At 44.0% G+C, this 124030-nt stretch overlaps 2 protein-coding genes and 2 long non-coding RNA genes across 10 annotated transcripts; 2 read left to right on the top strand and 2 right to left on the bottom strand.

Moving 5' to 3' along the window:
* Window positions 1-10146: 10146 nt before the first annotated feature.
* Window positions 10147-22501, bottom strand: RBM24 (RNA binding motif protein 24). Of its 4 annotated transcripts, none has more exons than XR_016234731.1 (5): window positions 22056-22501; window positions 20924-21047; window positions 19417-19471; window positions 18954-19066; window positions 10147-12343 (listed from the first exon to the last, which is right to left on the bottom strand). XR_016234731.1 is itself a non-coding variant. In XM_051832606.3 (4 exons), exons 1-4 carry the CDS (start codon window positions 22221-22223, stop codon window positions 11980-11982), a joined length of 711 nt encoding a protein of 236 aa, XP_051688566.1. In that variant the 5' UTR covers window positions 22224-22501; the 3' UTR covers window positions 10147-11979. The 4 variants fall into 4 exon arrangements, 2 of the variants coding, with proteins under 2 accessions (XP_051688566.1, XP_089190485.1); XR_016234732.1 differs by having other exon boundaries at window positions 11850-12343; window positions 13149-19066; XM_051832606.3 differs by lacking the exon at window positions 18954-19066.
* LOC149126769 (uncharacterized) lies at window positions 22485-112957 on the top strand. Of its 4 annotated transcripts, none has more exons than XR_016234734.1 (4): window positions 22485-22627; window positions 71924-71997; window positions 81969-82071; window positions 112742-112957. It is a non-coding gene; the product is annotated as an uncharacterized LOC149126769 (long non-coding RNA). The 4 variants fall into 4 exon arrangements; XR_016234736.1 differs by having other exon boundaries at window positions 22521-22627; window positions 81955-82071; XR_016234733.1 differs by lacking the exon at window positions 71924-71997.
* On the bottom strand, window positions 22988-26010 carry LOC149126771 (uncharacterized). Its single transcript, XM_089334360.1, has 2 exons — window positions 25869-26010; window positions 22988-23372 (listed from the first exon to the last, which is right to left on the bottom strand). The coding sequence occupies exons 1-2, from the start codon at window positions 25880-25882 to the stop codon at window positions 23045-23047; spliced, it is 342 nt and encodes a 113-aa protein (XP_089190486.1). The 5' UTR covers window positions 25883-26010; the 3' UTR covers window positions 22988-23044.
* On the top strand, window positions 53991-63317 carry LOC149126770 (uncharacterized). Its single transcript, XR_016234737.1, has 3 exons — window positions 53991-54232; window positions 59021-60112; window positions 60694-63317. It is a non-coding gene; the product is annotated as an uncharacterized LOC149126770 (long non-coding RNA).
* Window positions 112958-124030: the final 11073 nt, after the last annotated feature.

Here is a 124030-nt window from a genome sequence, read left to right as displayed (position 1 = left end):
TACCTCTCAGTCATTTCCCAGCTGCCACGGCTCCTGCTACTGGCGTGATCTTCGGGGCTCTCTTTCTCTTTCATCTCCCTCCAGGCAATCTTAACAGAGACAGTGGAACTCTGAATGGCAGGGGACTCGAGCCATGCACCTTTAGCGTCTACGTTCTGCATTAATTACCATGTTATTATTAATAAATCAGTGATGTTCATGAGGTTTTTTTTTTTTTTAAAGATTTAGAGAGAGAGAGAGAAAGGGAGAGAGAGAGAGAAATCTTCCACCCGTTGGTTCATTCCCCAAATGGCCATAATGGTTGGGGTTGGGCAAGGTTGAAGCCAGGAGCCCAGATCCCATCCGAGTGGCAGGGGCCCAAGCACTTGGGCCATCTTCCTTTGCTTTCCCAGGCACATCAGCAGGAAGCTGCATAGGAAGTGGAGCAGCTGGGACTTGAACAAGCGCTCCAATAGAGGATGCTGGTGTTACAAGCTGCAACTTAACTTGTCACACCACAATGCTGCCCCCAAGACTTTCTGTTTAACTTCTTCCCAATTTTAGCTGAGGCAGTCAAGTTCTGAATGACTTGAACCATACCCCTTTAGTATCTATTTTCTGCATTTCCTTCCAGGTTGTTGCTATTAAAATTGGTGGTATTCATTAAGAGCTTTTAATTATTTGCCATTCATTCTGAAATTTCAATTTTACAATAGCTTATCATGGTAAATCGCAGCGTGAGTAGAACATGTTCTTCATAACAGCACAAGTGGATTGAGGGCCAGATCTCAGTCAGCGGTCATTACAGTCTCTACTACTATCATTAACCCTAGGTGACAACAGAAACTAAATAAACACAATGAGCAGGCAAACATTTATCTTATGCAACCTTGATTACAGGTTTCAGTCATGTGTGTAACTTGTCAAGTTTTTTAGATTTGATTTGACCCCAGAAACAGAAGGCATACTCGTTAAGTTTTTTTTAGAGCTTCTGAGACAACTCCTAGTGACAACAGGAAGATTGCTAAAATAATCCAGTAGCAGTTATCAAACCTGGGTTGCAACTCAACAGTTCTACCATCTTGAGTTGTAACCTTGGTGGCAACTTGCATTAACCTTTTCTGTAGAATACAGACAAGAATGCCAAGCCTGCTGTGAGATTTCATGCATCGAAAGTAATGTATTCAGTGTCCGGCACAAATTGAAGTTTAGTAAATCTAGATTTGTAAAGAACTGAACACTGGTAAGAAAGAGAAGAATGTTGAACTTGATGTAGAATGCCACCAAAACACCTTCTGTAATACAGATCTCTGACACAAAAGTTGGGGAGGACATTTGGTCCAGTGGCCATGACGTTTGCATCCCACATCAGATGTACCTGGGTTCGAGTCCTGGCTCTAGCTTCTGACTCCAGCTTCCTACCAGTACAGAAGCAGTGACAAAGGCTCAAGTGACTGGGTTTTTGTCATCCACCTGGGAGATCTGGGTTGAGTTCCTGCCTCCTGGTTTTGGCCAGCACTGTGGCTTAGTGGGTAAAGTCACCACCTACAGTGCCTTTATCCCATATGGGAGCCAGTTTGAGTCCTAGTTGCTCCACTTCTGATCCAGCTCTCTGCCATGGCCTGGGAAAGTAGTAGAAGATGGCCCAAGTCCTTGGGCCCCTGCACCCATGTGGGAGACCTAGAAGAGTATCCTGGCTCCTGGCTTCAGATCGGCACAGCTCCGGCCATTGCAGCCAATTGGGGAGTAAACCAGTGGAGGGAAGACCTCTCTCTCTCTCTCTCTCTGCCTCTCCTTCTCTCTCCGTGTGACTCTGACTTTCAAATAAATAAGTAAATCTTTAAAGAAAAATAAAGCCTTGTTCTCGTTTCTTTGTCTACACAATGGAGATACTATTATCTACCTTTTGTTGTTATGAGGATTAAATTCAAGAGTACTTCAAAAATTTGTGGAAATCAAATGAAAAGAAATTGATTTTGCTACAAATATTTTTGAAACCTATGCATCATTTTTTCATAATATGCATTTTCCATGAACTTTTAGAATACCTCTCATATGTATAGATTTCAAAAATATTTTGCATCAAAATTATCTTTTAATTCCATTTTCTATGAACTGTTTGAAGTATGCTTAGACAAGTACCTGGGTGGTTAGTGGCACAATCTTCTGCACTCACATCCCATTGAAAATTTTTCCTGGGCAGGTGCTGTGGCACAGAGGGTGAAGCTGCCACTTGCAGTGCCGGCATCCCATATGGGTGTCAGGTTGAGTCCCGGCTGCTTCTTTTCCAAACCAGCTTTGTGCTAATGCACGTGGGGAAGCAGCAGATGATAGTTCAAGTCATTGGGTCCCTGTACCCATGTGGGAGACCAGGAAGAAGCCCCTGGCTTCGGATCAGCCCAGCTCCAGCTGTTGTGGCCATTTGGGGAATGAACCAGCATTTGGAAGACCTCCGTCTCTTTCTGTAACTCTGCCTTTTAAAATAAATTAACTAATTAAAAAAATTTTTTTACTTCTTAAATAGATGCATTTATTTATTTGAAAGGCAGAGTTGCAGAGAAGCAGAGAGAGAGAGAGAGAGAGAGAGAGAGAGAGAGAGAGGTTTTCCATTCGCTGGTTTACTCCCCAGATGGCCACAACAGCCGGAGCTGTGCTGGTCCAAAGCCAGGAGCCAGGAGCTTCTTCCAGGTCTCCCACACAGGTGCAGGGGCCTAAGGACTTGAGCCTTCTTCCTCTGCTTTCCCAGGCCATAACAGGGAGCTGGATTGAAAGTGGAGCAGCCAGGACTCGAACAGTCACCCACATGGGATGCCGGCACTGTAGGCGGTAGCTTTACCCACTACTCCATGGCACAGGCCCCTAAATATTTTTTTAAAAAAGAAAACTTCCCGTGATTTCTCCAAAGGGCTGTCAACAGGAGTATAGCAGCAACAAGAGAGATCTAGCATAGCAAGCGCAAATACAGACATGCTAAATTAGAGTTTCCAGCCACAGGTAACTTTTTAATACATTGAATCGAAGTCTGTTGGACAGGAAGGCACATTCGTTTTCTTTAATCTTCTCCCTTTCTCCCCACTTTTCTCTCCATTTACACGTCCACTTAAGTGAGTGATGATAGAAAAGGAAAAAGAATGTTAATGGTCCTGTGTCCCTGAGGCCCCATGGTCCATGACCAAGCTCTGTGTCAACCTAGTAGAGGTGTCTTAATTGTTTCTAATTCTCAGTTACAAAGAACATACTCCATTTTTTAAACATATTTAAGCTTTTGCAAGCATAGTTCAAGAACTCAGCTGCTAACTTAAAATAGAATTACCATATGATCCAGCAATCTTACTTCTGGGTCTATAGCCAAAGGAAATGAAATCAGTATGGTTTATTGCAGCATCATTCACAATAGTCAAGCTATGGAATTAACAAAAGTGACCCTCCATAGATGAATAGATTAAAAAAGTGTTACATGTGCTTGTGGGTAATGGAATACCATTGATTCTTTTAAAAGAATATTATAAATTTAAAAGAATTGAAAAGAAGTGTTGCCATTTGCAAAGATGCGAATGAATCGAAGGGCATTATGCTAAGTGAAAAAACCAGGCAAGACAGACAAAAATTGTATGATCTCACTTACATGTGAAAGCCAAAGCAGTCAAACTCACAGAAGCAGAGAGTAGAATGTGAAGACCAGGACCTGGCATGGAGAAAGGGGGAATGTTGGCCAAAGAGCACAGGTTCAGCTCGACAGAAGTTCTAGCGATCGGGCTGGCATTGTGGCAAAACCAGTTTAAGGCTGCATTGCAAGTGACTCTGCTTCCAATCCAGCTCCCTGCTCATGGGCCTGGGAAGGCGGTGGAAGATGGCCTGAGTACTTGGGTCTCTGTCACTCACATGGGAGACTCAGAGTTCCTGCTTCCACCTTTGGCCTGGCCAAGCTCCAGCCATTGCAGGCACTGGGGAGTAAACCAGCAGATGCAAGACCTCTCTCTTTGCCTTTCAAATGAGTAAAATGAATCTTAGAAAAAGAAAAGAAATTCTGTTGACCCACTGTGCTGCAAGGTGTCTATGGTGAATACTAATACACTGTGTATTTCTAACCTGCTGAACGAGTGTATTTTCAGTGTTCTTACAAAGTAATAATAAGTATATGAGGTTCGGTTAGTCTGATTGATCATGCCATGATATATACATGTATTGAAATGTAACATCATTTATCAATTTAAAATAAAATTAATGAAAGAACCTGTTATCTTAAATGTCTTTTCCTTAATTAGAAAATAGGACATTGTGTATCTAATTACTTTCTCTAAACCATTCCACACTCTCCATATCAGATGAAGCACCTGCCACTCCCAAATGATATTTTTCTCTTCCCTGCATGGCCCCCATAGGGGCAGACCTCTGCCTCCCATGTTTCAGCCCATCTGACCCTTATTCCTTCATCTATCCTTTCATTGATTTCATTTCAAAACAAGATTAATTTATTTGAAAGGCAGAGTAACAGAGAGAGAGCGAGCGAGAGAGCTTCCGTCTGTTGGTTCACTCCCTACAACTACTAGATCTGGGCCAGGTCAAAGCCAGGAGCCAAGAACTCCATCTGGGTCTTCTACATTGGTGCAGGGGCCCAAGTACTTGAGCCATCATCTGCTATCTTCCCAGGTGCATTAGCAGGGAGCTGGATGGGAAGTTGAGCAGCCAGGAACTCCAGCACTCCGATAAGCATTGCCAGTGTCAGAAGCAGCAGTTTAACCCACTGCATCATACCTGGTCCCTTTTTGGTTTATTTTGCTTTATTTACAGATTTTTGTTTTATTTATTGGGAAGGCAGAGTTAGAGCGAGAGTGAGAGCGAGAACAAGAGAGAGAGAGAGGGAGAGCCAAGACTTGAACTGAGGTCTTTCGTTTATTTTTAAGAGATGCTTTTGAACTTTTCTGCCCTTTTCTTCTATCTCCTTTTCACACTCCTTTTTCCTCACATTTCAAAATGTACACAATGAACGCAGAAAGGAAGCCACACACACCAGCAAGCCTCACCAAACTGCACTGTGTCGTCTCTTTTCCTCACCCGAGGCAGCTGTGGGACAGGTGGCAGAGCCAGGAGCATTTAAAAGTAGATAACTACCTGGCTGGCTGAGACTGTCAGATGAGTATCACTGAAAAATAAAGTGAAAAGGCGATTGTCTTCTTGGCAAAGTTATGCTTTTGTGTTACAACTCACTTTGGGGCTGGCGCTGCGGCTCACTTGGCTAATCCTCCGCCTAGCGGCGCCGGCACACCGGGTTCTAGTCCTGGTCGGGGTGCCGGATTCTGTCCCAGTTGCTCCTCTTCTAGTCCAGCTCTCTGCTGTGGCCAGGGAGTGCAGTGGAGGATGGCCCAGGTGCTTGGGCCCTGCACCCCATGGGAGACCAGGATAAGTACCTGGCTCCTGCCTTCAGATCAGCACGCAGCGGCCATTGGAGGGTGAACCAGCGGCAAAGGAAGACCTTTCTCTCTGTCTCTCTCTCACTGTCCACTCTGCCTGTCCAGAACAACAACAACAACAACAAAAACAAACAAACAAAAAACTCACTTTGGAAGTCTGTTTATGAACATGTTATCTGAGCTATTAAATGAAAAGAAAAAACAATGTGTACACAATCCATGTTATGTAACTGGAATTGCCTCTAACAGAGGCAGAATGGTAACCAATCTCCAACTCATTAAATTTACTAATGGCTGAATAGAAACATCATGGTTATAAAAAAACAAGGGCACGGGTCAGCACTACGGCGCAGCAGGTTAAAGCCCTGGCCTGAAGTGCCAGCATCCCATATGGGTGCTGCTGGTTCGAGTCCCAGCTGTTCCTCTTCTGATCCAGCTCTCTGCTATGGCCTGAGAAAGCAGTGGAAGATGGCCCTGTGGGGAGCAACTTGGACTAGACTAAGTTACTGGAATTAAGACTTATTCTATGCATCTGCTCTCCCACAATATGGCGCTGAGAGAGGAGGAAACAGCTTCTACACAGCTGCCTCAGTTCAACCAATAAACTGTAGGAGCTGCTCCTGATTGGAGGAGAGCAGCGTACTCGGCGTGTGGGTAGCAGAGTTGGGATTGGTGGAAGAGGACTATAAAGGAGGAGAGAGACAACATGCACCAGGAACATCTAAGAGGAACACCTGTGCAGCCCCCGAGAGAGCTGGCCGGTGGTGTGCCGCTCCCCCGCGGAAGTGGGGAAAGTGGCAGGGGGAACAGCCCTTCCACGGAGGTGGAGGGACGGTAGCCAACCCGGGAAGAACCAGCAGCAAACCCGGGGAGGGCCGAGCAGACAAAAGAACAGCGCAGGGTCCTGTGTCGTTCCTCCACGAAGAGGGGGAGCGACATGGCTCAAGTCCTTGGGCCCCTGCACCTATGTGGGAGAGCTGGAAGAAGCTCCTGGCTCCTGGCTTCAGATCAGCTCAGCTCTGGCTGTTGCGGTCATCTAGGGAGTGATCCAGAGGAATGGAAGACCTGTCTCTCTCTCTGGCTCTACCTCTCCCTGTAACTCTCTCTTTCTAATAAATAAATATTAAAAAAAAAAAAAAAAAAAAAAAAAAAACAAGGGCAGTAACCCTCCAGTGGACAAGTGCCTAGAAAAGAGGGGGACTTTTTTAGGTTTCTGTCTGAAGAAGGTGATCAAGGACCAAAAATTGTGCAATGAGATTGGACTAATTTATATCAAAGCTATAAGTGCTTGTCATCTGACCCAAATGCCCTAAATACTTGAACATGCTTTCCTCATTTCTTTCTCATTTTGATTTACAACTGAGACTGCAAAGTCTGAAAGTGCCAACAGGTGTGTTAAAAAAGGCTCAAATAATCATGCAGGAAGTGCGAATCAAAAGCACAAAAAGGCATCACCTCACTCTCTGTCTCTCTCTCACTGTGCACTCTGCCTGTCAAAACATAAATAAATAAAAATAAAACAAACAAACAAAAAACCTAAATGCTGGTGAGGATGTGGAGAAAGAGAGGTCGTATACCCTGTTGGTGGGAATATAAATTACAGACACGATGGACGTTTTCCTCAAAAAATTAAAAAACTAGAACTACCGTATGATCCAGCAATCTCAGTAGATATCCAAAGGAAACTCAATCGATGTTTTGAGACATGTCTACACTCCCATGCACGGTGCAGTACTGTTCACAACTGTCACGATGTGCAACTGACCTGGCGTCCAGCAATGAATGAATGGGTAAAGACTTGTAGTAGCTGCACACCATGAAATACTATTCAGTCATAACGGAAGAATGAAATCCTGTCATTTGCGACAATCTGGACGAAACTGGAAGGTATGGTACTAAGTGAGATAAACAGGCACAGAAGGATAAGCACTGTGTGATCTCACTGATACGTAGAATGATAATAGTAATGAAGCCGGTGGCACTGAAGTAGCGTATACAGCACTGTTCCCAGGGGCCGTGGGGACCAGGAGGGAGGGTGGGGGGGTGGTGGAGGTTTGTCAATAGTTACATAGGAGAAAAACAGTCTGAGGTTCTGTTGTACAGTAGAGTAACTACAGGTTACAACAATGCTTTGCACTCACATATTTCAAAATATTCAAAGAGAGGATTTTGAATGTTTTTACCAAGAAAAAATGATAAACGTTGGAGTTGATGGATATGATAATCACCCTGATTTGATCATTACACAATGTACTTAAGAATCAAAAAGATCACACTGGGGACCAGCACTGTGGCTCAGTGGGCTAAGATGCTGCTTTTGCAATGCAGGCATGCTATATCAGAGAGCTGATTTGAGTCCCAAACTACTCTGCTTTTGCTTTTGGTCCAGCTCCCTGTTCATGTGCCTGGGAAAGCAGCGGAAGATGGCCCCAAGTGCTTGAGGTCTCTGCCACCCACATGGAGACCTGGATGGAGTTTCAGGGTCCTTCAGCCTGGTCTGATCTGTTCTGGCCGTTTGGGGAGTGAGCCAGTGGATTGAAGTTTTCTCAATCCCTCCCCCTAGTTCTGCCTCTCAAATCCCTCTGACACTCTGCCTCTCAAATAAATAAATAAATAAGAAAATCTTTTGAAAAAAGAATCAGTGTTTCACAAATTTATACAATTCTTATATGTCAATTAAAAATAACATAAAAGGAAAAAACCTTAGAATTTAAATGCTTTAGCTAAAATTGAACTTCTGAAATTCAACTCAGAACAAATATCCAAAAAGAAACCGCTTCTGTACTGAGTGCTTAAGCAAAACAAAGTTAGAATTTCCATGGAAACAGCCTGGAATTCTTAAAGGAGAAGACACAAAGGAGAAGACAAAAGCAAGCATGAAAATGCATTTATTTGTTTTTTGGCCCTTCACCTCTGCCCCTGGCCCCAGAGGCTGTCATTGTAACAAAGGCTTTCAAGCCTCAGAAGGAATTAAGAACAATTGACAGGAGGGAGGAAGGGAGGGAAAGCAGCTCCCTCCCGCGAGGAACCCACTATTCCATGATTTTCTCATCCATCTCCTCTCCTTCCCCTAGCTGGGAAATCTCTCCATCTTTCCATGTTGCTTATGCCATTCTCATTGTGCGCAAGCTTAGCTGTTACTTGGTTGGGGTAGAATAAAGGTTACAGGAAAACCACGGCCACCCTCTTTAAGGAGAGTCACTTAATGAGACGATGGAGACCAATTAATATTGTACAAATCACCTCAGTGTGACATTTCCGTTCATCCAATGCTTTCGAATTTCTAATATGTGCCCCGGTCAACTGAATTCACTGTATGAGTCCATTTTCCGAATAGGAACGCCAAAAGCACAGACTGGGTAAGTTGTAAGGAAAGGTGGCTTCTTTCAGCTCAGGGGTCCCCTCCAAGGTCAAGGTTGTGCATTGTGGATGCCTACTTGCTAGTGGAGTTTTGAAGTTGGCAGGGTGAGACATAGCGGGACGGAAAGCACGTGAGACCTGACCAAGTGGGCTTTTCTAACAGACTCGCTCTCCTGATAACCCATTAACGCATGATCCAATCATCGCAAGAACGTGCTGATCCATTCATAAGGCAGAGTCCCACCCGACCCCACTCTTAACACCTCATGGTGGAGATTACATTTCAACATGGATTTGGGAAGGAGGCAGACCCGAGCATCCATTTAATCAACACAGTCTGAGAGGTAGAGTAACTGCCGTGGCTACTGTCAGCCCATGTTTTCCTAGCTCCTAGAGTGTAAGATCACCCTCCTGGTAAGTTATGAAACCATTCTTCACATAGTGCCTTGGATCTCAGACCTGATGTTCTCTCTAACTCCACAAATACACACCACCTGCATAACCAATGAAGACAGGGTGCCCCGGCTACTCACTCTTCCTCATTACATGAGAAACTTTTCTTTTTAGAGTTCTACATGGTATGATTCTTATAAAGCAGAAAGTGTGGTATGGAAATTTATCACAGCTTCACATGCCTTATAATTATTGAAAACTAATGAAATTCAATAAAAGATACTGTGTTGTGGATCTGGGAGTTATCAGAACCAAGAGATCAGCAAGCAATCCATTCCATGATAACTATATACTTAAAGATAATTCATAGGAGTTACTCATTTGATGTTCTAATGCACCTCACTAGATATTTCCACACTGCTGTGGACAGAAATTTAAAATATGAAAACATCCCAAAAGGTGACTTTCTCTTTGGTTGGCTATTATGGTAGGGCACTACAATTGCTGCTAACAGATTTTCCTAAACATTTGCTTACTGTATGATTGGCTGTGTAGTAGATGATTGGCCTCATTTTAATGTACATAAAATGTGTTGTTTTTCTCAGTCTGTAAACATCTCCGCACAAATGGGAGTAGGATAAAGTGCCAGGGTCTAGCCCTAAACCTCAGCCCACCTGGTCCCTGCTCCCTTGTGCTGGTCCAGCATCTGATGGGCTGGTCCCCTCTAGAACCCACCCTCTTCAAGCCATCGTCAGCTGGACGGTTTCCAGGGATGTGACCAGTCCTGCAAGGTTCACTAGTGGGAGACAGCCTGTATCTCTTGCTAAGTATAAAACAGACATTAAGTTAGTGACATTTACTGTCAAGGCATAAAAACAGGGCATCCAGGAAGAGCGTTATGCTCCCTGTAAACAGTACATGTGAATCATGGATACTCACGCTAGTTAGAAAGACAGAGCATTCACCTTTACCACAGAATTGGAAACAGCCAGTGCAACAGAAGTTTTTAAAAATTATATTTAATACAAGTGAATAGATTAGAAGATCTGAAATGTTATAAAGCAATATACACAATGAATAAATAATTTGCACAGGAGAGTCATGTCTACATTACATAATAACACTGTCTAGTTTGGGAATACTTAAAAGTAAATCCAGTGATAATGGAGAAAGTCCATAAAAATGCTAACCTGTCTTCCCTTGTATGAAATTGTTCAAGTATAAAAATCCAATACAGTGTAAAATAGTATTCAATTTAGTTTAAGAGTAAAAATCGCAAGTATTGCAGTTTCAGAAGAAAAATGTAAAGCAGCATTTAAAAACTACATAAACTACATAAGAAGAGGGTTAAAGGCGTGAATTACTGATAAATGAGATTTACATGAGCAAAAATCAGAGAAGGAAGCATGAAACTAGCAATATATCCTGTTTTTTTTTTTAAAAAAAAACCTAAAAACTAAAATAAACTAAAATGTGTTAATGTAAAAGTACTCTCTTATACAGTGCACATATGAATTTAAATAAATCCAAGCCAACCTCTTTAGTTGAATAGGTTAATATTTAATATGCTACATCTAGACCTACTAAATAATTTATGCCATGAGATGAATACATAATTTTACAGTGTCACATCTAAAGTTCCTTTCTTTAGAGTGCAGCATAGTAAAACTTAAAAATAAATATCTTAAATAGCATTACTATTAAGGCACAGTATAAACCACATTATCATTACCCTTTGAAGAACTGTAATCTCAGAAACTTGGTTGTCTCATGTACTGTATTCACTAATAAATAGTCTTAAATACGACTCTGAAATAGATACTAAAAAGTGGAAAATTACTTAAAAAGGGAGAAAAAAAAATAAACGTCCTTAAGACAGATCTTAAGGGTTGAGTCTGCAAACTTTGCCTTGCTTTGATTCTGAAGCCACGAGTCGACACAATAAATAGAAAGAGACGGCTGTTGTAGTAGAAGCCTGATCCTGTTCAGGAATCAGAATTGCTGACACCAGCAGATACAAGTTTCCCAAAATTGAAACAGGATGGGGAGAGGGATTAGAATGTGACAAGCTCATCACACAAGCACAAGTGATGTGTTCTTTCCAGAACTGTGTGTGTTATTGATTGTCTGTACAGCTGTTGCACCCGTTCATTCCACATCACTTTGTTCCACGGTCCCACTGGCCCACGGGACAGATGAGAAAGTAGCTTTGGTGCCTGTCCACCATTGTGCCCACTGCCCCCTCCTGGAGTGATTGTTCGATGCCCATGTCTGAGATAGTAAGAACACGACCTTCCTTCTGGAAAAGAAGTTCTCCAGGCCCCCAGTGACTGCTAACAATGACAATCAGTGCTTTTCCCATTTTGTGTGTATAAAAAAAAAAAATTCTTCTTTTAAAGGTAATTCAAGCTACATATGCTCACTCTGTATTCCCTGGTTCGACTAGATTCAAATAGCATTTCTAACTGGTAAAAGGCGGTTTGCTTCCCTGATACTATAAAAAAGAGCAAAAATAAAATCCTGTTATAAAAGTGAAGTTCCAAGGTTACTCCTGCCGTCGCGCCGTGGCGGCCTCTCCTGTACTCAGGCTCTTTGGGATTGATTTCCAAAACTGCGCCCATCCCCCTTCATTCTCACCTCTCTCTCATCTAGAACATTCCATGGAATAGTACAAAAAATAATTCTGCTTCACCCTAGCACTGCTCCTTTTTCTTTTTCTTTTTCTTTTTTTTTTTTTAAAGCTGTTAAGTCATTGTTAACCCTCTTTTGAGCTACTAAAAATTGGGAAATTGGGAGGGGAAAGAGAAAACAATTGAACTTTGATCAGACGGCTGGTCTATTGCATGCGGTCTGTCTGCAGCTGTTGAGGCTGATACTGGCCAAAGGCAGCGGCGGCGGCAGCTGCGGCCGCGGCGGCAGCAGCTGTCCCAGGTGCTGCGGCGGTGATTGGCTGCTGGACTGCATAGCCGTAGCCCCCAGCGGTGACATATCCCGCAGCAGCTGGAGACGCCGCGTATGGGTACTGGTCATAGGCGGCGGCAGCTGCGGCGGCGGCGGCAGCGGCAGAGTACTGTGCGTAGGCAGCTCCAGTGTAATCAATGTAAGGTGTGGTGGAGGCCGCAGCTGCTGTGGGCTGGACGTGCGGAATGACCACTCCAGGCTGCACAAAAGCCTGTGGATAGACATAGTGGGCAGGTATCCTGTTGAGAAATGGAAAAGAAAGTCAGGCGGCGCTCACCTCCCATCTGCAGCATTCATTGTACAGAGAGATAAGGCAAACTCAAATTTAGTGGTTATTATGAGCATAGGGTTGCCACAATATCGCCTTTCTAGTGGACCATGGGAAGCACCCTGGCAGTTGCCAAATCATCGGGTGCCCCTAAAAGAATTCGGCCACGGAAACACAATATGCTCCCTGCTAGAATTTTTATGTACAATGATTTGGAAACCACTACATAGAACAGATCCAGAGCTTGGAAAATAAGTGAAGCTCACCAGGGCTCGGAATGCATGCTTCATGGGTTACGACTTTAGAAAATTTTGTAACAAATTCATAGAAGAAAAATGTTTAGCACACAGACCAATTCTTGGTCCTGAAGACAGGACACACAAAGTGAACCACAATCATTTGGTTCTGTGTGGGAATAAATTGCAACAAAATCCACGTTTGTTATCATGGCAACCCTACTTGAAGTCGCTATGCAGACGCAGCACACATTAATCTCTCTGCAACCTCAATCACCCTTATTAAAAATAATGATAAAAAAGAAGCAGGCGACAAAATAAAAAAAGGAGTTTAAAAGTTCACAAGTGTGTAAACACAGCAGAATCACACTTCTCACACGAACTGTAGTGCAGCTGACTGTCGCAAGAGGCTGTTGTGGGAAGCTACAAAAACGCTAGGAACAGTCATGGCAGTGAGTCCCCGAGAATGCACAGCACGCTCACTTCCTTTCTTTCCTTGTTCCCCCATAAAAGTCATAAGGACACAACGGTCAATCAAACCTGCTGGGTTACCAGGCCACTGAGGGTCAGTCGGCTTGTTTATCTCTACGCGAGACAGACAGAAGGGGTTTTGGGGAAATGATGAGGTTGGGGGGAAAGTAGGGCCAGGCAAAGACACCTAAGTTATTTCTAAAATTAATAGAAACGTCAAAGGATTACAGCATCAGAAAACATTTTTTTCTTTTTGCACATATACTGGCTCTTGTTCCATCCTCCAACATCAACAGAAGTAGATGGCATTAGCATCTTTTCAGTCTACCCTATGAGCCAGTAGTTTATACAAATCCACAGTATGATTATACATTAGCCTGCAACAGGTCAAGAAAATGAGACAACATCAAATACCATTTAAAATGATACATTCACGGCTCACATGCAAGGCAGACTTAAAGGACCTTACATAAAAGTTCATTTGATTACAAAATAAATCATAACAGGTATTTAAAAAAAAAACAAAACCCATGCATGTCAACTCTCACTCTTGCCCATGTAAGACACTACCGCGAATCTCTGATTTATTTCCATCTTCCTTATTTAAAGTCTTCTCTATTTCTAAAAATAGCACACTACAATGCTAGCTGGTTGCTGGCAAGTCAAGTCGTAACTCCAAACGCAAATAACAATCTTCAAACTTCAAAGAACTGGAAACTGAAAAGTGCACATGCAGATTTTGGCAAAACCCAGATTATGCTCTGCCTTTTCAGAATTTTACAGACAGCACTCATGGACAGACACCCATGGAAAAAGATGCATTTATCGCAGAGGGTAAAGACCTCTGACTCCCAACGATAAAAATACACTCCATTTCACCAGGCTCCCAGATGGATCCCAGTGCCAGGAGAAAGGGCGGCCCCGAGTGTGGCTGAGGACACTTAGAGAGGTTCTTAACGGCCTGTCAGAAGCCAGACGCCTGGCCAGGCACACAGAAGCTGTGCTGCAGGGCAGGCGACAGGTGCGGCTTTAGGGAACACTGTCCCTGGAGCCGCCACGTCCACAATGTGCAGACCCGGCTAAGAGACTGCTCTCCTGCCAGTCTGTGTGTGGTGATGGACAGCAGTGGCTGCAGCCGGGCTATTTTTGATCCTGTCATGCCACAAGGGTTTCCAGTGGGTAAAATGTCTTTATAAGGCCAGAGTGAAACATCTATCAGCTGCGGAGGCTGGCCAGAGCGAAGCTCACTGATACCGAAACATTAACCCCTTGGGCTCCCAAAGTTCCCAGGACCACATGGGGGTTGCTAGGTTTGCATCTTTGGCGAGGAAGAGCCCACCAAGAATAAGTGTGTCTGAGAAACAGACTGAGTTCAATCTGTGCCTGTGTGTGAAGACGGCATTAAAAAGGGTTGCTAAGGAGACTCTCCCATCTCCGCACTGACTTTACATTAAGAAGTCGTTTTGATTCGACAAAGCCGACCAGTCAGAGTGGAAAGTTCGGTGGCGGAGCAGACGCCCACGTGAAGTCTGGCGAGGGTTCGGAAGCTGTCGGGAAGGCAAATGGAAACCTACAGTCCTTTAAGGCTGAGGGGCGGGCAGAACCCAGAAGACTGCGGAGTCTAAAATACGCTGGGGCAGGAAAGCAGAGGCAGACTCGGCGGACCGGGGCGAGGAGCTCCCTTGCAAAGTCCATAGCCTGAGTTGTCTGCACCGTCCAGGGAACCCAGGAAGACCACTTGGGACCCTCCCTCCTGCTGCGTTATCTACCCCTGTCCTTTGTCAACCACAGGGCACACACGCCCAGCAGTTACAAGCAGCTTCTCCGGTGACTTTCAGAGAAAATGTACTACATTCTCTTTTTCTTCCCATCGCTTTTGCGCTCTTTGACATCCGCGACTTTTATTAAAAAAAAAAAAAAAAGGCTTATTTATTTGAAAGGCATAGTGACAGAGATAGAGGGACACACACACACACACACACAGAGAGAGAGAGAGAGAGAGAGAGAGAGAGAGAGAGATCTTCCATCTGCCGGTTCGCTCCAACTTTACCCTGGTAACCCACATGGGTGGCAGGGATTCAAGCACTAAAGCCATCACCTGCTGCCTTCCCAGGCACATCAGTAGGAAGCTGGATCAGAAGTGAAACAGCCAGGACTTGAACCAGCACTCTGCTATGGGATGCAGGCATCCCAAGCAGCAAATGAACGCCCCCCTCCCACCGCCACCACAAAGCCCACCTCCCTCTGGGCCTTCTGAAGTGATGTCCTGAGTGGTTTCCTCTCCCAGCTCACCATGCAGACTGCTGACGGAGGCCGAGTCTCGCTCACCTGCTCCCAGCAGTCCTTGGCCCCTAACAGCATCCCCCCAAAACTAAGTGCAAACATCTTCATCCTTGGCATTTTAGGCCTTTTCTGCTCGGGCTTCAAAACACCTTTCCAGTAGTTGTTTGCATTTTTCCTCACACCCAGGTCACCTGTGTTTTTTTTTTTTTTTTTTTTTTTTTGTTTGTTTTTTTTTTTAAGATTTATTTATTTGAAAGTCAGAATTACACAGAGAGAGAAATCTTCCATATGCTGGTTCATTCCCCAAATGGCTGCAGCTGCCAGGGCTGGGCCAGGCTGAAGCCAGGAGCTTCATCCAGGTCTCCCACATGGGTGTAGGGCCAAAGGGCTTGGACCACCCTCTGCTGCTTTCCCAGGCCCATCAGCAGGGAGCTGCATCGGAAGTGGAGCAGCTGGGACTTGAACCCATATGGGATGCTGGTGCTGCAGATGATGGCTTAAGCCTCTGTACCACAGTGCCAGCCCCACCTGGACTCCTTAAACTATTTCCTGGACATGCACACTTCCCTATATTCTCACTTTTGCTCACCAGGGATGCCAATCATCATGCCATTCCTATCTGTCAACAGCCAGATCCCCTCCACTTCAGCGCTAGCCCCCACTACCCAGAAGGTTCACCTTTTAGTCTCACACTTTTCCTATGTGACAGGGACTAATATCATCAACCCTTGGCAGCTGTGCATTGGACAAAATTTTCTAGGGAAGAGCCCAAATGGCCAAGACAGTGCTCTATAAAACTGTTCTCTTTCCTCCTCCACCATCCTGTAAAATCTAGGCCAACTTTCTTCCCACCGACCTGATGTCTCCCTTCCTTATCTGAAGCCACATGGACGCCTTCCTTGGTGCTCATTAGTTTTCTAGATTATGAGAGAGAGTTATATCTTTTTTGGCTACAGCTTGCCACAGAGGAATCAGGCCTAACCCTTACCAGACCTGTGACAGGGGGAAGTTAATTAACCTCTCTGTGTCTCAGGTTATATATTTATCTATTTATTTATTCGCCACAGAGAGGACATTGACAGTGCCTTCATCAAATGCTTATTGTGAGGATTTAGTTATATAATGTATGCAAATCCCTTATCAGCACCATGCACGTGGCAGGTGTTTGGTGAATGTTAGTTATGGTCCCTCCTGCCCTGCCTTGGTGGACAGCATAACTAACTAGCACGGTTTTAGCATACCTAGCATAAAACTTAGCACTTAAAGGTATACTGAGAGTAAATGTTTGAGTGGGTGTCCAACGTGGCCCACATTAGTGAGGAATTTCTCCTTATAGATCCAGGGTCTGTTCTCAAAGTTTCAATAAGAAAACGCTGCTATTTTTGAACAGAAACTATTTGTAAGACACTGCTCAGCAAATCCTCCAGTTTCTTTACATCTGCCCACTGTCTTACATCAGAAACTCCTTCAGGTCAAAGTTTTGTCTTGGAAGACCTGGGGGTCATTTAAGGACCACATGAAACAATAAATAATTCAGCTACTAGAATTTCAAACAAGTAAAACGAACAATTCTTGAAGCTTCTTTCCAGGCCTAAAATAAGCACATGAGGAATTCCAGTAGCATTTAGGATAGCTAGGGATGATCTGTTAGGTACAGACTGTGGGAATTAAAGCAAGGCCAAGGACCCCTTAAAAAAGAGAGAACCTGCTTGGTCCCACCTTGGAAGGAATGCTGTCAATTTCTAATAAGAATCTCCAGTTCAAAAAAAGTTTGTGTCATCATTCTTTATAAAGACAGTTAATAACAGAAGGGATAAAAACATGTGTGGCTTAAAATTTTCATACGTCCTGTGTATCCTGGTGGTTCTTACTTCCACGTGGCACTTTCTTTCACCATAGCCAGCTCGCAAGGCCTTCCCTGCATAGTCTGATTTCACCACACACCGAATCTTTTCTCCCTTGTGCCTTTGTGTGTGCTCATTTGGCCCTATACCCTTCTCAAACACCCAAGCTTCCTACCACCCGTGCAAGTCCTACCCATCGGCCCAATTCTAAATCAAACTGGTCCAAGTCTGGTCCCATCCTTCCCCCCACAGCCTTGTCAAACTCCTCTAATCCATCTATTCTGCTGTTCTGAATTCCTTTTGTACTTGAAACAATACCAAGTTATTTAGCAATTAGTCATTCTTGGTGGGTTGGCATTATATTTGCTTCCAAATTAACATGCAATTTCCTCATTTGGCATCACCCACAAACATGGTGAAAAAATAAACACATGCTAATATCTGTTGATGGATTTAATTTTATAGCTGTTTCAAAGTGGGCAAGCATGACTAAACAAACCTACCATCACTTCTTAAGACCTGAAAGGCATGTGCTCCTTCCCAGTCCCACCTTAAACAGGACGCCTACTTGGCCAAAGCAGTGTTCACAGAAATCTACCGTGGACCCATCAACCTACCCTTTGTGTCAGTATCCAGTTAGCCTGGATGGGACTTTGACACCCAGTTATGGATATATGAAGAACCTTTTTAACTAATCTTATTGGACCAAAGACTCTTCTACAGCTTGAAAGCAGGAGGTGGCTACAACAGCGAGGTACAGGTATATGCTGAAGGGAGGGTTATTAGGTGTTCATGGAAAAGATCACTTGCCTCTTCCAAGTCAATTTAAACTATTAATTACTTTTTTTTTTGCTTTAGTCTTGGAGACACACATGGTAGACATCTATCTATGTGGACAGATTCCAGCCCTCCAGGTTAAACATATAGACACTAAGCTAGCAGAGAAACTGGTGCCCAGGATAAAACACTCCTTGAACAGCTAGAACATTTAAGAAGTGTCCATCTCTGGCATTGGTGGAACCATTGATCAGGTGGAATACTGCCACGACACACTCTAGCACCTAGGACAGACATGGGCCGGAGGGGACTCTGCCACCCACATCATGTCTGAATGGAAGGGAGGTGAGCAGCACTTCAGAAGAGAACAGCTGGTAGCCACAGAACCCAGGGACACCACAGACAGAGCCAGGCTGTTTGCCTGAGCTCGGTCTGAGGTGGAAGCTCGCTCTATGCTACTCAAAACTAAAGAAACTGGCTAGTGCTCGTGAACTCTGGAGACGGCAGTTAAACTTTTACTTTAGCAGGCCTAGAAAGGGATACACATTGCAAAAGAAAGAACCCCATTCCCAGAAAACTCCCCAGAAAACAGAAACTTAGGACATGCAAGCAATGAATCTGTACTCTTACAGAGAGAAATCACACAATTTAGCACTCACTACAAAAATGTGGTTAAGTGGAAGTCACAGGTTACAGCTTAAAAGCAAGGGGGGAAAAAAGGCCCTTTGCTTCCCAAGGCAAAGTCAAAGAGAGCACTCCTCAACACCACCACCAAAACCCAAAGGCAAAGAGCCCCTTCCCCGAGGAGAAGAAAACACTGTCACTACAGCTCTTTTCAATTAGGTCAAAAGCACACAGTTTAGCTATCAACACCACTTCATGACTGTAATCAATAAAATAAAGCACACGGAGGGCTATTGACTATTGTGAAAAATAAAAACAACACCAACATCCATGCATCGTTAATCACCATCTGAGCTCGTGTGTCTGAGTCTACTGGTTACAGAGTTTAATTCCAAACAGAACTATTCCACCTCTTATCATCGTATCCTTCTCATCAGTTAGCTTAACTGTATACGAACCCTGTCAGGTTAGAAAGAGATAAATACAATTGAGTCAAGTTGAACAGCAGTATTGGCGCTGGGATGCAAATGGTCCTGTACATAAGGCCTACCTGGTAGGTTTGGGTTGTTTGGTTATGTTAAAATCATAAGCTCAAAATCTGCCTGTTTTGTAGGCTGCATACTTGGTCAGATAACTTGACTCATCTAAAAATAGTTCTAGTCTCAGCATTAAGAATACACAAACATATTGTCAGGATGTATAACCAGGAACATTCTGTGACATGATGATCTTGTCTGTACACAACAAAGAGGCAGGTGAACCAACAACAGCTATGGTGAAACAGAGGACGGCCTGATTAACCAACTTACCCGAAAGGTCTTTGTATGAGGGCTGGATGAAGCTGCTGAACACCAAAGGCAAAACCTAACAACAAAACATACCACATTCTCGGTTTGCACATGGTTAGGCTTTTATTGCTCCTACATATCAAATGTAATCACAACTTTGACTTAGGGAAGATAATCACTTTTTGGATACTTTAAGGAAAATGTCATGTATGTGTAGATACATTTTTAAAAATCAGTTTTATAAATGCTTATCCCTCATCCAAAATGAAGAGTTTCTTTGTTTGTTTTTTTTAAAGTGGATACTTAAAAAAAAGTTTACTAAGTTCAGTTGACAAACACGGAGTAAGACCTTAGAAAATTAAACCAGGGGAAAATGCTTATGGAATGAAACCAAAGACAACAGTACTTGACAATGACATTACATGTCACAGACATTCCTGCAATTTTGAACCTCAATCTAGAAAAAGTCTAAAAAAAAATCTAGAAAAAGTCATTTGGAATATTCTGGAATGGTTTGGACAATGCCTTAGAAGCCTAAGAGTCTAACAGTTTACAGCACTAAAAATTCACAAACAAAAACTCATTTAGTGGATAGCACACACACTACGTATGGGACAAATACGTATTTCTTAAGGCCAATGGGTAGCTGCACCTGCACTCACTTTCCCGACAACCTCATTTCCTGCTGAAATCGTTCTGCTGGAAGTGTTAAGCTCTTTCCAAAATTCCAGATAGAAAGATATAACGGTAAAGAGCACATGATTTAATCCAACAAGTAAAGCTGTTCACCCCAGGGAAAGACTGCGCTTGCTCAACAGTCAACTTTCGATTATTTGTGCTAATGCAAAGGGCAGTGCTGTAAATAATCTAAAAGGTCGTTTTTTCACATAGACGAAATGCTGCTCCCTTTTGGCAATTTATAGCTACGTGCAAGGCTCTGGGCAAAATAATTTCTCATCTCCAAGTACCCATCCCTTGCTTATCTGTAACTTGGGGGTTCCCAAGTGGATGCAGTCTATTTCCTTTGATTGCTAATATTCTGTAACTTTATGTTAAAATGTATCATCTGGATCCTCCCCTCCCCCCCATTCATCTTGAAGTTAGGTGGCCTGCTCTGAGCACAGTGCAACTGGTGATAAAAGGAAAGACCACATTAAGCAGGGAAGTCCACTGGAAGAAGCTGGCAGATTTGGCCTGTCTGACCCACCCATAAGTTTATCTACGAAGGGTTACAAACTGGAAATCTGTGAGCTGCTTCCAGCGTATGTCACATAGGAAGCGATGAGTCAGCCTAACTCGTGTGTGTGTCCCAAGCGTCTAAAAACCCCCCAGATCCATTTTTGTGCACAGGTAGATTCTGAAAGAAGTGTTTGCCACTCTCAATTCTGTGAAGCCTGGGAGAATCAAGTTCAAGGAACACAGGTACAGAGTCTCAAGGAGCCCCTGAATTCTGAATGGGGAATCACTCTATTCCTAAATAGGGGGCTCTGGGGGCTGGGGGTAGGGAGGGGAGACAGACGTTTCTCACCTGGTTGCATGATCCTTGGTTTTGCTCCTAAGTATGCAAGATTCACGTTGGCCTTTCTGCCATCAATGATGGGGTTGGGATCCTTGCAGGCCCTCTCTGCAGCTGCCCGGTCGGCCATGGTGACCTTAGCAACACACACACACACACACAGACATACATACAAAGCTCTCAATGAACCCCCGAAGGAGACAGGGACTCGCTGGCCAAGTCACTCGTGATGAAAATCCAGATCAAACTTTTCTTGCCTTTCTTCTTCCTTTTTGTTTTGTTTGCTTTGGCCAGCCCTTACTCCTTGATTCCCATTTCCAAAGGCCAGAAAGGAAGAAGAAAGAGAAAAGGAAGGAGGAAACCCTTCACCCCCCCCACCCCCCATCCCCCACCGCAAAGTCCCACAGGGGGCTGGCAGGGCCTAAGAGAGCCGGGAGCCCGGATTCGCAGGTCGCCTCAGCATTCTCCCAGGCCGACTGCCCCCTGTCCACCCGCAGGTCCGACGCGGCCTCGGAGGCTCAGTTTGCGTTAGAGGAAGTGCAGCCTCACATCTGCTCGGCGCTCCAGCCGCCCCGCAAACACTCCCAGCCACAAGGGCTATTGTCCTACTCCGGCCGAAACAGCACGTTTCAATCTCCAGATAGCCTACTGGGGTCGCCTGCAGTTCGGCCAAGGAGCAGACAAGAACCTCACCTTTGCCATGAAAAGGGAGAGCCCCAGCCCCCTCCCCGCCCCAGCCCAAACGGCCGGAAGACACACGCATTTTCACAAAGCAACAGCGCGCTCCGCCACCGGCCTCCGAGCCCGGAAAGAGACCGTGCGGGGCCGCGGCTCCGCACCCCAAACCCAGAAGGCCTCCCACTCCCGTTCCGTCCACCACGCCCCGCCCGCCCGCACCCCCCGACAGAGCCGCGCGCGGGGTCCTCGCCCGCAGCCAGCGAGGCGGACGCGGGCCCTCGCTGCCCGGCGCCGCCGCGCGCAAAGTTTCAGTTCGGCCCAGAGCGCAGGGGCAGCGCCGCTCACGGCCGCCGGACTCCCCGCGCGGGGCTCGCAGCCGCGACCCCCGGAGCCCGGCGCCGCCTGGCCCTCCCCGCCCGCGCCGAACCTCCAAGCCCCGCTCCCCCACTCCGCTGGTGCAACTTACAAATCCATAGCCCCGGGACTTGCCAGTCTGCCGGTCGGTGATGACCACCGCCTCCTCGATCTCGCCGAAGACCTCGAAGTACTTGCGCAGGCTGGCGTCGGTGGTGTGGTAGGGCAGTCCCCCGACGAAGATCTTGGTGTACGTCGTGTCTTTCTGGGTCGTGTGCATCTTCGCGCCCGCCCCGCGGCTCGGGCTCCGGCTGCGGCTGCGGCTCGGGCAGCGGCTGCGCCTCCTCCTCCTCCGGCTCCGCGTCTCCCGCAGCCTCTCACCGCCGCTTGGGGCCGAAGGCGAGCCGGGGGGCGAGGGCGGCGGCGCGGCGGGGGCGAGCGGCCGGGGGCGGCCGAGGGCGCGGGGCGCGGGGCTTCCGAAGTCGCTGGCAGCCCGGGAGACTCGACCCGGCTTTTTCCTCCCGCCCCCCCTGCCGGTCACGGTCCAGATTCTCCGGATCGTCTAGGGGTAGGAGCCGCTTGGAGAGAATGTTGCGAGCGCTTGGCACTCACCCCGGCGGGCGCAGGTCAGGAACGATTGGAGAGGGGTGGTCCTGCCGCGGAGCCAGCGGGGCGCGCTCAGAGGTAGATGGTCCTTTCTGAGAAATCAGGTGTCTTGGGTGGAGCGTGGGGAGGGTCGGCGTCGCGAGCGTCCGAGCGCGGAGGTGGGCGGCGGGGGGCGCGCGGCAGGGCCCGGCTCGGGGCTCCGCGCGGCTCTGGCTCCGCGTCCGTCCCTCCCGCCGCGGAGGCTGCGAGACGAGTGCGGAGGATGGCGCTCCCAGCCCTCTCTGCTCCCTTCCCCCGCGGGCCGGGGGTCGACGCCCGGCTGGGGAGGGGGCGGGCCGGACGCCTGCGATTGGCCGCGGCAGCACCTGGGGCGCCCGGCGCCGCCGCCCCCCAGCTGTTGGGAACAGCTGCTTCTCTCCCGGCGCGGCGCGGCGCGGCGCTGGGTCGGGAGCGGCTGGAGGCGGCCTTGCTTTCGGCGTCGCCTGTTGTAGCTCATCAAAGTCTTGGGGAACCCCTGCGTGGCCCCGGCCGGGCCCCAGGGCGCGAGGACTGCGCCCCGGAGGCAGCGACGTTGCTTTCCAAAGCCGGTGGCGCGAGCTCCCGGCTCCAGGCCTGCGGGCGGCGGGGTCGGGCGGGCTGGGCGAGCCGGGGGTCCTGAGGCCTGGGGCGGTTCGCGGAGAGGTCAGTCCCCTCCCGGGCTTTCGGGGGTGGGGGCGAGGGAACCGAGGAGCTTGGACGTCTGAGGCTTGGAGAGTGAGAAGGAGGGACCCCAACTTTCCTTAGCTCCCAGAACCCGCTGCTGGGGAGAACCAGAGAGGTAGAGCTAGAAAGAGGAAAGAAAAAAAAATCAAGCAGGATTAGTGTGCTTGGAGAATCATTAGCTTCCATTGCTCACAGCCCAGCCACACCAAGTGTGTCCACGAGGCACCACTGTCTGTTTCAGGGCACCGTAAATCAGTCCTTCAGCCCCCCACAGTCGCCGAATTTGTGTTTGCTCCCTAGCTTAAGTTATCTGGGGAGATGAGTACAGATGTCTCATCCTAGAGCCTCCCTTTTTTCCCCCCCTTAGCAAAGAATTCATGTGTTTTTTTTTTTTTTTAATTACAGAAACATTTAGTGACATGACCTCATCTATTTTATCTGGATGTAATTGCTAAAGGTCTGAATTTTGAAATCAGCTTGTTACAGGACAGGTGATTTCAACCAGCAGACCTGAAAACATTGGCGGAACACAGTGCACCCCCTACCCTAGATCTGTTTCTTTATACGCCCCCCCCCCCCTTTTGCAACTTCTTTTAATCAAGAGTGCATCCAATCAGACCTCAGAAGCATTTGGTCCTCTCTCAGATTTGAACCGATGCAGTAAAGGAAAAAGCACATTTCCCACCACTGTCAGTGCCGGGTTTCCTAGAAGTGCGTGTGTTCACCAAGACTGTCCCTGAGGTTCCCACACTCCTTGCCCGCTTCCGGCACCGTTTATTCCCTGTGAAGCAGCTCTCGGTGTGTGGTAACCCATGTGATTTCTCTTTCCAGGACGCCTTTGCAGTCCACTCAAGAGGATGAGAAGTGTTACATTTGCTGAAGATAGTGGGGATGCAAATATCTGTGTGCAAAACGTTTAATTCTGCTTTGCATCTTGCTTCCTTTCGCCGACTTGGGGTTGACTTTTTGAGGTCATCTGTCTCCAGGAGCTTGAACCCCACAGTGGGAGATGTAACAAATCTATGCAAAATTCACATTTAAAAAAAATCTTAATTTAAAAATATGTATTTTATAGACGATTGAGAGCCACAAAGTACACTTATTGACATTGCTGTCTCCATTGCTTAAGTCAAGTTCAGGTTCAAAAGGCACTCGGCTAGTATGAGGAAGATAGTTTTTAAAAATTAAGAAAACAAAGCAGACGGCGAAACAGAGGAAGCATTTTTAAAACTATTTGACGTCCATCTTATGGTGCCACTTAAGAATTGCTGTTCTGGGATCAGGCTCAGGCACCATCTTTTTGTGAGAATGATGCCTTTGGCTGTCTCACCTTTCTGCCTGGACAGGGAGCCCACCCAGGGAAGAAGGATATCTGGGACTGCAGCCAGAAGCTTCGTTGCAGAGTGGTGAGGTCTACGAGGGAGTTCTGAGCCCAGGCTGGAATACCTGGACCTACAGCTTGGCTTCTGGAGACGCTTCCCTGCCTTTGTCCAGGGGAACATAGCACGTCCCTTCTCCTTACAGGTCCCAGGCAACCCTGCCTGGTGTGCTTTTATTCTTGTAAGGGAACAGCAAATATTTGATAGTTTTGTTTGGAACCTTGTATTCATTCTGTACAGAGAATGCCTGGATATTCCTTGGTTTTGAATTCCAGAGATAATTAGAGCATTGCTACTACTCTGGTATTGTGTGAGTCTCTGAGAACACAAGTGAGGAGAGATGATGGCTCCTTGTTTTCCAAACCAATTCAAGTGGAAGCCATAATCCATACGCAGTCCAGCTGGGTGAATTTCATCAAGTGGCCCCCTCCACTGTGCTAAGTGTTACTGCTGCCCACCATGGCTTTTGCTTCACACCTGCACAGAGGTGGGCACAGTCACAATGGCCAGATCCATTCTTCATGGATTTATGAATCCGAGCCATCAAACCATGTAGCTTTGGGGCCATAGCATGCTTCTGAAGTCAAAGATTCAGGGCTATTAAAGTGCCACATGTTTCTGTACAATTACCCATTATGGATTCAGGTTTGGAAAACAATACTTGGATAATCCTTGTGCTTTCTCAGCTGCTTTTGGCAGAGGAGGCTTGTATATTCAGAGACCTTGTGCAATAGGATGTGTGCTTCTTTGGAAAGAAAGAGCTGTAAAAGTCTGTAAACGTTATAAATAGGTTCCAAGCTTGTCATATCCAAATTAGTCCGTATGGATGGGCCCACATCCTCAGTTCCTACTTCTTGGCAAGATCAATATTGTTTTATTACTTACAGTAAATTATTGTCCGCTATGTTCAAAACCTTCAGCTGACTATTAGAGGTCAGAACTCGGCTCACAAGTCTCACATTCGTTTATCCCTTTTCTCCCCCAACCCCACCACCCTGACCCCTTTCCCTCTAAATTAATCATGGAAATCAACTCCTAGCTCAAGCCTAGAAGAATTTTAGAAACAGAGAGTAATATTTTGTGCAGATTGAGAAGTACAACTGGCTAGCCCATTGAGGCGTAGTCAGTTGCTGTGGCCACCTGAGGGCAGGCAGAGTGTGTACAGTCACTAGACCTCTTACACACCACTCAGACCCTCCCCCGAGTTCTTCATTAGCTAGCACCGGAGCAATACTTACCAAAAAGAATTCATATCTTGAAGATATGTCTATCTCCAAATTTGAGAAGAAATATGTTCTTGATTGGAATTGACTATTTGCAGAGAATTTAGGCTGGGTATTTAAAAATAAAAAAAAAAACACAAAAATATAGCTTCAGTGTAGTCCTCTTTTGGTTTTTGGAAATGTTTTACCTTCTTTTGGGGGCCTGTGTGTGCATTCTGATGCAAAACCAACAGGTTTCTGGGCCTTTGGAGAGGCCCATAGTCAGCTGCATTTCTGTTTCTCTGGGTGGGTTGGTAATTCTCTCTTAGCAGCAGATAACAAATGTGTGCAATAGGTTATGCAGCTATTTTAGTGTGCAGGAGAATTCACAGTCAGAAACCTCATTGGCGCAGCTCAGACCCACCTCTGGGGGAAACCTATTCATGCTGCGTTAAACCATATCTAAGCTGGTAAGTCAAGTGAAATGGGAATTTGTAACCGTTATGCAGTGCTTAAAGTCGTAATGCCTCTTTGACAGCAAAATTCCAGAAAGCAGAGTAGGGTTATTTGGGGGATATGTCAAGGGCAAAATTGAAAGTGTGGGGGGGATAAAATTCATTTCCAATTTCACCCTCCCAGCGGTTTCCAATTGCCTGGGTGGAAGTGGCTTTTGATGTCCCCACACTTTAAATTCTGTTTTGTAACTCTGAAAGGCAAGAAAGAGAATGCAAACATTTCAACCCCCCTCCCCCCAACCACCATGAGCTTCTTCCCATTTGGAGCTCAGGGTGTACTTTGGTTTTAAGTCTCTGAGCTGTTGGGTTATATTTAGAGAACTGATGATACTCTCCAAAGGTATTGGGTGACCTCTCTTGATGACAGACTCCTACGAATGATGTAGCTGTGTGCTGGGCAAAGGGCACAGTGCAGTGGAAATAGCCTTGCCCATGTGGTCTTTATCCAGTTCCAACACCTAGAAAAAACTCTGCCCATCCACCCTAGAATGGAAGATGCCAGTATGGCCCTTTGTTTAAAGATGTGTCCTGAGGGTCAGCTCAGACCCAGTGGTTAATATGCGAGCGGTGCTTCCTTTTTAAGTAACAGGCTTGAGAATGAACTACTTTAATGACCATCATTTTGTAAGGTTGTAGAGTTGATATTTTCTCTGATAACAATGGAAAGGTATCTTCATGATAGAAAATTATGAAAAAGCTTGAAGAAACATAAAGAAGAAAATCAGAATCACCCACAATTCTACTCTTCAGAATAACTGTTGATGCTTCAGAAAATCAAATTCTAGGGTTTTCTTACTGGTGTTTGAAAATGTACACATATAAATGCACGCACATGAATTATGTGCAGTATCCTGTCTCACCAGCACCCTGTTTTTCACCTAAAAATATATGATGAGTATTTTCACTTATCACTAACTAGCGTTTGCAATTTTTTAAATGCCTAAAAAGCAGTTGATCATGCAAATGACCCAAAGTTTGCTTATGCAACCAACCCCCCCCCTTTTAAAGATTGATTGATTTATTATTTGAAAGGCAGAGTTACAGAGAGGCAAAGGCAGAGAGAGAGTCAGAGTGAGAGAGAGAGAGAGAGGTCTTCCATCCACTGGTTTACTCCCCAAATGGCCACAAAGGCAAGAGCTGGCCCAATCTGAAGCCAGGAGCCAGGAGTTTCTACTAGGTCTCCCATGTGGTTGCAGGGGCCCAAGGACTTGGGCCATCTTCTACTGCTTTCTCAGGCCATAACAAAGAGCTGGATCAGAAGTGGAGCATCCAGGACTTGAACTGGTGCCCATATGGGATGCTGGCATTGCAGGTGGAGCCTTTACCTACTAAGCCACAGTGCCAGCCCTAACAATCTCCTTTTTTTTTTTTTTAAAAAAAAAAAGATCTACTTTATTTTTATTTTTATTTTATTTGAAAGGCAGAATTACAGAAGGAGAGAGAGAGAGCAAGAGCGAGAAAGAGAGAGAGAGAGAGAGCACTTCCTTTTGCTGATTTACTCTCCAAAACTAGGAGCCTGGAACTCCATCTGGTTCTTCCATGTGGATGGTAGAGACCCAAGCACCTGAGCCATCTTCCAGTGCTCTCTCAGGTGCATTAACAGGGAGCTGGAGCAGAAGTGGAGCAGCTGGACTCGAACATGCAGTCTGACACAAGATGCCTTCTGGGCCATGATGCCAGTCCCTATGCAGTCTCCTTTTGTTGCATATTTCTATTACTTCCAACATTTTCCTATTATAAGGGGCTGTGAAATTAATACCCTTATGCATAAATCTTTTTGCACATCCTTGATTATTATCTGAGTCCCACAACAGACTCTGACAGGTTCACTGCTAAAACCTTACCTCCTAGAATTGTGTTTGACACATAATCTGTGTTTGAATATTTGTTGAATGAATAAATTATTACAAGTATGTGTGTTAGGTGCAAGGGTTTGCCCATATTTAGATCTTCTGATGCATGGTACCAGCTTGCATGTTGATGGCGGGTTTTCAAAATCCTAATTGACACCGTTGTACCAGTTGGAAATTTTGGTTGCAAGTGAGAAACACCCTAACTCACACTGGCTTAAATAACAAAATGGAATTTATTGTTTCCTATAATTGAAAAGTTCAGGGGTTGGACAAGTTCCAGGTGTGGATTGAGTCCAAGGGTCACATTGTCACCAAGACTGTGACTTGATTTGCTGGGATGCTCTTGCTTTTGCCCTCCTCTCATGAATTTTGCCTGTTTTGACTTCCATATGAATGAAGTCATGGAGATTTTGCTTTCTTTGGTTTGGCTGTTTTTACTGGGTAGTTGGAGACGCTAACACTTCTTTTTCAGCTTGTGGAAGGAAACAAGATTCAGCTCAGGGAGAAGTTAGGCTGCAATGATGCCTCAACAGAGCCTACAGCGAGCCCTTATGGGAGATCTGAAGCTGGGATGGCCCCTCAGGGTTGAGAGGCATTGGCATTGAGAGCCTTGGCATCTGTCCCTTATCCGTCATTGCCTCTGTCATCAGTGAGTGTGTCCCCCATAAGAGGCGGACAGCAGAAGGCACTTCCAGCACCTGGGAACCGAAGTCTTTCATTCATTCCTGATGGAAGACCTAGGCAGTGTGTCACAGTGTCCATTGTGGCTTGTTCCCCACCATGAGGCTGAATTCCATGTAAGTTAGGGGAGAAGCTCCTCCAGGATTCGTGTGTATTTCTTCCTGACAGAACTTGGAAGTGGGAGGTTAATGGGATGAGCCACAGCTTCTGCTGCTCCAGGGAGGATCTTGAGGTTGCAACTGATAGTCATCTCTTTATTCTTTCTAGAAAGTTTGTTCTTTCTACATTCTTCTCGTCCTGAGCTATCACATCTCTTGAACTGGGTGTCTTGCCTCATCCTGTGCATCAAGAATCTGTAGAGAAATAGAATCAGTAGGATATGTGTCTGTCTGTCTATCTATCTATCTATCTATCTATCTATCTTGTATCATCTCTATATATCATTTATCCATCTATCAGTTACTTATCTATCACTTATCTATCTAGAGAGGGAGGGAGGGAAAGAAGGTGAGGGAGATAAGGAACTGGGTAGCATGGCAAATCTGAAATTTGAAGGCAGGCCAGAAACTCAGGCAGGATTTCTATGTTAGAGTCTCAAGACGAAATTATTTCTTCTCCAGGAAACCTCAGATTGTGTTCTCAAGGCCTTCAAATGATTGAAAGAAGTCTACCAGATTATTGAGAATAATCTCCTTTACTTAAAATCAACTGATTTAAATGTCAATCACATCTCCAAAATACCTTATAGCAACATCTAGGCTAGGGTTTTACCAAAAACAAAAACGGAATACTGGGCACCAAAGCCTAAACAAGTTGACGTCAAAGTAACCATCACAGTAACCATCACAGGGTATGACCCCTGGTTACCATGTACCTTTCACAGTGTGGCTTCTGCACTTGTCCATTTACTTGTCAAAATAGGTTAGGGTTAGGTTAGGAGCACCCCAGGGGATCACATGAGTGCCATACTGCCTGTCTCATAACAGCAGCCCATTTTCTCCCGATGACTGGGGGCAATACCTATTGCCATGGTGACTTCTTTTTCTCTGCTGGTCCCTTAGACATAAGGAACCGGAAGTGTCCAGCAGCAATTGTAGCTTGTGGTTCAATGTGATGCTTGCCATGACTCCTGGCTAAGGAGTTCTATTTTTGAACCAGGACAGATTGGCAGGGACAGGGAGCACAAACTCACTAGAGGGTGATGGTAAACAGCGCCACTCTTAATTTTCTCCATTGGTTCTCAGACCCATAAATTCTGTCGGGAAATGTAGTATGGTTAAATAGTAAATATTTGGTCTTTGTCCTTCATTCCCGGCACGGAACTCCTAAAGCCCTGGAAATTTACTTTTTTATATGCTAATAAGATGACTCATGGGGAGTAAGGGCCCTAGGTACCTACAGGATGGGTGCTGCTTACCAGGAACACCAAGCCACCTCCCAAACTTTCAACCCCAGCCTTCAACCTTCAGGGAGGGGAGAAGAGAAGGCCTGGAGACTGAGCTCAGTCAGCAGGAGCCAATAATTTAGTCAACCATGCCTATTTAATGAAACTGCCTTAGAAATTCCTACATGTTGGATTTGCCAAGCTCCTGAGTTGGTGAACACACTGGTGCTCTGGGAGGGTGGTGTGCCTGGTGAGCTCTGCCCCAGCCACCCACCTGCTCCAGACTCTGCACATATTCCATTTGGCTGTCTGACTTGTAGCTTTAACAATAAACCAGCATCATAAGCAAAGCACTTTCTTGAGTTCTATGAGCAGTTCTCATTATTGAACATGAAGAGGAAGTTCATAGGAACCTCTGACTTTGTAGCCAGCTGAGCAGAGGTGGGGGTCACCTACAGTCTCCTCTTGTGGCTGACTCCGGAAGTGTGGACAGTCTCATGGAACTGAGCCCTTGCCCTATGGAGTCTGCACTCCACGGTAGTTACTGGGCACGTGATCGGGCAGCCACTGATAAGCTCTAATAATGTGGATTCTCTCAGAGGATATGGCCCAAGTGACAGGATGGTCTGCGTCACAGCCTGGACCTGATGTAATGCTCTTTCTTGCTTTTGTCTCCAATGAAAGCTTATAGCCTTTTTCTTCTCACCTGTTATGTGGGTAGAAGAAATACTCCTAGAAATGGAATACCTGCCTTTGTGACCCGGAGAGGACCACCAGTCATTGTGCCTTCCTACCCTCCTCCTCCTCCTTCTCTTTCTCCTCCTCCTCCTTCCCCTGCTCCTTCTCCTCTTCCTCTTCTCCTCTTCCCCCTACCCCTTCTCTTCCTTCAAGATTTATTTATTTATTTATTTCAAAGGCAGAGTTACAGATACTGAGAGAGATCATCCATCCACTGGATCACTCCCCAAATGGCTGGGACTGGGCCAGACTGAAGCCAGGAGCCAGCTTATTCTGGGTCTCCCATGTGCATGCAGGGGCCCAAGCACTTGCGCCATCTTCTGATGCCTTCCCAGACCATTAGCAGGGAGCTGGATCAGAAGGGGAGCAGCCTGGATTTGAACCAATGCCCATATGGGATACTGGCGCTTCAGGAAATAGTTTAACCTGATGCACTACAACGCCATCCCTTGTTCTTTCTTGTTAATGGTAGGAGATGGCAAATACAATAGTTTGTCCTTTGGAGGGGATACCTAAAATCGTACTCATGTGGCTGGGTCCTGAATGTTTATTTTTTTTTAATTTAATTACCTTTCTTTTTTTGACAGGCAGAGTTAGAGAGAGACAGAGAGAAAGGTCTTCCTTTTCCGTTGGTTCATCCCCCAAATGGCTGCTATGGCCGGTGCGCTGCGGCTGGCCCACTGCACCAATCCGAAGCCAGGAGCCAGGTGCTTCTCCTGGTCTCCATGTGGGTGCAGGGCCCAAGCACCTGGACCATCCTCCACTGCCTTCCTGGGCCACAGCAGAGAGTTGGACTGGAAGAGGGGCAACTGGGACAGGATCTGGCACCTGGGACAGAACCTGGGGTGCTGATGCTGCAGGTGCAGGATTAGCCTAGTGAGCCACGGTGTTGGCCTAATTACCTTTTTTTTTTTTAATTTTAACTATCTATCTGAAAGATAAAGTTACAGAGAGGGAGAGACAGAGGAGATCTTCCATCTGCTGTCACTCCACAAATGGCCACAATGGCCAGGGCTAGGTCAGGGAGATGATAGGAGCCTGGAACTTTGTCCAGGTCTTTCACATGGGTGCAGGGCCCCAAGCACTTGGGCCTTATTCCACTGCTGTCCCAGGTGCATTAGCTGGGGAGCTGGATGGGAAGTGGAGCAGCTGGGTCTTGAACTAGAATCCATATGGGATGCTGGCATCACAGGCAGTATCCTAACCTGCTGCACCACAATGCCAGCCCTAGGTCAGAGTTTGTAAGGCTTATCTCTTAGCTTCTGTAGCACATTTTTTTTTTTTTTTTGGTTTGTTTGTATTTAATCAGTGTTTCCCCTTCTTTCTCATCTGGTCCAATTAGTATGATGTCATCAATATGGTAGGTAAGTGTGATGTTCTTTTAGGTGTTTCAGTTCAGGTGTATTTGGCCATTAGTTTGTGAAAATTTTTTTCAGTCCTATTCCCATTTTATCCCCCTTCTGAGAATTCATGATTACTATTTTATACTTGTCGCTCCCCCTCTTCGTGGAGGAGCAACACTAAACCCTGCGCTGTTCTTTCGTCTGCTCGGCCCTCCCCGGGTTTGCTGCTGGTTCTTCCCGGGTTGGCTACTATCCCTTCCACCTCCGTGGAAGGGCGGTTCCCCCTGGCCACATTCCCCACTTCCACAGGGGAGCGGCACACCGCCGGCCGGCTCTCTCGGGGGCTGCACAGGTGTTCCCCTTAGATGTTCCTCTTAGATGTTCCTGGTGCATGCCGTCTCTCTCCTCCTTTATAGTCCTCCTCCGCCAATCCTAACTCTGCTACCCACACGCCGAGTACGCTGCTCTCCTCCAATCAGGAGCAGGTCCTGCAGTTTATTAGCTGAACTGGAGGCAGCTGTGTAGAAGCTGTTTACTTCTCTCCCAGCGCCATATTGTGGGAGAGCAGATGCATAGAATAAGTCTTAATTCCAGTAACTTAGTCCAGTCCGGATTGCTCCCCACAATACTACTTTAATATTATCCCACAAGTCTCTTCATTTCTTCTTGAATTTTTTCTCTCTGCTTTTCAGGCTCATATTTTTTACTGACCTGTCTGAAAATTCACTGACTTTCTTGTCATCTCCAATCCATTATTTAACCAATCGAGAAATTTAAAAATTTTAGTTATTATACTTTCTACAATAGAGTTTTCATGATCTAAAGTTTAGATTTCTTTGCTTAGATTTCTGTTTGCTCACTGAGATTGTATTTTTCTTTTTCTGGCCTTCTTTATAAGATAGCTTAAAGTCATTATCTGCTAAACCTATTCTAGGCCATCTCAGTGTTGGTTTCTATTGACTGCTTTTTCCCGACTATGGTTCACAGTGGTGTATTTCTTGGCCTATCTAGTAATTTTTTGTTGGAAATGGCCTTTGACCATAATGCTATATAGAGAGGATTTGGACACAATTTTATATCTCTATAAAGAGTGTTGACTTTTGTGTTAAATGACAATTAGGTTACTGCTGTAGACATGTGAAGGTTTGACTTTAGCATTTTGTTAAGGCAAAACTTGTGTATTCCAAAGCCCTTGACTTGGCATATAACACACAAACCCTTTCTCTGCTAAAGAATCATAATTATTCATATTAAAATATTTTCTAATTCTTCTTGTGACTTTTCTAAACCCATGGTTTATTTAAAGGTGTTTGCTTTAGTTTTCAAACATTTGGAAATTTTCTAGTTATCTTTAAGCTGTATCAGGATGAGTCTAGAGTAGACCTTAATCTTGATTCTAATGTATAGCCTTTTGAATGTCTTAGTAAGACCTTGGGATGTTAAGGAGATATTAATAAGTTATTGGCTGAACTAAAATTTCGACATCCCTCAGTAATTGCTTACGCTTTTGTATTGTTTTTCCAAAACAACCACTCTCTTGTAAGGCATATTTTGTGTTCCCCTGGCAGATACCACCCCACTTATAGTCAGGTATTTGTAGGGGAACCCACACATATTTCTTCTCACCTCATGCCTGTCTAGCTTCCTTTCTCCCTGCTGCTCTGTCCCATAGTTTTGAAACACTTAATATTCACCAAACTCTAATCTCTACCACCTCAGCAAGGCAAGGCAGTTAAGCTCTGCTCAGGCTCCAACTTTTGATGCCATGCTCAGCAATTTGTTCCCAAATAGAGAATCAGGGCAACCACTATTTCAGTTCAGAATTTTCTTTCTGCTAGGAATTTTGGTCTTGTGCTGTCTTTTGTCAGACATATGAACACAGGACTCCTACTTATTTTGTCTGATGTTATAGAAGGAGGGTATATTAGTCAGCTTTTCATCACTCTAATACATGCATGAGAGAAGCTGCTATGAAGAAAGGTTTATTTCAGCTCATGGTTTTGGGGGTTCACAGTCTAAGATTAAATGGTGTAAATGGAGGGGTACATGCGCAGAGGAGGTAGAGTGGGAGTTTTGGGACCATCTCCAGCCAACCCTCTTGCAAAAGCTACCTTCTGGGGGTACAACCCCAATGACCTAAGGGCCTCCTAATCAGCACACTCAGACATGGAAAGCCAAGGCACTGTGGCAAAAATGGCCTATATGAAAGATCTCTGTGAGTGAGATCCCAGTGGAAAAAACGGGCCATCAAAGAAGGAGGTGCCTTTCTCTGAAGGGAGGAGAGAACTTCCACTTTGATTATGGCCTTGTCTAAATAAGGTTGGAGTTTATGAACTCAAGAGGCTTCCATAGCCTTGGCAGCTTAAGACAAGAACCTCGGGTGATTACTGACGTCATAATAGGAGTGTCAGCTGGCGCCGTGGCTCACTAGGCTAATCCTCCACCTTGCGGCGCCGGCACACTGGGTTCTAGTCCTGTTCGGGGCTCTGGATTCTGTCCCGGTTGCCCCTCTTCCAGGCCAGCTCTCTGCTGTGGCCAGGGAGTGCAGTGGAGGATGGCCCAAGTGCTTGGGCCCTGCACCCCATGGGAGACCAGGAGAAGCACCTGGCTCCTGCCATCAGATCAGCGCGGTGCACCTTGCCTCAGCACGCCGGCCGTGGCAGCCATTGGAGGGTGAACCAACGGCAAAAAGGAAGACCTTTCTCTCTGTCTCTCTCTCACTGTCCACTCTGCCTGTCAAAAAAAAAAAAAAATAAATTTATAAATAGGAGTGTCAATTGTTAAGTCAACAACAGGAGTCACTGTGCACTGACTTCCCATGTAGGATCTCTGTCCTTAATGTGTTGTACTATGAGAATTATTGGTAAAGAAGTATTCAAACAGTACTTTATACTTTGTGTGTCTGTGTGAGTGAAATCTGTTGAAATCTTTACTTAGTATATACTAAGTTGATCTTCTGTATGTAAAGATAATTAAAAATGAATTTTAATGAAGAATGGGATGGGAGAGGGAGTAGGAGACGGAATGGTTTGTGGGTGGGAGAGTGGTTAATGGGGGGAAAATTACTATAATCCAAAAGTTGTACTTTTGAAATTTATATTTATTAAATAAAAATTTTCTAAAAAAAAAAAGAAAGAAAGGAAGTAGAGCAGCCAGGACTCAAAAGAGTACCCATATGGGTTTGCAGGCACTGCAGGCAGTGGCTTTACCTGCCACAGTGCTGGCCTCTACAGTCTACTTTAAATTAGTACTATACCACACCATGAGCAATGCAAAAACTACATTTATCCCCTATATGTTTTGCTATTTTAAAGATATATTTTACTTCGATATATATTTTAAATCATAGACAACTTTATTATAGTTACTCTAAATGGTCATTAATGTTTTCTATTTACCCTTTGTTTACCTTTCTTGTTTCTCACTTTTACATTAACTTGAAGAACTTCTCTTAATACAAGTGTCTTGTAAGAATGATCTTCATTACCTAAACATTTTTTCAAATATTGATATTTCCACTTATGTGGTATATTTCTCCTTGTTCAGCATGAGACAATTGTACATATTTTAAAGCTACTTTTAAGATTAATTTTTTGCTTATTTTTAATCTTCAACAATTTGAGCCTGAAGCACATAATTGTGGGTTTCTTTGTATTTCTCCTGTTTAGATTTTGTTGATCTTCTGGAATTTACATCGTTCATATTTGGAAAATACTATGGGTATTATTTCCTTCAGTGTTCTTCTATTTTATTTTGTCTTTCTCCTGGATGGAGAGGAGATACCTCAGTTGCTTGCACATGGTGCATGTTATAAATCTTTCATTGTGATTCTGATCTCTCTTTTTCTGTGTTCTTGTGTTTGACTTTTTTTCTTTTTTCACTCTAGTTTTGTTATTTCTATCAACCTATCTGTGAGTTCACTAAACTTATCTTTTGTCAGATGCATCAAGTGACTTTAGATACTTCTTTTTAGTTCTAGAATGATCATTTAACACTTCTACTAATTATAATTCTCTGCTGAAACACTACATATTTTATCTATATTGTCCTTCATTTCCTTCAACCTAACATTTGTAATTATTTGAGAGTCAGTCTACATTGACTCCAACATTTGGGTCTTCTTTATATCTGCTTCTACAGACTCCTTTTTTCTCTTGATTATCATCCTTTTTTCCTGCTTCTTCATTTATCTTATGACTTCTTACTTGTATGCTCAGTGTTTGTTTCAGAAGCTCTGCATTTTTATTTTCGTATAACATATGTTCAGTTTTGTATTGGCACCATTTAAATGACTGGCAGATCGCTCGATTCTGTCAAGAGTTGGATTTCGATTTTTTTTAGAGTAATTGGTTTTCAATATTTTTTTACTTAATCCTAGAACATGCCGTCTCCCTTAGTACGTGGACTTTATGCAGTCTTGACTGAGTAAATGAAGTGTTCATCAGAGTCTCTTCAGTATGACTGGGCTGGAATCTTTAGATCCTCCCAGTATTTTGAAACTTCTGAGATCTTTCCTCATCAGTTAACCTCCCAGCAGCTGTGTGTGTGTGTGTGTGTGTGTGAGAGAGAGAGAGAGAGAGAGAGAGAGAAATAGGCTTCCTTTATTTTCTAATATTTATTTTACTTATTTGAAAGATGGAATCAAACACACACACACACACACACACAGCGGGAAAGACAGAGAGAGAAAGACTTCTTCCACCTACTGGTTCATGCCCCAATGGCCACACTAGTTGGGCTGGGCCGGGCTGACATCAAGGGCCAGGAACTCCATCTGGGTTTCCCACTCAGGTGGCTGACTCTCTCCCACCGCCTTCCCAGGCACATTAGCAAGGAGCCATATAGGAACTGGAGCAGCCAGGACTCGAACTGGTGCTGATATGTGGATGCTGCTGTTGCAAGTGATGGCTTGACCTGCTGTGCCCCAATGCCAGCTTCACCCTTTCTTCTGGGTGTGTCTTATTTAACCTAAAATCCAATGAGCACTTTTGTGCAGACCTTTTGGCTCCTTAGTTTTAGTTGTCCCTTGGTTGGTATATACCCGCTAAACGCTAGCATTCATAGAGATCCAAGCTCTGATCTCTCATCCTTCTGCCCAGTGAAACTGGACACTCTGTGCTTGGGCTCTATTTCGCAGTGCCAAGGGTTGGAAAATAACTTCAGAAAGAAATCTGGAAAGAATGTGAGACTCGTCTGATCTATTTCCACTGTCTTGAGAATTGTACCCACAAAGGGCTTGCTGCCCAATGCCCTCCATCAGTTGTTTCATGAATTTTATCCTGCAGTTATAGTTCTTATTTAATGGTGTTAGGGTAAGTCTGATACATGTTATTTTATCATGGCCTGAATGAGAATTCCTTTTAGTCAGTTATAAATGTGTATATATTTTGTAAAAACCCCTTGCTACTAAAATATTAGTATATTTCTTCATTTAAAAATTCATCTTAAAAACATGTGTTGAGGCCTGTTATGTTACAATTAGTATATTTATTGTGCTGATTTCCAGCCAATTTACAACAAAAATGCAGGAAATTTCTGTTTGTAAAGTACATATTTATGTGAGAAGATCTGTCAGAACAGATAAATACCTTGTTTACTAAACTTTTGTCTTAGCCAGAAACCAAAGAAGTAATCAGTGTGAATGATGAGAATTTGAGATACAGAAAAAGCCAACAAATCATAGGTCCATCAAAATTAGCTTTCAGATTGCCTCCCTTGTCCGTCAATTCTTGGACTAGTTTGCGTAATATTGATTGACTGTAAATAGCTCAAAGTTGTAGCCGGTAGCCTATGAGTGTATTACTCACCATACTCAGGAACAGTTCCAATGAGCCCAGGTCAACATTAAGGGGCAAAATTACAATGCTTGTGTGTCTCTTAAGAAGTACAGAAGCTCAAAGTGTAAGTCTTCCCCTCCTCAGGGTTCTGTCTCCATTCTCCATGGATGTGTTGGTTTATCCTCTACAGATGTAGTTCTCAGGCTCCGAGCATGGACATTTTGTGCTCAGTGACATAAGGCACCTGCAGCTATTGCCTGGGTATATGTCTGTGAATTTCTAAGTGGCAGATGGGGAGGAGGAGCCATGCACCTCCTCCCACTGTGTCTACACCAAGGTTGGACTGAGATGGGGCAGGAACACAGCGACATATCTGTTCATATGATGTGTGGTTTGCCAGTCAGAGGACCATAGTGCTTTTTCCTGGCTTGGCTTTTTCTCCCCAGGAGATGTTTCCTAGGCCTGAAAATGTTCCAGATATTCTCTGGGACATCTAGATATTTATTTCTTCACTCAGCAATATTCTTGTGTAATCACAGGTATATACCCTTGATGTGAGAGGCACTCCAGAAATTTGGAAACTGGGAGAAATAGAAGAGACAGCACAGCAAGATGTTGATGGGAGTACAGGAATGTCAATTAGAGAAAGCAGATAGTTGATCTCTGTCCTTAAAGTACTCCATTTAGAGAGCAATGCAGCAGGCTCTGCCAAAGAGACAAGTGCCAATAAATTAGCTAAAAAGCACACCAAAGAGTCAAAACACAGTCAGGATTTCTGTCATATTCTTGCAGTGACTCTTGCACAAATCAAGAAACCTTTCTGTGCTGTATTTCAAACCACTGAGATGGCAAAAGTGATGTCGCGAAGGTAGATATGCATATGTGTGCTTGTGGATGGAGATAGGATATCTATTTCTTTCTGTTTACAAACCAATGTAATTTACTCAATTATTCACATCCAACCAGGGAAGTAACCCAAACATCTTACAAAAATAATTTATTTTGGCCTATCTGTTCTGTTTCTATTTATATCAAAGTGTATGGAATATACACGGTCCCATTTGTATAGAGAGCAGTGTCATTTTGAACTCACAATGAGAATCCATTTCAGTACCAGCTGTCTTAATTAAAGCATTGTTTCTTCTAACGTTGGAGGATAATTCAAGTGATGAATCAGTGATGTGAAAGGCATTGAAGAAATAGCACAGTTGAATATTTTTCTGATATTTAAGCTATTTTCCCCAAAGCTTTAAGAATGAGAGTTTTTAAAAAGATTTATTTATTTATTTTAAAGTCAGAGTTACACACAGAGAGGAGGAGAGGCAGAGAGAGAGAGAGAAAGAGAGAAAGAGAGAGAGAGAGGTCTTCCATTCACTGTTTCACTCTCCAATTGGTTGCAACGGCTGGAGCTGTGCCAATCTGAAGCCTGGAGCCAGGAGCTTCTTCTGAGTCTCCCACGCAGGTGCAGGGGCCCAAGGACTTGGGCCATCTCCTCCTGCTTTCCCAGGCCATAGCAGAACGTTGGATCTAAAGTGGAGCAGCTGGGACTCAAACCGGCACCCATATAGGATGCCAGCACTGCAGGGGGTGGCTTTGTCCATTAGGCCACAGCGCTGGCCCCAAAATGAGAGTTTTAATCTATTTTTTCTTGCAATTTCAACTTTCCATTTTTTTGTCTTGCACACTTATATGTAAAAAATTATCATTTTTTCTTACCAAAAAAACCCAACAAGTAATTTTGCATGGAAAAAGTAAATCAATATTTTCTTAAGCTGTCTTGCATTTTGTGAAGCATCATAGTTCCATAAGGCAAAATAAATCAGCTTAGATACAAGCATTATATACATGCTTGAGCATCAGATACATATGTTTTCATGAAATGTTTTGTAGTGTATATATGAGAGCACTTCAAAATGTTCATGGAAACATGGAATTAAAAGATAATTTTATTTTGTTGCAAAAAATATAAATCCATCCATAGTTGTTTCATAATATGGATTTTCCATGAACTTTTTTGGAGTCTCTCTCTATATAATCACCTTGAGAGGTTCTAAGATGGCAGAGTAGGAAGGAAGCTTACTGCTCTAGCCCAGGAGAAGATAGTTTTAAAAAAGTGGTGATAGTGTAGTCTCTGGGAAGGGTTAGGGAAAAAATGACAGAGGAAACTCTACCGAACATAGAGGGACACAGTGGACCTATGTGGAGGGTGTGGGCGTCCATGGCTCAGGGCTCCAACAGCCAAGAGCCTATGCACCAATGCTGGAAAGTGAAGTGAGAACATACTGCAGCAGCCCAAGTCACTGGCGAAAAAGAGGCAGGAAGAGCCTAGAGGGAATGTGGCTTGAAGCCCCATGGGAGAAAGTGTACCAGCCAAACTAGAGGAGGAAAAAAAAAAAAGGATGGGATGGGCATGTTTCTCTCTCCCTGATCAGTTTACAATGGCGTATTGCAACAAGCCAATAGAGTGGGCACCATTTTGGACATACGTAACAGCTGTGCCAGTTCATGTCTGTGCCCGGCAACCAGCCAGAGACCCCTGACTCTGGTTGGGAGAACTAATGGGGGACTAGGAGCTTGTGGCTGTGTGAAGCTTCTGAACAGGGATTATGAAAAAAAACTGAGGGTGTGTGGAGGACTCACAGTATGGCTGGGACTTTGAACAGTCTCAGTAGGAGAAGCCACAAGCTTGGGGGTTCCTGGTTACGTGGTGAGAGACATTGTTGGGGAATCTGAATGTACACTGAGGACTGTACAGATGCTTTGTGTTGTCCTTGGGACAGAGTGGATGAATATACCCACTGGGGCTAACACTCAGGCACTAGTCTCCATTGAAAGGAGCTCAGCTGAGCAGAATATAATTCCCTTCTGATTACAAAAAAAGAGAGAGAGAGAGAAGATTTACCACACCAAACCTGGGTATGTCACCTTAGGCACATGTTTAACCCTGGAGAACTGAACAGAGCTTTCTGGCCATACCTACTATAAGCTTCTAGAGATTCACTGAAAGCAGACATTCCACTTATCTGCAGAGTCATAGTACAATGATAAAAGTTGCCACACCAAAAAAAAAAAAAAAAAAAAAAAAAAAAAGAAAGAAAGAAAGAAAGAAAGAAACCAATGGGTATTTCCACAAATGCTGAAGAACAAACACACCAATACAAGAAACAATAAAGATGATAACATGATGACCCCAAAAGAACAAGACATTTCAATACTAGATTGTGAAGATGATGAGATAGAAAAAATGCAAGAACTGGAACTCAAAAAATTGATCATAAGATTACATAGAAGTAATCAAAAGCAAATCAATGAACTACTGAAATCCATGCAGGACATGAAAGAATTTTTTTCCATGAAATTGAGATCTTAAAGAGAAATCAAAATGAAATGAAGAATTCAATAGAACAAATAAAAAATGCAGTGGGGTGCATTAAAAACAGAGTCAGTGAAGCAGAAGAGAGAAAATCAGACTTAGAAGACAAAGCACAGGAAAGTATACAGTCAAACCAAAGGCAAAAAGAGGAAATTAGAAAACTACAGTCTTGGAAGGAAGACCTTTCTCTCTGTTTCTCTCTCTCACTGTCTACTCTGCCTGTCAAAAAAAAAAAAATCTTGGAATCTATAGGATACTATTAAAAAAACCAACATTCAGGTTCTAGGAGTTCCTGAAGTCATGGAGAGAGAGAAAGGATTAGAAGGTATTTTTAGTGAAATAACAGCAGAAAACTTCCAAGGTTTAGAGAAAGAGAGGGACATCCAAGTACAGGAAGCACACAGCACTCCCAATAGACATGACCAGAAAAGATCCATGCCACAAACTATTGTAATCAAACTCACCACAGTAAAACATAAAGAGAAGATTCTAAAATGTGCATGAGAGAAATGCCAGATTACTTTCAAAGGATCTCCAATTAGACTCACAGTGGACTTCTCATCAGATACCCTACAGGCTAGGAGAGAATGGCTAGATATAGTCCAAGTCTTAAGAGAAAAAAACTGTCATCCCAGAATATTATACCCTACAAAACTCTCATTTATGAATGAAGGTGAAATAAAGACCTTCTATAACAAATAGAAATTGAAAGAATTTGTCACCACCCATGCAGCCCTGCAAAAGATGCTTAAGGATGTGATGCACACAGAAACACAGACACAAGGTCATCATTATGAAAGAAGGTAAAGGAAGAAGATCTTTCAGTAAAAGATCAAAGGAAGTTCAAAGTAGAAATTAGAAATATCTTTGGAAAAATGGCAGAGCAAAGTCATTATTTATCAATAGTCAACTTGAATGTAAATGGCCTCAACCACCTAGGTAAAAGGTACAGACCAGCTGAATGGATTTTAAAAAAACTCATCTATGGGCTGGCGCCGTGGCTCACTAGGCTAATCCTCCGCCTTGAGGCGCCGGCACACCGGGTTCTAGTCCCAGTCAGGGCATCGGATTCTGTCCTGGTTGCCCCTCTTCCAGGCCAGCTCTCTGCTGTGGCCAGGGAGTGCAGTGGAGGATGGCCCAAGTGCTTGGGCCCTGCACCCCATGGGAGACCAGGATAAGCACCTGGCTCCTGCCATCGATCAGCGCGGTGCGCCGGCCTCAGCGCGCCAGCCGTGGCGGCCATTGGAGGGTGAACCAACGGCAAAGGAAGACCTTTCTCTCTGTCTCTCTCTCTTACTGTCCACTCTGCCTGTCAAAAAAACAAACAAACAAACAAAAAAAAACTCATCTATTTGCTGCCTACAAGAAACGCATCTCACCAACAAAGACACACACAGACTGAAAGTGAAAGGATGGAAAAAGATATTCCATGCCAACAGAAACCAAAAAAGAGCTGATGTAGCCATCTTAATATCAGACAAAATAGACTTTAACACAAAAACTGTTAAAAGAGACAAATAAGGGCACTATATGATTAAGGGATAAATTCAACAGGAAGATGTAACTATTAGAAACATATATGAATTTAATTACAGGGCACCTGGCTATTTAAAAGAAATGTTAACGGATTTAAAGGGAGATTTACACTCCAATACAATAGCATTGGGAGACTTCAATACTTCACTTTCAGCAATGGATAGATCAACCAGACAGAAAATCAACAAGGAAACAGCAGATTTAATTGACATTATAGACTAAATGGACCTAACAGATATCTACAGAACTTTTCATCTTACAGTTGCAGAATACACATTCTTCTCACCAGTGCATAGAACTTTCTCTAGGAATGACCACATACTAGGCCATAAAGCAAGTCTCAGCAAATTCAAAAGAATTAAAATCATACCATGCATTTTCTCGGACCACATTGGAATGAAGCTGGAAATCAGTAACTCGGGAATTTCTAGAACATATGCAAACACATGGAGACTGAACAACATACTCCTGAATGAACAGTGGATCATAGAAGAAATCAAAAGAGAAATCAAAAAATTTCTGGAAACAAATGAAGAAGACAACACAACATATCAAAACTTATAGGATACAGCTAAAGCGGTGTTAAGAGGAAAGTTTATAGCAATAGGTGCCTACATCAAGAAATTGGAAAGGCACCAAATAAATGAGCTATCAATGTATCTCAAAGACCTAGAAACACAACAGCAAACCAAACCCAAAGCTAATAATAGAAAAGAAATAATTAAATCAACAAAATCAAATTTTAAAAACCCAAAAGATCAGCAAAATGAAGAGCTAGTTTTTTGAAAAAAAAAAAAAAAAAAAAGCAAAATTGGCACACCATTGGCCCAACTAACCAAAAAAAGGGGAGAGAAGACCCAAATCAATAAAATTAGAGATAAAAAGGGAATGTAACAACAGACATCACAGAAATAAAAATTACTACCAAGAGTTGTATGCCAACACACTGGGAAACCTAGCAGAAATGGATAGATTCCTGGACACATACAACCTACCTAAATTGAGCCATGAAGACATAGACAACCTAAACAGACCCATAACTGAGACAGAAATTGAAACAGTAATGAAGGCCCTCCCAACAAAGAAAAGCCCAGGACCAGGTGGGTTCACTGCTGAATTCTACCAGACATTTAAAGAAGAATTAATTCCAATTCTTCTAAGTTATTAAAGTGAGTGAGAGAATCCTCCTAAATTCCTTCTATGAGGTCAGAATAACCCTAATTCTTAAACCTGAAAAAGATGCAACAGAGAAAGAGAATTACAGACCAATTTCCCTGATGAACATTGATGCAAAAATCTTCAACAAAATTCTAAGCAATAGAATCCAACAACACATCAGAAAGATCATCCACCCTTACCAAGTGGAATTTATCCCTGGTATGCAGGGATGGTTCAAAATTCACAAATCAATCAATGTGGTACATCGCATTAACAAACTGCTGAACGAAAACCATATGATTATCTCAATAGATGCAGCTAAAGCATTTGATAAAATACAACACCCTTTCATGGTGAAAACTCTAAAGAAATTGGGTATAGAAGGTACATTCCTCAATACAATCAAGACTATTTATGACAAACACTTAACCAGTATTTTATTAATTGGGGAAAAGTTGGAAGCATTCCCACTGAGTTCTGGTCTCAGACAGGGGAGCCCACTCTCACTACTGGTATTCTGTATAGTACTGGAAGTTTTATCCAGAGCCATTAGGCAAGAAAAAGAAATCAAAGAGATACAAATTGGGAAGGAAGAAGTTAAACTATCCCTGTTTGAAGACAGCAAGATTCTTTACATAGGGGATCCAAAGTACTCTACTAAGGGACTATTGGAACTCATAGACAACCCACTTAAGAAATGGGCCAAGGATATAAATAGACATTTTTCAGAAGAAGAAATCCAAATGGCCAACAGATACATGAAAAAATGTTCAGGATTGCTAGCTGTCAGGGAAATGCAAATCAAAACCACAGTGAGGTTTCACCTCTCCCCTGTTAGAATGGCTTTCATACAGAAATCAACAGACAACAAATGCTGGCATGGATGTGGGGAGAAGGTACCCTAATCCACTGTTGGTGGAAATACAAACTGGTAAAGCCACTATGGAAGACAATTTGGAGATACCTCAGAAATCTGAATATAGTCCTACCATATGACCCAGCCATTCCACTCCACAGAATTTACCCAAAGAAAATTAAATTGGCAAATAAAAGAGCTGTCTGCACCTCCATGTTTATTGCAGCTCAATTCACAATAGCTAAGACATGGAATCAACCTAATTGCCCATCAACAGAAGACTGGATAAAAAAATTATGAGATATGTACTCTATAGAATACTACACAGCAGTAAAAATAAAAACATGAATTCTTGTCATTTGCAACAAAATGGAGGAATCTGGAAAACATCATACTGAGTGAAATTAGCCAGTCCCAAAGGTACAAATATATGTTCTCCCTGATCTGTGACAACTAACTGAGCACCTAAAAAGAAACCTGTAGAAGTGAAATTTGACATTATGAGAAGCAATCACTTGATCAGCCCTGTCCTGACTGTCTAGGAACAGTTTACTATTTTATTATTTTTAGTATTTTCTTTTTCTACTTAATACCATTTGTTGAGCTCTTTACTTAAAACTGAATTATTCTTAGGTGTTTAAATCCAATTGAAAATTGATCCCTGTAAAAAATAAGAGTGGGAATAAGAGAGGGAGTAGATGTACAGTTTGGCACATGTTCCCACTGAATTACACCTAAAGGTAAAGCTAAAAACTTGCCATGGGACTTCAAATCCCATTCAGTTGGCAGGTGCTAAAGCCATTATTTTAAGTGCATAACTGATCATAAAGAGAGGAATAAGTGTCAAAGGGATCACATAAATAAGACCAAGTGTCTGCTAATAACAATATACAGAATTAAAAAGGAGAGAATGATCCAACATGGGAAGTGGGTCACACAGCAGACTCATAGAATGACAAACACTCTAAACAGCACACTGGCCTCAGAATCAGCCCTTAAGGCATTTGGATCTGGCTAAAAAGCCCATGAGAGCATTTCAGGCATGGAAAGCCAAGACACTACGGCAAAAAATGGCCTACCTGAAAGATCTCTGTGAGTGAGATGCCAATAGAAGAAGAGAACATCAAAGAAGGAGGTACTTTTCTCTGAAGGGAGGAGAGAACTTCCACTTTCCTTATGGCCCTGTCTAAATACTGACAGAGTTTTGGACTCAAAAGGCTTCCATAGCCTTGGCCGCTCATGACAAGAGCCTCGGGTGATCACTAATGTCATAAATAAGAGTGTCAATTGTTAAATCAACAACAGGAGTCACTGTGCACTTACTCCCCATGTAGGACCTCTGTCCTTAGTGAGTTGCTTTATGAGAATTATCGGTAAAAGTAGTATTCAAACAGTACTTTATACTTTGTGTGTCTGTTTGGGTGGAAACTGTTGAAATCTTTACTTAGTATAGAATTGATCTACTGTATATAAAGATAATTAAAAGTGAATCTTAATGAAGAATGGAATGAAGAGGGAGTAGGAGGTGGGACAGGGGTGGGGAGGGGTGGGAGGCCGGGTATGGGCGGGGGAAGAACTGCTATATTCCTAAAGCTGTACCTATGAAATTTATATTTATTGAATAAAAGCTTTCATACACACACACACACACACACACACATACATATCATCACCTCAGCCAAATTGATAAGTTTATGGAGAATAAAATACTTCTGCCTAGTAAAATAGCACAGGTCTAGAAAATTTTTGAAATGCTAGAAAATACAAATCTGCATCTTGATTTTCCTGGAACTGTCCTGAATACATGAAGATGCTCCTTTCTCAATGTCAAAATGCACCAGGTAATGACTGATTATTTTCAGGCCATATTTTCAGGTTTTTTAAGGTTTCAGGTTTTCAAGATACATTGCCTGACCTGACTTAATGTCTTATTGGCTTAAGGCAGAAAAGCGCTTCTTTGAAACATGGTTGGTATTTCTGATAAACCCTGATTTCCCTGCTACTATTTTATTAATACACAGTAAGATTTATTTATTTATATTGCCATTTTGAGATATAAGATTTTTTAAAATATTTTAAGATCTATTTACTTATTTCAAAGGAAGAATGATAGAAAGAGAGATTTCCATCTGCTGCTTCACTTTCCAGATGGCTGCAACAGCCAGGGTTGGGTAGGTCTCCTACGTGGGTGCAGGCACCCAAGCACATGGATCAACATCCACTGCATTTCCAGGGCATTCGCATGGAGCTGGGTTGGAAGTGGAGCTGCTGGGATCTCAAACTGCACTCAAGTCGGATTCAAGCATCAAAAGTAGTGGCTTAACCCACTGCACCACAACGTGGGCCCCTATATACTTTTAGCTCCATGAAGGCCTGTTAAATTATAACAAACTGGAGGAAAGGGGTGGAACATAAATATTTCAGAAGAACTATGTGAGAACAAATGTTCAACTATGAATAGCAACTAGAATGAGCAAAGAAGGGCCTGGGTTTTCCTCCCATGAAACTCAGTGGCATGCTTAGCATATCCATTTGTACATTTGTCAAAACCAAAGGACGGGTTTGATAATATATGTGTTATAAGGAATGGAGAGAACTTCCAGAATATGATCTTTCTTAATGAAGAGGAACAAAGATGAACATCTCATTTAAGAAATACTAGAGGGGCTGGTACTGTGGTGGAGCTGGTTAAGCTGCCATCTGCAGTGCTGGCATTCCATATGGACACTGGTTCAAGTCCTGGCTACTCTACTTCTGATCCAGCTCTCTGCTAATGGAGTGTAAATGCAGTGGAAGGAGGATGAAGTCCTGCACTCATGTGGGAGAACCAGATGAAGCTCCTGGCTCCTGGCTTCGGACCAGCACAGCTCCTCCCTTGAAGCTATTTTGAGCGTGAACCAGTGGATGGAGGATCTCTCTCTCTCTCTCTCTCTCTCTCCCTCTCCCTCTATGTAACTGAGCCTTTCAAATAAATAAATAAATCTTTAACAAATATATACTGGAAGAAGACTGGCATTTCAGAAGCAAAGCAAAGATCTTTAAAGCAACAAGAACATTGGCAAAAGTCATCAAAGTCAACTTTTTTTTCAAAACTCCAGAAACTCAGCAAAGGCTTGTGACAATTTGGAGGGCATTTACTGGCACAGAACATGTGAATCTTGGTAAGAACAGTGAGCTTCATGGTGTTTTCTTGTCCTGTTTCTGTCATCTTCTCCCCAGAACCAATGACCTCACAATCATGATAGTTGTGCAAGAGCAGCCTGCGGGCTACTGGAGCAAAATGGTGTGGGAGCCTCCCAAAGGAGCAGTGTTGGCAGAGATTGCCATTATTTGACCTGTCTGGCAGCTACCTGAGCTTGTCTTCATTTGAACCCATGCAGAACTCAATGAGTGCAAATAACCTTTTTCCTGGGCACATGTCACAAACTCCCAGCATCAGACATTTCACATTGTATAGCTTGAGTTGGTGTCTTCATCTGTTTTGCGGCCAATAACACAAATAACCTTATGCTGGGTTGCTTATAACAACCAGAATTTTACTGCTCACAATTCTGTGGTCTTGGGAAGTCCAAGATCAAGATCCTGGTAGGCTTACTGTCTGCTGAAGCCTCCTTCCTAGTTCATGGATGGCACCTTGTAGCTGGGCCCTCACACGGTGGGAGGGATGAGGTGTCTCTTGGGAGTCTCTTTTTTAAGGGCACTGATCTTATTCATAAGGGCTCCACTGTCACAACCTCATCAACTCCTGAAGACCCCATCTTCTAATGCTACCCAATTGGCAGTTAGGATTTCAACATGTGAGTTGGAGGAGGCATACACATTCCTTGCAGGTGATAAGCAACAGTGACTGAAACAATCACAAGAAAAAGCTTTGGAATAAGATATCTACGGGAGGTTGGGGAAGCTCTGCTGGATTCTTGGGAATCTGGATGGCCACACACATGTGCAAGTCTGTGTGCATAGCTGGAAAAGACCCAAGAAGACCATGAGTTTCTATACAAGCAGGAAGCAAAGGCTGAGTACACGTAAACTCCCAGAGCACTGAATGTGTGCCCCAGCATGCACACAGAGCTTTGCAGGAAAGGCTGGAGGAATTTCAAAATATATAAGGTAATATATGTTAGATGACAAGTAAGCTAACCAGGCCAAGACTTCACTGGCCACAGGCAATAAATAATATACAACTTTATGCTTTATAGACTTGGTTCACAGGGCACTGAACAAATAGCAGCAGCAGTAATGCTTTCAAAAATGAAAACCAGCTACAAATCCTAGGCAGTGGGGGAATCGGATTTCCAGAATTGACAAATTAATTTTTTTCAGATTTTTATTTATTTATTTGAGAGGTAGAGTTACAGACACAGAGAGGGAGTCAGAGAGAAAGGTCTTCCATCTGCTGGTTCACTCCCCAAATGGCCGCACAGCCAGAGTTGCACTGATCCAAAGCCAGGAGCCAGGAGCTTCTTCCGGGTCTTCTATGTGAGAGCAGGGGCACAAGCACATGGGTCATCTTCCATTGCTTTCTCAGGCCAAAACAGAGAGCTGGATTGGAAGAGGAGTAGCTGGGACATGAGCTGGTACCCATATGTAATGCTGACATCTCAGGCAGAGGCTGTGCCAGCCTCTAAATTCAATTATTTTAAATATCCAGTTTTAATAAATTTGTAAGAAAAATGTTGTGAATTATGCAAAGAAACAGATTACACACTTACAAGGGAATAAAAGCAATCAATTAATGCTTGCATGTTGGATTTACTAGACACAGACTTTAAATTAACTACCGTAAATATTCCAAAGAACTCAAAGTAACCATCTGGAAAAATAAAATGTGGTAATGATATCTTACCAAATAAAGATTACCGATACAGAGATTAAAAAGTTAAAAAAAAAAACTAAAGAAAAGTTCTGGAGATGAAAAGTACAATAGCTAAAATAAAAAAATTCACTAGATCCTAGTGTGACGCAGTGGGTTTAGCCACCACTTGTGGCACTGGCATCCCATATTGGAGGGCTAGTTTGAATCCTGGATGCTCCACTTCTGATCCATCTCCCTGGGAAAGCAGTGGAAGGTGATCCAAATATGTAGGGCCCTCCCACCCAGATGGGAGACCCCTATGGATTTCTGGGCTCTTGGCACTGGCCAGGACGAGCCCCAGCCACGTGGCAATTTGAGGAGTGAACCAGCAGTTGGCAGATCGATCTCACTCTGTTCTTCTCTCCCTTTCTATCACTCTGCCTTTAAAATAAATAAATTTTTTAAAAAAAGAATTCACTAAAGAGCTCACCAACAGAATTTAGCTGGAAAACAAAACTTGAAAAATAGTTTAAATGAGGTTATGCAGTCCGAAAAATGTAAGAAAAAGTGAAAGAAGAAAGTGAACAGAGATTCAGAGAAGGGACACCATCAACCGCACTAATAGAGACATAATGGGAGCTGCAGGAGGAAGCAAGAAAGAAAAGAACAGAAAATGCTGCAAGAGCTTGTGGCTAAAAATGTTCCACATTTTATGAAAATATAAATCTATGCATCTATGTAACTCATAAGACCTGGATATTGGAAACTACACATCACTGAAGGAAATTAAAGAACATGTACATAAATGAAAAGACACCCTATGTTTGTAATTTGGAAGACTTAGTAGTAAAATGCCAACACTTTCCAAGCTGATTTACAGATTCAGTTTCTTTCTAAAGTCCAGCTCCTTTTCTGCATGGAAACTGGCAAGCTGATCTTAAAATTCATCTGCAATTGCAAGAGATCGTGAAGAGCAAAGATAACCTTGAAAAGAAAACAAAGTGTGAGGGTTCAAACTTCCAATAGCCTCATCAGAGTAAAATCAACAAGATGGAACAAACAAATATTTGGCAGGCATCCATGGACAAACAAGGCATTGTGCAAGCTTTAAGATACAGGTAGGATGTGGAGGAAACCTAAGTGTCTCATTGGATAGATGGATAAAGGAAATATTCATAGCCACGTTTCTTGCCTAAATTGAGAGATTAAATCAATCAGGTTGAATCATACTGTTTTGTGTTAAAAGTCAAGCATAATGGTTATTTTATAACTTCACTCCTAAAGTTTTAGTAGATCAATCTGCGTCCATAGGTCAGCCATGTTGGGAATGCAACTTTCCTTAAGCAGTCTGCATAGCACAGGTGTTAAGATCATAGATGGTGCTGAGAGACTACAGTTCCTAGCTCTGCCTCTTTCTGCCTGGTATTAAAAAATTTGTTAATATTTATTTACTATTACCTTGCTACAAGAAAATCCAAAACAGAAGTTCTAAAAATGCTTCAAACATTGGTGTCATCTTTTGAATAAGCAACTTATTATGATGATTATTCGGATAGATTTTATTATCACATATAATTTACAGTAGGGTCATATAAGTAGTTTCTTTACTTTGGCCAGACTTTTATATATAATCACAGATTTCAATAGGGCATGGATCTCATGATTTTTTTTTAATAAAAATGAGATGTCCAGGGGTGGTTGTTATGGCACAGCAGGTATAGCTGCTGCTTATGTATCCCACATCAGAATGCTGTTTCAGGTTCCAACCACTCAAATTCCAATCAAGCTTCCTGCTAAAGCATCCAGGGAATTCACAGATCGTGGCTAAGCTTCTTGGGTCTCTGCCACCCACATGGAGTTCCAGGCTCTTGGATTCAGCCTGGCATAGTATTGGCTGTTGTGGGCATTTGGGGAATGAACCAACAGATGGAAGATCTCTCATTCTCATTCTGTCTCTCTCTCTCTCCCTCTCTGTCTCCCTTTCTGTAATCCTCACCTTCTCCCTCTGCCTTTCATCTAGATGAAAAATAAATAAGTAAACATTTAAAAATAAAATGCGATATCTGACACTTGTCATTCCTTCATGCTTCTGGTCACATAAGTAGAAAATACTGTAAGAAATTATAGCTAAAAATATTCTGCATCTTATGAAATAAATCTATGCAACTGCATAGCTCATAAGATCTGGATATTGAAAACTACACAACATCATTAAAGGTCAGAGGTATGGGCAATTTGGGACTCATTCTTCTTCATGTACTTGTTAACTATACATTAGATCGATTCCAACTCAGATCTCCAGCTTTGCACTCTAATATGTGTCCTCTAACATATGTTCATTTTAGAATGTTCTGTTTTCTTTTTGAGCAATATTATAAAGTGTAATGCTTTATAAGTGTAATTGATTATAAGTGTAATTTATAAGTGTAATTGATTTAATACATCTATGAACAATTGTATTGTGGAGGGCATACTTCACTTTTTTCATTTCACTGTTTTGGTTTTTGACAATGCACATTTCTGAAAAGTGCTTATAAAATCTCAAAATACTAGTAGAATTTTGGAATCAAATTAATTTTAATTAAAAGAAATAGACCATATAGAATGCTTCTCATGATGATGATGCCAGCATTATAGGTTAGGGTTGTCAGATTTAGCATGTAAAAATACAGCATTGCCAGGTGAATTTGAACCAACTATTGTGCAGTGTATACTTACACTAAAATAAAGTATCCATTGTTTAACTGAAATTCAAGTTTACTGGATATACTTATTTTGTCTGGTGCTTAGTGAATATGATCAAATAGAAGATTTATGTTCTCACAGCTTATATTTTAGAGAGAGGAGTTGAACAAGACAATAAACACAATTAATTAGTAAACCGAATAGTATGTTACAGGTGTAGTATGTTACAGGTATAGGATGATAAAACAGAAGCAGGGAGATCCTTAGGCAGGGTTTTGTAGTCAAGGTAGAGATGATTTGTTCAGACTAGGGTGGTGACAGCAAACATGCTGTGAAGAGGAGAGATTCTGGAGTATATTGAAAGTTGAGCCAAGGGGATTTCCTAAAGATTCAGAATGGACTGTGAGAGAAAGAAAGGGCTTAAGGGTGAGGAGCAAGGGTTTTCCCCGAAGAAGTACTTTATAAACAGCAGGTTCCTAACTTTTGTTGGTTGGACAATGATTTTTCTGACTTCATGATGGTGTGAAAGCCATGCGCATTCAGTAAAATGATGAATGTTGATCTTTCCAGGCTAGTGCTGTCCAATCTTTCCCTGTGATGCTGGGAAGAGGCAACCAGTGCAGCTCTCGGGCAGTCACAAGGCCAGTAGAGAAACCCTGGATGCCACCTTCCAGTGCACTGTGCTGCTGAGCTAGGATGTGCCGGAGGTGAGGTGCCATCACTGTTTCCCACTAGGATAGGTTTATCAGGATGTGACCCCACCGAAGTCCAGGAGCATCTGAGGTACCATTATGATGGCTTCTAGCTAAGGAACTGGCAAATTTGTAGGTTGCAAATAAATTAAAACTGGATTTGGTGCCATTGATTTGAGTTGCACCTTTTGTTTCCTGTCCAGATGTTTTTGTGCAGATATAGCCTAGGTGTAGAAAACAAGCAGACACAAAGCCTGTCCTCTACCTTTCTGATTGGAATGTCCTTGTCCATAGATTTCTCACCTTTCACCGCAGGTGGGAGGTGAAGTGCACAAAGCTGTTCCTGTTCTTAGAAATCCCATAAAGTCCAGAGAGCAAAAAATAACGTACTGGTTATATCACACATCAGATAACGATTAGCCTTGATATGAAAAACCCCAACCTGGAAGGCTGGGAATGTTTATACAGAGCTATGTATTGAAAGGACTGATTGTGATTGCCTTAAAGTGTTGATTAAATAACGCATCAACAGACATCTATGGACACAAGTTACAGCATGACCTACTGCTTCTTTGGGGGAAACAAAAGGCAACCCAAGACTATCATGTACTATGAATAGATTTTGGCTTAGTTATTTTATTTTCTTCCACCTGTTGGGATGAAGAGCAGCGCAGACAGCTTGCCAGCTCACCAAATGTCACCACGCCCTGAATGCTCCAGCCTCAACGTAATTATATCCTTGTTATTTATTGATACACACCATATGCCTGTCATGTCAGAGATGAGAGAATGTCAAGAAGTCATTCATTAGGCTACACTACAAAGCCTCCCTCAGTGTGCACCACTCCGTTCATTCTTGCAAGGCTTTCCTGCTGAGGCCGCATGTCTCTGGGGGATTAAAACAGGCTACTCAACTCCACCAGTGAGACTTTGATAGCTGAGCTGTTGTGCCATTGCTAGAATGCAACTGCCTTCTCCCAACTATTTGCCCTGATGTAGGGTGCCATGATTCAGGTAAGTAAAAGAGAGAGAGAGAGAGAAGGAGCGAGGGAGGGAGAAGATGATAAAAATGACTTATAATTAGTTCAGAAATGTATACATTAACCTGGAAATATCTCACTCTTTCTAATTATAGTTTACACAGACTAAATTTAAAGTTGATTTGCATCTTCTAAGTCTGCATACATTGTGGAGGAGGGAGTCTTATTTAGTATCACAGATGGCAGGACGATACTGTTTTGGGATTAAAAAGAAAATATATTGTAGCCTTTCCAGTGGGGAAACAAAAAGGAGGACCTTGTTTTGTGTAAACTCATAGCTGATAATGGTGATAAGAAAAATAACCTACAAAACAATAATGGCTAATGACTTCCTGGATTTTTAACACATGCTATATAGTGCTCTGGGCCCTTCCCCTGTATTAAATCTCCTTATCTGTGTAATAATGTGAGCTGGATATTTTATTACTTTCATTTTATAGACCAAGAAACTGATGTTTGAAGAGGATAAGTAACTTGCTCACGGTTGTAGAACCAACGAGTGAAAGAAATGAGATTTGAATCCTGACAGGTTGATTCCAGCACTTGAACTTCTAGATCATATTAAACAACATGAAATATAAACAATAAAATATAAGATATCGAATAGCTTGATAAAAATGGAAGGGACCAGAGGAGACACTCAGGTTGGGGTGATAAGAAATGAAAGAAGGAAAGCCCCAAAGGGATCTCAGAATCAAACACAGATCCTAAGAACTGAGCAGGATTTTAATGCCTAGGTGGGAGCAGGACATGTGAACTTGGACCTGTGCTAGGAGGTTCCTCATTAAAGCAGGCAATATTGAAGCTTTGCCTGGTATGTATGTAAAAGGGACCAGGAAACCTTTGCCCAGCAACCTAGGTAACTGAAAGAGAGGTCATCATTTTCTTGGAATAATGATAGGCAAAGATTTTTGTGCATGTGTGAGAAAATTTAACTAGAAGAGAAAGCAGATTACAAAGCTGTCACATGCAAGTATGGAGTCCATGTTTTTGTTCTTCTCACTATAGAAGAACTTGAAGCTTATAAATACACATAAAACTTGGTCAATAGTCGGTGATGACTGGGACCCTGGCAGAAACGAATGCCCCTGAAGACTACAGAGAGTGTTCCACCATTTGGGTGTAATGAGTGGCACTGAGGGCAGGAGCATCCTGAAGTATAAGCTACCAGTGAAATAGCTACAGATCACATGAAGAAGTGAAGCACGAAAAGGAACTAAGAAAAGATAGATAGGGTAGCAAGAGTTGAAAAGTGGATTTTAAAAAGATTAAAGTAGAACTTCAGGAAATGGAAAAAAATCCAAAGAAAAAATACAATGCCTAGGAACACATGAGATCTATAGTGTTCCTGAAGCCAGAGCTGAGGGCTTCACCATGGAGAACAATATCTGGGGGTGGGGGTGGGGGCGTTAAATGAGATCCAGAAATAAAATGCTGGGGTGGACATGAGGGAAGTTCAGAGACATGGAGGCCTGAATCACAGGGCCCAACGTATTTTAAAAGGAACTCAAAAAGGAAGAAATACTACATGAAAGAGGCAAAATTTGAAGAGATAATGAGTGGATATTTTCCAAAAAATAAATAAATAAAAAAAATAAAAGTGGGGCCGGCACTGTGGGTTAACGCAGTGGGTTAACGCCCTGGCCTGCAGTGTCAGCATCCCATATGGGCACCGGTTCAAGTCCCAGTTGCTCCACTTCTGATCTAGCTCTCTGCTATAGCCTGGGATAGCAGTAGAAGATGGCCCAAGTCCTTGGGCCCCTGCACCTGCATGGGAGACCTGGAAGAAGCTCCTTGCTTTGGATTGGTGTAGCTACGATCGTTGCAGCCATCTGGGGGAGAGGACTATCGGATGGAAGACCTCTCTCTCTCTCTCTCTCTCTCTCTCTCTCTGTCTCCCTTCTCTATGTGTAACTCTTTCAAATAAAAATAAATAAATCTTTTCAAAGAAAAGGCATGCAGGTGCACAAAAAGGTATGTTATACAGGAAGTGCTACAAGTGGTGACACTTAGCCCAAACCTACTTTAAGGGTGTCAAGGTTTGGGTTAAGAAAGCTGAGCAATAGTGATGTGCACCCTGGGAGGCAGCAAATGATGGCTCAGATTCTGGATCCCTTCCAGTCATGAGGGAGATCTGGATTGAGTTCCAGGATCCTGGCTTCAACCTGGCCCAGCCCCAGTTGTTGCAGGCATCTGGGGGAATGAACCAGTAGATGGAAGATTCCTCTGAATCTCTGTCTTTCTGCTTTCAAATCAAATGAAAATAAATAAATAAATAGATAGATAACATTTTTAAGTAAAAAAAAAAATGCCAGGAGAGAATTTCTTCCTAAAAACTGGTTGAAGACTGTGACACTTTTCACCTTCTGACACGTGTGGTGGTCAGAGGGGCTATGGCAGGGGGGCAAAGAAACTTTGAGATGATCACTTGGAGACTTGGCCACTGTCCCATAGAATTTGGGAGGACCCAAAGACTGTTTTTTATGCAATGTCAAGAATATTTGGGGATGCTAAAAGGCTTTGATTGTAACTAAGGGCAGAGGCCAGGTGAGGTACGGAAGATGAGTGGTGGTGGAATACTTCTCCATTTGGCTTGGAAAATACTCATTGCTTCCAAGGGCTAAACACGGTGAATTCCTGAACTTGAGCTGTCTTGAAGGGATCCTGCCAATGTGAAGGGGAAGACAGCAACAAAAGTTTGTGTGCTAAACTACTAGGGGCAGCAGATGTGATAACTGGTGTGGTGCTTCCCTCAAAACCCACCTGCTCCCAATGATAAAAATCAGAGGTAAAATCGCTACATCCCAGAAAACACCCAGCTGCGATCATGAACCTAAGAATACAGTAAGATCTGGAGACCTTTCTCTTTTCCCAGAATACTAGCACCAAGGTCCCTCACTCCTCACTTCACTCTGAGGATTTAGGAGCCAGGACAACCACTGGAGAAGCATAAGAAAAGCAATAGAGAAGCTTCTAGTGTGACCTAGGCTCTAGCAGAAGAGCTTTAACTAAATAAGTTTCCAACAACTTACTAGGGCCTAAGGAAAAATGTTTCATTTACTGAGATGAGATTTTCTGCTTTATTGATTAAAAATAATCAGGGTGGCACTGTGGCACAGTAGGTTAATTCTCTGCCTGCAGTGCTAGCATCCCATATGGGCACCGGTTCAAGTCCTAGCTGCTCCTCTTCTGATCCAGCTCTCTGCTATGGCCTGGGAAAGTCGTAGAAGACAGCCCAAGCTATTGGGTCCCTCACCTGCATGGGAGACCCTGAAGAAGCTCCTGGCTCCTGGCTTCGGATATGCCCAGCTCTGGCTGTTGCGTGTGTCCATTTGGGAGTGAACCAGAAGTTGGAAGACCTTTCTCTGTCTTTTCCTCTCACTATCTGTAGCTCTGCCTTTCAAATAAATAAGTAAATCTTTAAAAAAAAAAATCGGACTGCTTTTCAACACCATCCTGGAAGTCCTAGCTAATGTAATAAGATAATAAAGGTATGCAAATTGAGAAGAAAAAATTAAACTGCCTTTGTTCACAAGATGACATGATTGCATTTTATGAAAAGATGTGATGGCTTAAAAATTTTTTGCACCAAAATAAATTGATGTTTTTATTTTATTTTTCACAAACCTTTTGAAGTATCCTCATATACAAAAGGTAATCACTTTTGTATTTACCAGTAATGAATAAGAAGAATTTGCCATTAAAAGCAGAATACCTCTGTGGGTGTTTGTCAAAGCAGTTAAGGTGCTACTTATGGATGCCCACATTCCATACTGGAGCACCTGGGCTTGAACTGCTCCTGATTTCAGTTTCCCGCTAATGTGCACCTGGGAAGCAGGAGGTGATGGCTCAAGTAGTTGGGTCTCTTGCTCAAGTAGGAGACACAGGTTGAGTTCTTAGCTCTCAGTTTGGGCCTGGCTCAGTTTTCCCTGTTGCAGGCATTTGGGGAATGAATGGATGGATGGGAGAAATCTCTCTTTCTCTGCCTTTCTTTCTTTTTTTTTTTTTTAAAAAGATTATTTATTTATTTATTTGATAGGTAGAGTTATAGACAGTGAGAGAGAGAGAAAAGCCTTCCCTTGGTTCACCCCCCAAGTGGCCGCCACGGCCGGCACTGAGCCAATCCGAAGCCAGGAACCAGGCGCCTCCTCCTGGTTTCCCATGCAGGTGCAGGGGCCCAAGGAATGGGGCCATCCTCCACTGCCCTCCCGGGCCACAACAGAGAGCTGGACTGGAAGAGGAGCAACCGGGACAGAATCTGGCACCCCAAACGGGACTAGAACCCGGTGCCCATATGGGATGCTGGTGCCGCACGCAGAGGATTAGCCAAGTGAGCCATGGCGCCGGGACGTCTTTCTCTGCTTTTCAAATAAATAAAACAAACAAAAATTTTAAAAACAAGCATAATACTATTTACCTTAGCAACCCCCAAAATTCAGTGCTTAGGTATAAATCTAACAGAATCTGTGGGGAATATAAGGAAAACTACAAAACTCTAATTTAAGATAATGAACTAAAAAAAAATGCAGAGATTTTACATGTTTGTGAATAAGAACCCTTAATGTCAAGATGTCATTTCTTCTCAACTTAATTTATAGATTCAAAGCAAAGTCAATAAAATTTCCAGAAAGTTATTTGTGAATGTCTTCAAATTGATTCTAAAGTTTGTATAGACAAAGAATGACAGTAGCCCACTTAGTATTACAGAATAAAACCAGAGTTGATGGCCTGACACTAACTGACTTTAAAACTTTCTTTGAAGCAAAATGGTAAAACACAGATCAGTGGACAGAACAGAGAAATAGACCCACAGAAGTACAATCAGTTTTGACAAAGCAGCAAGCACAGTAAAATGGAGTCGAGCTGGTCTTTTCAACAAATGATTCTTGAAAAACTGGACCTTCATATCTAAATAAATGAATCTACATCTTATATCCTTCACAAAAAGACAAAATGAAAATGAATCACAGACCTAAATGAAAAAATTGCAACACTAGAGCGTTCCTAGAAGATAACACAGGAGAAAGTCTAGATGACATGGAGTATGCCAATAACTTGTTACATAAAATGCCAAACACAAAAAATATAAAAGAAATAATTGAATAGCTGGATTTTATTAAAATTGGAAACTGTCTTGGGAAACAGTGTCAAGAGAATGAGAAGACACGTCACAGAGCAGGAAAAAGTATTTTCAAAAGAAAAATCTGATTATGGGCTCACCCAAAATATGCTGAGAACTCCTAAAATGTAACAATAGGAAAATAATCCAAACTTAGAAAAAGACTTTATCAAAGACCAAAGACTGCATCAGCTACCTCACCAAAGGAAATACACAGATGACAAATAAGCCTGTGAAAAGAAAATGCAAATTGAAACACACACAGTGAAAATCTAGAACACCAACAATATAGAATATTGGTGAGGATGGGGGACAAGAGGAACTCTCATTTGTTGCTGGTGGTAATGCAAAATGGTATAACCACTGTGGAAGACAGATTGGTTGTTTCTTACAAAACTAAGCCTACTCTTACCATAGGATACAGTGATTGTACTCTTTCATGTTTACCTAAAGGAATTTAAAACTTGCATCCACACAAACACCTGTGCGTGGGTGTTTATAGAAGCTTTATTCATAATTGACTAAACTTGGAAGCAACCAAGATGTCCTTCAGTAGTTGGATGGATAAAGTGTGGTATATCCCGACAATAGAGTATCATTCAGCATTGAAAGGAGATGAGCTATGATGTCCTGACAAGATGTGGAAGAACCTCAAGTGTACATTGCTAAGTGCAAGAAGCCAATCCGGAAAGGCTACTTACTGTATGACCCCAACTATGTGACATTCTTGCAAAGGTGAAACTATGAACACAGTGTGTGTGTGTGTGTGTGTGTGTGTGTATATAACAGCAACCAGTGGCTGTCAAAGGTTAGGTGTGTGTGTGGGGGGAGGCATGGACAGGTGTAGCTCAGAGGATTTTCTTGATGGTGCTTATAATGATGGATACATGTTGTTATACATTTGTCAAGACCTATAGGATGTATAATACCAAGAGTGAACCCCAATGTACACTGTAGACCAGAAGTGATAACGATGTGTTAGGGATGGTCATCAGTTGCTACAAATACACCACTGCAATGGGTGATGTTGGTAGTGGGGAGGCTATGCACATGGGCAATCTTTGTACATTCGCTCAGTTTTGCTGTGAACCTACAACTGCTCTAAAAATTAAAACACATTTGAAAGAAAATGCTTTTAGAATTTTAGAATGATGAAAAAATGTTACTTGCAATAGATTTCATCCAAGATAGAAGGAAAAACTAGCTTTACAGAGTAAATTTCAATGAGCATGGGGAGATCAATGAAACCATTTTCTGCATGTACCCTAATGCTCTGTTCTCTCAGTGTAATTACTATGGGAAAATTTTCTTTAAAGATGTGACAATCTGAGGAATGGAAGACATTTCATCAGCAAAAAATAGAAGTGAGAAGGTTGGAGGAAATAATAAAATTCCATTATTCTATCATTCAAGACTAGAGCTGAATGAGAGTGTATTCTGATGCACACACAGAGAAGACTATGAGTTTACTCAGAGCTTCAATAACCACTAAAGGATGTATTTCAGTGAGAAGAAAATTGAATACCAAGGGAAACAGAATGCAAGAAGCATTGGTAAGAAAACAATTGGTAACACTTGGAAATTCTAAGTAAGCATTGATAACTTGGGGATTTGTTTTTAAGCAAGATGAAAGCAACATACTAGATAGTAATGTAGATGCTAGGAAGGAAAATAAGAATTAAGCATTTGAAGATCTTTGTATATTTCACAAAGAGTGTAGATTCAAATTTAATGCACTAACTCATTGCTAACTGCTTTTATGTTCTGTTTCTTTAAATTCTGATCTTAAATGATACCTTTTATCCTATTTACTTTCTTTACTGCCCCAATCTTTTTCTGACATTTTATGCTGAACATGTATGTCAATGAATTTTAGTCTTCTGTTTTTTCCTAATAAATGTATATATATGATGAATTTCCCTCAAAGTTCCATCTGCATCCTAGAAATTATAATAAGCAGTCCTCTTATTGTCTTTAAATGTGAAACATATTTCTAATTTCTGTCTCATCTTAAACAAATAACTATTTTAAAATTTCTTTCTTTCTTTTGTTAAAATAATCCCGTGGGCAGAGGGAGAGGTTGGCTGTCTTTTCGCTCTTGAGTTGTATTTTTTAAAGATTGTGATCAGAGGCTGTTTTATCTCAATTTTTTGGTGTTTGTTGAGGCTTCTTTGGAAGCCTAGGATGCTCTTGATATAATTGTGACCTATTATTGATGATATCAACAAAGTATTTGTCATGTGTCTTTTTTCCTTTCCGTTTTGGAAGTAATGGATATACTTCTAATACTTTGACACTATTAAAAATTGTTTGAATCAATTATTTTTGTGATAACTTATATTGGGTAGGAAATACATGACAATGCTAAAAAATTAAACAACAGTGTTAAATAGGTATTAATAGCAGGAATCTATCCTAATCTCAGAGGGAAGAGTTCGTTATTTCACCATGAAGCATGAGTGTTTTCCGTAGATTTTTTTCTTTCTGATAGCTAACTCTTTGTTATATAAAGGGTTTTTGGTTTACAAACAATCATGAATGGTACTGAAGTTTACTGATTTTTCTTTCTATGTCTATCAAGGTAATCGTAATTCCTTTTCTTTTTTTGCCTGTTAATGAAGTGAATTATATTGATGGATTTTCTTTTTTATTTTTAAAGATTTTATTTATTTATTTGAAAGTCAGAGTTACACAGAGAGAGAAGGAGAGGCAGAGAGCGAGAGAGAGATGTCCTCCATCTGCTGGTTTACTTCCCAGATGGCCACAATGGCTGGAGCTGTGCTGATCCAAAGCCAGGAGCCTGAAGCTTCTTCCAGTTCTCCCACGTGGGTTCAGGGGTCCAAGGACTTGGGCCATCTTCTACTGCTTTCCCAGGCCATAGCAGAGAGCTGGATTGGAAGTGGAGCAGCTGAGACTTGACCCAGCACCCATATGGGATGCCGGCACTGCAGGCAGTGGCCCTACCCACTACGCCACAGCACAGGCCCCATTGATGGTTTTTCACATTTTGAATCAACCTGTATTCTTGTGTTGAATTTCCAAGTATATAAAATTTTAAATTGTATTTTTATTATTAATTTTTAGCTTCATTCTGGTGTGGTCAGAAAACATATCTTGAATGACTAAAATCTCTGGCTTTTGGTAAGATTTGCTTTGTGGACCAGCATGTGGTCAGTTTGGTAGCTGTTTCCTTTACATTGAAATACATTTTGCTATTGTTAGCTAGATCCCAAGTGATTCACGATCTCTGTCTTCATTAATATGTTTCCCGGTTGATCTTTCAGTTACTGAGTAAAGCAGTTAAATTCTCCCACTATGAATGTGGACTTTTAATTTTTTCTTTTATGTGTGTCATATTTTTCTTCCTATATTCTGAAACCATGTTAGTAAATACACAAAACTTAAAACTGCTACATATCATTTTGTCCCTCTTTATCTCCATTAATGTTTCTTACCTGAATGTCTACTTTGCTGGATATTGGTATTTACTGTGATAATTTTCTTTTGCTTGGTGTTTACATGGTAGCTCTTTTTCCATATTTTATATTCAGCTTTTCTTTGTTGTTATATTTAAAGTGTATCTTTTCAAAGCAGTATAGAGTTGGATTCCATTGATTTTAATTTAATCCAGTGACAATATTTTTAGTTGAATATTTATTCTGCTTATATGTAATGTGAGTATAGACATAGTTGGGCTGTGTTTACCATTTTATGATTATTTTCTATTTAAACTATATGTGTTCCATGGTCCCCACTCACGCCTATCTTTCATTCTTCTGCACACATCACGTTTTTCTGTTATCTTTCTCTGCTCCACCATCAGCATGAGAAGTATGCTTGGTCTATGTTCTTGTACTGGTGGTTACTCCTGAGACTGCAACATGCACCCTTGACTGATTCAGCATTTTGACTTCTTTATAAAAATAATAGAACTATCGAACTCTTCAGCTCCTTTTACCTTCATCTGCCTTGTGTGTCTATTTCATGCTTGTCAATTCTGTATATATTTGAGCCCTGTGAAATGTTACTAGTTTTGTACAGTCAATATTTATAGAGATTTACCCATGTCTTTTGCTTTGCATTTCTGTTTGTATTTATGTACTGGTATATCCATATACCCATATGTAATCATTTTCTGTCCACTTGAAAAATTCCTGTTACTATCCATTTTATTATGGATTTACTGTGACAGATTCTCTCCATTTGTGTTGATCTAGAAAAATTTTTTCTTGCCAGATATAAGATTTTAGGTTGGTAGATTTTTTTTCCTACTTGAAAAATGGCATTCCATTATCTTCTGGGTTCCAATATTCCTGATGCCTCCCATTATTCTTTCAGAGATAATTTTTCTTCTTATTTCCCACTGACAGAATATGGGGGAAAAATCTACTTGAAGACATAATATAGCTATTAAGGCATTGAAGAATTATAGGGTCAAAATTGGAAGGAAAACAATTCCGGAGGGCTCAGTGTGTGGGCTGCTTTATTCTAGAGATAGCTGCTGATTTCAGAAGATGCAGCTAAGGATCTGAGAAAAGCTCTTCGCTGCCTCATAAATCTTGGAGGGTAACAAACGGAGATCATGATGAGACCCGTGGTGCGGTGCAGCAGGTTAAGCCATTTCTTCTGACTCCAGCATTTCATATCGGAGTGCCAGTTTGAGACCCAGCTACTCCCGTTCCAATCCAGCTTACCGCTAATGTACCTGGGAAAGCAGCAGATGATGACCCAAGCACTTGGGTCCCTGCCACACATGTGCAAGATCCTGATGGGGTCCCTGGCTCCTGGCTTCAGCCAAGGACAAATGCCTGACTATTGCAGGCATTTGGAAATTGAATCAGAAAGTAGATCTCTCTCTGTCACTCTGCCTTATGAATAAATAAATAAATAAATAAATAAATATTTTTTAAAAAGAAATGGAGATCATGGCCTACTCAGGTCAGAGACGACCGTGATAACTCCCCCTTGGGCCTTGGATGGGGACCTTAAAAGCTACATCATAGGAGAAAAAGCAAAATGCAAATAGACCAAATTTGAGTCGTCTCAGTTTTTGATTTGGTTTAGGTAGCCTGGGATTGCCAATGCTTTGATATAAACCAATTTGCGACAAATATAAATCTCTTTGGAGGAAGATAACACAATCCAGACCCTAAAACCCTCCTTACTCTCTTTCACATGTAATATCCTGCGTGCAATAAAAATTAACCAGTCACACAAGGAGACAACATAACATGACAAAAAAAAAAAAAAAAAAAAAAAAAAGAAAGAAAGAAGGAAAGAGAAAAAAAGGACAGAGAGAAATAATTACTTTCAAATTGAAATAACCCTACAGAAAATAGAGTATCAGATAAGTTTTAAAATGTTCAAAACATTTTAAAGCAGATGAAAATTTTGACAAATGAATAGAAAACACTAAAGGAACCAAACTGTAATTTTAGCAGTAAAAAAATACAGTTGCTGAAATGAAGAACTCCATAAATAAGTTTATTAGCAGGTTCAACTCAGGTGAAATGAGAATTAGTAGGTGGAAGTTAATTCAAAAGAAATAACTATACTAAATCTCAAAGCAACAGCAATAAGAAAAAAAAAATCTCTAAAGCAAGTGTAAGAGACGTAGGACACACAGTGAAAAGCTCAACATACGTGTTACCGGAGCCTCAAAAGAGGGAGAAGAGAGAGATAATGGGGCAGAGCAATATGTTAGAAGATAATAGCTGAGAATTAAGCCATAAAGGCTATCAAGCCTCAGTTGTATAACACATTGAAATTCTCAGAAAAAAATAAAGAAAACCATATACAGTGTAATGACATTACAGTGAAGCTTCTGAAAAACAAGTAGAGAAAAAAATCTTGTAAGAGGCCAGAGGGGAGACAGTATGAGTTGAGTTTGTAACAGAACAGTGGCTGCCAAGAGCAGTTGAGGGAATAAAGGAGCCAGCTCCTGTTTTTGGAAGATCTTACCCTGATGTCTTGAGCTGACTGCCTCATCCATCTCTCCTTCTTCTTCTTCTATTAAATAAAGGTTTATTTATTTATTTGAAAGGCAGAGTCACAGAGAGGCAGAGGCAGAGAGAGAGACAGAGAGAGAGAGAGAGAGAATCTTCCATCCGCTGGTTCACTCCCCAAATGGCCACAATGGCCAGAGCTGGGCCGATTCAAAACCAGGATGTTGGAACCTCTTCTAAGTCTCCTACACGGGTGGCAGAGGCCCAACCACTGGGTCATCTTTTGCTGCTTTCCCAGGCACATTAGCAGGGAACTGGATCAGAAGTGGAGCAGCAGGAGCCCAAACCTGTGCTCATATGGGATGCTGGCTCCTCAGGCAGTGGCTTTACCCACTACATCACAGCACCTGGCCTCCTGTCTCTCATTCTTATCCTGGATCTGACAGGCTGATTTCAGCATGTCCTTTTCATGCTTATGGTAATGACAGACACAAAGGAGCAAGAGAGTTTTTGCAAACACCTTTTAATCTTCCATTTATGCCATGTTTGTTAAGATCTCACAGCCAAAGTAAGTCCCATGTCTAAACTCCTAATCAAAGAACAAGGAAGTCTCTTCTGTTTTTTTTTTTTAAGATTTATTTATTTATTTATTTATTTGAGAGGCAGAGTTACGGACAGAAAGAGGGAGGCATAAAGAGAGAGAGAGGTCTTCCGTCTGCTGGTTTACTCCCCAAATGGCTGCAACAGCTGGAGCTGGGCCGATCTAAAGCCAGGAACAGGAGCTTCATCTGGGTCTCCCATGGTGGTGCAGGGACCCAAGCACTTGGGCCATCCTTCACTGCTTTCCCAGGCCATTTGCAGGGAGCTGGATCAGAAATGGAACAGCTAGGACTCTAATCGACACCCATATGGGATGCTGGCACCGCAGATGGAAGCTTAACCTACGATGCCACAGCGCAGGCTCAGAAGTACGTCTTATTATTTGATGAGGGGCTGTAAGATAACACAGATAAATGCATGACTATAAGAAGGCATGAAGAATTGGAACCACTGATGCAATGCTCCACAGGGTAACTAGTGAAAGGGAGCTCTATAGATAAATGTTAGCAGCCTGCCACTCCGGATGGCAATGTATCAGGAATACGTACCAAAGTAAGCCTACTTGTTCTGACCTAATCTAAAGAGACTTGGTAAAGGGCACAGAAGCTGTTGTAATTCTCTTTTAGAAGCTCAAGCTTCATAACACAGCTGTTTCATTAAATTTTAGGAGCAACTTGTTTTGTGGTACAGAAAATAAAGTGAAGAAACAAAAAATGTGTTTATTTCTTAAACGATAGGGGTGATGGTAAACTAAGAGGAAGAAAATGAAATATGGGTTTGAGTTTCTTTGTGATGCAAGCCAACAACAACTATGTGAAATTAAGTGAGCAGATCTTTTAGAAAATATTCAAGTCACTTGTTCCCAAATTAATTATTACTAACAGAGTAATTAGTATATTGGACTTATAGTTCAAAAGGAATAGCAGAGAGGGCATGAAAACAAATAAAATTTTAGCATGGTAAGACATCAAGAACAGGGGCTAGCATTGTTGCATAGCGGGCAAAACTACTTCCTCTGACGCCAGCAGGCCCTGTGGGTGCCTGTTCATGTCCTGGCTGCTCCACTTCTGACTTAGCTCCCTGCTAATGGTCTGAGAAAGCAATGGAAGATACTCCAAGTGCTTGGGCCCCTTCCACCCATGTGGGAGACCCAGATGAAACTCCTGGCTCTTGGTTTTGGCCTGGTCCAGTCCTGGATATTGTGGCCATTTTGAGAGTGAACCAGAGGGTGAAAGATCTCTCTCTCTCTCTCTCTCTCTCTCTCTCTCTCTGTGTGTGTAACTCTGCCTTTCAAATAAGTAAATCTTAAAGAAAATACATGAAGAACATTTTTACATTCTCCTACCCCCAAACTGAGAAGGAAACAAAGAGGTTTCCAGGACATAACAGCTTGAGTCATTTGTCCTGGGGTGCTTCAGAAAGTTCATAGAAGATTTACAGCTCAATTTATTTGGTGGAAAAGAATTTTGAAATCCATGCATACCAGGAATCTAAGAAAGTATATGGAAATGCATATTATGAAAAAACAATGCATGGATGTACTTGCTTATGTAGGGACAGAGCAGGAAAAATGGAGAGAATAGAAAGAGTAGCCAGAGCCTTCCTCAGGGAGGTTTCCGGGCACTGGGGGCAGTGTAGGGGGCAGCGTGCCTGTCACGCCCATTCTCTGTGTGCCCTGCATGGTGAGGGCTCAGCCACACTAACCCTTGGGCAGTCAAAGTATGCCCTTCCTCTAACTTTCTGAGATTTGTGTGCTCACAATTCATGTAAATCTTCTTTCCTTCTGCATAATAAATACAAGTGCTTCTCTTGAAAATTATTAATTCTTATTTTGATATTAGAGAGAGAGAGACAGAGATAGCACTCTAGTTTGCTGGTTCATTACCCAAATACCCACAGCATGGGTCAGGACCAGGGTGAAGCCAGGAGCCAGGAATTCAGTCCAAGTCTACCACCTGTGTGGCAGGGACTCAACTACTTGGGTCATCACCTAACCTCTCCCAAGGTATGCATTAGCAGGACACCAGAATATGGAACAGAACCAGGACATGAACCCAGGCCCTCTGACACGGGGTGCAGGCATCCTAAATAGCATCTCAACTGCTCTGTCAAATGTCCACCATCACAAGTGTATTTTTTAGCCATAAAGTAAATAGACATTTGTTTGACTTGGTCACCTTAAGGTCATGTTCAAGAGATAGGAAAAAGTGGCATGTTATTGCTAGGGCTTGGGGTATTTTCTGGCACATGAACGTACTTCCTAAGGTCAGGTGGTCCTGTGTAAGAATCTCAGGTTGTAGAATGTTGGTCTGAGGGTAGGAAGGACTGCGATTTCCTTCGGTGTTTGCTGCTAGTTGATGCTGGTGTTGGACAAGTTATTTGACTAGCCCGAACCTCAGTTCCCTTGCCTGTAGAAGGAGACTGGAATACATCATCTCTGAGGCTCCTTTCAGATCCGAGCCTCCATGAGTCTCTTCTAAAGTTAACTCCCCACGTGCCTGCTGCAGCTGTGGCTGGACTGGGCCAAAGCCAGAGGCCAGGAACTCAGTCCAGGTCTCCCATGTGGATGGTAGGGACCCGGCTGCTTGAGCCATCAGTTGCTGCCTTCCAGGGTGTGTATTAGCAGGCAACTGGAATCAAGAATGGCTCTGATGTGGGATAAAGGCATCCCAGGCAGTGTCTTAACTGCTAGGCTGAGCACCTTCCCCTCTCTAATGTCTTTAACTAACTAAATTCTCTCCTGGTATTGGCCTATGATCAGGCATTCTCCTTGAGCGACTCTACTATCATTCTTGCATGTCCGTGGCTCATTTTAATGATGCATTCCCTGAGGATGAGAGCCAATTTTCCCTTACAAGCTGATCATACAGATCAGGATGGCCCACTTTGCATAAGCCAGGCGTGCTTTCTCATTCCAAGACAATACAGAGACACCAAACACGAAAACACTCAAATTAGAGACAATGCCACTAGATTATTTTTTCCTTGAATATATCATATTAACAAACACTTCATGGGAAAATGGATGGACTTTGACCTGTTAACAGATGCACAGGATTTTGTTTTGTTTTGTTTCGTCTGTTTTTTTTTTTTTTTCTGTTTAATTCCATCAGCTTTGAAACTGAGAATGGCAACAAGACACCTGCATTAATAAAACAAAGTGGTATTTGGACACTTAAACTAAACAAAAGAAATTTGACCTGTGAGTGCATTACTTATTTAGAGCATCTCCTTGTTGTGCTGCCTCTCTTTTTATGAGGCCTTGGGTGCCCTCCTTATTGGTCCTTCAGTCAAGTGGGAGGACGCTGAGGGTTTATGGTGCAGGTCACGGATGCACAGGTTGTGCGGATCATTTGGTCCAAAGTTTCCTGACCAGAAAAATCTCTCTCTCGTGCTTTTCCTAAAGGCATTCTGAATTCCAGCTAATGGTAACCAGGGGATCTGCTCAGGAATTTCATAAGACAATATTAAGCCAGGAAGCCGTGTTAAAATTAAATCAGAGGGAAACGAGGCCAAAAGTCTTGCTCAACTCTGAAAGCGAGAAACTGGTGGTAGCCTGGTTTCTTGTGTCTGTTAAAACCAACCTGGGGAAAGTGTAAGTGAGCATGGGGCATCGGGCCAAACTTGTGTGCCAAGGGACTTAAAGTGAAGAGTGACCCAAATGGCCTCATCCATCTTCGGTTTCTACTGTTGTCCCCAAAAAACCAGAGCAGTTCTCATGTCATTTAAATAAAGACTACCTTAAGTCTGATGTGATCTTATAGAACAGAAGTATTTTACAATCTCAGCTGACTCCTTAACAAGGTTTTCATGTACAAACAGCATAAAACACAAGTCTTGTTATTCTGTAGCTGTGTCTTCAAGTTTATTTAAACGCCAGCTCATTGTTGTTGTTGCATGTGGGCACATTCCACTGGACAGCATTTATTTAGCACATACAACTTTTGTCTCAGTTTAAACTCAGTTCTACCACTAAAACATTTTCTGCTTGTCTTGTCTGTAGCTAGGAAGAGAGGGTCTGGGTTTGAGAGATGGAAGCAAATCCTACAGAAGAGGGATCACAAAGCCATGTCTTTCCACCATGATCTACAAAGGTAGATCTGCAAGTAACCTCATGGCTTTGACAACAGAGATATGAGAACCCGACATTAAGGAGCAATCAACGGATCCATATTCCCCTCTCTAATGTCTGATAGACCTGATAGTCAGAGGGTACGGAAGATGAGAATTGCTTTCCTCTCCATAGTCAGCATCTACTGAGTGTTGGTCTTGAGCAAATACAAATTCCTTTGCTTCAGCGAGAACATCTTTTTTCCTAAAAAAGATTTATTTATTTATTTGAAAGGTAGAGTTACAGAGAGATACAGAGAGAGATCTGCTATCCCCTAATTCACTCCCCCAAATGGCTGCAACAGTCTGGGCTGGGCCAGGTCAAAACCAGGAGACAGGAGCTTCATCCGGGTCTCCCATGTGAGTGAGAGGCAGGAGCCAAAGCACTCGGGACATCTTCTACTGCCTTCCAAGGCATATTAGCAGGGAGCTGGGTCAGAAGTGGAACAGCCAGGACACAACCGTGTGCTCATGTGGGATGCCAGCTTTATAGGCAGGTTCACCTGCTGTACCACAGCACTGGTCCCAAGTGAGAATATACTGAAGAACCATCCTGGCCAGCGCTGCAGCTCAATAGGCTAATCCTCCGCCTGCGGCGCCGGCACACCGGGTTCTAGTCCCGGTCAGGGCACCAGATTCTGTCCCGGTTGCCCCTCTTCCAGGCCAGCTCTCTGCTGTGGCCAGGGAGGGCAGTGGAGGATGGCCCAAGTGCTTGGGCCCTGCACCCGCATGGGAGACCAGGAGAAGCACCTGGCTCCTGCCTTCGGATCAGTGCGGTGTGCCGGCCGCAGCGTGCTGGCTGTGGCGGCCATTGGAGGGTGAACCAACGGCAAAAGGAAGACCTTTCTCTCTGTCTCTCGTCTCTCTCTCACTGTCCACTCTGCCTGTCCAAAAAAAAAAAAAAAACAAAACAAAACAAAACAAAAAAAAACATCCAAGCTTTAGATCTTTCTATGAGATTGAGTGAAGGCTGTTCTAACTTGATGGCAAGTCCAATTTTTCCCTCTGCCCACTGCGACTTGCTTCTCTTCCTCAACAGGTATCATTTTTGAAAGCATTTTCCAAACTGCTTCTGGCAAGCAAGTGTCTGTCTCAGAGTTTGTTTCCTGGGGAGCTTGATGGAAAAGAAAGGCAAAGCTAAATATTTCCCCAGGAAAACTGGCACAGGTCTAGCATCTCTAATCTGAAAATTCAAAATCCAGAATGATCAAAAAATCTGAAACTTTTTGAAGACCAACCTGGCACCACAAATCTGATGGTTCAATGTACACATTTTTTTTCTCATGCGCAAAGCTATTAAAGACATATGAAATTACTTTTAGGCTAGGAGCAGGCATTTAGCTTAGCAGTTAAGATACATACATCCCATACTGGAGTGCCTGAGGTTGATTCCTGGCTCTGGTTCCTGCCTCCGGCTCTTGCCTCCAGCTTCCTGCTAGTGCAGAGCCTGGGAGGCAATAGGTGATGACTCAAGTAGTAGGATTCCTGCTGCCCATGTGGGAGACTTAGACTGCATTCCTGGCTCCTGGCTTTGGCCTTGCCCCAACCTCAGTCACTATGGGCATTTGGGGTGTGAACCAGTAAATGGGAGTCTCTCTCTCTCTTCTTCTCTCTTTCTTTCTCTCTGCCTTCTCAAATAAATAAATGTTATCTTCAGTGTATGTGTATAAGATAATATGAAACATAAATGAATTTTGTGTTTTGTCTTGGGCCCCATCACCAAGATAACTCATTATGCATATATGCAAATGTTCCAAAATTTGAAAAATCTGAAATTTGAAACACTTCTGTTCCAAAGCATTTCTGGTAAAAGACACTCAATCAGTAATAGAGCCAGGATTTCCTCACTCTCAGTCTCAATCTTACCTATTAGTCTCCTTTGCTTTCACAGACTGGTCCAGGAAGATTCGATCAGACTGAATCCAATACTGTAATTTGTCCAGGCTATGATAGCAGAAAATGAAGGTGAGCCCTGATCTCTAGGATGTTTCTCCAATTTCTTCATTTTCTTGAATAACTTTCACTTGGGACAACATTGGGTCAAAACTTTTCTTTAGAACCATCTCCAGATTTCTGTTAATTTGATTTTTAGTAGTGCTTCTATTTCAATGATGTTCTCTATGTTAGAAAAGCTGAGCCATTCTTGGTACTACACCCTTTATTTTGGTTTTTATCCCCTTAAGAGCTCAAAGATTTTGCTCCATTATGAAAGTTTTGGCTTGCTCCCAGTCTCCACACTCCTACTCCAAGTGTTTCACAAGGTTAAATAGAGCTCTCAGTTCTATTTTGAACAGGAATTTTAAGACTATGGAAACAATTGTGATTATAAATGAAATGTTTATTAGGGTCACAGACTATATGCTTTTTTACTAGATTCAAATAATTTTGATACATCCAATTACGTGTGTTTGAAGATGGTAGCTAGTTTGATTGTCAGCTGTTTTGCCTTCTCTGTTTCCAAAATATATTCCAGATCCAAACTTTCCTTCCCAAACCTTTTCTATCATTTATTTCTGTTGTTGATCACTGAGTAACAAGCACTGTAAAAGATTTCAAACAATGACCCCTTATTATTTTTTATCTGTCCTTGGTTTGGCCACTTCTGCTAATTTGGCATTTTTGGTCTTGTCTTGCACAGGCATCCACACTTAATCACAGAATTGGTTAGAACTGATCATGGGTGGCCTGTCTGGGGTCTTTCTTCCTGCCTCCGGCAGTGAGCTTAGCCTTCTTCATGGACCAGAGGGCTCTAGGAGCATGCCTGATGACTCAGTCATGGAAGAGAGCAAGTCCCAGTGAACTGGACCTGTGCAAACTTCCATTTGCATTAAATTCTTCAAAGTTTAGAGTCAAGATTTAAGGAGACTATAAATTCTAAACCAAACGGCTTGGATACTGGTAGAATATGAATTGGGGTCACTCAGGCAACACTACCCACACTACTCTAGGCCAAATCAATATCATGTGTCTGTGGGACTAGATGACTCCGGTAACTCCCTTTATAACTGTTGCCCTGCTTCCACTCCTGACTCCTACACTGTATTTCCCATGTAATAGTCAGAATCATCTTTTATTTCTATTTTTTAAAATTTATTTGACAGGTAGAATTATAGACAGTGAGAGAGAGAGAGACAGAGAGAAAGGTCTTCCTTCCGTTGGTTCACTCCCCTAATGGCCGTTTTGGCCGGTGCTGTGCCAATCCGAAGCCAGACGCCAGGTGCTTCCTCCTGGTTTCCCATGCAGGTGCAGAGGCCCAAGCACTTGGGCCATCCTCCACTGCCCTCCTGGGCCACAGCAGAGAGCTGGACTGGAAGAGGAGCAACCGGGACTAGAACCCGGCACCCATTTGGAATGCTGGCACCACAGGCAGAGGATTAACCAAGTGAGCCACCATGCAGGCCCCCCAGAATCATCTTTTGAAAATGCCAGTCAGACCATGTCAATCTCCTGCTCAGAACCCTCGGTGGTTTCTCATTGCACTTAGACTGATGTCCAGATTGCTGCCCGTGGCTCCCATCTTGCAAATCATCATACATCTCGTGCCAATTTCCGTGCTCCAGAGCTGGGTCCCATTGGGCCTTGTTATCTAGGTCTCTGCTGCTGTCTGATGGGCTGCCTAGGACCCCTTCATTGCTTTTTCCCTTTCTTGTGCTCTTTCTCATTGTGGAGCAATGGCCCTTTTCCAGGAAGCAGAGAGAACTGAAGCCATTTCCATGAAGGCAATGAAGCTTTGTCTCTAGGGCCTCTTATGGGCATTGGCTCTTTCCAAGCCCCTGGGGGAAGCCCTAGGAATGCGCTCACTTGATCACTGTAAATGAATAAAAGCAAGATATTATAACTGCAGGTAATAGGCAGCTATCTCTCTCCTGGTGTTAAGTGGTGATATGTGGCCATGGACATTTTATTGATGTAATTTAGGGCAAGCTAATTTGGGAAACATTTAGTTTAGATACAGTAGAATATGATTATGTGATAGGCAACCACTTCCACATATTTTTAGGTATGGCTGGCCATTCTGGTGTGAGAATGGCTTCTAGAATTCTGCTACTGTCAGAATTAGGGGCTAAGTATTCATGTGTCTACACTGGACCCGGGGATACATGGATGGTGGAAGAGAAACAGGACTGAAATGCCAGGAACTGGACAGAAGGTTATCTGTGAAAAGTTCTTCCAATCACCAAATGTGGACTAATGCGAGCCAAGTATTTGATTCCCATAGATGCCTAGTCAAGACAGAACTTCTCTCTAGAATCGCCGTATGAAGCAGCATATAAAATTATTCATGGGTTATATATGCTTTTCCATTTTACAGCAATCATATGAGATAGAATTTATCAGAATCCTTGTGTTTGTAAGTCATAAGCCTGCAGCAGTACACTATAAATAGCAACTATATCTGTATGTGGAGTCACATGTCTTTTGCATTCCAACCATCAGTAACCAAAAGCAAATTTCAATGAGCCCTGCTAGAATGGCTGAATTATCTTTATATTTATTCTACACAAAACATTCCAAGGTCAGCATCACATGGAAAGACAGTCAGAATGTGTAGGAACAATATTAAAGAGATAGGCTATACAATTAAATCCAAAATAATATATTTTTAGGTTTTGTCAGCTTCTTAAGTTTTGAATTCGTAGTATTTCTTTTTGCCTTATTTTTCTCCTCAATTTATTTGAGAGACAGTGAGACAGAGAGACAGAGGGAAAGAGTGTCCATGTCTGATTCACTCCACAAATGCCTACAACAATGGCAGCTAGCTGGACTGTTGCTGAAGCTGGGAGCCAGGAACCCAATCCATGTATCCACATGGATGGCAGGAACCAAACTGAGCCATTGCTGCTCCCAGAGTATAAACTGGCAAGAAGCTGGAATTAGGAACTGTGGCCAGGAATTGAACTCACGATGCAGGCTAAATGCTGGCCTTGTACACCTGTTTCTATATCTTTTATTGTGTCTTTAAAATAGGATGAAAAATGAATCAGCTTCAGCCTCCCAGAACCTTTTCTTGGCAAAAATGACATAATTTATTATCTTAGAAAATTATCCAAACACACAAATAATAATCCCATTAATTGAGTGCTTGCTGAAGCCTAGAGTTATTCTAGGTACTTTATGTAATTCTCTTACTTAACCCTTAAATAATTCTATGGATTGGCAGAGTTCTTATTTCAGCGAGGTTTTTTAAAATGAAGCAATTTGTTGAAGGCCACCCAGTTCAAGCAACTCCGCCTGTCTGCAGCCTGTGCTCACCTGGCAAGCTCTGCCTCTATTATCTCCTATGTTGCACAGGTTAGCACTTAACTACATTTTTTTTCTTGTGTTGCCTGCCTGCAGGTTTATGCTTCCATCCCTGGGCTCCAGCTGTATTATAAGTTCCTTGAAGATAAAGAATAGAACACACATTGCTGCCATATCACCCTCAACACATGGCAGAGAATTGAACTTGTGCTGGAATCGCTTTAATTTGTGACAATCAAAATTTGTTAGGAGTCATGTCTATCTAGAAAATGCCCCCAAGAGAAGTGCAGAAATAGCCTTAGGAAGAAATAGGATTTTTTTTTTGCCCTGCCTCAATAGAATGCTATCACATGGCACTGGTGGGAGAAATCACCAATCTTCAGCTAAAAATGCAAAAGGAATAAGCACGCAGTTAGAAGCTACAGGTAGGCTTGGATTTCTGTTCTCAGCCATCACCGTTTGTGAATACATGTGTGAAATGCTGGTTACCATAGCAACTAGCACAGCAAGATTTCCCCCCCTTTGGTTTATGAATTCAAATCAATAAATGTTTATAAATAACTCTCCAATTGGCTAAAGAAGTAAAAGCTCAAGCCAGAACAGTCCTTCTGTCCTGTGAATGTGAGTCATAGAGCTGTTGGCCATATTCTGGGGACAGAAAAAGGCTATCGGTGGAATAAACAATTGGCTGCATCATTTTCTCTGCAAGAGCACTTAGGAAAAACCCGATGAGTGCAAAATCCATTCCACACGCTGACTGACAACAAAGAATACAAAGTGTGCGCAGTCTAGGAGCGTAAAGACAAAACCGAGAAATTCTTGGCTTCAGAGGAACAGGTGCTGGTGTGAGAGGGCGCCGACAGGTGCCTGGACCCAAATTCAAATGGAGCACATAGGGACATTCTCCTACATTTGTGGATCATCGTGTGTCTCCCTGATATGCAAGTGGAATCCATACAAATGTGGAATTTGGTCTCAAGAGTCCCAAGAAAAATCAAATCAGGCCACCACCAACCAGGGTAAAGAAGCTTTCTATAGCATTGCAAACAGATGGAGACACAGCCTCTCCCAGGATATTTTTAGTGACAGGGAAAGTCATTTTGCTCCAATCTCAATCTAGTAGCTGTTAAATTTTTTTTCCGAGCCAGAGCCACCTCCCACTCCCATCCCTTAACTTCCATCCATTGGTCTTACTTTGCTCTTCAGCACCACGGAGACCTCACCCATGAGGTTCCTCCTCTGGGTGACAGCCCTCAAACCTGGGAAGGCAGCAGTTGACTCTGGCTTCAATCTTATTGTTGGTGTGATTCCAACCTCTCCTTTCTCCTGCTTTCTATCCTCAGCATGTTCTTGACTTGTCAGTATTTTTCTCAAAATGTAGACTGTCAGGATGGTGTGTACAAATCCCAGGTGTGGGTTAAGATTCCAGAGCACAGTGCAACCACTTCCAGTGCTTTCTCTATCTATGGAAGTGGCCACAGCAATGTTCAAGGCTGTCCTTCTCCCCCTCATCCTCTTCTCTCTCCTTCTCTCCCTCCCTCCTTCCCTCCTTCCCTGTCTCCCTTCATCTCTCCCTCCCTCCTGCCCTTCTTCCCATTTTCCTCCTTCCTTCCTTCCTTCCTTCCTTCCTTCCTTCCTTCCTTCCTTCCTTCCTTCCTTCCTTCTTTCTTTCTTTCTTTCTTTCTTTCTTTCTTTCTTTCTTTCTTTCTTTCTTTCTTTCTTTCTTTCTTTTCTCCATCCCTCCATCCCTCCATCCCTCCTTCCCTCCATCCCTGCATTCCTTTTTGGTAGCCACATCACATTATTAGCCCATATTAAGCCTCTGGGAGGATCAAACACACAGGAAACCCCATCACAAAGCAGGAACAAATTACATAAAGATTTCTCTCAGGAGGAACCCAATGAGAGCAGAGTTTCCTTGGCAAGCCACTAGGCAAAAAGGAACAACTCTGATAATTTTGGCAGACTTCAGCTGGCTGACATAGAGAGGGAGTAATTGTCCACAAGATATATTTTGAAGGGTCTTGGAGAATTGTCTCCTCTTCCAAGAGCCAGAATGGCTGAGATCTCACCACTTAAGATTAAACAACTCTTGGGTATCTTTTTTCCTCCCAAAGGACATATGAAGTCACTAACAATTTAGTGTGAATGAGATGATGGCATCTCTGTCTTTAAGCAAAGAGTAGAACTTGGAGCAGTAAGAAAACACTAACTTCCTGGGTTTTCAGTAAGAAAAATGGAGTTACAATTGGGAACAACAATTCAAAAGAAGTAGTGGGATATTCTGAAAGCTTTGCAGTTTTTGTCAGCTCCATTGTTAGCATCTCTGGCCAGGGAGAGAGCACAAACTCAAATGTACAGGAGCGTAAGAAACAAGAGGAATGGGACCTGTGCTGCGGCAAAGTGGGTGAAAACATTCCCTGCAGTGCTGGCATCCCTTATGGTGGCAGTCGCGAGTCCTGGCTGCTCCACTTCCAATCCAACTCTCTGCTTACGGTCTGGAAAAGCAGTGGAAGACGGCTCAGGTGCTTGTGCAAGGAAAGAAGAAGCTCCTGGTTCCTGATTCCTGGCTCCTTGGCTTTGGATCAGCCCAGCTCCAGTCATTGTGGCCATTTTGGGGTGTGAACCAGCAGATGGAAGACCTCTCTCTCTCTGCCTCTGCCTCTGTCTCTCTGTAACTTTGCCTTTCAAATAAATAAGTAAATCTTAAAAAAAGAGGATAAAAGAAAGACTGCAGAGCTAACATAACAGACATATTATTATTGCTATAGTAATATTGCTATATTATTTCTAATTGCTATATTATTTTATAATTATTTATAAATTTATATTTATAATTGCTATATTATTATATAATTGTACTACATATACACTGTATGCCATATTATGCTATACATAGTATAATTTATATACTATACTATATTGTTATAGTAGTCCTCTCTTATCCACAGTTTTGTTTTCCATGGTTTCCATTACCTGCAGTCAACCTTGGTAGTGAAAACACCAAATGGAAAACTCAAGAAATAACCAATGCATAAATTTTAAATTGTGTGCTGTTCTAAGTAGGGTGAGGAAATCTTGTACCACCCACTCCATTTTGCCTGGACGTGATGCATGGCTTTGTCCAGTGTGTACCCTGTATTACTACCCACCTGTGAGTCCCTGGGTTGGCTCAGGTATCAGTTTTGTTGCCATGGTACTGTAGTGCTTATGTTCAAGTAATCCTAATTTTCCTTAACAATGGGCCCCAGTCAAGGTGCAGGAGTGGTGAGCCTGGCAATTTCATTGCAGTATGTTTGTCATAGTTGTCGTATTTTATAACTATTGTGAGACATCTCTTACAATGCCCAATTTATAAATTAAACTTGATCATGGGGGTATGAGTATAGGAAAAAACATAGTATAGAGAGGGTTCAGTACTATCCAAAGTTTCAGACTGCCACTGGGGGGTCTTGGATGTATCCCCTCACACACAAGGAGAGACTGCTATCATAAGCAGACCCAAGACAACAGGGAATGATGGGAACATGGAATCTGGGGGTCCCACCAATAGAGGCAACTGTTGCTCCTTTTCAGCCAAGTATTGCAAAGGAAGAGTATAGGCTGTGTGTTTGCAAATCTTTTAAATTTTCAGAAACCTGGAGGTTTATGTAAAATCTTCAGATGTAGGACTGTTGATCAGTACTCTGAGGGTGAAAAAGACTCTCTCTGCTGCTAGTTTGTAGCCTGTAGCCTCTCCTACTGATACAGGCAGGCAGATAGAATTAAACCGATTAGTTTTGTGAGCTGGAGACCATGCCTTCGCCGTACCCTCTTTAGTGATCACATGCCCCTACCTCACCTGTACACACACCTGTCAGTCAGACTACATAACTACTCCCCTTTGGAAGTGAATAAAAGGCCTGGAGCAGCTGCTACCCTCCCTCCTTGTTGTCCGGTGCCTTTTGGCCACCTCTCTGCCTCTGCTTTCCTGCCCACACTGCGCTCCCCGTGGCTGCTGCTAACCAGAAGCTTTGCTCCATGTGGTGCCCAGCCTGCTCTCTGCCTGGTATGGACCCAGCCTAGGCTTCCAGAATTCTTTCTCCCCTGAATGAAGCCCTCACTTTCCTGTGTATTTCTTTCACTGAATAACTGCTAAAAACTTACCCTGTTGCCTTGGTTTATTTGAGCTGATATTCAGAATTCTTATCTGAATAGACAGGATTTTTTATTATTTATTTATTTATTTATTTTAGACAGAATTTTTTAAAATATTTATTTTATTTATTTGAAAGAAAGTCACAAAGAGAAGGACTTGGGCCATCTTCTACTGCTTTCCCAGGCCATAGCAGAGAGCTGGATCGGAAGTGGGGCAACTGGGACTTGAACTAGCGCCTATATGGGATGCTGACGCTGCAGACCAGGGCTTTAACCTGCTATGCCACAGTGCTGGCCCCTCTCCAAATATTAATATTGAAATATTAATAAGCTAGAAGATAACACTACTAGGATGTCTATCAGTAGGATCATTGCTTGCATCTATCACAATGAAGCAAGTAGCAAAAATGATTGGGTACAATTGAGAGTTTTGCCTTATTGTTCCTCAAACCTCAGTGTACTTGAGAGTCTGGGTATGTCTCCTGCAGTGGGTGGGACTCAGGGGGATGACGCCCAATGACTGGTGTGTGGCCATCCAGGGACAGGAAGCTATGGACACATGCCTGCAGCTGCAGGAGGGCTGGAAAGAGCTACACTGGAAGTGAGCAGCACTTCACTGTTCATGTGTGTACGCATGTAGAAGTTGTCCACGCGTGTCTGAAAAAGATGTGGATTTGTCTGAGATGTCATCTAGGGCCATAGAAAGAGCTAGATAAAACAGCAAGTTTGCATGGATAAGGAGGGGGGGGAAGTTGTCTTCATTCCATTTAGAATGAACAGTTACACAGGTACAAATTCATACGGATTTTCTTTACCTACTGTTGTATAGCTTTATAAAATATCTATCTTAGAGGTTTGCCCTATCCACATCAGCCTTATTCTTTCTCCCACCTGCATATGTAATTGTATGGATAATGCATTTCAACAGCCTTCTTTTGAATGATATTCATTAGGAGTCTAATCTGCTACTATTAATGCTGCAGTAATAACTTTCCTTGTTCACATATAATTTTGCATACGTATGGAAATATCATAGGATAATTGCTAAGGCAGAATTGCTGGCAAAGGTGTCTACTTTGTATTTTGAAAGATGTTACCAACTTGGTATCCAGACAAACTATAAATTTGCACGCCAGTCAACACTGCATGCTACACAAAGTGTCCTTGGTGACCCAACAGCCGAAGACCTCACACAGCCTGTTGGATATTCGAATTCTCAGGTTCCACCTCTGACCTCCTCACCAGAATCTGCATGTTGATACCTGCAGGTGGATTTTATAAATGTGAGATTTGAGAGGTCCTTAACCTCTTCATTGATATAACTACGTTTTCTGAAGGTTTTTTGTATTTCCTTTAGTATGAGTGAGGTAAGTATCTTTTAAGCTGTTTAAGAACCATGTGTAAGTCATTATGCATTAAATACATTATTTTGATGTCTGTGCTATGAGTTGTAAATATTTTTGTTTGTCAGTTGTCTTTTTTAAAGATTTGTTTACTTATTTATTTGAAAGGCAGAGCGAGAGGAGAGAGAGAGAGCTTGCTCGTGAGATTTTCCATCTGATGGTTTACTCCCCAAGATAGCTGCAACAGCTGGGGTTGTCCAAGTCAAGGTCGGGAGCCTGGAACTCCATCCTGGTCTCCCACAAGGGTGACAAGGGCACAAACACTTGGGCCGTTTTCCACTGCTTTCTCTGAGGCATTAACGACAGCTGGATCAGAAGTGGAGCAGGCATATGGGACGCTGGTCTCAAAAGGGGAGGCTTAATCCACCGAGCCACAATGCTGGCCTTCTAAATTTTTTCTTTGCTGTACAGAATTGTTTTATTTTTCTAGAGTTAAATTAATCATTTTTTAAAAAATAATTACTGTGGGCCGGCGCCGCAGTTCACTAGGCTAATCCTCTGCCTTGCGGCGCCGGCACACCAGGTTCTAGTCCCGGTCGGGGCGCCGGATTCTGTCCCGGTTGCCCCTCTTCCAGGCCAGCTCTTTGCTGTGGCCAGGGAGTGCAGTGGAGGATGGCCCAAGTGCTTGGGCCCTGCACCCGCATGGGAGACCAGGAGAAGTACCTGGCTCCTGCCATCGGATCAGCGAGGTGCGCTGGCCGCAGCGTGCCGGCCGCAGCGGCCATTGGAGGGTGAACCAATGGCAAAAGGAAGACCTTTCTCTCTGTCTCTCTCTCTCACTGTCCACTCTGCCTGTCAAATGAATAAAAAAAAAATAATTACTGTGTTCCAAGTCACAGAAAGCTCTTTGCCCTCTCCACAATTATTTAAATGTTTTTGTTTTTAAATACTTTCTGATCTTATTGTTTACACTAAAATATGTTTTCTCTCTGGAGTTTATTTTGGTTCAAAGGAATAGAGTATGGATTTATTTGGATGTTCTCTAGTTGGCTACATTCTTGTCCTAATACCATTTATTCACCTTTTCCCCCTGCATTTGAAATAGTCTTCCATCACATGCCGGCGTTCCCTGGGCGAGCTCTATCGGTTACCTCCTGTGTTCCGCCCTCTTTGATAACCAAGGTTCTTCACTGACCTGCAGAATGTCTTTCCCAGCTCTGGGCCCCTGCCTTCCAGAGGATGACCTGAATGATCAAGATTTGCTGGTCTTGCACCCTGCTCCATCGGAGTTCCTGTAAGGGACACCAGTCTGACAAGAGTAAGATAAAGGCTTATCTCCCCTCCCCACTCCTCTTTTTTTTTTTTTTTATTGAGTTTTCACAGCTATTTATTGGTAATCTCTTTTTTTTAGCTGTGAATATTGAATTTTTTATTTTAAAGCTTTTATTTAATGCATACAATTTATAGGTACAACTTTAGGAATATAGTGGTTTTTCCTCCCATACCCACCCTCCCACCCCCACTCCTGTCCCACCTCTTACTCCTTCTCCCATCCCATTCTTCATTAAGATTCATTTTTAATTAACTTTATATACATAAGACCAACTCTATACCAAGTAAAGATTTCAACAGTTCACACACACACACACACACACACACAATGTAAAAAGCACTGTTTGAGAACAAGTTTTGCAGTTAATTCTCATAATACAACTCATTAAGGACAGATGTCCTACATGGGGAGTAAGTGCACAGAGACTTCTGTTGTTAATTTAACAGTCCTTGTCTTGACTGTTGAGTAACAGGTTTTTTTTTTCTTTTCTCTTCTTCATACTATATGTTATTGCTAATCTCTTGCTTTTGCTCCCATTATCTCAGCATCTTTATTGCACATATCCAAGTTTCCTGAAACAGTCCTTGTAAGCATCTCTATTTTTTTATTTTAAAGAAATTTTTGGGTCAACCCTGATAACACTTCAAAACAGAAATTGGAACTCAAAACTATCATTCACAGATTGGAGTATCTGTTTCTGTGTGATGTCTTATGACACTCTTTCATTTTGATGGAGTTCTTTTCTTTCTGTTTTATAAAACTTATTTAAGAGGTAGAGGGACCAAGATAGATAAAGACAGATCTCCCATTCACTGGTTCACTTCCCAAATGCTTGCAATAGCTCTGCTAAACCTAGGAACTAGGAACTCAAGATAGATCTCCCTGTGAGTGACAGGGACTTAAATAATTGAGCCATCACCTGCAGCCTCCCAGGGTACTCATCAACAGGAAAGCAGAATTGGGACTGTAACCAGGACTTGAACCCAGGCACTCTGATGCAGGATGTGGGTGTCCCAGGCAGTTCCCCAATCATTATGTCACACAGCTGCCCCAGAGCTGTTTTCTCCTTGTGAGGACGTTTAATGAGGACACATTATGACCAGAACATGGTTGTTTCCTGATAGGTCTGAAAACATACACACCTTCATATGAATGCTTGCAGACAACTCTGTATGAGGCAGGGCAGTTTTTCATGGAGAAATGAAATTCAGGGAATTAAACTGAGAATTAAGGGCACCAACACATTTTAATAACATTTTCATTTAGAAGGAAAAACACCATTAAACTCCATAATAAGAGGGGTATGCTGAATTTCCTCTTCCCTAATCATGGTGATTTTCCTCTTACCCATTTTGGAACAATTTTAAGTGCCCTCCTTCTTTTGTCAGCCTCACTTGAGCTTTGCAAGCCTGCAATTTACAGACACCCAGTTGTTACTGATATGGTTAGCAACAGGCACCCTGTTAGCATAATACGTGCGGTGTTGAAATCAGTTTCCTTCCCAGCTCTCATGGTCAACCTAGTGTCTCAGCCTGGACAGGCATGGCCCGATTGTGGGGCCTGGATGAAGCTGGAATGCATGGGAAATAGGTCCACGGACTAGGAGTGGGGAAGGCATTGGAGAGAGAGAAACAGAGAAGGAAGCGAAGCCAACCGAAGAAAAGGTGACAGCTGGCTACTTCTATTGTCAGCTTGGGATCCAGCCCACGGCACACCCTCTGAGAAGCCTTCTAGAATGTCTTTGGGAATTACACCCAAGAAAATGAGGAGTATTTACTCCCCGGCTCAACTCCTCTTTTTCAACGATTGTCCCCAAGATGGTGACTTCCTGCTGTACCAGCCACAAGTCTGTACATGTAGCAGAATGACTCAGTGGTTTTCACAGTCACCCTAGCAAGCAGTGGCAGAGTGCAAGGCAGGGAGCAAGAGAATGGCCACTCTGCTGAAGCCAGTGCACCAGCCTGGCCCTGTAAGCGTGGGAGAGGCACAGCAGGAGGATGTGTTGAGAGGGTTTGAACAAGCAGCAGAGATGCCCCACTCACTACGCACAGGAAACCTACCGGGCTCCTGACTTCTCTTCATCATCCACTTGCAGCCTTGAATTTGGAGAAGGTTGTGATGGCTTAAGATGGCCAAAGCAAGATGGCGAATGACAGTGTATTTCTCCTTGTGTCCACGCCTCTCAGTGACCCGGTGGTATTCTTGCAGACTCCCATGGGAAGCCCGACAGAATGGTCAGGCTATCTACCCACTACCATTTGACCAGCTCAGAAGCCCAAGGTCACTCACTTTGCCCACCCAGAGAGTGGGTACCCACCCAAGACAGTGGGTGCCTTGAGCAGCTGGGTGGGGGAAGTGTGCACCTGCTTGCAGTATGGGGTGTAGGGATGATTGTGCCTGGACTGTGACTTGGCTGGATGGCTCACTTCTCACCCCATCCACCCTTGCCCTCTGTCCTATGTCAGCAGACAAACTCAGCACCTGCATCCCCCTAACTTGTTTAACAAACACCTCGGGGCATCTGTGGCATGCCAAAGACTCATCCAAGAACCTCACAAACAAGCACAAGGTACATAGTATTGTCAGCCTCATTTTCCAGATGAGGAAACAGAGAGGTTAGATAATCACGCTGGATCACGCCTGGCAGAGTGGAGATGCGCTCTGTGTATGTAACCACGGCTGCTGTCCTTGCCTGCCGCGTTTCCTTCTCTGTCTACTGCTGATGTCTGCACTCCATTTGATTCTCTCAGTGATCTCCCTGATCTCCGTCTGTGTTGATTGCTGTAGTGATTGATCCTAGCCTCTCTAGTATGAGTCTTGAGTTGTTACGCGTAATTTTGCCTTGTTTCCTTGACTAGGTTATGAAAAACCCGAGGCTGTTAGGCGTGTTTGAGTCGCTGAAACTGTCATCCAGGATCTGAGGATAATGAACTTGCTGAGAGTTGGCCAGGTCCTTATTCAGACCCTGTTGCCTCCATTGATAGCCTCAGCCAGCTTCGGGGTCTTGCCTCTCGTAAGAACAGACGACTGGTTGCTAATCAGAAGGAGGTCAGTTGGAAGAGGCCACCACACTGATGGCAGGGGTCACTGGGCAATGCAGAGACCAAGAGCTTGGCTGCAAGGGAGAGGCAGAAGCTGCTGCGTTACTGCATCCTCTTTGCTGATGCCAACCTTGAGCCACCCATCAGTCGAGGAGACCTTCCGTAATGCTCTGCTTAAGAAAGCAGCAAAGTGCTTAAGGCATCTTCGATTTCCTTTCCTGGTGAAAACAGTTCACATAAAAGCAATTGCTCCCAAACTCCTCATGCTTTCATGGGAAACAACTGAAGATACTTCTTCAAGTTGTAGAGCAAGGTTTCTGAACCTGAGTACTGTTGTTCCTTTGGGCTGAACAGTTCTGGTGTGAGTGTGTGTGTGTGTGTGCGTGCGTGTGTGCATAACCGTCCCTTGCATGGGGAGATGTTTAATGCCATTCCTGGCATTGGCCCACCAGATGTCAGTAGCCCCCACTCCCACCTTTCCAGCTGTGACTACAAAAACATCCCCAGAAGGGGCCAAAATGTACCTGTGGGGTAACATCCCTCCAGGCCGGGATTCAAAAAGGTGCAGAGAGGGAGAATAGGTTGGAGGAGTGCGATCATAAAGGACATCTCGAGGTCGGCAGGGACTTCCGCATTTTTTCTTCATAGAAGCTCTCGGAGCCATTGTTTCTGGACTGCCCTCCCCTCATCCCTGAGAAACAGGTGCAGACAAAACTCCACCTTGCCAGTTGCTAACTGTATGACTGGAGGCAAGTTTTGATCCCTAAGCCTTGATTGCTTCACCTGTAAAATGGGGATGAAATAGAAGCTACCTTAAAAAAGAAAAATCCATGCAGAAGGCATCACGTAGATCAAAGTGCCTGGCGCATTGCAAATAGTAAGGATTTTAGACACACACACACACATATGCACACATAGGAACAACGACACTTTCTGGGAAAAATTATGATGGTGCCATCTAGTTTAGGAGTTGAAGACAACAAGTAACAAGGAGATGGGGAATGAACTGCCTTTTACAGAGGGAGGGGAGGCTTTGACAGCTGTGTTGAAGGGTGCCTCAGGCTCTGCTCTGCCCACAGGCAGGATGAAGCACTCACTGCAGAGCAGGCAGGCACTGTATGATCTTCATCCCTGCTATGGCCACAGAAGGTGGCATGTTCAGAGAGGGCAAGTCACTAGTTCAAGGTCACAGCCCCCATCAGTAAGGTTCTAACTCAGGAGACTGGCCACACCTGGTCAAGTGCAAGCCCTGACATTCGTGATGGTCACAGAAAGTAGATGGGTGCTTTCCAGGTGTGAGCAATGAGATGACCCAGGGAAAGAGGGTCAAGGACGTATCTGGTCAAAAAGGAACACCAGGCATGACCCACAGCGTGTTCTTTCAGAGGAGGGAGCTGAGATCCCCTGACTGGTAGTAACAGCAATCGTTACTTGTCCTGCCTTTATCTTTTTAGGGAAATTGAGAAGGGAGAGAGAAGAGGCAGATGTTGTGGTGCAGTGAGCTAAACCTCTGCTTGTGACTCCAGCATTCCGTCTGAGTCACTGTTTGAGTCCCAGCTGCTCAGCTGCTGATCCAGCTCCCTGCTGATGCACCTGGGAAAGCTGCAGAGGATGATCCAAGTACTTGGGCTCCTGCCACCCACGTGGGAGACCAGGATGGAGTTCCTGGCTCCTGGCTTTGACCAAGACTTCCCGGTCATAGTGGCCCTTGCTGAATGAACCAGTAGATGGATGATTTCTCTCTCTCTCTCTCTCCCACACACACACACTTCAGTCGCTCTGCCATTCAAATGAATAAATACATCTTTTTTAAGAAAAAGAGAGGCCAGCATCATGACATAGTAGGTTAAACCTCTGCCTGAGACGCTGGCATTCCCTATGGGCTCCAGTTCGAGACCCAGCTCCTCCACTTCCAATCCAGCTCCCTGCTAATGAGCCTGGGAAAGTAGTGGCAGATGATTCAAGTTGTTGGGCCCCTGAACCCATGTGGGAGACCTGAAAGAAGCTCCTGGCTTCTGTCTGGCCCAGTCCTGGCTTTTGCAGCCATTTGGGGGAGTGAACTAGCAGGTGGAAGATCTCTCTCTCTTGCTCTGTCTCTTCTCCTCTCTCTGTAACTCAGCCTCTCAAATGCATAAAAGGTAAATCTTTTTTTTTTTTTTTTAAAGAGAAAATTCAGCAGGAGTAGGTGTGCTGGGTGGGGATGTTTGGGCTGTCCACTGAGGCTCAGCATGAAGCCTTAACACAGGCTGTAGAAATCCAGCCCCAGAGGTGTCCTATTGACAGAGGACTGGCGAGATTTAAGGGAGTAAAGTCCAGGGAATGCTGTGCAGATTTTGAATTCAGTCTTGGCAGAGAAACTGAACAGTGATTTGGAAGCAAATGTATATAGTACAATAATGATCTCAGCTGGGAGAGCTTCCCTCTGTCTCTGCTCATCTGTTCCAGCTGACCCACTGCCTCGCACAGCACCCAAAGGTGAGCTCTCACTGGGGGCAGGGAGAGAGGGGAAGAGCATCATCTCCTTAGAAACAGACACACACGTCTCTGACGCCAAGTTCCTTAGAATGGAAAAGAGCAGCCATTGATGACTTGGGGTAAATCTTGTTAGCTGGCAAGGAGCACAAGGACTCCCAGGCAGAGGCTGTTTGGACCCATTTTCCTCTTTTCAAAGGCTCCCGGGCCAGCTGGAGGCTTTACAAGGGCCCCCACTCAGAGCGGCCAGCAGGGAGTTGAAGTAATCTAATTTTAATTATGTGACAAAAGCATGAAGACTCGTTGCAACATGGCTGCAATCTGCCAGGACTCCTTAGATGGAAATAAAAAAAAGCCACAGGCTAGATGTTGAGTTTTGGTGCTTAAGGAAACAAAACAAGGTTGAAGCAGAGGTAAGTTGTTGGGGAACATCACATCATGCTAGTTAATGAGAAAGGTACCTACAAGGAAGCTATCTGCGTGATAGTAATTCTAAACTTTTTATTTGGGTTACATAGTCTTTTTTTAAAAAGATTTATTTATTTATTTGAAAGTCAGAGCTACACAGAGAGAGAAGGAGAGGCAAAGAGAGAGAGGTCTTCCATCCTCTGGTTCATTCCCCAGTTGGCTGCAACAGCCTGAGCTGTGCTGATCTGAAACCAGGAGCCAGGAGCTTCCTCTGGGTCTCCCACGTGGGTGCAGGGGCCCAAGCACTTGGGCCATCTTCTACTGCTTTCCCAGGCCACAGCAGAAAGCTGGATCTGAAGTGGATCAGCCAGGATTCAAACCGCGGCCATGTGGGACGCCGGCACTGCAGGCGGTAGCTTTACCCGCTATGCCACGGCAGCCCCAGAGGGTTACATAGTCTTTAGAATAAGATGAGGGGGAGGGGCGTTGTGGCCCAGCAGGTTAAACCAATGCTTACTACACTCCCATTCCATATGGGAATACCAGTGGATCGAGTCCTGGCCGCTCTACTTCTGACAGCTTTCTGATAATACATCCTGGGAGGCAGCAGATGATGGCCCAGGTGCTTGGGCACCTGCCATGCCTGTGGGAAACCTGGATTGGGTTCTGAGCTCCTGGCTTCATCAGCTTTGCCTAAGCTTGGCTGCTGCAGGCATTTAGAGTAAACCAGCAGATGCAAGGTCTCTCTCTGCCACCCCATCTCTCAAGTAGTTGAACATTAATAAATATCTAAAAAATAAAGGCAAGATGAGTATTCCTTATTTTTCTAGGGCCAGAGAAGAGAGCACATCTGTGCAGAGCACCCAAAGTTAATGGTTCACAACACTTTTTATTTTATTTTATTTTTGACAGATAGAGTTAGTGAGAGAGAGAGACAGAGAGAAAGGTCTTCCTTCCATTGGTTCACCCTCCAAAATGGCGGCTACAGCTGGCGCTGCACTGATCCAAAGCCAGGAGCCAGGTACTTCCTCCTGGTCTCCCATGCAGGTGCAGGGGCCCAAGCACTTGGGCCATCCTCCACTGCCTTCCCGGGCCACAGCAGAGAGCTGGACTGGAAGAGGAGCAACCAGGACTAGAACCCGGCACCTATATAGGATGCCAGCACCCCAGGCGGAGGATTAGCAAAGTGAGCCAGGGTGCTGGTCCCTTCACAAGCACTTTCACAAACAGTATCTAATAGGGGCTTCAAAAACATGATCTTCATTGAATCTTTAAAGAAAATTGTGTGTGAAAGTGATGGAAAAGCAGGCGCCGCGGCTCACTAGGCTAATCCTCCACCTAGCGGCGCCGGCCCACTGGGTTCTAGTCCCGGTCGGGGTGCTGGATTCTGTCCCGGTTGCCCCTCTTCCAGGCCAGCTCTCTGATATGGCCCGGGAGTGCAGTGGAGGATGGCCCAAGTGCTTGGGCCCTGCACCCCATGGGAGACCAGGAGAAGCACCTGGCTCCTGCCATCGGATCAGTGCGGTGTGCCTGCCGCAGCGCACTGGCCGTGGCGGCCATTGGAAGGTGAACCAACGGCAAAGGAAGACCTTTCTCTCTGTCTCTCTCTCTCACTGTCCACTCTGCCTGTCAAAAAAAAAAAAAAAAAAAAAGAAAAAAAAAAAGAAAAAGAAAAAGTGATGGAAAGGCTGGCCCCAGAACTCTGCATCTCATTTACAAGACAAGCAGAAAGTCCCTGGAGAAGCTTACTTTAAAACAAAGCTTGGCCGGCGCCGCGGCTCACTAGGCTAATCCTCCGCCTAGCGGCGCCGGCACACCGGGTTCTAGTCCCGGTTGGGGCGCCGGATTCTGTCCCGGTTGCCCCTCTTCCAGGCCAGCCCTCTGCTGTGGCCAGGGAGTGCAGTGGAGGATGGCCCAGGTGCTTGGGCCCTGCACCCCATGGGAGACCAGGAAAAGCACCTGGCTCCTGGCTCCTGCCATCGGATCAGCGCGGTGCACCGGCCGCAGCGCGGCGGCCATTGGAGGGTGAACCAACGGCAAAGGAAGACCTTTCTCTCTGTCTCTCTCTCTCACTGTCCACTCTGCCTGTCAAAAAAAAAAAAAAAAAAAAAAAAAAAAAAACAAAGCTCGTATTTGCACAATACCCACATATCTGGTACCCATATCTGGTACGTGAGTGCTGCATCTGAGGACCGAATGGAAGTACCTGCAAACAACTCAATCCACTTCTTTGGTTTTCTCGGAAGAGATTCCCTTCATAATCCACAGTAAGACTTTGTAGCTCCCCTTTTTGATCCTATTAAATTCTCCCACGTGCCAGAGTAAGAGTGTTTTACTCTCACGTTTCGAGTAAACCTCAACAATGAGCAAGTACAGGTTTCTGGGGTCTCTTAAGTCTTCCCAGTCCATCCATCAAGATTTCCTTCAATGTTTTTAGAGAGTTGAAATTAAATAGATAAATACAACAAGTGGGAGTGGGTAGCAGGTTAAGCTGCTGCTTGGGATACTTGTATCCCGAATTAGTATGCCTGGAATAAAGTCCCACCTCTGCTTCTGATCCAGTTGCCTGGCGATGCACACCCCGGGAGGTAGCAGATGATGGCTCAAGTGCTTGGATCCGTGCCATCCGTGTGGGAGACCTGAGTGGAGTTTCAGGCTCCTGGCTTCGGCCAGGTCTGTCCCCAGCTGTTACGGGCATTTGGAGAGTGAACCAGCGGGTTGGAGATCTCTCTTTCCTCTCTGTATCTGTTGTTCTGCCTTTCAAATACATAAGTAAATAAAAAGTGTTTTTGGAAATGCAAAGCTATCTTTAGCTGTGGGGAAAGGAGGAAACCTGTGGACACTCAAGCCTTAATAATTTGGTCCTTGTCATATTTGCTGGCATTGCAGTCTGCTGGTAGCACCACATATACTCCTGACACTCAGCAACTGTCCTGCCTGCCCACTTCTTCAACTAACTCGCCTGGTATGGAGATCCTTGTGTGCAGTTAGGCTCAGGGGCACAGGTAAGTTAGCAAGAGAGAAATGCAAAAACTAAAGTGGAGGTAGAAATGACTTTGAAAAGGAAAGGAAAATGCATTCCTTAGAGAAGAAAAACATTTATTTTCTTCTCTGTCATGAAGGAAAACTTGAGTTCATGCTTTGATATTTCATTTCCCATTCGTTCAAAAATAGAGGACATATAGTTTCCTCTTGCATTGTCCCATTCTCCACCCAATGGTGGTGAACTGAGTTGTTGTCACATAGTCTCATGAAAAGTCCCCCTGCTCTTTCCTTTTTTAAAAAGATGTATTTATTTATTGGAAAGGCAGAGTTACAGAGAGGCAGAGAGAGAGAGAGAGAGAGAGAGAGAGAGAGAATGTCTTTCATCTGCGGGGGTTCACTCCCCAAATGGGGGCAACAGTTGGAGCTGGGCTGATCTGAAGCCAGGATCCAGCAGCTTCTTCTGTGTCTCCCACATGGGTGCAAGGGCCCAAGAACCTGGGCCATCTTCTACTGTTTTTCCAGGCCGTAGCAGAGAGTTGGATCAGAAGTGGAGCAGCCGAGACTCGAACCTGGGCCCATATAGGATGCCGGCAATGCAGGCAGCAGCTGTTACCTGCTATGCCACAGTGCCAGCCCCTCACTGCTCTTTCAAAACAATGAATCCTCCAGCAGCCTCCACTTGCTTCTCAGTCTCTGAGGCCTCTTTTTCAAATACCTGTTGCCAGCTGATGCCTCTGTGTCCCAAATATTGCAAACTCTCAGATGCTAGCCCTTCTGCCCACTAAGTCTCAGCCCTGGCTGCATTTTGAGAGCTTTGCAAAATCCCAGGGCCCAGCAACATCTGCAAGTGTTGAGTCAGTAACTCCGGTGATGCCACCCAGGTAGGTCCCAGTGCTGGTTTATTATAAAGCAGAGCCAAGGGCTCTGTGGCACCCATCCAGTGTTTCTCAAACTTTACAGGTATCAGAGTCCCCTGGCATGTGCCTGTAAAAAAGGCAGATTCTTTGTCCTCTCTGAAGGATCTTGACTTGTTGGGTCTGAGGTTAGGTCCAGCAAAAACCGTTGGTGAATGTTGTCCTTAAGACACATTGTCACCGGCGTCGTGGCTCACTAGGCTAATCCTCCACCTTGCGGCGCCGGCACACGGGGTTCTAGTCCCGGTCAGGGCGCCGGATTCTGTCCCAGTTGCCCCTCTTGCAGGCCAGCTCTCTGCTATGGCCCAGGAGTGCAGTGGAGGATGGCCCAAGTCCTTGGGCCCTGCACCCCATGGGAGACCAGGAAAAGCACCTGGCTCCTGGCTTCGGATCAGCACAATGCACCGGCTGCAGCGTGCCGGCCGCGGCAGCCATTGGAGGGTGAACCAAAGGCAAAAAGGAAGACCTTTCTCTCTGTCTCTCTCTCTCACTGTCCACTCTGCCTGTTAAAAAAAAAAAAAAAAAAAAAAAGACACATTGTCTGCCTATGGCTCAAATACCAAGCCACACCATGCTGCTGTTTCTGTGCCCATTTACAACATTTTTATTCTAGGAAATTTTAAACACACATAAAAAACAGAGGGAATAATACAGTGAATGTTTTGATCATTTTTGCTACATAACAAATCACCCCCACGTTTGGTTATTTCAAATGACAATCATTGATTTTGCTTGTGAGTCTGTAATTCAGGCACGAGGTGATAGTGACGGCTGGTTTCTGCTCCGGTTCCAGCTGGAGCAGCTCAGTGGGCTGGAGGAGCCACTTCTGAAAGGGCTCAGATCCTCAACAGCAAAGTCAGCGTTGGCTGCAGGCTGAAGGTCAGCTGGAATCGCTGGCTGGGGATGTTTCCCTCCATGCTGCTCTCTTTGTGAGGCTACTTGAGCTTCCCCACAGCGTGGCTGTTCAAAAAGGCAGAAGGTGGAAGCTTCCAGTTGCTTAAGGAAGCATCGTTTCCTTCAAAATATGTTGATCAAGTCAATCAGAAACCTGCGCAGTTGGAGGACACAGGGCCCACCTCTTGCTAGAAAGAATGGCAGATTTGTGGCCATCTTTAATCCACCGCAACAAGCTACCATGTATCTGCCACCCATGTCTGCTTTTGAAAACCGGCCTTTTTCTATTTCTGAAGCCAGAGAAATCTACCTTGAACCCAGTTCTGTAAGGATATGCTAGCTTTTGGGGTCTACGTGGGTCACAATCAACCTCCCTGCTGTCATAGTTCTCCTGTTTTGTTTGAATCCCTGACAATGGACAGCTCCTGGATGCCCAGGCTGTTGTTCAACTGCCATTTGAGGTTCGCTGATTCTGGACTGCGGAGCTCCCCAGTGTCCATGTGGCATCCACTGACAACCAGACTTGGGCCTTTGCTTTCCTCTGCCCCTCTTCCCAGCTGCCAGAGCCAGGCTTACCCTTCCAGTGCCATTTCCTGCTGTGAAGTCACCACTGGTCCCTGCTGGCTAGCCTCGTATCACCATCACTGGGTAGATGGCGCTGGTCATCTCTGCAGTAGCTCCAAACATTGTACTCATCGATCTTTCCTCCTTACCACCTTTCTGCATTCACGTCTCAGATGTGTAGACTCTTAGGGCAGGAAGGGGCCTCCGCCTCTCCGGAGCACGTCCCCAAGTTGCACAGACGAGCACGTCCATATTCCTTTCCTGAATTTCCACCTTTGTGCTCTTCAATTCTGGGAACAGAATTTCATTTCACGTTGGTAAAATGACTTCCCAATTCTTCCATTCAAAACCCACTTTTTCTGGGAAAAAAAAAACTAACTTTATAGCCCAGAAAATGGCTAGTGGGGAAAATTGGGTAGGGTGTGATGGAAAGAAGCAAGTCCCCCTGTTTTCTTGTATTAACGGAAAAATAAACCTATTTCCAAAGCATTTGAACATATTCATGCGACTGTATGCCTTTTGTGTTTTCCACTGAGCAGCACTGACAGCTTAATAACTGCAGAACAACATCCCTGTTTTCCCCGCTCCGCTGTGAGTAAGGCAGTGCGTGCTTCAGAGACAAGGATAATGAGCATGTAGGAAGGTGTCTTCCAGAGCTGCATGCAGCAGTTGCAGCGATCCGAGCTAGCAGCACGGTGCACGCTTTGCAGGTGCACTGGGAGCCAGGCCAACCAGGCGGGGCTTAGGCTGTCGGGGGTCCCCTCCTTCGACTTTGGCTTTTCAGCTTAGCAGACAGACAGACAGACTGACAGATGGTCAAGGAAGGTCTTTGGTTGACGAGGAGGACGGTGAAATTGATTTGGCTCTAATAAAAATGCTTTGAAATAATTTTAACTCTAAATGTCCGTGTCCCATCACAATGTCCAGGCTACAAGGACTCCTAGTGTCTGATCAAAGGTCTCAAACGCTTGAGTAGCAACGTACATGTAGTGGGTACTCTGTAATGTTAAGGATTCCTTATAATTAGCAGTCTGTACACACACAATTCCTCTGTCACTCCTGAGAATATCACCATTGATTAATGACAACACACACGCTGAGTGCCTATTGTGTGTGAATCACTGTTTGGAGACACAAAGACATGCAAACATGATTTTGGAATTCAAGAGTGCTGTACATCAATCTATAGCTGTTCTAAAGTATGGTGAGTGGAGTGATTGGTGCCCTTTAAATGTGCTGTAAAATTATATCACTCATAAAATCATTTTTAAAGATTTATTTACTTATTTGAAAGTCAGAGTTACATAGAGAGAGAAGGAGAGGCAGAGAGAGAAGTCTTCCCTCTGCTGATTCAATCCCCAATTGGCTGCAATGACCAGAGTTGCACCAATCCAAAGCCAGGAGCCAAGAGCTTCTTTCAGGTCTCCCACGTGGGTGCAGGGGCCCAAGGACTTCGGCTGTCTTCTACTGCTTTCCCAGGCCATAGCAGGGAGCTGGATCAGAAGTGGGGCAACCAGGACTTGAACTGGTGCCCATATGAGATGCTGGCACTGCAGGCGACAGCTTTACCTGCTATGCCAGCGCCAGCCCTGAGTTTCAGTCTCTTGGCATCAGCCTGACCCAACCTTGGGTGTTGTGGGCATTTAGAGAATGAATCAGTAGTTTGGAGATATTTCTCTTTAACTTTTTCTGTGCTTTTCAAATAAATAAAATAAACAAGATTTTTAAAAAAGATTTGTTTATTTATTTGAAAAGCATAGATATGGAGAGAGAAGGAGGGACACATACACACACACACACGTGCAGGGAAAGAGAGAGAGAGAGAGGTCTTCCATTCACTGGTTCACTCCTCAAATGGCTGCAATAGCTGGAGCTGCGCCAATCCGAAGCCAGGAGCCAAGAGCTTCTTCCAAGTCTCCCAGGTGGGTACAGGTGCCCAAGGATTTTTTTCTTTTTTTTTTAAGGATTTACTTACTTATTTGAAAGGCAGAGAGAAAGAAAAGTCTTCCATCCACTGGTTCACTCTTCACTCCCCAATTAGCTGCAATGGCCGGAGCTGGGCTGATCCAAAGCCAGGAGCCAGGAGCTTCTTCTGGGTCTCCCACAGGAGTGCAGGGACCCAAGGACTTGGGTCATCTTCATTTGCTTTCCCACGCCACAGCAAAGAGCTGGATTGGAAGTGGAGCAGCTGGGACTCGAACTGGCACCCATCTGGGATGCCAACACTGCAGACTGTATCTTTACCCGCTGTGCCACAGCTTTGGCCCCAAGGGCCCAAGAACTTGTGCCATCTTCCACTGCTTTCCCAGGCACATTAGTAGGGAGCTGGATTGGAAGTGGAACAACCAGGACTTGAACTGGCCCTTATATGGGATGCTGACTGCAGGCAGAGGCTTAATTTTTACGCTACAGTGCTGGTCCCAATAAACAAGCTTTTAAGTAAAAAAAAAAAAAAAGATAAAAACAAGGCCAACTTCCTTCTTTATCTCAGGCCGATCTTAAGCCAGGAGCAAAAAAAATTTTTTTAAAGATTTATTTATTTGAAAGGCAGAGCCACGGAGAGGCAGAGGCAGAGGCAGAGAGAGAAAGAGAGAAAGAGAGAAAGAGAGAGAGAGAGAGAGAGAGAGAGAAGAGCGCCATTCATTGGTCCACTCCCCAGATGGCCGCAATAGCTGGAGCTGCGCCGATCTGAAGCCAAGAGTCAAAATTTAGGGATCAAAATTCTGTTCCTTGGCCCAACCTCCTCAGCCATGCTCCCCGCTGGCCTCTTGGTTATTTTTATGCTATAGACACTAAGCCCTCAGCCTTCGGAGCTGGAAGGAACACTGGATCCGGAGCCCTTCTCCAGCTTTCTCTTTGAAACATGTGTCATGTTACTTTCCATTCTGTTATATATATTGTGCAGCTGTTCAGGTTCTGAAAGTGAGGAAGGTCACTGGTATAAATAGGATACTTCACCAAATGCAGAATGTGTTCCCTGGACTCGGGAAGGGAGGGATCCCAGCCCGGGAGTCTGGCTGCTGTCACAGGTGACTGCTCGCTTGCGCAGTGGGCCTCACAAAGGGGAGGCAGAAACTGCGGGAACGCACAGAGAGGACCCGGAGAAGTCAGCTCCTTCCTCAAGTTGTGTCCTGAGTTCTTCCTAAGCAGATGCCTTGGTGGCATGCAGGCTGCTCTCCTGATTTATTTAACTGACTTTAGGACTGGGGGAGACACGGCCTAAGGTGCTGGTCACAGTTAAGGAGGACTGTAGCCGTAGGGTGTCCAGGAGCGTTCCGTGTGGCCCTTAGGCTGGCTGGGTTTGTATTAATCTCAGCTATATGAGGGTACTTCAAAAAAGGTCATGGAAAATGAAATTCAAGAAGTGTTTATTGATTTTTAAATGTTTATTTATTTTTTATTGAAAGGCAGCGAGGCAGAGACAGACAGAGATTTCCCCATGTTTTCCCGTCATCTCCCAAATGTCCACAAGAGCCTATGCTGGGCCAGGTTGATGCCAACAAGGAGCCCAAGCCAAGTCTCCTAAGAGTGTGGCAGGAACCCAACTACTTGAGCCTTTATTGCTGCCTCCCAGGGTCTGCATTAGCAGGAAGCTGGGATCAGGAGTGGAGCTGGGGCCTGAACCCACGCACTCTGATATAAGACGTGAAAGTCCCAAGCAATTTGACCACTATGTCAATTTCTTTTAAGGCAAAAGCAAGTTTGAAATCCATGTATTTTTTTTTTCATAGTAGGCATTTCCCATGTCTTATGAGAAACATTTTGCACCAAAATAAACTCAAACTTTTAATTCCATTTTCCCTAATTTTTTTGCAGGGCTCTGTATTTGTGCAATTATATATTTTGGAAATATTGACTGGTTTTTCTTACTCCAGAACAGGCTTTACATTCAATGTATGGATGATGGGAATACTTTGCTTAACTTTGGAGCTGGGAATACAAAATTTCATAAAGATTTGACTACATAATAATAGAGAACATTCATTTATTCACTTATTCAACATTTCTAAACTTCCTTTGTGACCAGCTCTGCACTCAGAGCGCTAGACTCTGCTATCCTTTTTTTCTTTTCTTTTCTTTTCTTTCTTTCTTTCTTTATTTCAGAGACCGAGCTCTTTCGTCTGCTTGTTCACTCCTCCAATGCCCACAACAGCCAGGGTCAGGCTAAGCTGAAGTCAGGGGCTGGAAACTCAACCCAGGTCTCTCAAGTGGATGACAGGGACCCACCCATTACCTGTTCCTTCCTGGGTTGCACATCAGCAGGAGGTTGGAATCATGAGTGGAAATCGAAACCTGAAGGCAGGCACTCTGGTATGAGATGCAGGCATCTTAACGCCAGCCTGTCCCAGGGTCCTGCTGTTCTTAATCATCACATCTCTACGTGTTTAAAAATAAAGCGAAAACATGAAAACTGGAATATACTGCGTGCAATTGGCAAGGTGTTCGTACGACATGCATTACTACCTAAAGGTCAGTGGAATATCATTGATGATACTGTTACTGTGCCAAGTTAGGATATTAAGACATGAAAGAGCTGAGAAGTTAGAGAGCAACAGGTGAAGATCTAAGTGGAAATGGGAACCAAGAGGACTCAGTGAGAAACCCAGCATCAAACCTCTCACACCTGAGGGCAGGTGCTGGGTCAGGCTTCGGTTTGGACAGTTTCCTGATGCCAGCAGGAGAGACAGAAAAGTGAGCTTCTCCCAGAGTGGACAGACAGCTGGAGCCCCTTCTTCTGGTATGGGCTGAACTGTGTATCCCCCAAATTCATGGGTTGGAGCCCCAAATCCTAGGACCTTGCAATGCGACTTCTCTTGGAGATGGGGCCCCAAGAGGAGATTAAAATAAAGTGAGACTGTTAGCGTGTGCTCTAATCCATCCATAGTGATGTCTCCATGTGGAGAGGAAATCACAGCACACTTGGGGACATGAGAGCACGCTCGTCACCACAGCAAGCAGCAGCAAGGACATGGCCACTTGCAACCCAACGAGAGAGGCCTCAGCAGAACCAGCCCTGCCAACGCTTTGGTCTTGTAGTCCCAGCCTCCAGAATCGGGAGAAAATAAATCTTTCATTTTCTTAAGATTTATTTATTTGAAAGGCAGAGCCACAGAGAGGCAGAGGCAGAGGCAGAGAGAGAGAGAGAGAGAGAAAGCGGATCGCTGGTCCACTCCCCAGCCGGCCGCAATGGCTGGAGCTGTGCTGATCTGAAGTCTGAAGCCAGGAGCCAAGAGCCTCCTCAGGTCTCCCACATGAAGGATGAAGGGGCCCAAGGACCAGAGCCATCCTCCACTGCCCTCCCAGGCCATAGCAGAGAGCCAGATGGAAAGAGGAGCAGCCAGGACTTGAACCGGCGCCCATATGGGATGCCAGCACCACAGACGGTGGCTTCACCCACCACAGTGCTGGCCCTGAAAATAAATTTCTGTTATTTAAGTCAGACGGAGTGCAGTATTTTATTTCAGTAATCCGAGCTGGCTAATGCACTCTCCATAAAGATTTGGGACGGATCCTTGCCCTCCTTCAGAAGCTGCACACAGCATCTAGGCCCTTTGAATACCTGCAGGTCAAGTTGATATTCTCTGAATGGTCAAAAAACCAAAAACAGTGAATTTAAAATCCCACACTGGTGTTGCTTCCCTGTGCCCAGCATACACTTCAAATAGTCCAGAGATGCTTAAAACATCACTTGGGATGCCCACATCTCATATCAGTGTCTGGGCTCAAGTCCCTGCCACATTCCCTATTCTAGGTTTCTGTTAATGCACACTCCAGGAGGCAGTGGATCCAGTACTTGGATCCCTGCCATCAGTGTGAAAGACCTAGACTGAGCTCTCAGGCTCATGGCTTCAGCCTGGTCCATCCCAGGTTGTTACTGACATTTGGGGAGTGAAGCAGCAGATGGAAGATTATCTAATCTATTACCTATCTATCTATCTATCTATCTATCATCTATCTTCATCATCATCATCTATATCTCTCTACAACTTTAAAATAAATTTTTAAAATAATTTTTTAAAAATCCAGTTGCAGCAGAACAATTACCACAGGATTCCACTTAGGTGAGGTACCTGGAATTAACAAATTCATAGAGAAATTGGAATAAAGTTACCAGGGCCTGAGGGAGGCAGGATGGGGATAGAGTTTTTAGTGGGAATGAAGAAAATGTTTTGGATGTAGATAGCGGTGAAGGTTATACAACATTGTGAATATATTCAATGCCACATTAGATATATGTATTTAATGCCATTTACTATGGTTTTAATGCTGCATACACTTGTGACTGGTTGGAATGATAAATAGGAAAAAGGGAGGAAAAGGAGGTAAATGCCAGTCACTGGTCCATAGCAGTTTTGAAATCCAGCTGGCTTAATGGCAGATTTCCCTACTGTAAAGGCCAAGGACATTCTGAATTGAGGCCTCGTTTCTAATCCCTATAGCAATTCCAAAATAGATGAAAAACCAAAGTAAAGATGCCAATGAAAAGAAAAATGAGACAAATTGACAGTCACAGGAGGTGATTTTAACAAACCTCTCTGAATAACTAATGAACTTAGTAGGAAAGAGTCAAGCTAGGGATGCTATTAATAGCATGATTAACAAACTTGACCTAACGAACGCAGAAAGAAAACTACCCATAGTAGCACACAGAACAAAGGATCAAATACAGGCCATATAATAAATCTTAATACATCTTGAAGAACTGAAATGTTATAGGGTTTGATTTAGATCAAAAATCAATAACAGAATAATAACAGAATAATAAGAAGCCCCCATATTTTACTAATTAAAAATATACCTCAACATACACATGGGTCAAAGAAGGAATATTAATAAAAATTAGATAATATTTTGAACTGAGGACTTGGGGAATCTCCTATTGCTTTTCTAGGCAATAGCAGAGAGCTGGATTAGAAGTGGAGCAGCCAGAACTCAAAGTGGTGCCCATATGGGATGCTGGCACTGTAGGCGGTGGCTTTACCCGCTACACCACAGCACCGGCCCCTGCACCCATATGGGAGACCTAGAAGAAGCTCCTGGCTTCTGGCTTTGGATTGGCTTAGCTCTGGCTGTTGTAGCCAATTGGGGAGTGAACCAGTGAATGAAAGACCTCTCTCTCTCTCTGCCTCTCCTTCTCTCTCTGTGTAACTTTGACTTTAAAATAAATAAATAAACCTTTAAAAAAGTTATTAAAGCATACAAATTAGACAAAACATAAACAAAATGTAAATTTTTAAAAAATGAACATCTAAGCATACATAGGAATAAATGTAACAAAAAATGTGCAAAAGATTTTTATGGAGAAGATAATAAAACTTTATTGAACACCAGAGAAAGTCTAAATAAATTGAGAGATAGTTTGCTCATGAAATAAGAGATTCGGTATTATTGAAGCATGCCAGTTCTCTCTAAATCAAACTATGCATTCCTTTCAATTCTGGTAAAAATTATAACAGATTACTATTGAAGTTGACTTATTGTTTCTAAAATGTATGGAAATACAGATAGTTAAAAAACACTTCTGGAGAAAAGATACCTGGGGGGTTTGTCCTTTTAAGTGATATAAAGTATGTTCATGAGTGTGGGGTTGATACTGAGCAAGTGATGAGAGTGATGGGGTAGAACAGAGGCCCAGAGACAAATGTGCCTGTTGAGAAAGTTCATATGGCACTAGGGTGACATAGTATTTCTTTCTTTTCTTTAGGATTTATTTATTTGAAAGGTAGAGTGACACAGAGATAAAGAGACAGTAGGAAGGCAGAGAGAGAGAGAGATCTTCCATCCTCTGCTTCACCCCACCAATGTCTGTAACTGCCTAAGATGGCCTAGGTCAAAGCCAGGGGCCAGGATTCCATTCAGGTCTCCCACATGGGTGGCAGTGGCCCAAGCACCTGGGCCTCCATTTCTGCCTCCTAGAAACATTAGTAGGAAGCTGGATTGGAAGTGGAGTAGCAGGGACTTGAGCTGGCACTCCAGTATGGGATGCCAGCATCCTAAGCCACAGCTTAACCTGCTCTACCCCTAACACCCATGCTGGGTCAGTCTGTATGTCAACTAGAAAATGCACTTTTAATGAGGCAGTGCTGGTCCTGGTAGGTGTCCCCATGGGAAAATTAAAATGGACCTTATCTCATGTCACACACAAGAACCAGGAAGATAAGGGCACTTGATGTGAAGGCAAAACTATAGGCAAAAAGGAAGATGGGTCATTACCCATCATAAAGCAAAAAGTTATTACTTCACTAGAATTAAGAACTCTGCTTATGAAAAGCCTTCCTAAAGAGAGGGATAAGGAAATCACAGAGTAGAAAAAAAATAGTAGCAATATATATTCAGTAAAGGCTATGATCTTGAGTAGGTTCCTACAAACTGAGAATCCATAGGGGAAAAGTGGGAAAACTCCAATTTCAGCACTTCACAGAAAAGAAAATAAAGCAACCAATAGACATGTTAAAAGCTGCTTAACCTAATTGGCGGCCAGGGAAATGTGCATCAAAACTGCAAATAGGAACTACATTCCAAATGTTTCCTAGGGACTTTTTTCAATGTGAAGGTTAAGAATTATCATGGGGGCTGGCGCTGTGGCTTATTGGGTAAAGCTGCCGCCTGCAGTGCCGGCATCACATAAGGGCACTGGTTCAAGTCCTGGCTGCTCCACTTCCGATCCAGCTGGGATGTCAGCACTGCAGGCCTGGGCTTCAACCTGCTGCACCACAGCCCCAGGCCTTCCCTAGGAGACTCGGTCCTGAAGGTGGGCTCCTCATGGAAGGAAAGAGGCCCCAGGGGGATCGCTGGCCCCTCAGACTTGAGAGGGCTCCCCAGGAAGAAGGACCTCTGTGAGCCAGGAAGCAGGCCCTCTTCAGACACCGGGCATTCTGGCCCCCTGGTGCCTGACTTCCCACACTCCAGACCTGTGAGCAGTGAATCTCTGCTGTGCATAAGCCGCCCACGTCACGGGATTCGTGTTCGAGCGGCCCAAACTGACTGCAACAGGGAGATTACTCTTTGTGATTATTTCAGCTAGCCAATGGGAAAGGCTAGGATATCATCATTTCAAACCTCCTAATGAATTGAAGGGTCTGTGCTATGATCGCCAGTGGCTGCCGACATCAAGGGGAAACTGGCTAGGTGTTTTATTTCTCCAGATAGAAGAACGTAACCCCTGCTTATATGAAGCAGTCTTGAAAAATCTCATCCTGATCCTTATCAAGCCTCTGGACCCACCTATCCATTTACAGGAAACTACAGAGGACAGAGAACCCTGCCAAGACCCCAGAGGGTTCTGATGAGCAGATTCCAGCTGGGAAGCGCTACACGACAGATCGCTCCATTTCTTCAGCACCAGCAAAAATTTAAGGAAGTGAAATGACAATAGAGGATCTTACAGATGCCTTAAAAAGATGTATTTATTTGAAAGGCAGAGCTGGGGGGCGGGCAGGGTGCAGTCAGGAGTGAGCTTCCATCTGCTGGTCCACTCCCCAAACAGCTACCGCAGCCAGGGCTAGGCCAGGCTGACTGCAGGAGCGAGGAACTCCATCTGGTGTGGCAGGGACCCAAGCACTTGACCATCATCTGCTGCCTCCCCAGGTGCATTAGCAGGAAGCTGGATCAGAACCAGGATACTCTGCTATGGGTGCCAGTGTCGCAGGCTGCGTGTGACTTAATCCGCTGCACCATAAGGCCGGCCCCCAAATCCCATAGATTACAAGAGACTTGGAGACATACTAATCAATTACCATTGATGGGCCTTAAATACATCTTGATTCAAACGAACCATTTATAAAGATTAAGATGCACACATTTATGCATTAGTGAAATAATTAGAAGTCTGAACACTGGGCACTGACAGTTGGTGATAATGTACAATTGCTTTAATTTTGAGAGATGAGGTAATCATAGCTTATTGTAAGAATTGTCTTTTTATAAGGTGGATTAAGGACCCACCCTCATGACCTTATTTAGCCTTAATTACCTTTTAGAAGTCCTACCTCCAAATAGAGTCACACTGAGAATTAGTGCTTCAACATCCGCATTTGAGAGTACGCAATTCGGTCCCCAGTGTTCCTCGTGCAGGACTCTGCTGCCCAGGACTGGGTCCAGGCCAGGTCTTTGTGGATAGCTAAGTACCTGAGAGGACCCAGATGCATGAATATTTGCTGGGCTTCACGACAGTCCATATGGCTTGGCACCGTCTTCTGGCACTTGGCTGAATTAATTAGATCAAATCAAAGCAGAGCATCTGATAGGTTACTGCTTTTTGCTTTTCATCATAAGACCAAACACTGAACATAATTAATCAGTCACAAGGCAGAAATGGGAAAGGGGTGTGTGTGTGTGCATGTGTGTGTGTCTGTGTGTGATTTAGTTTGCTTCAGTTTTCAAAACTTTTTCTGTGACAGCAGTGGCAACAGATTTAGCTCACCTGCTTTGAAATAGTTTTATTTTTATTTATTTATTTGAGAGGAAGAGAGAGAGGGAACGGGGAAGAGACAAAGAGGGAGAGAAAGGGCTGCCATCCACTGGTTTACTCCCCAGGTGCTCGCAACATCTGGAGCTGAACTGGGCTGACCAGGAGCTAGGAACTCAATCCAGGTCTCTCGCGCAGGTGGAAGAGACACAGCTAGTTAAGCCATCTCCTGCTGCCTTCCAGGAACTGCATTAGCAACAGGAAGCTAGAATCCTGAACAGAGCTAGAACTTGAACTAGAGCGGGTGCTCATGGGATGTCAGCATCTCTTTTTTTAATTTATTTATTTATGTATTTGAACATCACAGCTACTGAGAAAGAGGGAAAGACAGGGAGAGAGAAATATCTTCCATCTGCTGGTCCACTCTCCAGATGGTTACAATGGCCAGGGCTGGCCCAGGCTGAAGTCAGAAGCCAGGAGCTTCTTCCAGGTCTCCCATGTGGGAGGAAGGGGCCCAAGCACTTGGGCCATCTTCTGCTGCCTTTCTCAGTCCATTAGCAGGGAGCTGAACTGGCAGTAGGGCAGCTGGGACACAAACCAGTGTCCATATATGGGATGCCGGCATCACAGACAGTGGCTTTACCCGCTACACCACAACACTGCCCCCTCGAGTGGTATCTATAGTCTAAGCCAAATGCTAGCTCCTCGCCTGCTTTCCGAAGTGTGAGTAAAGAATGTGGAAACAACATCAGATTCCACCAGCAATACTTCAATATTAGCAGTAGTTGAAAAGGAGGGACGTGGTAGGGAGAAAGGACTGGAAAAAAAAAAAAAAACAAAAGAAATAAAGTGTAAAAGAACAGTAGCACAGGAGGAAGTGCAGGGCAAGCTGGGAGAACAGGCAGGAAATTACACAGGGAGTAGGAGCTTGGAGAGCTTCTTAGAGCAGACACGGGGCTCAAGAACACCCTTCACCCCTGACGGCATCTGTTATGATTTTGCTTTTCATGAATAGTCATTCTGACTGCAGTGAGATGATATCTCATTGTGGTTTTAATTTGCCTGTTATTGATGCCTAGTGATGGTGACCATTTTTTTTTCATATACTTGTTGGTCATTTGCACGCATTCTTTTGAGAAATGTCTATTCAGGCCATTTACCTATTTTTAAATCAGATTAGTTTTTTTCTGTTGAGTTGTTTGAATTCCTTGGATGTTCTTAATATTAATCCCTTGTCAGATGGATAGTTTGCAAATATTTTCTCCTGGGGCAGGCTTTGGAGCAGTAGTTAAGATCCCACATTCCATATAGGAGTGCCTGGGTTCAAGTTCTACCTGTGCTTCTGATTTCAGCTTCTGTCTAATGCACGCCTTGGGAAGCAGCAGGTTACAGGTCAAGTACCTAGGCCCCTACCACCTACATGGCTTCAGTATGGCTCAGGCCCAGCTGTTTCAGGAATTTGAGCTGAATTAGAGGATGAAAGACTCTCTCTCTCTCACTTTTAAAAAATAAATAAAATTTAAAAGCCATAAAAAAGTATTGTCTCCCATTTTGCAATTTACTTTTTCATTCTGTTGACTATGGTGAGGATGTGCAGAGAGGGGAACTCTTTTTTTTTAAAGATTTATTTATTTATGTGAAAGGCAGAGTTACAGAGAGATAGAGAGAGATCTTTCAGTCACTGGTTCACTCCCAAAATGGTACCATTATCCAGAGCTGGGCAGATCCAAAGCCAGGAGCCAGGAGCCAAGAGCTTCCTCTGGGTCTCTCAAATGGATGCAGGGACCCAAGCACTTGGGCTATCCAGGTGCATTAGCAGAGTCAGAAGTGGAACAGCTGGGACTGGAACTGGTGTCCATGTGGGTGGCAGCACCGTAAGGCTTAAGCTGCTATGTCAATGCACCGGCTCTGAAAGGGGAACTCCTACACAATGTTTATGGGAATATAAATTAGTAGAGGAGCCATTATAGAAAACACTAGAGTGGTTCCTAAAAAACTAAAAACAGAGCTACGATATGATCCCCAAACCCTACCGCTGGGTATAGATCCTAAGGCAGTGAAACCACTGCATCGAGCAGGTTGTTCACACCCCAGCCGTTGCAGAGCTTTGGGGACCGACCCAGCAGGTAGAAAATGCAGCTCTCTCCCTCCCTCTCTGTAACTCTGCCTTTCAAATAAATAAAATAATGTTTTCAAGTGGTAATTTTTTTTTGACAGGCAGAGTGGATAGTGAGAGAGAGACAGACAGAGAGAAAGGTCTTCCTTTTGCCGTTGGTTCACCTTCCAATGGCCACCACGGCTGGTGCGCTGCGGCCGGCGCACCGCGCTGATCCAAAGGCAAGAGCCAGGTGCTTCTCCTGGTCTCCCATGGGGTGCAGGGCCCAAGCACTTGGGCCATCCTTCACTGCACTCCCTGGCCACAGCAGAGAGCTGGCCTGGAAGAGGGGCAACCGGGACAGAATCCGGCGCCCTGACCGGGACTAGAACCCGGTGTGCCGGCACCGCTAGGTGGAGGATTAGCCTATTGAGCTGTGGCGCCGGCCTAAAGTGATAATGTTTTGAACAATGGTGGTGACATCTTTTCTAATGGGAGTTGGATCCACATGACTGATGTTCTTTGCAGCTTTGATGGATGCAAGCTACATGTAAGAAATAGGGGCTTTACGGCCGGCGCCGCAGCTCAATAGGCTAATCCTCCGCCTGTGGCGCTGGCACACCAGGTTCTAGTCCAGGTCGGGGCGCCAGATTCTGTCCCAGTTGCCCCTCTTCCAGGCCAGCTTTCTGCTATGGCCTGGGAGTGCAGTGGAGGATGACCAGTGGAGGCTTGGGCCCTGCACCTGCGTGGGAGACCAGGAGAAGCACCTGGCTCCTGGCTTCGGATCAGCGCAATGCGTCGGCTGCAGCACACCGGCCGCGGCGGCCATTGGAGGGTGAACCAACGGAAAAAAGAAGATCTTTCTCTCTCTCTCTCTCTCTCTCTCTCTCTCTCTCAATGTCCACCCTGCCTGTCAAAAAAAAAAAAAAAAAAAAAAAAGAAAGAAAGAAAGAAAAGAAAAGAAATAGGGGCTTTGTTATGGAATGGAAGAGTGGAGGGCTGAGACGAGACCCACTGGGGTAGGACAGGTGTAAAAGAGAAAATAGGTCTGTGATGGAGGAGGCAGTCTAGTTGTGCATACAGCCATACAGACTTACCTTTAAGGGTACAGCCTAAGAACTTGTCATGGGGCTCCAAACCCATAAAAATCGGTGGTATAAATGGCATCTTCACTATTAAAATGATATTAAATGTTAAAGACAACATACAGAAGTCTAAGCTTCAAAGTGATCATATAAATAACATAAAGTAACCGGTAAAAATAATAGAATTAAAAGGGAAGGAAAGTCCAACATGGGCAGCAGTCCACACAGCAGAGTCCTAGAATGACATTCTCTGTAAATAACACCCTGACCTCAGAATCAACCCTTAAGGCTTCCTGGTCTGGCTGAAAGGCCTGCAAGAGCATTTCAGGCATGGAAGCCAAGACTCTGTGGCAAAAAATATCCTACACAGAGGATCTCTGTGAGACCTCAGAGGAAAGGGCCATCAAAGAAGGAGACACTCTTCTCTGAAGGGAGGAGAGAACATCCACTTTGCTTATGGCTGTGTCCTAATACTGATGGAGTCTATGGTCACAAAAGGCTTCCATAGCCTTGGCAGCCCATGACAATAGCCTTGAATGATCACTGATGTCATAAATAAGTGTGTTAATTGTTAAAGGAACAACAGGAGTCACTGTGCACTTGCTCCGTGTAGGACCTCTGTCCCTAATGAATTATAATATGAGAATTGACTGCAAATTTTCTTCTCAAACTGTACTCTATATGTTGTGTGTGTGCATGTGTGCAAATTGTTGAAGTCTATGATTAGCATGGAGTTGTACATCTGTATATAAAGTCATACTAAGAATGAATCATGGCTGGTGCCGCGGCTCACTAGGCTAATCCTCCACCTTGCGGTGCCGGCACACTGGAAATCACCCTCTCCTCTACTCCTTAGAACATTCTCCACTGACTCTGCTTGTTTCCCCCTCCCCCTGCTTGCCCCTCCTCTAAGGAGCCTGGGAAGGTTTCCTAGGAATTGGGCTGCAGAGTATTTTGAACCCTATAGCCTGGTGTTCGGGGTTTCTTTCCAGGAAAGAAACAGCCTGTGGCATGCACTCACGGAAGTGGCATTGTCTAACTGTCTAAAGGCGTTGTTAATCCTTGCTGTGGCTTGTTTGAGACTGGGCTCTCAGCCTGTCTACCAAGTGCTGTTTGGAAGTTCTCAACTCTGTCATCCAAAGGCTTGGGGCTTGCAGGTGCATCAGTGCAGCCCCTTTGCAGGCAGCGCAGCCAGCCCAGTGGTGGAGCGTGGGCTTCCTAATTCCCACCAGCCAGGCTGTGTGTGTCTATGCAGATGGACTGACTGCTTTCCTTTTATGTAAATGTCTGATCCACAACAGCTCTATTCTCTGACTGCTTTCATCTTGCTCAGCCCTTTTAAGGTAGGAAGTATTTGGCAGCTCCATCAGAGATGTTGGCCTCCTTATATCAAGAGCTAAAATTTCTGACACAGCCCTGAAATTCTTTGAGACAAATAGTTCATATATTTTCAGTTTGATGGTTGCATTAATCATGAGTTGGTTTTCCCCCCTTTGGATGTGATAAAAGATCAAGTGAAATTAGCTTAAGCTCAGGAAGTGATTTAATAGGATAGTAGTGGAGTTTCTTATATAATCAGAGGAAGGGTTGAACAAACAGCCAAACTGCAAACTACTCTTGCAACGATACGGCTCCACCCAAGGAGAAGCTATGAGCAGAGACTTGAACGTCACAAGGCAAAGCTTTGTCTCAGCTTCTGTTTACCTCTGGACTCCATTATCACTACAACCTGATGCAGATTTTACAACTGGCTGTCCCCACAGCCAGAACAGGATAGACTTTCACTCTCACTAGTCCCAAGGTCAAATACAATGCCAAAGAAGGGCTGTGAATGGCTGAACTCAGAGAAGAAGTACCTGTGTGGAGAAGCTGTTACTTCCAGACAGCATATCAACTTGGGTTGCCATCTGTGAGTCTCACTGTGTCACCCCCAAGGCACCAGCGCTGCAAATGTGGATTATGTTGTCACGTTCATGTCTCTGAGGAAATTGGTGCTTTGAATATGGCATTTGCTTCCTCTAATACAATCATTCTGGAATAAGTAGATATCCACTGCAGCAAAAAACCTTTTCTATTGCAAGTTTATTAAAATGAGACTGATGTTCTGCTGACGGACCTCAATGAGGCGCTATTGTGTGAAAGCTATTGGATGCTATGGAAAAATCTATAGATTTATTAAGCATTACATTTAACATGACTAGGTCTCCCACATGTGTGACCTGGATCCAAGTACTTGAACTATCACCTGCTGCCTCCCAGGATGCTCGTTAGAAGGAAGCTGGATCAGAAGCGGCTCTGGGACTCAAACTCAGTGACTTGAACATGGATTCCAAGTGATGTCTTAACCCCTGTGCCAAAAAGCCAACCCTGTGGTTCTCATTTAAAAGCTAAGGCTTGGTAAATACCCCAGACCTCCTTTCTCTTACCGTCTATGCTTATGTGTGTGTTCGTTCTAAGTGTTTACATGTATGCTTGTTCCAATCTTCTTTGGAGAATGATTCTTAGAAAGAAGACAACATGTTCATGGAACAGCGACAAGGCAGATGGAAGGGCACTGCATTTGGGAGTCAGGGGCTTGGCTAACTCTCTCCATGGCTGACTTGGCCCCTAGAGGGTGACAAGAAAAAGAACCAACTGGCAATCAAAGATAGTGTCACATAAACACTTAGACACTGAGATCCTCATCCAAGAAATGGTTGTGAATGTCAAGTCCATTGTGTTTTCTGAGGCAGGATCAGATGGTAGCCACACATCAGGCTATGCCAATGCAAGAATGAAATATTACTGCTATTTTCCCTGCTCACTCATATCAAGTTTTTCTGGACTGACATCTCTCCTTGTTTTGGGGGAAAATGGACATGGCTTTAGGCTTCTTTAGCTCTTGATGTCAAGCTTGGTTTTATAACTGAAGCACTCAAGGATATTCCAATAGTCTCTCTATATCAACGTAGATGCCAGAAAGAAAAACCCATGAGGAAGGGCCTATATAAATGGGTAAAATTCGGTGGATGAGCAAGAACCTTGCCCTTTCTAGAGTGGCTAAGAGAATGCCAGTCCCAGGTGCCTCTGGGAATTCTGACCCAGCTTCCTGAGAAGGGAGCTGTGATGGGCAGCAACTGCATCCTGAGTGATGCGTGGGCCTGGCCTCGCTTCTGCTGAATACTGTATATTATTCCAGCTGAGGACTCAACCCCAGGCTCAGGGCCATGGGTAAGCCCTTTTGTGTTGAGAAGAGTCAGGGACACTTCCCATCTAATCTGGTCTCAGATAACATCCCAACGTTTTAATCTATAAACATTAATGCAATTCTCTGAGGTCTGATGTGTGTCTGGGTGTTTATATATAGATGATGGGAGCTGTATTTCATTATTGGCTTTCATAGAAAAATTAGAAGCTAAATGCCTGTAAGATGAAGCCTGTGAAGCCACTTAAAACCTATCCTTGTCTTAATCATTGAGGGGAAATGTAGAATTCAATCAGATAATAAAGTAAAGTTTTAAAATTATAGACAACATTTGAATGGATAGTTATAAATACTACTCCAGCAGGCCTAACTTTCTTTCTCAGGTAGCCAAAGATAAGAAAGCCATTTCTGATTGCTTTTGACCCAGGTCTTGACTGAGTAGCATTTCTGCCACAGGATGCAACTTGAGTTTGTCTACAGAGACATTTACTGTGGCATACTGGAGGTTTATGAGTTTGTCCAGAATTTATCTAATGAATAGGTAATTAAGTATTGCTGCTAAAGCCTCAGCACTCACAGCACAATGGGTTAAGTTTCGTTTGGAGAAGTGGTTTTTAGCCGATGTTTCTAATCTGCATACATGTGTATATTTTGCATATTGCCTTAGTAAATCCAGCATAGTGAGCGTAAGCAGCCATTTCCAAGGCAAGTCAGAATAGCAAGTGTTTTAAGGCGGGGCCACTGGCGTGGCACAGTGTGTATCGTTGCTGCCAGTGACGTGGACATCCCATATCGGACTGCTGATTGGAGTCCCAGCTGCTCGGCTTCTGATATCCAGCTCCTTGCTAATCCTCCTGGGAAAGCAGCAGATGACTGGGGCCCTGCCAGCCACACAGATGACCCAGATGGGAGTTCCAGCCTCCTGGCTTCTGCCTGGTCCAGCCCTGGCCGTTTTGGTCATTTGGGGAGTGAACCAGTAGATAGAAGTTCTCTCTCTCTCTCTTTTTTTTCTGTGTATGTGTCCCTCTCTCTGTGATTCTGCCTTTCAAATAAATAAAATAAATCTTTAAATTGTAAAAAGGAAAGTTTTGAGATCATTCCTTTGAAAACTCAGCTCCCAGTGTGGAAAACCAGCCTTGTGGATTAGTAATGGACGAGAGTGCAGAGATCTTCACAGTTCAGCCTTGCCAAGTGTGCATTGTCTTCAGATCTCTGTGTCTTCATACCACTTACCCTAATGACAAAAACTGAGTGCACACAGATTCCAATAAGTTGGTGCCACCGGTTGATCAAGTTATGGCTGACAAAGATAGATAGCCCAGCTGTTTAAAAAGTCAGTGGAAGGGGCCAGCACTGTGGCGCAGAGGGTTAAAGCCCTGGCCTGAAGTGCCGGCATCCCATATGGATACCGGTTCAAGTCCCCGCTGCTCCTCTTCCGATCCAGCTCTCTGCTTTGGCCTGGGAGAGCAGAAGATGGCCCGGGTCCTTGGGCCCCTGCACCCTGGAGGAGACCTGGAGGAAGCTCTTGGCTCCTAGCTTCAGATTGATGATGCTCCGGCTGTTGCGGCCATCTGGGGAGTGAACCAGCAGATGGAAGACCTCTCTCTGTGTCTACCTCTCTCTGTAACTGTGTCTTTCAAATAAAAATAAAATAAATCTTAAAAAAAACAGTCAGTGGAAAAATAGGACTCAAGGATCAGTTCATTTTGGTGCAAAAAATGTTCTGAAATTCATGTAGTTTTTTATAATATGCATTTCTTTCTTTCTTTCTTTTTTCTTTTTCTTTTTCTTTTTTTTTCTTTTTTTTTTTTTTGACAGGCAGAGCTAGATAGTGAGAAAGAGAGAGATAGAGAGAAAGGTCTTTCTTCTATTGGTTTACCCCCCAAATGGCTGCTATGGCAGGCGTGCTGTGCTGATCTGAAGCCAGGAGCCAGGTGCTTCCTCCTGGTCTCCCATGGGGTGCAGGGCCCAAGCACTTGGGCCATCCTCCACTGCCTTCCCGGGCCATAGCAGAGAGCTGGATTGGAAGAGGAGCAATCGGGACAGAATCCGGTGCCCCAACCGGGACTAGAACCTGGGGTGCTGGTGCCACAGGCGGAGGATATGCATTTTTAAGAACCTTTTGAAACCCTTTGTTCCTATGCATGGATTAAGCAGAATCTTAGCCACTGTGTAAATCGACCCCCATTCCAAGCCTTTTAACCCCTCCCTCCCACCAGACTGGAAGCAGTCACATTATAGGGCACTTGAACCCTGAGCACCCAGCCAGGGGCTCCTTAGGCTGTAGGTGTAGAGCACTGATTCTCCACCTGGGCTGCACAATGGGATTTTTGTATAATGAATTTGCCTTGGAGATCCTGGTTTAACTGATGTGTAAGCAGTCTGGGCTTTGGGAATTTTAAAAGTTCCCCACATGATTCTAATGTGCAGTCATTGTGGAGGGCCACGGCTTTCAGGAATAAATTCTGCAAGTGAAGAAATGGCAGGATCAGGACCAGCACTGTGGCACAGTGGGTTAAAGCTCTAGCCTGCAGCTCTGGAATCCCTTATGAGCACTGGTTCAAGTCCTGGCTGTTCCACTTCTGATCCAGCTCTCTGTTTATAGCCTGAGAAAGCAGCAGAAGATGGCCCAAGTCCTTGGACCCCTGCACCTGTGTGGGAGACCTGGAGGAAACTCCTGGCTCCTGGCTTTGGATCAGCTCATCTCTGGCCATTGCGGTCCTCTGGGGAGTGAACCAGCGGATGGAAGACCTCTCTCTTGCTCTGGCTCTGCCTCTCACTGTAACTCTTTCAAATAAATAAAATAAATCTTAAAAAGAAATGGCAGTATCATCTCTCTCTGAGTTACTAGAGGACAGCAAGAAGAAAGTGGGTAATGCAAAGCCACTTGGGGATCTGCCTGTGCCCCACGGCTCTGTGCATGTCCCCAGCAGAGTTGCCTGGAAGAATCTTGTCATTGAGATGAGTGGAGAAAAGCATTGAAGTGCATTAGAAAGTTCCCAGATAATCAGTTAATCTCTGCCATTGATTTCTAAACTGTCACACATGAACACTTCATAAGAAGAACAATAAACTGATTATAATAAAATTATTTTAATGATATTCAGGGTTAATGGTGATGGTGTGAAACTGATTTTCAATGAACTGAACCATTTTGCAAATCAACTACACACATGTTCTCACCTTTTGACTCCATAATTTCCTTTCTGGGAGTCTGTTCTAAGGGAACAATTCATGGTATAGGAAAATCTGAATGGAGAGAAATGCTCATCCTGTTGTCTCCAAGGATGCAACATCAAAAGCAATCAAAGTATTCTCAATAAGAGAAAAGTTTAAAAAAATGTGTTTTAGGGAGCAGTGCTGTGGCACAGTGGGTTAAAGCCCTGGTGTGCAGTTGTCGCTCCCCCTCTTCATGGAGGAGCAACACAGGACCCTGCGCTGTTCTTTTGTCTGCTCGGCCCTTCCCGGGTTTGCTGCTGGTTCTTCCCGGGTTGGCTACCGACCCTTCCACCTCCGTGGAAGGGCGGTTCCCCCTGCCACTTTCCCCACTTCCGCGGGGGAGCGGCACACCGCCGGCCGGCTCTCTCAGGGGCTGCTCAGGTGTTATTCGGATAGATGTTCCTGGTGCATGTTGTCTCTCTCCACCTTTATAGTCCTCTTCCACCAATCCCAACTCTGCTACCCACACGCTGAGTACGCTGCTCTCCTCCAATCAGGAGCAGGATCAGCTCCTGCAGGTCATCACTCAAGTTGGCGAGAGGCAGCTGCGTAGAAGTTGTTACTCCCTTCTCAGTGCCATATTGTGGGAGAGCAGATACATAGAATAAGTCTTAATTCCAGTAACAGTCTAGTCCGAGTTACTCCCCACATGCAGTGCCAGCATCCTATATGGGTTTGAGTCCTGGATGCTTCACTTCCGATTCAGCTCCCTGCTAATGTGCCTGGGAAAGTCCCTGGGCCTCTGCACCCGTGTGGGAGACCCGCAAGAAGCTCCTGGCTTTTGGCTTCAAATCAGCTCAGCTCTGGCCGCCTCAGCCATTTGGGGAGTAAACCAGTGGATGGAAGACATCTGTGTCTCTACCTCTCTCTGTAACTTTGTCTTTCAAATAAATAAAATACATCTTTAAAAAAAAGGTTTAGTCACTGGGTGGATTTCATGCTTCCATTGTGAAAATTGGTAGACATGCAAATCATCTTGCATGTAGAGATGTAATGTTGTTTGTAAATGATGATGTCACTTGGGTTTTTAAAAACGCTGCCTAAGAGATCATCAGTTCCAAACCCCCAACCTAGCCCTTAGAAGGATCTCTATTCCGATAGGCAACATGTTTGCCTTGTATGTCAGTGGCTTATGATAGCTCCATGTTGAGTTCCAGGTCTTCAAACTGTCTATCCTTGGAAATAACTATTGGTCCTTCTTGTCAACAATTACCATGGGAACAAAGGCTTTTCAATTTTTTATCGATCTATCTCGTTATGACTTTATGAAAGCCAGGGAGAGGCGATGAAAGCCAATGAAGTTCTCTCTGTATTGCCTATGGGAGAAATGAGAAACCCATGCAATTCACCTTTCTGGTGATATATGCCTGGGACCTCACCCCTTCAAGTAGAAACTTTCAGATGTTCTTCCAGACCTTGCCAATCAGCTTAAAATGCCATCAGCTACCAAGGCTCAATATGGAGAGACCAGAACCTCCAGCTTGGGTGATGTGAAAATACCTAAGCAGGATGTGGTTGTACAGGTGGGGCACTGCTACAAAATGAATAAGAAATGCCTTGAAAATCCATTTGTGAAAGCTGCAGAATGTATATGGGTAGTGGAGCTTTGGGTAGAACCAAAACCATTACAAAGGAGAAAACAGAGCTGCAACTGAGCCCAATCAGGGCTCCTTGATTGGGAAGGACTGAGCCACAGCCAACTCAGAGGCAACTGATGACCACGTCTCTGGAGAAATGCACAGTAAGTGGTGCCAGAGTGCTTGACATATATTATTAACTTATTATGAAATATCATTAAATACTTATTTGAAAAATTATTTAGTCCAAGAATTTTCCACATCATGGCCTGAAGGACATATAAGGGGATTTTTTACAAATTTTGTGGAAATTGAATTAAAAGAGGAGTTTGTTTGGGTGCAAAAAGTTAGACTTCCATGCATACTTTTTCATAACACTTCTTTTCCACAAGCTTTTTGGAGGCCCCTGATACGCATGGTTTTTCAAAATTATTTAGCACCGCAATAAGCTTATGTTTTAATTGTTTTCCATGAAGTTTTTGAAGTGTCTAAATATTTTAAAATGCAAGTTCCAAAAAGAAAGCTACAAACCAATATCCTTGATGAGCATAGATGCGCAAATTCTCAGCCAAATACTAGCAAGCCAAATCCAACACATCAAAACAATACATATAACAATCAAGTGGGATTTATCTCAGAGACACAGGGTGGTTCAATATTTGCAAATCCATTAATGTCATAAATCACACCAACAGAATGAAGAACAAAAATCAACAGAATGAGGAACAAAGATCATCTCAGAAGAAGAAAATTAAAAAATCTTTAAAAAAGTCCCCATTCTAACAGGTAAATAAAGTTCTCCTATGACATATACACTGCTGGAGAATCTGCTTCTATTTGTTGGCTTACGTTTTCTTCTAGACTGGGTTCTTTGAGCACGTTTGCCATGTTCCCCTCTTTTCCCCTTGCAACTGTCTTTTAGTTTTGCTTTGTTGAGTCTAGCTTGTTGCCATGGAATACCTGCAGAGCAGACAGTAATTTCTCATGCTTTCATAAACAGCTTGCTCGGTTGTCTTGCTGCTCTTATGTGGTGTAACAGATTCTACTTGACCTGTCCCCCCCCCCCCCCGCCCTTATTTTGAGACCAGTTTGTTCACTGTGCCTTTCTAGTTGCAAGGACAAGTGTAGCTTTTGGTTTGCTTTTGTGTAGGCTGATGATGTGATCAGGGGAGCAAGAGAGTCAAATGGAGGTTAAAGTCTGGGGCTGGGGGTCAAGAGTTCTGAAAATTCTGTGAGATGCTGTTGAGTGGAACAAGGGCCCACATGACCCACCGGGGGGACGTCCAACTCTGACAGGGGTCGGTTCATTACCCTCAACTCAACACGGTGCTTTGGAGGGTGGGAAGTGCTGGTGGCCTTCCTGGTATCTCTTAGGGTCTCATAGGGAGGGCAGGACTTCTAAAGTGGGAGACTTAGCCACAGGTTCTCCCAGGGATGTCAGTGTACGCCCTTGGTCCTCTTCTCTGCCACCTGGAAGGCATTTGTGATCATGCTCAGGGTGCTGCTAACTTGGCTTCTGCCCTCAGCCGTGTTCTGGGGGAGGCGGAAGCAGACACCATATCGAATGCTACAGGGTGTCTTTGAAAATGTATGGCATAGAGCTGTCCCCCTTTGTGGGTGTAATTGCAATTGTATTGTTTCCCTTTGGAATTGTGCTTGTTTACAGTATTTCGCTGGTTGTGTTAGCTTCTGGGGAGAGATGCGACGAGCTGGCTTTGTTCTGCCATCTGTGCTATGAGTTCAGCGGTGCCGCACTTCGTGATCTTTTCTCAGGACTCATCTCCCTCCTCCTCCTTGTAAGCTGTTCCGCGCCCTGGCCCCCACCCATATCTGACCCATGCCGCAAGATGTGTTCCTGCCGCTTCATACTGGGGTCTCTTTTCCTGACTGATCTTCTCACTACAGTGAAGGTGTTGGAGCGTTCTCAGGGCTGCTTCCCACTAGAATTCCCCAGGGAACATTTCCGAACCACTTCACTCTCAAGCATTGTAATGTAATTAGCCTGAGGTTGAGTCTGGGCATTAGTATTTTTTTTTAAAAAACTCTCCAGGGGATTTAAAGAGTGACTCAAAAAGAGAGTTACACCAGGGCTCTCTGCAAAGACAGCCCCTCCCAGCTCCTAGGGTCTCAGCAGCTGGGGGGTGGGGAGGATAGGGGGGTGGAGTTGGGAATGGGGGTGTGGGTGGGGGTGGGGGTGAGAGTGGGGGTAGGAGTGGGGGTGGGGGTGGGGGTGGGGAGGCTTGCCAGTCCTTCCCATTCCCCAAAAGCTCCTTAATGTTAGCAAGAGGGAGGAGATGATTCCATGAGTAAAAATAAATAGATAAAACACACACACACACACACAATGCAAAGGTGGTAGCTGGAGATTTCAGAACTGGCGCTCCAGATGACTTTGGCTTGTCTGCGGCCAAAGAGGGTTTCAGAAATGTCTCACACCACTGGCTTTCTTTTGGTTGGGGAGTGGGGGAGAGGTGGGGGATGTGTGCTGAGCTATTTGGAACAAATAGCTTTGATCTGCCTCAGACCCCCTTCATCCTGCACCCATTTTCTGGAGCCCTGGGTCTCAAAGCCGAGTGCGCATCCAAGGCAGCGGATACCTTATGACAGCTCGGATTCCTGCCTGCCATGCATGATGGGAATTTCAGATTCTGCAGTCTGAGGTTGGTCCTGAGAGCTTGGCTATCAGGTGCTGATGTGGGGTCACCGTGGATGCCCCCAAACAGATGGGTGCTGCCTTTCATGTTAATGGGACTGAGCGCACCGAGGGAACAGGGATGCGGGAGCACAGGCGCGCCCGCCTGGCCAGCAGCATCTTGCTCCACTTGGCCTCTCGGGCTCAGGCATGCACACATTTCCCTGTTCTGCCACCGGGCTGTGTTCACACCTCCAGCCTCTGCTCGCACACTTCTCCCCTGGAGTCTTCTCCTCTTTCTATCTTGGGCAGACTCCCACTCATTAGTCAAGCTTCCACTTGAATGTCACTTTCTCACAAAACCTTTACAGAACCTTTCAGGAATGGAGAGTTTCTCTCTCCTCTCCTTTAGAACGCATCTCAGTGCATTTTGATTGCCTCTTTGCATCTCTCTCTTCTCCTCTTGGAGATCCTGGGCTCCTTATGAATCCAGCTAAGTTTTTTTCTCTTGATCCTTGGAGGGTCTGCATTCCTAAGACTCAACATAGCATCCTTCCAACACAGAATACAGGCAAATAAACCCTGCGCAAAAGATTGGCTGGTGAAAAGAGAACTAAAGGAGGGTCCTCCAAGAAGTTCATGAAAGATGGAATTAAAAGATGATGTGTGTTTCCCACAAACTCACACAAGCAGAGTGGGCTGTCTTTTTTCCTGATCGTGTGAAAACCTTAGAGGGGAAAAGGCAGAAGCATTTTTGGAATGGGGATTCCACTTCGCTGGATCTGAAAATAGTTTTGAAGGCTGGAGAGGTTGGAAAAGATGTAGATGTCCAAAGAAAATTTCCTTAGCTCACTGGACTCTCTACACAGGAATGAACACTGTTCTCCCCATTCCCTAATCCCTTCCCCAACAGGGCTGAGTGTTTTAACTCTGATTGGTCCAGAAGAGAGTCTGAGCAAATAAACTTGTAGACTGCCTCACCTGAAAAACAGCTGGAGAAATGAGCCCTTCACACCTGACAGATAAGACAACTACTATTGGATGGCTGGAGACCCTGAGTCCTTCCTTTTGTATTAAGATGAATGCAAGTATCTTGGGATTTAAAGACGTAAATGGTCATGGAACAAATTGAGCATAGTTCCAAATACTGAACGACAGGTGTCTGTTTTCAGGTTTCTAAAATGTTGGCCAGACTCTGCATTCATAGCTGACTCTGAGTGTGGGGGTGATTTTCTGTCCCTGGCTAATATTTTGTAAAACGTGTCATCGGGGTTCAGCCTTGTAGAATTTATGTCACAAAGAGCCGTACATTCAGATAGAAGCTGGCTCCAAGAACGGAAGCTGTTGGCAGAGCATATGTTGGTGGATGATTTACCAAGGTGCATGAGCTGGTTTATTTGGAGTTTCCATCTTCCCCATCAATAAAGCATCGAGCAAGGACTTGGAGATGTGCCGGTGCTTGTACTTTGGAAGGGCACAGCCCGGCGTGTCGGGAGTGATGGGTGACGCTTGTGTGCCGAGAACACTGCTGGGATGCACCTTCTCATTCCATACCCAGCACTCAGTCATTTGTTCACTCACTCAGCAAGTTTGCAATCGAGGGTCAACCATGGGCCCGGCGCTCTTCTTGGGCCTGGGCACAAGTTGCAGCGAGCACCACAGACACCAGTCTAGTTGCTGTGTGCATGGATCTCACAGCCTTGCTGGGAAGAGACCGGCAAGGCAGTAGACGTTGCTGTGGAGGGAATGGAAGCTTGAAGCCAGCTGCAGTGTAGCCAGAGTGGTGAGACTGGTGACAGACGTTGCGGCCAAGGATGAGCCCTTTCTTGGTCTGAGAGAGGTGCACGCATGGCCCGTGCAGCCATCTGGAGAGTGCAAACAAGGACAGAGGCTTGGAGTGGGCCCTGGAGGAAGCAAGGGCTGGGATGCCTAGAGTGAGGGAGGGTGGAGCAGCCAAGAGGAAGCCCAAGAGAACCACAGAGTTGGCTCACCTGTGGTGGTCTTATATGCTGCTGTAGCAGTCTGTCTCTTCCTTGCTGTGGGCTGGGCCATCTTCGTTGCTGACTGGGGGAAGTGGTAGGATTCAGCTACTGCCCTCAGGATGCACTGAAGTGAGAAGAAGGTAGGAAGATGAAAGAGGGGGCTCTTGAGGTCACTGTGGCTTGGACAGGATTTCAGTACACGGGAGATAAGTAGGGGGCAGTCTATGCGTTCTGGAAACAGAGCAGCCAGGTGGTGCTAAAGCTTGGGTAGCAGGTGCATGGGAGAGAAAGAGAGAAATCAAGAACAGCTTCAAGGTTCTTGGCTGGGATTTATTGAGATAGGAAAGGCTTTTCAAACAGTCTTTGTTTTGTATTGTAAATCGACCTGATTGTATGTATTTATGGGGTGCAAAGTGATGTTATAATTTATGAAGACAATGTGGAGTCATTATGTCAGGCTGGGTAATAGCACCATCTCCTCAAATCTTTAACATCTTTTTTGTGCTAAGCACATTTGAAATTTGCTCCTGGCAGCCTTGAAATGCAGAGTACTGTGTTATTAACTGTACTCTCAGTGCCATGCATGCGACAGAGCTCAGAAAACCCCACCCATTCCTCCTGTCTGAGGTTATGTTCCTTTGACATCCCCTTTCCACCCACCCGCTAGGAAAGGCCTGGAGAAGCAGAGAGAGCTCCATCCGGCTGTGTCTGGTTGAGCCTCTTGGCACTTCCAAGTGGGGTCTGGACCAAGGGGACGGCGTCTCTCTGCCTGGGAGATCAAAATGTGGGCGTCCTCTGCCTATAGATGGCATTTTGTCCATCAGGCTGACGAGCCCAGGGAAGATGAGTGTGTGGGCAGGACAGGGGAGATTTCTAGAAGAAACCCTGTGTGCTGTGCCATAGGGAAGCTTAGAGAGCAGCCTGTGATGAGAGAGGATACCCCCCTCGGGGGATAGGGGTGCAGTGTACCAGAGGCCAAGGGGAGGCAGGGTTTTCAGGAAGAGGAAGGACCAGCCATGGCAGAAGCTCCAATCCCAAGGATGCTGAGAACTGAGAGGTGTCCAGGGGATGTAGCAAACCTAGACCCTGAGAACAGTCCAGCGAGCGGTGGGATGAAGACACCACCAGACTGGGGCAAAGGGAGAGGCAACTGGAGGGCGGAGGGTGCAGGTACCTCCAAGTACCGGTGGCTGTAAGGGAAAGAAAGACTGGGCTGGGACCCAGAGGGCAGGGGAGATAAGAAGGAAGTGCAGGTATCTAGGATGAAAGACAGAAAAGCTTATGTGTGTGAAGTTTGGAAAAGCTTAAGAGAGGGGCTGTTGATGATGTGGGAGAGGGGTGCTTGGAGGACTGATGTCCCAGAGTAGCTGAGTCGGGATGGGGTTCGATGAGGGGTCTACATCAAGAACGAAGGTCAAGGGCATGGGTGTGAAAGCAGGTGGGCGGGTGGATCTGGGGTGTGCGGATGAGAAAGCTCTCCTCTGATGACCTCTATGTTAGTTAGCAGTGATGTCCAAAGCAAGATCATCACCTTGAAGTCTGATTTTTGCCCAAAGAGAGGGAGGAGGAGAAGCAAGTCTTGGAGTTTTCAGGGAGGAAAAGGCATCTGGGGGTCAGCAGGGCGGAGCTGAGCGAGTGGACTAGGGAATGACTTGTGAAGAATCACAGCATGTTAGAGATCCTGAGTCCAGTGCGAGACGGCTCAGCACAGGGTAGGTAGTGCCTTAAAGGGGATCACAAGGAGAGGGCAAGTGAAGGAAGTGAGAAGTAAGGATCACACTCAGGTGAATGCTGGAATCACCAAGAGTTGTGACAACAGAAGTGCTGGAGAGAGCAGCCTGCACTGTGGGGTACTCCACTAAGCCTCCACCTGTGGTGCCAGCATCCGATATGGGCACTGGTTTGTGTCCCGGCTGCTTCTCTTCCATCCAGCTCTCTGCTATGCCTGGGAAAGCCTTTGGGTCCCTGCATCCATGTGGGAGGCCCTGAAGAAGCTCCCAGCTCTAGGCTCTGGATCAGCACAGCTCCAGCCATTGCAGCCATTTGGGGAATGAACCAGTGGATGGAAGACTTTTCTTTCTGTCTGTAACTCTGCCTCTTAAATAAATAAATAAATAAATAAAATCTTAAAAAAGATACGTACTTGGGAGAGTAATAGTGACGCAGGACTTAAAATATTCAAGGTATCAATGATCACAGTTTTGCTGGTTCTGCAATCAAGTAGAAAGATTCAAAATACCCCAAAGCCTGACAACATTGTAGTGCATTTACAAGCATCGTGCTGTTTCTATCAACTATCCTTTGGCGCCACCTGCTGGACACAGACCAAAGCAAATAACTATGAGAAGGCTGGAAAAAAACAGTTCTTGCAATTTTAATAAATTTTACTCAATTCACAGAAAGTGGAGAAAAAAAGAAAAATTCTTAAATCATGATCACTTTAGGACTTCATAAGAGGTAATAAATTTCATAAATATTGGTTTCTGAAAGATCTAGGGAAGAAATACAAGGATACTTCAGTAAGTTTGTGGAAAATGGAGTTAAATACTGAGATTATTTTGGTGCAAAAAGTTCTGAAATCCATGCATAGTGTTTGCATAATATGCATTTTCCATGAGATTTTGAAGAGCCCATATGTGAACATGTGTTTCACATTCCCCAACAGGTTAACATTCTCATCTTAGGTTGTTGGTTTTTTTTTGTTTGTTTTTTTGTTGTTATTGTTGTTGTTTATCTTTTAAGGACTACAAATTTCATAAGTACAACTTTAGGAATATAGTTAATCTTCCCACCATACCCTCCTTCCAACCCCCCCACCTCCTCCCTCTTTCCTTCCCAGTCCCATTCTCCATTAAAATTTGTTTTCAATTAGCTTTGTACACAGAAGACCAACTCTATACTAAGTAAAGATTTCAACAATTTGCACATACATGTGCACACACAAAAAACTGTTAGAGAGCTAGTTTTACAGTTAATTCTCATAATACAACTCATAGGAGACAGAGGTCCTGCATGGGGAGTTAGTGCACAGTGACTCTTGTTAATTAAACAATTAACACTCTTCTGTGTGACATCAGTGACCACCGGAGGCTCTTGAGATGAGCTGCCTAGGTTATGGAAGCCTTTTGAGTCCACAAACTCCATCAGTATTTGGACAAGGCTATAGGTAAGTGGAAGCTCTCTCCTCCCTTCAGAGGATAGAACATCCTTCTTTGATAGCCACTTCTTTCCACTGAGGTCTCACAGAGATCTTTCATGTAGAACATTTTTTGCCATAGTGTCTTGGCACTATGGCAAAGCTCTAGTGGGCTTTTCAGCCAGACCAGGATGCCTTAATGGCTGATTCTGAGGTCAGAGTGTTTCTTAAGTGATTGTCATTCTCTGAGTCTGCTGTGTGGACTGCTTTCTGTTGGAATATTCTCTCCTTTTTAATTCTACCTATTATTATTACCAGACACTTAATCCTATCTATATGTTCACTTTAACACTTAGTACATTCATTTTAACACTTAAGATGACATTTTTATGACCCAGCTTAATGGGATTTGGAGTCCCATGACAAGTTTTTAAACTGTACCCTTAGAAGTAAGTCCGCAGGAATGTATGCAAAACTATACAGCTTTACAGTTGCAAACTTCCTCCTCTTTCTCTTATTCTCACTCTTAATTTTTACTGAGATCCATCCTTAATTGACTTTATACACATATGATTATGTTAAGTAAAGAGTTCAACAATAGTATAAAGAAAAGAAAAAGAACAAACAAACAAACAAAAACCCTGAAACTGTTCCTCCACAGTCAAGACAAGGCTCTGCTCAAGTCACTTCACTTTCCTATTTCTTTTGCAGTACAGAGACTTGTCAACTTGATGTAATCCCATTTGTTAATTTTGGCTTTAATTGCCTGTGCCTCTGGGGTCTTTTCCAAGATATCTTTGCCTTTGCCAATGTCTTGCATGGTTTCCCCAATATTCTCTAGTAATTTGATAGTGTCAGATCATAGATTTGGATCTTTAATCCATTTTGAGTGGATTTTTGTGTAAGGTATAAGGTATGGGTTTTCCTCACACTTCTGCATGTGGAAATCCAATTTTCCCAGCACCATTTGTTGAAGAGACTGTCCTTGCTCCAGGGATTGGTTTTAGATCCTTGGTCAAATATAAGATGGTTGTAGATGTTTGGATTGATTTCTAGTGTTTCTATTCTGCTCCATTGGTCTATCCATCTGTTTTTGTACCAGTACCACTCTGTTTTGGTTATAATTGCTCTGTAGTGTCTTGAAATCTGGTATTGTGAAGCCTCTGGCTTTGTTTTTATTGTATAAGATTGCTTTAGCTATTTGATGTCTCCTGTGCCTCCATATGAATTTCAGCATCATTTTTTCTGGATCTGAGAAGAATGTCTTTGGTATTTTGACTGGTATCACATTGAATCTTTAATTGCTTTTGGAAGAATGGACATTTTGATTATATTGATTCTTCCAATC

The sequence above is a fragment of the Oryctolagus cuniculus genome, chromosome 5, assembly GCF_051225735.1.
Source record: "Oryctolagus cuniculus isolate XC-2025 breed Fujian yellow rabbit chromosome 5, ASM5122573v1, whole genome shotgun sequence".
NCBI lineage: Eukaryota > Metazoa > Chordata > Mammalia > Lagomorpha > Leporidae > Oryctolagus > Oryctolagus cuniculus.
The sequence above is the reverse complement of the archived record's forward strand: the minus strand, read 5'-3'. Positions and strand labels throughout refer to the sequence as shown.

Bases quoted from the DNA above. Each gene is read 5' to 3' on its own strand.
- RBM24 (XM_051832606.3), bottom strand. From the start codon at position 22,223: ATGCACACGACCCAGAAAGACACGACGTACACCAAGATCTTCGTCGGG. The intron at 21,048-22,055 runs GTAAGTTGCACC...TGTGTTGCTAAG, and splicing joins AGTCCCGGGGCTATGGATTT to GTCACCATGGCCGACCGGGC. The intron at 19,472-20,923 runs GTGAGAAACGTC...TTTTGTTGTTAG, and splicing joins ACCAAGGATCATGCAACCAG to GTTTTGCCTTTGGTGTTCAG.